This window comes from Fundulus heteroclitus, chromosome 19 (genome assembly GCF_011125445.2).
Source record: "Fundulus heteroclitus isolate FHET01 chromosome 19, MU-UCD_Fhet_4.1, whole genome shotgun sequence".
Lineage (NCBI taxonomy): Eukaryota > Metazoa > Chordata > Actinopteri > Cyprinodontiformes > Fundulidae > Fundulus > Fundulus heteroclitus.
In genome coordinates this window covers 3,854,705-3,975,120 of record NC_046379.1, presented here as the reverse complement: position 1 = coordinate 3,975,120, position 120,416 = coordinate 3,854,705, and the positions used below count along the sequence as shown (strand labels likewise).

Genomic DNA, 120,416 nt, shown 5'->3' with positions numbered 1-120,416 from the left:
CGTTTTATTTCAGGGCTCGTCCGGGTTCTTGCGGCTCAGCTGAAGACCGGGGTCAATGAGTGAACACGCCTCTTTTCAGTGACTGGCTGTGGGGCGAGGAAAAATGAGCAGGTTTTCACCGGGGAAGTCTAGAGTAACTGAAGAGTAATTCTGGAAATCAATATTAAAGACCACTATGGAGGGGACAAGCCAGAGACAGCATGTTGTGCTTTCAAAATAAAAGCATATGAGGTAAAGATTTTAAAATCAATAACCCTTTCCAACTCTTCTCTTTAGATTTTACTTTGCAAAGGATGCAAGGAGGTTGTGAAATGGGTGAAAAAAAAGCTTGGACCAACGAAGACTGTCGAGGTAAATACTGAAAGCAACAAAATCCCATCAGACCCATTGGGAAGATAAAGCTCTCATGTCATTTGTTTTTCTCAGGCCATTAAGAAAAATCTGAAAGCTGTCTGTGATAATCTGCGGTGGATGAAATCAAAGTGCCACAAGGTTGTGGACTCACACCTTAATGCCTTGATCAAGGAGCTGATGACCACTGACGATGTGAGAACAAGCTGCGTCAAAATAAAAATGTGCAAGTGAGTCACCGCACATCAGCTAACAGAATGGATCTACACTTTCTTACTCCAGCTCTTCAATTAGCTAATTTTTGTCTGTGGATTTTCGTTTTAGGCCAAAGGAGCAGCTGGACATGATCTTCTATCCAAACAAAGAAGAATCCCGACGCATCACCATCATTGAAGTCCCCTGACATCCTGTGCAGCCATGAAAACCAGAAACATAAATGTAGCTTTTAAGTGCAAGGCTAACAGCCCCAGTGATTGCATTCATGTGAACATAAACCTTTCTTAACTTCCTTTTGCTCAAGCATGTCTTCATGTTTTATTTTCATGTCCACGTTGTGGACAGCTGAAAACCTTTGTTTCGTCTATAAATGAGCTTGACAGACCAATCGCTTTGGCTTGACATCATTGTGTCCATTTATCACAGAGTCACAAGTGTTACAGGACCTGTTATAAACGTTAAGATCACTGAGCTAATTCATCTTCTGAACGCCGTTCAGAAAGGTAAAGAACATGGAACCAGAGATCAGAATTTCCCAGCTTTACTGAAAGCTCCGATTGTTTCCATTCCAGATTTACATTGCATCGTAAACTTTTGCATGGTGTGGAATATGAAATACAGCAACAACATAAATCAAACATACATATAAAATTACTAATTAAGCCACCTTGCAACACTTTAGCTTATGAAGCTCAGTAACACAGATGTAAAAAGATAACTTGCACAAAAAAGGCATAAATGAGCATTCATGCAAGAATTAAACATGAACCAATAAATAGTAGATATTAAATATGCCATATTACTCAATATTGAACTTGTATGTGCTCAACTATGCATCCAGTTGCTGCCTGACTATTGATTGCTTGTCCAACAATGCCCTCTGATGGTAAAAAATACATTTTAGCATTTTTGATTGATATCTACCATGGTGGAAATTTTGAAAGAAGTACAAGTTTATTTCTTTAAGTTTTAAAATCAAGAATAAAATAAAGAATAATAAAACTAAAAATAAAAGAGGATTGATACATTGTCTTCTAGGGATATTAATATTTTTTTGGGGAAAAAACACATTTCCAAGTTTCCAATATTTTTGATTAGATCTAAAAATTAATATTACTGACACTTTCAGTGGCATTTTAGTTGTAGAAATCCAATGTAATTACGTAAAACTAAAACAAAAAATCTGAAACATGGATTTCTTAATATAGCTGCAGAAACCTGTTAATCAGCCATTAATTCAAGTCAGTTGTGTAGCAGAAGGGGATCACCAACATGGAGGACAGTGGGCCCTGAGAACCGAGTCAGAGAAAAAACTTATGTAGATGATTCTGATATTCATGACTACTTTTCTTTATCAGAAATGCCCAGAACAACCAAGGTGCTGCAGGCCTCACTGCCTCAGTTAAGTCAGCGTTTATTATTTAGCAATATAAAAAAGAGAAGCTGGGCAAAAATGGCCTTTATTGGAGATTTACCAAGGGCAAAACTGACAAAAAAACAAACAGTGCAACTCTGAGACTTGGGGCTCATTCTTCGTACGTCGCTAACTCAGTTAGCTGGATTTGATTGTTGATGATTTGGCATGATCTTGGATTGTTTGGTTCTTCGAAAGTCATCCTGGACTTGCTGTCATAGCAACATGTGCGCAAACTTAAGCCTGCTCGCTGTTTGTTTCATGTAAACAGGATTAGATCGCAGCAAAATGGTGCTACGTGCTAAGCTAACAGTATGACACAGAGGTTTGAGAGGAACATAGAAAGGTTAACAAATCTCTTGAATGTGCATCAGTGAAGTTGTAAACCTCCCGGACAATGTAAGCTAACTCTAGCTGTTTTTAGCTTCATGGACAGTTCAACAACAGGGTTCTCTTGCGATCTGTGACTGCCTTCGAGCTGCACCATGTAATGCTCCGCTGAATCAATGCATACTGAAATAACGTTGTATTCAGTCTCTGTTGTCTATAAGTTAAAGTTTCAATTAATTCTTAAGTGGTCCAGGAGCAGAATATAGTTTTCAAAAGCCTAGAGCGCACCTTTGTTGCTATAGATGCTAATGTTTACTCTATATTCCAAAAGAAGTTAAAAAACAAAACAACTGGACTTTTTTTTCCGAAGTTTGAAGTTTGTTTCGCTTCCTATCCAGAAAGCTTTCTCAATTCAAAATTTCTGGAGTAGTGTGGATTTGCAAGCTTTATAGTACTGCCCAACAAAGGCCTTGTAATGGCTTAGATAACAATCTAAGCCATTACAAGGCTAATAGTTGTGAACGCACAAGTGCAGCGAGAATTCAGCTTGCAGGCAATATGTTATATTTGATATACGTCGTACCTGAGTATAAGTAGCAGCATTGGCCAAACTATAAAAAGGTGTGACTTACATTACACCTTTTTGGGACAATTTTTTGTAAACGTGAGACATGCCTTTGTGGGGAAAAGTACTTGATGTGGCCGATGACTGTTTTCACACGTAATAATTTCCCAGCATGTCGGCAGCTTCACATTCAGTATTATGAGGTAATGAACATTCAGTATTGAGCTTTACAATGTCTGAACCACTTTGACAAGCAGGAAATAAGATATTTAACCTCTACGGTATCTTTTTTTATCCTATAAGACTCCCATGCAAGTGCAGATGGCTCTTATATAAACATAGGAAACAATTTAAATTTCAAGAAAACATGCATGATTCGGATATAGATGTTTTCCAATTAAGAGGTTTTATGTTTGCCTAATTCATAAAATAAAACTGCTTAGCTCAAGAAGGCAGGCGTCTCTCTGAAAAGGAAAAGCAGAACTGAAGGTAAGTTTTATTCTACATTTATGTTTGAAATGATGGGATTTACTGAAACTGATGTTGAAATACTACATCAGTTTATGCTGTTTAAATATTCAAATATATTTGGGACTAAGAGTTAAGCTGTGAAAGATGTGTTTGTAGTAAAACCACATCCATTTACCCTCTTTTCACACATTTAAAGGTGGGAGTTTCAGTTTGAATGGTTTCTGATCAGAGGCGCTGATAGTCTACTGAGAGAAGAAGAGGTGATGCATCACAAATTTTTATCACGGCTGTTTGGCACCATGCTCAATACGTTGACAATAAGAAATACATTGTTGATCTTTCCAACTACAAACCATTGTATACATGCACTGCATCACTTAGCAACTTGTTCTGTTGTTTAAGTTGCACATAATGTTGATTTGGAAAGTTTATTTTTAGTTAACGTAAGCTTTTCTCAGCTCGGAAAGGACATTCATACCTAAATAAAGCAAGTAATTGTTTTTAACGGAAATGAGAAATTGGAAAATTATTACCTTATGACAGCCAGAAAATGAATGATTTACCATTCAAGAGACTTGTTACCTTCCTAGAGCCTAGATTTCTTTCCTAAAAAATCTTAACAGGTGCAATATTCCTAATGCTCTAACAGAAAATCCGCTTTGTTACTGGTGTGAACCAAATAATTATTTCTCATATTCATACAGTAATTGTTTCAGTGTGTGCAAAAGGCCACACATTATTTTAATGAAAGGCTAGATGGGCCAGAAATAGAAATCTGAGTCAACTGCAATAAAAATTACATTTTGTTTTGTTTTTTAAGGTAAAAGTAGCATCTCACAAACATGCAACCATCAGTCAGAATGTATTAATTCTCAACAAGATATTTAAAGACGTCTTTTCAGAACGTCTCACACCAGCTCCCTTTCTTGGTAAGTGATGTTGTGGATATTGCAGATTGTGTGATTACCTCTGCACCACTCTTCTGAGAGGAATTCAGAAGTTTATTTGAGCACATTAGAGAGTTTAAAGCAGGATGCTTGTTTTCAGCGAGTTAGGCGAAGCTGGTCAGAGTTGTTAAGAAGATGGATAGAGCAAAATTCAGGACAATCCTGGAAATAAAACCTGTTAGAAGCAGCAAAAGACCTAAAACTGAGACCTGAAACAGTTTCCCAATCGTAAACATACAGCCAGAGCATCAATGAAATGCTATGGCTAAAAGCATATTTAGGTGTTTGAATGGCCTAGTCAAAGTCCAGGCCTTAATCCAACAAATTTGCATCCAGTCTGATGGAGCTCAATCAATACTGTAAAAAACACAGGCAAACATTTTCTAAATCTGCAAATCTAGGAAAGACATAACCCAGAAGAAAACAGTTTCCATTTTTTTTATTGGTGTAAGAATTCTTTAAAACCATACTTCCTTAGCTGAACTCTATCCACATTGTCTATTAGGATGGTTCAGTCAATAATCAACGAGCATGGACAAAGCAAATAAATATGGTTAGCCATCAGGGCAAATAATCCATCCATCCTCTATCACGTCTATCTCTTGTGGGGTGGCGAGTGGTGCTGGTGTCTGTCTCCAGCGTTCACTGGGCGACAGGCGGGGTTCACCCTGGACAGGTCGCCAGTCTATCGCAGGGCATCACAGAGACAGACAGGACAAACAACCATTCACACACACTCACACCTAAGGACATTAGAGAGGCCAATTAACCTAACACTCATGTTTTTGGACTGTGGGAGGAAGCCGGAGTACCCAGAAAGAAACCACGCATGCACAGGGAGAACATGCAAACTCCATGCAGAAAGACCCATGGTAGGACTCAAACCCAGGACTTCTTGCTGCATGGCAACAGCGCTACCCACTGCGCCACTGCGCATATTTAAAAAATGTGAAAGAGGTGTGGTATTATAAAAACAATAGAAGACGGAGGGAATTCAAGCACTGTGGTTCTTATTCAGCAAGTACTGCACAGATACAAAATACAGAATTAACACATCTCTCCAGAATACAATTTATTAAAATACTTCAACCTCCACTTTATCTACTTTAGTCAACATTGCCATATCATGACGAGTCAATCAGTGAGTCATTTAAGTCTCAGAAGGAATTTCATGAGAACTAAAGTTTTCCATTTTGGTCACAACAATCTGTGATGGAGGGGAGAGTTCACCGTGAGGTGAGAAAGACGGCAGTCAGTTTAAATCGCATTCCGGCAACCTTTTCAGCTGTTTATGATGTTTACTCACTGGCCCTGCATACAGTACATTACAACTGTGGTCAAACAATGCAGTCAGGTTCAGTTTGTTATACTGGTTGGTTAAACGTTTTCTAAAGCAGGGGTGTCCAAAATGCAACCCTGGGGCCATTTGTGGCCCCCGTACTGATTTTGTCCCATCCCCCAACTGCAATTCAATAATATTGAGTGGGGTTTAAAATTAGGAAAAGATTATTACAGACTGGTTAAAATCTATAGAAAATGTTTAGAAAAACACCAAATATTAATTTTCTCATCTGCTTTAATTTCATAGTAAATAGGACAACATCGATCCAATGACTTTTATTCAAATGCAGACATTGGTACACAGAGGTCTGCTTTTGATTCAATTATTAAAACTAAATAAATACAGCAAGCCTTTTCAAAGACTTACCCAAATTTAATTTCTTTTAATTAAGCACCAAAATTATGCAACCTTTTAATACGTCAAACTGTGCAAACCCGTTTTAAAGTTTTGGATCTAAAGTAATTCACGCATACAGTATATTTCCTATGGAAAATCTGACAAATTTAATTAAAATATTTCTATTTTTTGGAGCTGGTTAAGGAAATTCACAATTTAAAATGTTAGTTTTTGTAGCAAAAAGTTTGGACACCCTGATCTGCTGGCATTGAGTCACGACAGTCGCAACTGTACGCATGCGGCGACAGTGGAGAGGAAAACTCACGTTTAACAGGAAGAAACCTCCAGCAGAACCAGAACCAGGTTCAGTGTGACATACTGGGGATTAGAGAAGCGCTGATAAATTCTTTTATTAAGGACTTAGATTCTGAAAAGGCCTACCACCTCTGACCCAGCACCTGAAAACTCTCTCCCAGCTGCCATTAATGTTAATGACTCCTTTTGTGGCTTCATCCAGGAGAGAAACACAACAAAACAGCAGGTCATGTCTAAAGGATGAAAGGTCCTGCAAACAGCATTTTTAATAGGAGTCACCCCTGTGAATTAGGCATATTGTGACACTTTGTGTTTTGCTGTTGCACAGGGAGGATCTAGTTGGGCTTGATAATGTGTAGCGCTCTCCGTTCTGCACATTATTAATCTGGGACTGCTCCTATTGAATCTGTTTAGGGAAAGAGACTTAGACTTAGACTTAGACAACTTTATTTGTCATTCGGTATGCACAAGTGCGTACAGAACGAAATTTCGTTTCGTACAGCTTTTGTAAATCGCAGTAGAAGTTAAATTACAGTTTTAGGTGCGGCAGAGATTTAGAAGTAAACAGTAGATTTTATTCCGATGGGCTCACCACCTGTCGGAGGGGCCAAAGGGGTCGGGTGCAATGTGTAACGGGTAGCAGTGGAGGGCGGGGACCTTGGCGTTCCGATCCTCGGCTGCAGAAGCTGGCTCTTGGGACGTGGAATGTCACCTCTCTGGTGGGGAAGGAGCCTGAGCTTGTGCGCGAGGTTGAGAGGTTCCGACTAGAGATAGTCGGACTCACCTCGACGCACCGCTCTGGCTCCGGAACCAGTCTCCTTGAGAGGGGCTGGACATTCTTCCACTCTGGAGTTGCCCATGGTGAGAGGCGCCGAGCTGGGGTTGGCATACTTGTTGCCCCCCATCTCGGTGCCTGCACGTTGGGGTTTTCCCCGGTGAACGAGAGGGTGGCCTCCCTCCGCATTCGTGTGGGGGGACGGGTTCTGACTGTTGTTTGCGCTTATGCGCCAAACAGCAGTTCAGATTACCCACCCTTTTTGGAGTCCTTGGAAGGGGTACTGGAGAGTGCCCCTCCTGGGGACTCCCTCGTTTTGCTGGGGGACTTCAACGCTCACGTGGGCAATGACAGTGGGACCTGGAGGGGCGTGGTTGGGAGGAATGGCCCACCTGATCTGAACTCGAGTGGTGTTTTGTTGTTGGACTTCTGTGCTCGTCATGGATTGTCCATCACAAACACCATGTTCAAGCATAAGGGTGTCCATATGTGCTCTTGGCACCAGGACACCCTAGGTCGCAGTTCAATGATCGACTTTGTTGTCGTTTCATCTGATCTGCGGCCGCATGTCTTGGACACTCGGGTGAAGAGAGGGGCGGAGCTCTCCACCGACCACTACCTGGTGGTGAGTTGGCTCCGATGGCGGGGGAGGAAGCCGGTCCGACCGGGCAGGCCCAAACGTACTGTGAGGGTTTGCTGGGAACGTCTGGCGGAGTCCCCTGTGAGGCGGAGCTTTAACTCCCACCTCCGGGAGAACTTTAAACACGTCCCGAGGGAGGCGGGGGACATTGAGTCTGAATGGACCATGTTCCACGCCTCTATTGCTGAGGCGGCTAGTCGGAGCTGTGGCCGCAAGGTTGTCGGTGCATGTCGTGGCGGCAACCCTCGAACCCGCTGGTGGACACCAGCGGTGAGGGAAGCCGTCAAGCTGAAGAAGGAGTCCTATCGGGCTTTTTTGGCCTGTGGGACTCCGGAAGCAGCTGATGTGTACCGGCAGTCGAAGCGGCAGGCGGCTCGGCTGGTCGCCGAGGCAAAAACTCGGGCGTGGGAAGAGTTCGGAGAGGCCATGGAGAAAGACTTCCGTACGGCTTCGAAGCGATTCTGGTCCACCATCCGGCGTCTCAGGAGGGGGAAGCAGTGCAGTACCAACACTGTTTACAGTGGGGGTGGTGTGCTGCTGACCTCGACTCAGGACGTCGTGCGTCGGTGGGCGGAATACTTCGAAGACCTCCTTAATCCCACCAACACGTCTTCCATTGAGGAAGCAGAGCCTGAGGACTCTGGGTCGGGTTCTCCCATCTCTGGTGCTGAGGTTGCCGAGGTTGTTAAAAAGCTCCTCGGTGGCAAGGCTCCGGGGGTGGATGAGATTCGCCCTGAGTACCTTAAGGCTCTGGATGTTGTGGGGCTGTGTTGGTTAACGCGGCTCTGCAACATTGCGTGGACATCGGGGGCAGTTCCTCTGGATTGGCAGACTGGGGTGGTGGTCCCCCTATTTAAAAAGGGGGACCGGAGGGTGTGTTCCAACTACAGAGGAATCACACTCTTAAGCCTCCCTGGTAAGGTCTATTCAGGGGTTCTGGAAAGGAGGGTCCGTCGGATAGTCGAATCTCGGATTCAGGAAGAGCAGTGTGGTTTTCGTCCTGGCCGTGGAACACTGGACCAGCTCTATACCCTCAGCAGGGTTCTTGAGGGGGCATGGGAGTTTGCCCAACCAGTCTACATGTGCTTTGTGGATCTGGAGAAGGCATTCGACCGTGTCCCCCGGGGGATCCTGTGGGGGGTACTCCGGGAGTATGGAGTACCGGACCCTTTAATAAGGGCTGTCAGGTCTCTGTACGACCGGTGTCAGAGTCTGGTCCGCATTGCCGGCAGTAAGTCGGACTCGTTTCCGGTGAGAGTTGGACTCCGCCAAGGCTGCCCTTTGTCACCGATTCTGTTCATAACTTTTATGGACAGAATTTCTAGGCGCAGCCAAGGTGTTGAGGGGATCCGCTTTGGTGGCCTTAGGATTGCGTCTCTGCTATTCGCGGATGACGTGGTCCTATTGGCTTCATCAGGGCGTGATCTACAGCTCTCACTGGAGCGGTTCGCAGCCGAGTGCGAAGCGGCCGGGATGAAAATCAGTGCCTCCAAATCCGAGACCATGGTCTTGAACCGGAAAAGGGTAGAGTGCCTTCTCCGGGTTGGGGAGAGTGTCCTGCCCCTAGTGGAGGAGTTCAAGTATCTTGGGGTCTTGTTCACGAATGAGGGGAAGATGGAGCGGGAGATCGACAGGCGGATTGGTGCAGCGTCTGCTGTGAAGCGGGCGCTGTACCGATCCGTTGTGGTGAAGAGAGAGCTGAGCCAAAAGGCGAAGCTCTCGATTTACCGGTCGATCTACGTTCCTACCCTCATCTATGGTCACGAGCTTTGGGTCGTGACCGAAAGAACGAGATCCCGGATACAAGCGGCTGAAATGAGTTTTCTCCGTAGTGTGTCTGGGCTCTCCCTTAGAGATAGGGTGAGGAGCTCAGTCATCCGGGGAGGACTCAGAGTAGAGCCGCTGCTCCTCCACGTCGAGAGGAGCCAGTTGAGGTGGCTCGGGCATCTGGTCAGGATGCCTCCTGGACGCCTCCCTGGTGAGGTGTTCCGGGCACGTCCCACCGGGAGGAGGCCCAGGGGAAGACCCAGGACACGCTGGAGGGACTATGTCTCCCGGCTGGCCTGGGAACGCCTTGGGATTCCTCCTGAGGAGCTGGCCCAAGTGGCTGGGGAGAGGGACGTCTGGGCCTCCCTACTGAAGCTGCTACCCCCGCGACCCGACCCCGGATAAGCGGAAGACAACGGACGGACGGACGGACGGACAGTAGATTTTAAATATACAGTATACAAACAGTTGAAATGTAACAAAAAAGAGACATTATTTATGTACAGATTGGATTGTGCAAGGGCATTTGTGCATGAATGCATTTGTTTGTGCAATTTTAAGACTAGGAGTCCAATAGCATTTTTAATGCTATATGAACTGCAATGATGCAAAAATATGCAAAAAAAAATGCAAATGTGTGAATATATGAGCTACAATGATGCTAAAATGTGCAAAAAATGCAAATTTGCAGAGTTTGTGGTTTGTAGTTTGGTAGTTCAGCAGTTTACAGTAACAGTTTAACAGTCTGATGGCAGCAGGGAAAAAGCTTTTGCAGAACCTGGTGGACCTGCAGCAAAAGGAGAAACATTCAGCAGAACTCGTCGAGCTGATTGGGCAAAGCGACACCTAGAGCCCGCCTACCAAAGTTTAGTGTTAGCCAATCACGGTATCAAAGCGTAAGCAGCATTGCTGTTCTTTTAAAGAAGAAGTCATGGATTGCGACAAAATAGATGTAATGGCAGCAGCTACGCACCGTCCTCCTCCGCTGCTGTGTTTGTCTTGGTCCAGCTGTATGTCCTTAAACCTCAATGCTGCAACGTGATTGGCCCGACCCGTTTTTGGTTCTGTCACAGACGGTTGAAGCCGGAGCGGTTCAAGATGGATTCTTCTTGCTGTGAACGCACAAATAGAGCGAGAATTCAGCTCGCAGGCAAGGTTACAGATTCTCTTGATTGGATCTAATTTCTCTTTGCTGTGATATTTCTGAGATATTCTAAAATACGTCTTTTCTGTTGCAACACATTACAATTGGGAAGGTGGCTGTAATTAAACCTTTGCTTAGGATACCTACTATCAATCAAAATGGCTTGATTACGGAGTTATAACTTATCTTGGTGTATTATCTAAAATGTCATAGTCAAGTTTCAGAGAGAACTTGTCTCAGTATTCATGTTAGATCTCAGTGCTGCATTCGATACAGGAGATGAAGGACGGCACAGGGGGTCGTGGTATGCCATCATAGATCTGGAATCAGTTTATGCTGCATGACTCCAGCAGACGTTTTGTCACAGATACAACCCCCCTTCCATCTCTCTTCCATGAGGAACATTAAATAAAAACAATTCTAAAGCTGTGTTTAATATTTAATATTTTGTGTTTTTCTCCTAAGAGCGTTTTACATTTCAAGGGTGTCCTCTGAGGATGCCTAGTTTTTCTTTCTTTATTAGTGTTTTCTGTTGGTGTTCTATCTGAGCGCTCTGAGCTGGTGGTCTCAACAAAATGCCGTTAGGGTTTCATAATGACAATGACGATTCTTGATATAGGCCATCACAACGCTTTCTTAGAAAGGCTTTAACGTGCTGTGGGGGTCAAGGGAACAGCAGTGGGTGGGTTAAAACTCTACAGATACGGAAATAACCTACATTAATTCTTTGATTTTGCACCAACTAAAATATTTTATCCAGTCCAGATTTTAAAAGAAACAAATTAACAGAACTTCCTCTTACAATAACTTGTCTTTTTAAACTTCTACCACCAAAGTTACTCACCTAAACTAAAACCTACAGGAAACATTCAGAAGCAGATTGACCAATGTCACTTCCTATCGGTAGACACAGACAGACTTTATTTTCATTCAGCTGCACATCCACAAGGTACACTGGAGTGAAATTTTGTTGCAAGGCCCCATGTTAAAAAAAAAAAAAAAAAAAAAAAAGCAAAAGAGCAACATTATAAATATTAGTATTTGCCGTTTGTCAGGAATATTGTGGCAAACCCCCCAAAAAAGAAGACATGTATGTACAGAAAAGTTATGTGTACGACAACATGAATAGTGTAAGTATACGTAGCAGCTGGATGTACTGCAACAATGAACGGGACATATGATGGTGCAGATAGTATAGTTACTCGGTGCATCTGACTAGTTTTGTATGTTTGGGGGGGATAACTGGGAGTAGTTTTATGATTAAAGCTGTTGTGGAATCTGGTTGTTCTCCCAGATGCCCTCTTGGAAGAGGTTGAGCAGCTTTAAATGCAGAAAAGTCCATTGTGTGTGTGGGAAGGCTCTTTTATGGTTGTCTGAGCCCTTGTCCAGCAGTGCCTGTGAGCAACGCCACAAATGGACTCTGCACCACATTCGCATATTGCACGGTTTTAATAATTTGTATATTGCACGGTATATATTGCACGGTTTTAATATTTCGTATATTGCACGGTTTTAAAAATACTCACCTGGACACCGTGAATCGCACACTGTCTATTTCCCCCGTATTGTTTACATTGTTTACATAAATTGCTGCTCCACCTTTATCCTGAAATTTACTGTGATTTTTCAAGCTGTATGCAAAAAATTTCGTTCTGTACGCACTTTGTGTATACAAAATGACAAATAAAGTTGTCTAAGTCTAAGTCTAAGGATGGAGGGAATCGCTGTCCCGATGATCCTCTCCGCTGCCCTCGCCTCTCTCTCTCTACACCAGGGGTTCTCAAACTTTTGTGGCCAGGGACGCTTTAGCAGCGGTAAAAAAAGATTCTAGGGAACCCTTTAGATTCTTCATGCTGATAGTATTTTTTAGACAGCCTTTTGTACTATTAAATACATTAGGAATTATGTATGTTTTAGAAAAATATTAGAGATTTGGTGGAGATTAGATCCTCATTCTCCATAAAGCCAAACTCGATGTAACTTTTGTCACACTCCCTAATTTTGGGTTTTACCTTACTTGATATGGACGGAGTTAAATATTTGTCCGTTTTGTTACTCAACCTCGACGCGCCCTCAGGAGTGCCTCCTCAGGCCCGACAACATGCATTTCTCTCATCCTATGCAAAAAGTGGAGCCGCTGCAGAGCAGAGGCGTGGGAGGACCAGGTCAAAGTATCTGTGACCTGCACCCCCAGAAATCTGACGATCGTTGATGAGGAGGTGGCTGGGACGTGAATGGATGGCTGGTAAATCAGATGTAGATTTATCTACCAGCATAGATATTAAAAATGAAACTAAAATCTGCATAAACACTTTTAGAGTGACTGAAAATGCCATCCTTCAGCTGATTAAACACGAAATCCCTCACAGGACACATTACACAGGACAAAGGATGTTCCAATGGTTTTCTCTCTTACCAACACTGTCCGCCTGTCTATGGCTTCCGCTATAGTATCTGTTAGCATGCCCAGAGTAAACATTTCCTATCCACCCTGCACGTTGTCATCTTGGTGACATCACAAAAATGGATTCAGAAACAAATAAATGTTGCATCCTTCTTTGAGTTTTGGGCATTACAACAATAACAACAAAAAAAAAACAATACTTTAGAAGTGTAAGAATAGAATGCATATAAATATAATGTATTATTATAAAACCGTTTCAGTGTAGACATCATGAATGTGTGAAGTTTTACTTTTTTTGTCACTCTGTGAAACACTGCAAAGAGGAGGTGAGGATGACTCAGAGGCCAGTTTAAATTATGCAGCCACCTTTAAACATCCTGTGAGAAATAATAATAATAGTTTTATGAGAATCAGAATCAAACATACTTTAATGATCCCAGGGGGAATTACTTTTGTTACATTCTCCAGAATACACACATTGTTATATATATATATATTTACAACATTTCACACAAGGTAATACCATATCACAATAGTCACCATCACTTCCCCTTGAGAATCCAAGTGAAGTGATGGTGACTTGTGTGACATTGCTTCTAATGATCTTTGTAACACTTCTGTGTTTGAGTTCTTTTGACTTTCTCCTTTTGGTTATTGATAATGTCAAAAATCAACAAGCTTTTTTTTCTAAAAGGTACCTAAAATCCCAGGTTTGAAGGATAGAAACAAGAACATCATAATAAATATAAAACTACAAAACAGGGTTTTGAAAAATGAAAAGCTTTAATTAAATAAATAACACTTATTTCCAGTGTTTTAGCGTTAGAACATGCAATTTCAATATATTTTCTTTATGACTTTATGTGACAAACCCACAAAGTAGTGCAAAATTATAAAGCGAAAGAAAAAAAAATACAAAAGCGTGATTTTCAAAAATTGTGGCTAAAAATCTGAAACGTTTTTTATTCAGCCCTGATGCCCATAAATAAAATCCAATGGTACCATCTGACTTCAGAAGACACGTTGTAAATAGACCCCAACTGAGAGTGATTTAACATCAGTATGATTGCAGGTCTTCTCTATAGGCCTTGAGGGTTTGTTACAGAGAAATTGTGAAAAGACAGCACCACAGCTCATCGGAAACACAGCAGACATGGAGAAAGGTGCCCTTCCCTTGAAATATGTTGGTGGCTGCATCATGCTGTGGTGCTGCTTCTCTTCAGCAGCCACAGGAAAACGGCTCAAATCGAGTTTGGATGGAGTGAAATACAATAAAACCCTAAGAGAAAACCTGTAGGAGGCTGAAAAAGACTCGACTCTCAGAAACATGTGCAGGGAAAAGATAAACTTTCAACCTAATAAGGGGATTTTTTCCTCTTCTATTTTTATGTTGAAGCAACACGTTAGGTGTTGCAGTACAGGTGTTACCAACACTAGGCCGCTAGTGGTTAGAGCACAGAGCTTTGGTCCCAGAGGTTCTGAGTTTAATTCCCACAAGCTGCCATTCTGGGTCCCTGAGCAAGACCCTTAACCCCTAATTGCTCCCCAGGCGCTGCACAGTAGCAGTCCACTGCTCCCCAAGGGGATGGGTTAAGATGCAGAAGTGAATTTCACCATTGTGAGATCAATAAAGTTCAATTATTATTATTATTATTACATGTTGGAGGTGGTGAACATCCAGTGAGTGGAGACAGAAAAGGGCAGCTTTGAATGGTTAAAGAAAAGTTGGGAACTCCCCCCCCCCCCCCCCCCCGCCCCTACCCAGACTACACTGCATTGTTAGATCCAGAAACATTTATTCTGTACTCTTGATATTAATGTGTAACAGATGTAATCTACAGATTGTGGTTATTTTGCAATAAATTAAAAGATTTAACCCAACATAAATTCATACAGAGTCAGTTTTTTTCTTAATCTCTTCAAACGGGGGAAGGTGCAATCAGACTGTTTTCTAAAAATCAGCCCCCCCCTCCTCTTCCTTTTACAGCAGTGACTAAGTGCTGGGTGGAACATGAGCAGAGGTGAGGTGTTAGGCTGGTGGGCTAAGCTACGACCACTGCCTGTGACGTTGAGGGGAGCTGCGCCCGGCCCCTTTACCTCAGTCAAGCATAAATATCGAGTCGTCTCCACTAAGTGGCCCATGCATGCAGACGGCACCGCTTACAGTCAGCAATGAAGGTCAGCCCATTCCTCCTCCTGTGCATCTTTCTGGCATGTTCAGGTGAGGCTTCACCACACACTTCCTTTTTTTGTTTGTTTTTGGCTTAATATATAAAAATAAATTAAATTGCACGGGTCATTTTAGCATTAAGTTTACATTCATTATTCTGTTGAACCTTTCCACAGTCTGGGTAATCCAGGGAAGAAACCTGCAGGTCAATATTGATGACGAGGAGCTTGCAGAACCCAATGCAAAGCAACAAGGGGTAAGGACTGAAAAAAGCCAAGAAAAATTATAACAAATAGCAAAATGTTATATGATAAAGTCATTATCATTACTATTTGAATCTGTATAATGCTTTTTCCCCCCTTTCTATCTTCAGTCCATTGTATTTATAACCACATTTTTTACTAAAGTGTTCACATCAATGTAGGAAACTGAAACTTTTTTCTTAAATCCACAAAAGAAGCCAGTGACCACCGTATCATGAATGTGGCAGAATGAGTGGCTTAGTGTTTGTGACATGCATGCACCGCATGATACAGAGCAAAGGGTTGCTAAAAACTGCCAAGTTTGTGCACACAGACAACAAAAGGAAATGTTAATTGTCAGCTTGGGTAGAGAAACTGTCTCTGTGGCGGCTGGTTTCAGCAAATAGCGCTCTGCAGCGCCAACCTGAGGGTAAAAGTCTAAAGTTTGTGCTGAGGATGCGGTCTGCAGAGATGTTAGCTGCCCTTTTCCTGCAGGGAGGTCAGCCATGACGGTCCTCCCTGCAGACCTGATTGTTTGTTGTAGTTTGTCCCCTCAAATTTATGACTGAAAGCCAGAAACATGATTATTTTACACTTGTTTAGGATTGCCTTTGACTGTTCTAGTTTAACTGTTTTACTGAAACATCATTAGTTTAACTTTGTAGTCCAACTGTTTTTAAAATTGGCTTTTAGTTTCTATTTTCCCATGTTTTATTTTTCTACATTTTATTCCAACTGATTTTTTTTCTGTTTTATTTTGCTATATTTTAATCATGTAAAGCACTTTGCATTGTCTTTGTACTGAAATGTACTATAGCAAAACATTTGCCTTGCCTTACTACTTTAAAGACAATATGAATATCACATTTTTGAAGGAAATGTGATATATTTATCGACTTGTGATTATGTGACTTGTGATCAAATTCTTATTTTTAGGACCTCTCCAACTCTTGTTTTTAGATTCCAGGGATTTGCTGGGGATGCAAGTGGGCTTTAAACAAGGTGAAAAAAGTCCTTGGAAACAACAGTACTGTCCAGGTAAAACGTTCTGGACGACTGTGTGCAGCAGCATCCCATCAGAGCCATGGGAGGGCAAAGCGCTCATGTCGTTTGTGTTTTGCAGGCCATTACTCAGCAGTTGAAATCGGTCTGCGATAAGATTGGACTCCTGAAATCAAAGTGCAAGAAATTTGTGGACAACAACCTTGGAGTCCTGGTCGAGGAGCTGACGACCACCGACGACGTGAGAACCATTTGCGTCAATGCAGGAGCGTGCAAGTGAGTCACCCCACTTCAGCTAACAGAGGGCATTATGGGATCTGTAGTTTTTCAGTGCAGCTCTTCAATTAGCTCATTTTTTGTCTGTGGATTTTCGTTTTAGGCCAAAGGAGCAGCTGGACATGATCTTCCATCCAAACAAAGAAGAATCCAGACGCATCACGATCATTGAAGTCCCCTGACATCCTGTGCAGTCATGAAAACCAGAAACATAAATGTAGCTTTTAAATGCAAGACTAACAACCCCAGTGATTGCATTCAAGTGAACATAAACCTTTCTTAGCTTCCTTTTGCTCAAGCATGTCTTAATGTTTTGTTTTAATGTTCACATTGCGAACACCTGAAAACCTGTTTCTCCCATAAATTAGCTCAATAGAATAATTGCTTTGCTGCTTTGGTTTGACATCGTTGTCACAAATATTACAGGATTTAAAAAAAAAAAAAGACAACTGGTCGTTCTTGATAGATTTGCACTAGAAGGACATTTTTAAAGAAGCATGACTTTATTTCCATGTTTTAAATGAAAGACAAATAAAACTTTTGCAAAAAGATGATTGATATATTTTCTTCTAAGGGATTTTGATATTTGTGGGGTGAAAAAAGCTAATTTTTAAGTTTACAATAGTATATTATGTATATATAACAGCTAGAACCTGCATTTGTTATATCTGTATTAAAAACAGGTGGCTTTTTATCATTGTTAACCACAATGTGGAAGATCCAAAAGCCCCTGGTCTATAACTTATTCTGTTTATGTGTAGATAAAATGGTTGAAAATGTTTCTGATCCCATCTGGCAGGGCTTGACATTATACAGACAGAACACCTGGGGCCTCATTTATAAAACATATCGCAGAATCCTTTTAAAAAGTGTACAAAAAAATGAAAATGATGTATGGCAAAGAAAAATCAGCTTTATAAAACATGCAGATCACAATTTTCCTTTATAGATCGCAGCTGAAGCTGAACGTTTGTGTACCTGGTTCTGCCTCATCACTCTACACGCCTATATTCAACCATAAATGGTCAAAGCGAAGCACCTCATGAATGATAAGGTGTATTTAAACAAGCCAATTAATCCCTTCATAGTTATTTCCTGGTTAACAAAGGCAAACACTGAAAAAAAGCAAAGAAACTGGAAAAAAGTCACAGAAAGGAGTTTATTAAACATGTAAATCAGAGGTAAAAGCTCAGATTTTGTCCATGTTAAAAGAACTTGTTAAACAGTGAACTCCACCCCAGTCTTAAATGTCGGATGTCTTCCACACGGAGCCGTGATCCATGTTGAAATGCCTCGTCTTGGAGGAGGCTGTGCGTCCTGATCGTCATTCTGAGGAGGAAGGAGAGGTTTCCAGGCTGAGGATGAAGAGTCCCTCTTCTGAATCACTGCAAAAAGCTGATGGGACGCTCCACAGCTGAGCGCTGCATGGGTCTGAGGGGTATTAAAGCGCCTCTTCTGCGCTCTTGGGTTTAGAGAGCGGGTTAGGACCCAGGACCTGGGAGGGGGGGCATCCCACCGTCCCCTGTAGGTTAAAGCAGAATGCAAAACTCTAGGAAGTCTACCGCGGTGTATGAGCCAGTCATCATCGTCGCCCAAGAAATCTTTAAACCCTGAAACCACGATCCATCCTAATTCTCCCATTTGACTCTGCAGAGACTGAACTAAAAATAAGTAAGATTAAAATCAGTGTGTTTATCCTTGATTAGAGCAGGTAAATAAGATTACCTGCCAATGGAATGAGATTTTTGCACTTAAAATAGGAACAACTCATCTCCACCATCTTATTTCAAGTGAAGTATATCTAATTATCTTATTTTAGGGGTCAAAATACTCATTCCATTGGCAGATCATCTTATTTCCCTGCTCAAATCAAGGACAAATACACTTATTAAGAAACTTTGACTAATTTTTACTTCCCTTTTTGCAGTGCAGGTCCTCTAACAGCGGCAGTGCATCCACCGTGCAGCATATCGTACCAATCTACGTGACCGTTTACAGCAATTAGAGTAATTGCTGCACACCTAATAATAATCTGATAATCTAATAATCTGTTAATTTGTTGAACACATCACCCAGGTGATCATCGGGGAGAGATATGTGATAGTAGAAAATCATGATAACATGCCCTAAAAGTTAACTTTTATCTAAGATTTAAGTTGGATTCTGGGCATTTTTTTATTAGAAGGGTACTTAAGTTTCACCAGCGACGGCATGAGTAACTCTGTGGTTTTTAACCCTGATGATAATGTTGAATTGTGGAGTGAAACTGAACGTTATCATGATGCAGTTTGGCTGCAGTTCACCACTTTACCGTCTGCGTTGCCAAAAAGAGCGTACGCCTGGGTTAGAGTTGCTGTGAGGAGCCCGAATTTTCCCGTCAAGTGTTTTTTTTTTTTTTTAAAAAAAATAGATCACAGCCTCTGCATGGAAAGCGATGTACAGCACTTTCAGGCTCATATTGGTGCGTACGCAAGCTTTATAAATTAGACCCCAGAGCAGTTTGCTCCTAACCTGACTCCGCCAGATGGATTTGCTCCGCATATCCATCTGGAAACCTTCCGTTGAAGTAATTTTGGGAAGGGGCAAAAATACTGGTTAGCTGATTGGCCTATGTTGGTGATAGACGGGCCAAATGAACCAATCAGATCAACAAAGCATATGACGTACTCGTCAACAAGCCAAGCTACTCTTGCTGCTGCAGGTAAAGGGTCGTTAGCTCAGCAAAGAAATACTCTGTAATTCCGATAAAACTTGCTCGATAGCCACGCTAACGCTAGTTTCATCGGCTGAAGCCGCCATGTTCTTTAGACTGAACTGTCGCGCTTCTCGTTGCGTCACACCTCAACCCGCCTCAAAGCCAACTCTGATTGGACGTTCGTTTGGTGAACGGCTCCAAATTTTCTTTAACGGAGGGTAGCCAGACTGATCTGCGAGTGAAACCTTGAAAGCTCGCTAGATCAGGATGGTCTCACGAGGCTAGTTTGCTCCTGGAACGAATGTAAAAAAGTCTATTAAACAGTTGCATCCAGAGGAAATCACACATGATGCAACAATTTCATTGCTTCTAAACTAAAAGCTCATTTGAACAAACATTTTCCATTTCTGTTGTTTTCCTCCAGCAATGCTTTCACCTGAATTATGTTAAAACTGAAAAGTTTTGACACAAAACAGGAGCATCATTGGACATAACATGTTGTTCCTTTGAACAGTGATAAACGTAAACACATGGAATATTAGTTTATTCCTGACCCATAAATAGACTCCTGGGAATAAAAATGCAGACAAAAGGATTTCCACAGCCCTTTATTTCCTTTTTAATTTAAATGTGAGCTATTCAGGGACAAATATAACAATACTTATGATCACACACACACAGATAAGGCGTTAACAAATCGATGTATTTACAGACTACCTCAACACCACAGAGCCTTCATAACAGGGGCTGGCTCCAAGGATCGTCCATTATCAGTGGAAAAACGTCTCATCATGATGATGGTGATGCTACAGAGAGCAGAAACCTGGAGTTTCGGTTCACGAAGCGTCCGTCCTGAAGACCCCTGTCCCAACTCTGCTTTAAGGCGTCTCTGTCCATCTTGTTTAGGCCCTGGGAGCAGAGACGAAGATCCTGCACCAGCTCAGACAAACCGTCCACTTCTCCGCTGTTCCAAGGGCCAGACACCTGACAACCTGACGGAGGAACGAGGGCAAATTTAGAGCCATCTGCTGTTTTAGATTAGATTAGATTCAACTTTATTGTCATTACACAGGTACAGGTACAAGGCAACAAAATGCAGTTTAGGTCTAACCAGAAGTGCAATAGCAGCAAGTGCAGGATAAATAATGGTTCCATATGTACAGGACATGGGTTTTACTTAATAAATATAGAGATGTATACTATTATAAACAGAATTTTACTGATAGATTTATGCTATGAGTATAATATATAGATAACTAGTATTGTGAACTAAATTTACAGCTGGAATGTACCGAATATAATATACAGGTGGATATTACTATGAATAGAGTTTTACAGATATGTACAATAGCATAATATATAGATGATTATTATAACAGAGTTTACATGTACTATGAATATATGTACAGATTACTATAGGCAGAATTGTGAGCATGATATACAGGTAGCTATTACTATAAAATGAATAAATAAAGTTGGACAGAAGCTATTTAAATTTAAGTGCAGTGGAAGGTAATTGCATGTTTTAGCACCACTAAACGACGTCTGACATGTTTCCCTGCAGTTTTCTCCATCCTGCAGGCTTCAAATCGCAAAATTAACAGGTATTTAATCCAAAGCCTTTTAAAATGGAAAAAAAGATGTGTTTCTCTCAAGTTAAGAGGAAAGGAGTCCCCCTCCTCCCAAATACAGAGTATACATTTACTACTAAAATACACACATTTACCTAAAAGCTGCCTGGTTCAGAGGAGGTGAAACAGTCCAAATGAACACAACACCCTGTCTGCTGTGAACACTGTTAGGTCTTCTCCACTGGGGGGATATGTTGCATCCGGGGACAGACCAAAGACACTAGACCACTAGAAACCAGGCAGCTAATTAGTTGATCTTATGAAGGGTTTTCATTTTCAGATAGGTGGCCTAAAACCACCCAGAGCAGGAAGTGGTGACAGATCTGCCAGCGGAGCGACAAACAGCGTGTGAACAGGTCTGCTGATGATTTCACTCACTTAAACTACGTTATTATAAACAGCATGACGGCTGCGACGGCCTCAGCCACGCGTCGGCCACATCGGTCCACACCCTCAGGTTGTTGGTGATTTACAGTGTTTTTTATCTCTTTACTCAAATCTAACAATGATCTTATGAAGCGCACACATACAATAATGCCATTGAGTGGGTTTTTACAATGTTCTGTTATATTAATTATGTTTCTGAGGACACCAGCAGGACAAACCATCTGCTCGTTAGCACGGGGCGTGTTCTATTATTTGGTCGTTAGGGTTGATTTTAGTAATGTTTCCCTTATTGGATGTAAATGGTCAGCCCAAATCACTTTGTAAGCTGTCCTTGGGTGTCTGTTCTGAGAGTTAAGGTGTGTATACTTTGTTCAGTTAATATGCTTTTTGATTAGCCCCTTTCGGGATCCATTCATTTTACTTTAAAAACGGCCATTTTTGTTGGGTTAAAGGAGCAATAACTAAGATTTACTGTAAAATCAACCTAAATCATTCTCACTTGTCACAATCGGTCCTCTCCATCAACAATGTCTGAGTTAAAGGCATACTATGCAACATTTTTCAGTTAATTAATGTGTTCCATACCGTTTTGGATGATTAAATTAGTAATTTCAGGTCGAACAAAGGTTTTCTCGGCCGCCCTGGTGGTCTGTGGGGGAAATACCGCACTTGCAATTCCAAGAGCTCACGGCCCGCACCCACAGGCTCAGAAGTCTCGTGCATCACGAGAGTCGGTCTTGCTTTACGGCGAGGACTCCATGTGTTTTTTGCCCTGCTATTCACTATATGCACGCGCGAAAGCAACAACAAAGAACCGCGTGTTAACGTCAAATAAGCATGCAAGCATGTCCAGTTTTTATTATTATTTTTTTTTTTGAATGCTGTCGAGGCGGTAGCGTGAGTTTGGCCGGCGAGGCGGCCGCGGGAAACCCTGATGTTCATACTTTCACTGTGTTAGTCATTGTTTGTACTGCCGTTTTTTCGACTTTTCGTTGCGTTCGCCTGTCTGCTAAGCTCAAAACAACCGCACCTGGCTTGACAGAGAAAACAGAACAGCTGAGCATCTTTATGACAGTGCACTTTTACTTTTGCCCTCTGGGAGGAGCCTCGCTGGAAAATCAACCCCGGTTGCATAGTATACCATTAAGATTTTCTCCTTCCAATCCCAGAGGTACAGTCCAGCATTACTTTGGCTCAGAGCGTAGCCCATGTTTACTTCCTGGCTCCTGGGCCAATAACATGACCGTTGAGTAAATGGCGGGTGTCGATGAAAGGTATTGTGTATGTGTTGTTCTGATTTTAAACACTAGGTGTCATTGTTACTTATTGTTCCTTTAAATAAAAACCCACTTTGAAGACATGTCTCCTAGGTACTCTACACCTTCAACTACCTGAACCCTCACAATGTAAAGCCTGCTTTATGCTTGATGCATCTGCGACGTCCGCATTACGTCATTTTGGCTACCAAAAGTGTCCGCTCAGCGCACCTACAAAGATTCCCAACTACGCGGATAAGATCTCCTTCTGGAGACCGCTTTATGATTCGGCCCAAAAAATTCACTGTGTATAAACAAATTGTTAACAATTCCTGGAAAGATATCACCATCACTCCTGGAAGAAAGTAAGAGGCTTTAAAATTTCGGAACCAGCTGTGTTTTCTACTCCTATGTGTAGTTGGGTGTAGCACGCTGGGCGAAGGAGCACAACGCTGCCCTCTAGAGTCCAGGAGGATATTGCTACTTTGGAGGATAAGCATGGAGCACAAATACTGCAGAAGTTGTGTCCGTATGTCTCATTTCCACGCGGGACATACGTGTTCAAGCATAAACCAGCCTTAAGAGCAGTCAAGGAGAATAAATTAGCTCAGCGTCGGCGCAAAGACACTAACGATTTTTGTCTATCGGCAAAGACTAAATGGTTCGCCAGCTGCTTTATTAAGCTCACGGCTCGGTGTTAACACTTGAGGGATCACGTGACGTGCAGCTGTAGAGCTGCAGATCACAGTTTCCCTGGCGCTTATAGTGGTGATATCTCAAAAATGTTGCTTTACAAGAACCAACTGCTGCGTACCCTGAAGGTTAAGAAGGGTGAGCGGTCGAGAAGCCTCTCTCACGGACGTCAGGATGCTGTAGAGGCCCGCCGACGTCACAGACGGGTTTCCTGACAGGTTCAGGCTCGTCAGGGTGGGACACAAAGGCAGGCACCTGAAGGAAAACAAAGACATGGCTTCAGAAGAATACAAGATGTCCCAAATAGTCGTTTTAGTTACAGTCCTGATCGTCTACTGCAGGGGTGTCAAACATACAGCCCGGTGGCTAAAATAATAAAAAAAAAAAATTCAGTGTCCTGTCTGGCAATGTAACAATAAGAATTGTTGTCTTAATGCCAAAAAGAGCTCGTCAGATTTGACTTTCACAAGTGGAGCAGTACTGCTTTTGCTATAGTGCTCCGCTTGATTTATGAATGTGAATAGTTTTATTGTGTTTAATGCAGGGAATATCTCAAATGATATGGACACTACAATGGGAAAGCAGGAGAGGAAAGGAAGAACAAGAAGAAAAAAGAAAAGGTGGAAGAAAGAGGAGATAAAAGGAAGAGAATGATAAAAAAATTATTGGAAAAAAACACGTACTTCGTTTAATTGAAAATCTGCTGTTCCTATATTGTCCACGAGGGGCGCTGTGTTTTAATCAGCAGATGGTAGCACTGAGCTTCAGATGTAGAAAATTGATTTTAAATCATTTCTTAATTTTTATCTGTTTGATGTATTTTGTCATGCAGGACAGTGTTTTTAAGTTCCAAAAAATGTGAATAAATGTTTTTCAACATTGTACAATCACTGTGATCAGTTCTTATGCATAATGCACAAGTAAATGTTTAACTGAGTAAAAGTATTGTTGAAATTGCACATACTTTTCTCAAAAACGCTGAGGTTATTCATAATATATTGTGTAAAAGTGAAATTCATTTAATATAAAAATCAACAAAAAGTTATTAGTTCTATTTAATCTTGCAATGAGTTTACTCGTGTGGCCCTCTAGAGATCAGAGTAAGCTGAATGCGGCCCCTAAACCAAAATGAGTTTGACACCCCTGGTCTACTGCATCTGTAATCCATGCAGGAGCATCTCTAACTCACAAAGAGGAAATACAGCCACAGACCTGGCTAAGACAGCTACACTGCTGTCCGTCAGTCCGTTTGCTGCCAGACTCAGGTGGCCCAGACAACACTCCTCCTGCAAAACAAACCCCCCGTATACTGGATTTATGGTACCGTAAGACAGAGACGCTTACAGTCTCATGAACTACGCAGCACGCCGTGAGTGTGTGCACACCTGAGACAGGAGCTTGGCGAGGTGTTCCAGTGCTGGGTAGTCAGCAGGACCGCTGCAGACGGCGGACAGGTCCAGATGTGTGAGAGTCTGCAGAGGCAGAGTCTTCAGGACCAGCTCAAAGCCAGTGGAGCCCAGTGCATTGTGGGACAGGGACACGGATTTCAGGTTGCTCAGTCCTGAGAGACCGGGAGATATTAAACAGCAATATTATTCCTTCATAGCTGATGTTTAATCTAATTACATTATTACTCTTCTCCCCTCCGACATCAGCTGGTTACGGGTGGCCTGAAATCTTAACCTTCACCGTCAATTATGCAGGACAAAACTCTCTTTGTCAGGGCACCTGTGAGAGCGCTGGCCAGCAGCAGCCGGTGACGCTGAAGGAAGCGGGCCGTGAGGCGGCAGGCCTGCAGAGACAACTTGCAGAGCGAAGGGCAACAGGACAGCAGGCAGGACAGAGACTCGGACACGGCGTCTCCGAGAGGGTTGAGGCTCAGATCGAGCTCCTCCAGGCACTGCAGAGGCGACACACAGCAACGTTCACCACACAGAATTCAAATTGCTGTTGCTAAATGTCCAAACTTTATGGTAGGAAAATATCCCCAAAGGCAAATGTAGCGCAGTTGTCCGACGACATGACTGGGGTCAAATTGCAGAGGATGCATCAGCAGATAGTCAGACTAATCAGTTAAAATCCACTTGTTCTGCTCTATAATGCTATTCAACAGAGCAGAATGGAGAAAAATAGCCACCATTTGAAGAATAAGCATTAGAAAAACTCCTAAAATTGAGTGTATTTTGGTGTAAGTCCAAGTATCAAACCTCATTAAAGCGATTTATAATCAAGATATCGTTCTATTCTGCAGTTGGAAGAACAACTGTTGCTTTTCTGTTATAAATAAAAGCAATTAGACCATATTATAGATGTAGTTTATTATTCGTAAGTGTAAATACCATAAAACCAAGGTATTTACAATATAAATCCACCGATCGATGATATATAAAAAAAAAAAAAAAGGTCAATAAAAAGTTCAATAGAATAACAAATTTCCTTCCTTTTCCTTGAATACAGTGTTTGTGTGTTCTGTATCTAGATACAGCATAAAATGGTAAGGGCTGCACTTAAAATACATGTTTTGAATTTATTGATAATTATTGATATCGATCAATATGATTTCTATTTTATCGATATGCTTTTTTTTCTATATCATCCAGCCCTGTCTTATGATCTTATAAATACCTCATCAACATACATTCATTGTACAAATCTGAATTGTTGCACAATCCTTCCAGTGCTGCAGTACCCTGCTTTTCAACCAGACTTTTTCCTTTCACTCAACTTTCCATTAACAGGTTTATATACAGTGCTGTAAACAACCAGCTTCTTCGGCAAATTACATTTTGTTGTCAAAACGTCATAGTACCGCCCTAACATTTTCTTATCTGTCTTTTCTAAATTAAAATTTCCTAAGAAACAAAAAATTTAGTTTCATTAGCTGTAAATCATCATTAAAGCCACGAAAATGCTTAAAAACGCTTCGCTCAGTCGGTAATGGCTCTGTTTAACGCGAGTTTCACTTTTTAAACTGAATTAGTGAAATTAATGAAAACATCCTAATTTATTTGAGATGCACCGATGGACCTAACAGTTTAATGCTTTTCAGGAAAGCAAACAATGTGTGCACACGGTGGTGTGCACGGCTGTCTATCCTGTCTGTCCAGGGTGTACTACGCCTCTCGACCAATGGCTGCTGGAGAAAGGCACCATGTGACCCTGCGTGGATAACCCGGTATAGATAATGGATGAAAAACCTTTTAAAAGCATCTATGATTCTCATTGCACTTTACAAATATACTGTGTTGGTGCATCAGGCTGGAAGCTGCGGCTGGAATGTGACTAAATGTGAAAAGGGTGTTAATACTTTTCCCATGCTGTTTTTTTTTTTTTTTTTTTAAATTGAAGTTGTTGTTTTTTTTTTTGCTCAGGAGCTGATTTACCGGAAAAGCAGGGTGACTTTGTCCCTTCAGAGCATCGACAGCCCTCCCCAGGCCTTCGCCCGTGATGCCGTTGGCGGAGACGTCGAGCAGCCGGAGGCGGGGCATGGTGACCGCCGTGGCGACCAGTTCGGGCAGCAGGTCGTCCGCGAGCCGATTGCCAGACAGACGCAGCTCGCTGAGGCTGGCCTGAAGCTTGAGGGCGCGCAGGAGCGGGTTGAGGGAGGAGGGGGCCAAACCGAAGCCACACACGGACACGGAGGAGCTCCCATCCTGGACCTCGCACAGCCGGGTGAGCCGTTTGTCCTCGTCTGGAGACGGAGACACGTTTGAGCATCGCAGAGAAGTTACGTCCCGGTTTGAGCGTGACGGTGTGTGCCGCTCACCCACTGCCAGACTCTGACAGGCCTTCTTGTAGCGCTCGGGGAGAGGAGGCAGATCCCAGGAGCAAACCTCAGCCAGAACCTGCCGCAACCACACAAGATCAACGTTAAAGGCGTAAAGGTGCAATAAAAACAGGCACATGTCGCACACATTCCTTCCTGTTTTCACAACTGCCGACAGCGTAAGCGTGTGCGCTCACCTCCTCGTTGGTGTGCAGCACGGCGAGCAGCAGGTCCTGTGGAGACAGCAGCGCTCCTTCCTTCTGCAGCGAGAGGCGGGGCAGGAGGCCACATTTCTGGTAGAAACGCTGCGCTGCCTGCTCACAAAGCCACGACACGGTGCAGGAGTCCGCCTCGCTGAAACAAACCACCGATTTCAAGCTCAAGAACCACACGGAAATAGAAGCTAATAACTTGTGCAGACTGTGATTATAGAATAGAAACCTCTGAGGAACTGGGATGAGGAACACATCTTCCTGCACTCTGACCCTCATCCTGATTGGTGGAGGCAGAGCCGTCGGTACAGGAGCAGCAGAACAAGGAGCCAGGGGCTAAAATATGCAAATAAACCAGGGTGAGACACAACTCTACCTTCAAATATGACAACAGCGAATTAAGTTTGTTAGCATCTCAGTGGTGTCCACCCACTGAGCCATATAATACACTGGAGTGCTAATCACCGTCTGTTTGAACGAGTCGCTTTGAAGCCACCAGCCGCCATATTGGTACTCCCTATTTCCCCTCAGTAACTAGGGAATATGTGCGCTGCAGCATCGAATGACGAGGATTTTCTCAAGTTCAGGGGGACTTAAAACTTTTAAAATGTCTAATGCCATATACTTTTATGTTATGTTCTAAAAATATTAAGTACTGAGAAAGTCATGTGCTGAAATATTTTGCATTTTATTTATTTAAATATATATATGTAACATTTATAAATATATAAATAACAATATACAAAAACATATATTTACATATATGTATACATATATATACATATATACTTATATTCATATACACATACTTATATATACATATACATTTAATCTGAATAACATGTAAAATATTTCAGCACCTAATTTCCTAGTAGTTGATAGTGTTAGTACATCCACTGTCTGTAGAATTACCTGTGAAACGTTTTCACACAGCCAGAAAACTGCTTGTTGTTGCAACCAAATCCTGTGGTATTCTGTGAGAGTAGGGAGTAGCAAGATGGCGGCCAGTGACTTCAGTTTTTTGGCAAAATCAGCACTCCAGTGTATAATATAGCTCAGTGTGTCCACCCCTCAGCCAGCATTAACACCAGGAACCCAACTTCTATGAGTTGTTTTAGGGCCCAGCTAAAACCATTAAGCAGTCTGCATTCTTATGCATCGGCATCTAAAACTTGAATTTTTTGTCACGTTTCACCTCTAATGTGTTCAAAGGACATTTGTTGCAAATCAGCACAATATACTGCAAATAACGGAACTAATTTGACGCTTTTGTAAATATTTTAGATGAACCTTTGTGAGCCCTGAGAGATCCACTTTCTGCACAGAACATACAGACAGAACCTGATTTATGAGCCAAGGTGGTGTGAGCCCAACAAGAGACCAACTTTCCTTCCACTTTGTTCTCAACATCCACACACAAAAATAAATAAAAACAGAATTTTAAACTACTTTAAGCACGTTTTGTTTGGAGAAAAGCAAATAAAAGTGAACCCAGATGAAGGAAAAGCTCAGAAGCTATTTTTTTTGCAATAAGCGGAGAAAAAGCAAACTTCATGCAGCCATTAAAACTGAGAAATATCAAGTTTTTATAAAGCTTTTGCACACTATTTGTTTGACTTCATGTTTAAAAAAAAAAAAAAGAGACACCTTTACTACTAGTTTATGTACAGAAATGTACAAGGTAACAAAATATTAAATGATTCTGGAGTAACAAGAAAAGCATACATTAAAAATAAAGTTTGAATTTCAATTAAGTCCTTCCCCCCCCCCCCCCCCCCCCCCCCCCTTTTCCAACTAAAATTGGGACTGGGACACTTTTCCTAGTCCTGTTGTGGACAAGGGGTCTGGAAAATGTTCTTATTTAACAAGTTGGGCGAAGCAGGTTCTGCTGGAGGTTTCCTGCAAGCTGAGCATGAGGGATTGCTGCAGAGTTGGAGCCTCGATGCAATTGGCTGGGTTTTAATCGTAATAATTTAATTTGACACAGCAAGTTAGTCCTCTGCATTTCACCCGTCCCTCAGGGAGCAGTGGGCTGCCACCGTGCCGCGCCTGCAGAGCATTCTGGGGCAAGGGTCTTGCTCAGGGACCCAGAGTGGCAGTCTGTGGGAGTCAAACCGAGGAACTTGCAGCCATCCCAGGATGTAAGCCTCCTGCTCTCTAAACACTAAAAATTTTACCAGTTGTCCAAATAAACTGAACTTGACAGCACTGTTGCATAACTACCACTGAACTGGATGTAACTGAGTCACACTAATTAATTCAACTGACAGAATATTTTAATGTATGAATTGGATCAGTTTGTCTTGTAAATTATATTAAAAGGTGCATAGCCACGTTTTTTTATTTATATGTCAGCAGCTCACTCTGGTTGCAAACAAAGTTTTTATGAAAGATTATCACTTTCTGCTGGTGTATTAGTTGTTATTTTTGATGTTTTATGCTTTGTTTTTGCTCAATTTGTTTGCAGTGGGTGTTAAAGCAAGAAAGCGGCTAACGACTATTAGCATCTTTCAACAAAACAATGAAGAATTTTCCAAGATCCAGTCAAAAAAAAAAAAAAAAGCACAGATAAATTATTCCAAGAGGGAAAAGACTGGAATGTCTCTGGGAATACAATATATATGTTGGTGTTCACTGAAGCAGACGCTAAACCTGCCGAGGCTCAGATGTGACGCAGAGTTGACTGACGTTAGTAAATGTTCTGATATGAGGCTCTTAAAGTTGCTGTAATCGTTTTATTTAATTAATAACGGTCTTTGATCACGCCGAGCTGCTGCTTTACAGCGAGGCATTGCACAGGGTCAGACTCAGTCCAGCATTATTTCATTTTGATTTATTTATTAATTAAACCGGTATTATGATAGTTCTGTGATACTGTCACTAGATGGCGCCACATCTGTTTATATCTGCAAATTGTTCCCGGCGCTGGGGCTATTTATCCACAAAAGGACCATCAAAACATTATCAGGATGGAGGCTTGATGTATATAACTTTATTTTATCATGATCAAACGGTTTTTGGTCTTTTTTTTTTTAAGCATATTACGTGCAGTGTCCGAAATTAACTTCCTGATTCAGCATATTTTTTACCAACCAAATTATTAATTCTGACTGACCCCTGCTAAACATCTCCACATAATCCCGCTACGTAATTAGCCTGAGCTAAACGCTAGCCGTTAGCAAATGGAGATGATGTAGTTGCTGTAGTTCTCGCGTCACATGTGTGAGTGTTTGTTGTCATACGAGCTGAAAGCAGAGGAACTAAAGGAAGCATCCACCCAAATGATGAAATTTAATCGCATTTGGCGCCTGGCAAGTGTTAATTTTGTTCCCCGATTACATGGCTATACTCCTTTAAGACGTATTTTTTGTATCGGCCCAATATAAATAAGCAGAATCTAATTAGTTCAAAGCCTGGCTCTGCTAAACCCGCTATGGATGTTATAATGTTGGCGATAACAGTGGCTTCTCACCTGAAAGTGCACCTGTGAAAAGTTTTCAGCTCTCGTGTCTTCAGCGTCTGGAACGGCGGGACTGTTGGACCTGCCGACCTCTCGCGGGCCTAACCGCACCATCCCCGGCATCTGAGTCATCTTCACCTGATGAGGCTTCGTTGAGCCGTTCCTCCTATGAGAGAGACCCCGGCAGGAGGAGGCAGACGAGCTGGACGCCGGCTCTGGAAGAAGGGAGCAGGGGCAACGTGATGGCATGAAGCAAAAAGCAGACCAGACATCCAGACCCGACCATCAGCCGTTACCTCTGCAGTCCGAGCTTAAACGGTGGTTCTGACTTCTGGAAGACGACGCCGTTTCCTCCCTTCTCGGCTTGTCGTGCTCCGCCTGCAGCCTCCTCTTCTTCTTCGGCTGCATTTCCCCCAGATCGTCGTCCAGCCAGTCGTCCGCCACGTACTCGTCCTCCGGAACCAGAGCGGATCTGCTGCTGGACGGAGCAGCCGGTGTGCTGGACAACGGAGGCTGCGACGGGCCCTGGTGGAGACTTTTGGCGCTGCCCAAGCTGCGAATGGCACTGTGGTACTCGTCTCGTTGGAAAACACACGGGGCGGGGGCCTCCCTGGGACTTTCCCCGCATGGGTTGAGGGGCCTGAGGGGCTCCTTGTTTGAGGGATTCTCCTTTTGACCCGGAGCTGCTGGGAACGTGCGTCTGGGCCGGACAGGACGGAGAGGACTGACCGGACTGTCGGAGCCGCTGTCCTCCGAGCTGCTGCCGTCAGTCTGAACCACACAGACAGATTCTAGTCTGGTTATCTAGATTTGACAAAAGGCCCGTTTACACTACACCTAAAAACCGAGCCATGCCGAGACCAGTCCAAGCTTGGATCAGTTAACCGGGATAAAAACGGCCGTTTACACACAAGAGTTATCTCGGTTATCTCGGTTCCTTGGTTGGTCCTCGCCTCCTAGTGGCGATCTGCGGTACTGCCGCTCTCTGGGATTGAAGGCGGAAGCAGCAACTCAAAATGGCGGCGCCCGTAACATTCAGGATGTTATGGTTAGACAGAGTCGGCTTTTGGGAAGTGGATAAGACAAATAAACGACTAATAAGGATTTACAGACACAGGAAACAACGACAGACACTGAGGTTCATCACACTGCTAAGCAGAATCATCTCTGGAAACCGTGTGGCACGGTAAGGAAGCTAGTATTATTATGAATGTCTGAAATTTGTCTGAATGGAGTGTGAATCGGGACGTGCAGCCAGACACGCCGGAAAAACCGCGGACAGTCAGCTGACTGTAAGGGGATGACGCGGTCTGCTCATGCGCTCCTCGTTATCAGATAACCGGGATAAAAAAAAAACAGTCTGAGACCTACTCGGGAACTGGTCTGCAGTTAGCGCGGTCCGGTTATGTTTAGCGCGGTCCGGTTCAGTCTGCTGACCGTTTACACAAGAGTTATCTCGGTTACCGAGCTCGGACTGGTCTCGGCTCAGTTAAAAAAAAGTGTAGTGTAAACGGGCCTAAAGAAAAGCGACTCTGAAGCTTTTTTTATACCCCGTATAAAACAGAGCCCTCTGTCCCTCGGGCTCTGCGGCGCTGCGACGAGGCGCTGCCAGCCGATCGTTTCCCCTCCAAGACGTCTCCGTTCCTGGGTCTGTCCTGGCTGGAGGACGGGTCCCCTCCGGTGGCCGTCAGGGGCTCAGAGTTCTCCGCGTCGAACAGCTGGCTGTCCTGCAGGGCATCAAAAGGCCTGGAGGCAGCCGGAGCGGCAGCAACTGTGCTTGGCAGCAGATGAGGGGAATTAAAGGCTGCGGCGGTGGGTGTTAAAGGCAGCGTGTTTCTAAAGATGCTCAACGCTCACCTCCTCCAGCGGCGGCCTTCTTCAGCAGCCTCTCCGTAGAGAGGCATTCCTGCCTGGTCTCCTCGTCCAGCTCTCTCCTGTAGGTCCTCTGCCAGTGACGCAGGGTGTCCATCGGCGTCTCCCCCTGAGAGAGGAGCAGCAGCAGGAGTTAATCTCAACCAACATTACAGCATAACAGAATTAAAAGGACAAAACAGCCCTAAGCTAAAGTCTTCATACTGGTTTTCACTTTGTGTCCTGTTACAATCACAGAGCTCAAGGTAATTTATGTCACAGAGCAACAGGAAGTGGCATAAAAGTTGTGTTGGAATGAAAACTGGACATTGCTCTGAAAATGGCTGTTGTTTTCTTTTTAATTCACCTTTTTTTCTTCGTTTTATGGTCGCTCGTTTTGCCAAATACGACCGCGTCACACAAGTAAAACGCTGACAGGTGAGCGCGCATTAATATCGAATAGATAAAGTAGTGAAATGATTTGTAAATAAAAAGAAAAGAAAAAAGCAAAATCAAAAATAATGATGAGGATGAGGATTTTGATAATTTAATTTTGTTGAGTTTCATCATCATCATCTAATCCAGGGGTGTCAAACTCATTTCTATATGGGGCCACTTTGGCATCATGAAGTCATTAAAAGGGCCGCTTGCATGTGTAGAGACGATACTTTTCATTTCATAATTTCATTCCAGTTCACACAGTAGTATAAAAAATGCACAGTAACATAAAAGTAGCACCCTTAGGCCCAGTTTATAGAGTTTATCTGCAAAAAAAAAAAATGTTGATATTGGGGTGAGTTACACTTACAGGAGGCACAGTTTTAGCCACTTTATACACTTTAAAAGGATATACGCCCTTTTTTTGGCTCTCGAGGGCCGGATAATTTACCATGACGGGCCGGATTTGCCCGCGGGCCTTGAGTTAGACACCTGTGATCTAATCTGGTAAATTTCTCTCCTCTGATCACCAGGAGAACATTTGTGTTGTTTTCTTCTGTTACTATCAGCCAATCACAGCTCTTAGAAGACAGCGTCGCACCAAGCAACCGGCTCAACCACACCTCCTCACTGAGATAAACGTTTCTGTCGTCTCAGAGTCGTTTCTCAGCAGCGTCTGAATCACTGAAGCTGGAACTCCTGGGCAGGAATATTGAGGCTAAGACGGGAGCTCTCTGAGAGACTCTGAGGGTCTTTGTGGACACCGGCGGTCTGGACCGCATCAGTTTGCCAGCGGTCTGTATGCAGAGTCCACTTAAATTCAATTCAATTTTATTTATATAGCGCCAAATCATGAAACATGTCATCTCAAGGCACTTTACAAAGTCAAGTTCAATCATATTATACAGATTGGGTCAGATTATACAGATTGGTCAAAAATGTCCTATATAAGGAAACCAGTTGATTGCATCAAAGTCCCGACAAGCAGCATTCACTCCTGAAGAAGCGTAGAGCTACAGGGAGAGTCGTCTGCATTGTACATGGCTTTGCAGCAATCCCTCATACTGAGCAAGCATGAAGCGACAGTGGGAAGAAAAACTCCCCATTAACGGGAAGGAAAACCTCCAGCAGAACCGGGCTCAGTATGAACGGTCATCTGCCTCGACCGACTGGGGGTTACGGAAGACAGAGCAGAGACACAACAAGAGAAACAAAAAGCACAGAAGCACACATTGATCTAGTAATCTGTTCTACATTAGATGGTAGTAGCGGGTGATCTGTCTTCTCTGGATGATGTCACAGTTAACAGAACGCCAGACCAGGTGTACCTACTATGAAGATAAAAGAGAGAGAGCAAAAAGTTAAAAGCTGAAATGACGACAGTCATTTCAATGTAATACAATGCAAAACTGGAGAACAGTAGAAATCAGTAGAGTGAGAAAATTAGACCCTGATGTCCTCCAGCAGCCTAAGCCTATCACAGCACAACTATAGAGATAGCTCAGGGTAACATGAGCCACTCTAACTATAAGCTTTGTCAAAAAGAAAAGTTTTAACATTAGTCTTAAAAATAGACAGGGTGTCAGGAAGTCTGCATACAGACTTCCTGTCTGTATGCAGAGTCGGATCAGACCGAGGACGGTGGCGTCATCCGCTAACTTCAGGAGTCTCACAGACGGGTCCGCTGAGGTGCCGCCATTTGTGGGGAGAGAAGCTGGTTATTCCCTGACACTGACAGGTGGAGGACAGAGCTGCCAGCTGGGGGAGCCTCTGGTGGAGAACGTCTGGAGTTGAAGGCCTCAGAGACTTGTTAGAGAACATTAGTGACGCCAAACACACCGTGGTGGCGGTGATGCTCTTCTCCAGCCGGGACAAAGACGCCAGAGGCGAGATGGATGGAGCTAAATTTAGGAAAACCCCTGTAGAAAACCTGCTGGAGGCTTCAGAAGGCTAGTAGAGACATGGTCCAACGTAGCTGCAGCCACAGACGGTTCTACCAAGTATTGTCTCACCAGGACTGTAATAAATTAATGCCACACATTGATGTAAGGAAAGAATGAAGGATGGACATCAATGTGTACGAGGAATAAAATTGTAAACAGTGGAATCTAAAATCCAGACTTTTCCAGCCGCAGCAGGAATCCAGAGTGTTGGATGTGCATTTTATAACGTCTGCAGCTGCAGTTCTAGTCCACAGAGCTTAATCCTGATTAATTAATCACAGATTGAGTTTTTGAACCGTTTTGTGTTGGGCAGACGATGCATTTGGTGAGTTTTCTCCACAGAACCCAAACTTGAATCATTCCTGGGTCACAGGAAGCATGAAGCTGCACCGGCGTCCAACACTGGCTACAGGGAGCAGCGTGTTCTGGACGCAGCCCGGCTGGGATGTTTTCCCAGCACATTTACAGGCTCATCTTTGTCTTTTTTATCCTCCTCCAACAGTGAAAATGTGAATCATTTCACTGCATTAATGTTCTTGAGTTTGTGTCATTAAAGACGTTGAGTTTCCTAAGGTTTGAAACACCAGGGTTTTCTATTCCAATCTGCAGTGTGCAAACATCTGTACATGAGAGCAAACAGAACCACGGATTTCACTGCATATTAAGGCTGGACGATAATTAAATAACAATATATATCCATCAATAGAGGACTGGTTCAATAGGAAAAAAAGGGGTCAGTGAAAAGTTCAATAAATTACATCCTCCCAACCAATCACAAACGCAGACCCAGGAACGCTCCGTCACCAAGTTTTAAAGAGCTTTTTTTAAGACTTAGTTTTGGTAAAAAGTTGAATGAATAAAGCTTGTGGTTGAATCCATTTATTTAAAAATAGGTCATTAGGCAACAGCATAAAAATGGCCAGGGCTGCATTTAAAATATATGTGTTGAATTATTTTTTTTTTAAATTATCGATATCGATCAGTATGATTACTATTTTATTGATATACTTTTTTCCCCTATATTGTCCAGCCCTACTGCATACTGTGTGGAAACGCCAGAAAACGTGTTAAACAACTTACTGATGTGCTCATTCTACTTGGGAGTGACGATGATTGAACGGATGTATGTTAGCAACAGCGATATCCTCACTCATATCCTCAGTGTACAAAAGATTACTGTATTTTTTTGGACCATAAGGCGCACTAAATATTCTTAGTAGTGTGTAATATCACTCCTCCGCGTCCACAGCTCTCTATCCGAGGACAGAGTAGCTGTACTACACTGCCCTGTTTCTAACATAAAGCCAAAGTAAACGTAACTTTTATATTTAATTAACTTACCAGGTTTAATGTTGCTAGCGCATACTCCAGGCTGCCTTACATGAATGCACTTCTAGGTTAGACATTACAGTCAGGCAGTCTTGTAGGCAGCTCAGGGGTCCTATCAGGTAGTGACACAGTGTACCGTAATGCTCCTAATAACTATTTGGCTTTGTTGCTAACCAAAGTCGTACTTACACATTTTAACAGAATTTTGAGATCATTGTACCACATAAAATCAGTCAGTAAGCACAACTGTGATCAGATATAAGGCGAACCATACATTTTTTTTAGAAAATGTAAGGATTTTAAGTAGGGCTGTGCATAAAAATCAATACAAAGATCAATATTGATGTTTTTAAAAACGATTTAATATCGATATTCTGGCTTACGATATCAATATACCTCCCAACCCCTAGGGGGTACTATTACAGCGCACCAGTACTGTTCACAGCGAGGAATTTGCAGAACGGCCGCCAGGATTTTAGAAGCTCCTTCGTCCCTAAAATCAGACGTTTGGACACATTTATGGTTTCTGTGACACGTTAAATGCTTTGAACCAAATGCACTTTTTTCCCCGGTTAATATATCAGTGTTCAATAAATTAAACATAAATATAATATTTGGCTGGTTTTGGTGATTGAATGACTTTGAGCATTAATTTGAAAATAATAAATATCGATAATGGAGTCAAATCAAATCAAGCTGAGCTATATTGAGAATCAATTGTATCGTGAGCAATGTATCAAGAATCGTATCGAATCAGCTCATCCTAGATCAGGGGTGTCAAACATACGGGCCAGTTCCGGCCCGCCGAACAATTTACTCCAGCCCGGTGGCTAAATGCATTATCATTCAAAAAAATTATAATGCATTAATGTCTTAATGGCAAAAAGAGCTCATCAGATTTGACTTTCACAAGTGGAGCAGTACTGCTTTAGCCATAGTGCTCCGCTTGATTTATGAATGTGAATAGTTTTATTATGATTCATGCGGGGAATATCTCAAATGATATGGACACTACAATGGGAAAGTAGGAGAGGAAAGTAAGAACAAGAAGAAAAAACAAAAGGTGAAAGAAAGAGAAGAGATAAAAGGAAGAGAATGATAAAACAATTATTGAAAAAAAAACATGTACTTCGTTTAATTGAAAATCAGCAGTTCCTATATTGTCCACGAGGGGCGCTGTGTTTTAATTAGCAGATGGTAGCACTGAGCTTCAGACGCGGAAAATTGATTTGAAATCATTTCTTAATTTTTATCTGTTTGATGTATTTTGTCATGCAGGACAGTGTTTTTAAGTTCCAAAAAATGTGAATAAATGTTTTTCAACATTGTACAATCACTGTGATCAGTTCTTATGCATAATGCACAAGTAAATGTTTAACTGAGTAAAAGTATTGTTGAAATTGCACATACTTTTTTTAAAAACACTGAGGTTATTCATACTATATTGTGTAAAAGTGAAATTCAACAACAAGTCCACTTTTATTAGTTCTATTTAATCTTGCAATGAGTTAACTCGTGTGGCCCTCTTGAGATTAGCTTAAGCTGAATGCGGCCCCTAAACCAAAACTAGTTTGACACTCCTGTCCTAGATGATACCCAGCCCTAATTTTAAGTGCGCCTTATAGTCCGAAAAATACGGTACCTGCATCTTAAAGGTATACTTTGCAACCGGCGTTGATTTTCCAGCGAGGCTCCCCCCAGAGGTCGAAAGTAAAAGTGCACTGTCATAAAGATGCTCAGCTGTTCTGGTTTCTCCGTCAACACAACGAATACAAAAGTCGAAAAAACGGCAGTACAAACAATGACTAACACGGTGAAAGTATAAACATGCACACAGAGAGGGAAAAACCATTCCAATGCAGTGTTTCCCCTAGGAATTTGCTTACCGGACGACCGGCGGAGCGGGGGAGAGAGAGACGAGCTTTGCGCCGATGACCGGCTGAGCGGAGCGGGGGGAGACAAGCTTTGCGCGCATATCGAGTTAGTTTTATTTTATTATTATTATTTTTTTGGAATGTGGCGAGGCGGTAGCGTGAGGGAAACCCTACAATGTTACTTACAATCGCATCAGCAGAAACACGAGGTCCGCGTCAGCCTTGCAGCCTTCTTTTTCTTTTAGTTCTCGCCATTCGGAAAAAGCTTGCACGATTTTCACCCGTGTACAACTCCTCTCTCTGTCCAGAGCCTTTTCCTCTTTCTTGCCTGCTCCGACATGGGCTTTTGCTGTTTTCTCGCTGGTTCCGCCATGATAACTGCACAAATATCGCAACGAGCATGCCTTTCACTGGGGGCATGTAGCGGTTCTCGCCGTAAAGCAAGACCGACTCTCACGATGCACAGACTTCTGAGCCTGTGTGTGCGGGCCGAGGGCTCCTGCAATTGCAAGTACAGCATTTCCCCCACAGACCACCAGGGCGGCCGAGAAAACCTTAGTTCAACCTGAAATGACTCATTTAATCATCCAAAACGGTATGGAACACATTAATTAACTGAAAAATGTTGCATAGTATGCCTTTAAAAGGGGGCTAACTTTTAACTAGAAGGTTCTGACAAACAGAAACCTCACAGAAAACACACCCTGGAGTTGCGAAGGGTGACAGAAGCGCCCCGCTCCACCAACAGCCGTGCAACTTTGAGGTTCCCACAGGCGAGCGCGTCATGCAGGGGGGTCACTCCCTCGCAGAGGGGCCCGCCGGGATCGTTGATGTTGGCGCCGCGCTCCAGCAGCACGGCCACGACATCTGCAAACACAAAGAGATGTAAAGGAAGCACCGCTGAGACGCTTCCCCCTAAAGCTGGCTGGCTTACCATAGTGGCCGTGGTTGCAGGCCTCGTGCAGCGGAGTCCAGCCGCAGTAGTCCCTGGGGTTCACTGGGTGACCCTGACACGCAGACAGAGCAAACACAACTCCTGATTCTCTGAGGATCATCTTCTAGTAAAAGTTGCAGAAGGTGTGTTTTCACGCTCCTCTCACCTGCTCCACCAGGTACAGGACCTGCTTCAGGTTCCCATCTATGCACGCTCTGTGCAGAGACGTCTCTCCTTTCTCGTTCCTCTTGTTCCACTGCAGCACAGATCGAGGGAAGTTTTACGAAAACGCACAAGACGGCTGAGCTACGGTGGACGAAGAGACAACTCACCCGTCCCGTCTTCCTCCTTCCTGACACCATCTTGTCGTAGCCCTCCATGTCGTCGTCTGCAGGCCAGACAGAAGGTCAAGCGGGACAAACGGAGCATAAACGGCGAGCAGAGAGAGCTCTGCCGCCTACCTGAGTCTGACAGAACGACGTCGCTGTCATCCAGAGGCTCGCTGTTGTCCATCTCCTCCCCCTCCTCTTCCTCCTCCTCACCGTCGCTCCCCTCTGGGTCCCAGCCCTGCGAGGCGCAGAGCTCGTGCAACCTCGCCTCGGTCTCATCAGCATTCGGCGAGCCGCGCCGCCTCTGGGACGCCAGCCAGAGCCGCAGCGCTCGTTTCTGTGGGAGCGAAAAGCCAGCTTTCATCCGAGAGTCGTGCTTTTCAGACCCTGTCGCCCGAGGGCACCGGCTGAATGGTGAACTTATATGAACCTTACAGCATTTGTTGTGCTTTATAGATAAATCTGATGCATCCTGGCCTTGGATAGCTAGAAATTATGTGAGATCAAAAACAGCATTTTTAGATGAAGGAGCCGGTTATAAGCAACCTTTCTTCATCATCTCCCTGGTTGCTCACAGCCAGACTGGACTGAGCTGTTTAAACAGAATAAGATGATTTGGGCCATCAGAATGATTCACAAGGCAGGATTCCATGACTATACTATTTATAAAGTCCTGCCTCCTCAAACTACCCGATCTGGTAGAATTTCAAACAGCTCAGCTGATGTACAAAGCTAGAAATAAACAACTACCAGACAATATTCAAAAGCTGTTCACTGGTAGTAGGGGTGGGCAAAATAATCGTCATGACGATGCATCGCGATTCTAATTTTTCGCGATCTACTGCATCGATTCTTGACGCCAAGTATCGATTATTAATTTAAAAAAATTAATAAATAAAATCGCATGAATGGTTGGCGAACATCAGCCAAAAACAAGTGGAATACAACTTGATTGGTTTAAAAGGACCAGTGAGGCCATGTAAACGGCACTGATTATCCTTATTTTGTTCCACAAAAAAAAGTAAAAAACAAAGCAACTAGACTTGTTTTCTGTAGTTGAAGACGTCCTTATTTTGTTATTTTAAGTTTTATAAATCCTAAGCACTTTGTGTCAGTGTGTCCAGTCCAATAATAATAATATTTGTGTCCAGTAACAGTAATATGTGTTTTCATGGCAATATCTCCAAAAGTCATTTCAATAAATACTGCTATAGATGAATTTAGTTGCTTTCAGTTATGTATCAATTGAAGACACTATCCATACACAGCCACTGGTAATGGCTGTAATTTTTTCTAACAGTGTTCAGTGAAAATATCGCAATGCATTGCAACAATCCAAGTATCGTGATGTAATCGGATCGTGGCATGTGAATCGTGATTCGAATCGAATCGTGACTTCTTTGGCAATACTCACCTCTAACTGATAGAGAGGGGGGTTATGACCTCACGGACAATCTTAACTTTAGAACCTTGAGGGTACGAACCACCATGAAGAGAAAGTGCATTTCAGTCTGTGGTGTAAAGGTCTGGAATAAACTCCAGAAAGAGCTGAAGCAATGTCCAACCATGAGCCTGTTTAAAAAAAAAAGGCCTAAACTGATGTTTTTCAACAGGTATTATAATGAGGAGTGATGAATGATATATCTGAGCACTGTGTATGTGTGTGTATGTAGATGCATATATTCATATGTGTATAAATATAATTGTTTATATTTTTTGTGAATTTTGGATCAATACATTGTTGGTTAATAGGAAGGTACTTTAAGTGCAATTAGAAGGAGAAGGGGTATGAAAAATAAGTTTCTTACTCCTTCATACCCCTTTTCAGACAACTTTCTTTGATCAATAATCAATGTCAGAAATCAGGGTAAATATACCTGATATATTTTATTTTGTTTTGAAAATTTTGTTTATCTCATTTCTATTTATGTTCAAATGATTTAATTGAACTGGAACATAAAATTTAATTTAATGTTTATCAATTACTTTTTTTATGTAGTACTTGGTTGAAGAATTTCTTAAATTGATTATTTTTTTATTATTATTTGGTAATTTCTGAAATTTATTTATTTAATATTTGTTAAATGTCTGAAATAAATTCATTTCATTCATTCATTCATTCATGATGTTCTGACTAGTCAGTGTATGCCGTGTTTAGGTTGTAATATAATATAATTAATTGTTATAACTATAATTATTATAATTATATCAGCCATATTTACAGCAGTCGGGTGTTTGATGACCCTTTAAGGGTGTAGAGGCATACGTTTTCAGATCCCTCAGTCAAAGGTTAATGAACTCAGACAGAAATACAACAATCACAGGAGCGCACTACTCCCATCCAGGAGAGAAAGCATGTTTTAGGTTATTTACTTTATGTTAAGTAAAAAAAAAGAAAAAAGAAATAAGAAAATAAGATAGAATCTAAAGAACTCCACAGCAAACAAATGCAATAACTGCATAAAGGCAGAGAGGAAGCAGAGTAAAATTCAAAGGATTCACCAGTGTCTGCCTCCTAATATGTCACCTCTCATAACGTCTGAAACTCTCCGTCAGCCATTTTCCAGTTTCCTGCTTCCAAGCATTTCTGGTAACTCTGAAGTCATCTTTGAATCCTCTACCTTCATGCAGTCAAATCTTGCCTTAAGACTCTTCTCCCGTCCATAACCGTCATCGTTTACTCATCACTTAACCCTGGAATCGTTCCCGTTCTCTTAAAAAAATCGCTCTTATCACTCCGTTGCTGGAGAAACCTGGCTTAGATCCACACAACTCGTTCCTAATCTAGTATTTTATCTCCAAAAAACTAAAAAAAAAAAACAAAAAAAAACGGTGGCCTCTCAACTTCACTCCCGTTTAACCCATATAACCTCTGTGAGCGACTCCAGTCTGGTTTCTGTCCCCGACCTCCTGATGGCAGCTGATTCTATTCTCTTTCTTCTGGATCTGAATGCAGCCTTTGATACAATTTCTCACTCCATCGTTCTTCACAACCCCCCCCCCCCCCCAAGGCTGCATTCATTCTGACCTTCCTGCAATTCCAGTTCATTCATCTAAAATCCTTCAGTTCCCACTAGGGCTGAACGATTTAGGAAAATAATCTAATTACGATTTTTTTTATCTTAATATTGCGGTTTAATGCCATTCTTTTTTTTTCATTTTCATTTATCATGTCTTTTTAAACAAATAGAAACAACAAATCAATCTGTTTTATCGCTGTGAATTCCCTGTCAGTGGCAAAAAGCTTTAATTTATTATTATTGCTATTTTTTGTTTTACATGTTTAAGTTGAGCTTTACACTAAATATGTGTTACTGATAAGTGCTACAAATGTTACAACACTTTTGTTCATATGGCAGCAGAACATTAAAATAAAAGTGCTCTTTACACTACTTTTGAATTCATTCTTGGAGTTTGTAAATACAATGCGATTAATCGCGATTAATCAGGGCAATTAATCGCGATAAAATATTTTAATCGTTGCCCAGCCCTAAGCAAAATATAATAAAGTATTGGAATAAAAACAATCCAGCCGCATCACATTCAGTACAAGAAGAAGAAACGCTTGTCAAAAAAAAAAAAAAAAGCAATTTTTCCAAGAAAATCAGGAATAAACTGTGCTGCCAGTCTGAGCATACAGCTTCATTAAACTGATGTAACGCTAACACAGATGTCGAGCAAGGCATTTACAATATATGAGTTACTTCATTAGTATTATTGCTGAACTACAATAGTATTTACCCAGATAGCCCTGCGCTGTAGTCCACTTCCTGCCATATGTATTCAAACGGCTCCAGAGTTCAGTTTAACCGAGCTGACACCCAGAGTTCGGTTGAGCATGCACACCTCCCCAAACGAACCAGAGTCCAGTTAAAGCGGACTAAACAAGGCTGGTATGACGTCCATTTTCACCGACAACCAGCTCTATTTATCAAGTTAAAACAAATTACATACGCCCACCCTCCTCCCTCAACTCCTTTCTATCCGAAACGAAATCTAGTTCAGCACACTGCAAAAACAGAGCTAAAAATAAGTAAACATTTCTTTAAATAAGTGTATTTGTCTTTGATTTGAACAGGTAAATAAAGATGATTTGCCAATGAAATAAGATTTTTCCACTTAAAATAGGAACAATTCATCTCCATCATCTTATTTCAAGTCCAGGATGTCTAATTATCTTATTTTAGGGGTAAAGATACTCATTCCATTTGCAGATAATCCTATTTACTGGCTCAAATCAAGGACAAATAGACTAACCTTAAGAACATTTTACTTGTTTTTAGATACATTTTTGCAGTGCACGAACGTCTTAAAACTGGGAAAAACTCAGATCCTCCTTGTAGGAACCAAATCATTCTGTACCGTCCAAAGCTGACAGTTTCTCTGTTGACGGCTCCAGGGTCTCCCGTTCATCTCGATAGCACACCATCCTTCACCTCTCTCATCAATGACATCAAACAGTCTACATATTTATTTACCTTTCCCCACACCCTGCATCAGTTCTTATCCATTGCCTTGTCAACTTCAGCATCGACTACTGTAACTCTCTTCTCTTTGGTCAGCAATCCACACCACCGACACCCTCTACCAGTTCAAGGCTAAACTCAAAACCCATCAGTTCAAGAGTGCCTCCTCACTGTAATTCCCTGTTCATTTAAACTTCTTAATGTGTGCTGATTTTATCATGATTTATTGTTGCTATACTGTTGGATCTGTACAGTGTCCTTGTGCGCGCTGAAAAGCTCTTTCAAATAAAACGTGTCACTATTATTCACCAAGCAGCAATGGAATTACGGAAAATCCGGTGGTGATGTAATATCACATGTATGGCAGTCCATTTGAGTATTTATTGACGATACAAGGTCCAGGAATAATTTCCTCCAACCAGTTTGCCATACAAGTTAAATTCAACACACAAATAAATCCTGATATTAATCTCCTTGGTCATTTCTGCAAAGATGTCAGTTTGCTATGAATGAAAATAAAAGTTTCTTAGAGAGAAATCAGAATTGGATAAAAAATAAAAAAATTCATACACAGCATGTCAGCAACTTAACTTCATGCCAAATTTAAGGTACAATAGAAGTGAAAACCTAAACCAGAGCGTCTGTAAAGTAAAATAATGTTAAAAATGTGTCATTTGGTTCATAAGAACAATGAAACCCGTTTTCTGTACAGCTTTCAGGGAACTGGTGCAGATTGGACATTGTTGATACATTTGCTTTCCCTAACCTTTGTACCACATCCAAACGGGCGATTACATAGCTGTGACTTTGCTAATAAACACGTATGAAGCTAAACTTTTAAATAATTTGTAAAGATGCATTCATTGATTCTCTCAACCTTGCCCAATCAGCTCTCAGTCTCTCTCTTTAATCACCTGCAGCCTGGTCTGCCTAGACGCCCGCGCACAGCGTAAGGCCGAAGCGTAGCTGCTTTCTACGTCCTCGACGGAGCCGCCGCCCTCCTCCTGAGCTGCTGCGATGTTCAGCCACGTGCTGCACTCCTGAAACACAAACACACGTCAGCAGTGAGAGGTTTCCACCAGGTACAGCGAAAGAGGACGGAGCTGGAGGAGGCCGTTGTTGACCATCACCTCGGTGCTGTTGCCCTGCCGCAGAGCCAGCTCCTTCCTGTAGTGCTCCACGGCTCTGCTGTGCTGTCTCAGGTCCGTGTGCGTCGCAGCCAGGGACACGTGGATGACAGCCAGCTCCCGCGCCGGCTTCCCCAAAGCTTCGGCTGCCTTCAGCTAAACCACAACGAGAGAATAAAACCCAGTGAATGCCGGCCGGAGAAGCTGAAAAGTAGAGGCCGACTGTGCGTGTGTTCGTTCCCATGGAGAGTCACATTATAAAAATAATGACCAATCACTGCGCATACAGCGTCTAACTTTACATAAATCGATGTCCATACAGCGGTGGTCTGTTTTTACCCGTCCTTAGGGCTGGACGATAATTCAATAACAATATATATAAATTGAGCACGCGTTCTTTTTTCTTTTTTAAAAAACTTGTAATTTTTAAATAATGTTAAAATCGAAATAATGGAGAACCTAAAGGCATTCATCTTTTGTTCCAGCAATATACATTCCTACACAGTCTGAATGAAAAGGAGCAGAGAGAAAAACAATTCTTATGTTTTCTACCCCTTTTTGCAAAACTATAATAAATAACATTAGTTGTCATAATTTAACTAAAATACAACTTTATTTAACTGAACGGCTTGTGATTTGATTATCAACTTGGTCACAAACCACTGAATTATTTCTTACTTACTCAATACACTTAATACATTTCTTAAATACTTTAGGTGACCTTGTTTCTTTAATTTGTTTGTTGAGGTTATTCCATAATTGCACACCTTTCACTGTAATGCTCCGTTTTACTGTGGTTCTAAATCTAGGTTTTTTCAGTACGCTGCATCGGCGTCTGCTCCCTTCTCGTTTCCTCAGAGTAGGAGGGATTAAATCTCGCCAGAGTTCCCCACAGAAAACGGGGGAATCCTGGCGGTAGTTGTCTGGTGGCTCACGGGAGGAACGGGGAGCTGGAGCTCGTAGGAGAGGAGCAGCTTTTAACTGGGTGTCATGGTGTGCGTTAAGCTAATATCAGCTGGTGCATCAGCTCATTGGACCTGGACGTTTTATTCCAGACAGGAACTTTACTGATCTTTTTTTGTTTTGTTGCTCTCAAACATCGAGGCATTTAAAATAAATGTAAAAAGGAGCGCCACCGCAGGTCATTCATCCCTGCTGCCATCAGACTTTACAATGCTGCACTATAACTGCAATAACTAATGTGCAATTACTATTTAATACCCTGTGCAATAACCTGTACAATCATCCTGTTAAATAAGTGACTTCAGCTGTTATAGTTATCTCACTACCTCACTGTTGTTCTTTACCTGGTACCACTTTAGTGTACAACGTCAAATCAAAATGTATATAAGTCACCTTAAATCTCTGCTTTATTTCTTTTTTCCGATCCACTGTATATATGTGAACATACTGTATATACCTCATGCACCTTGTCCTCCTTTTGGCACCTTCTTTTGATTATTAGAGCCGATGTGACACGTGAATTTCTCCACTGTGAGATCAATAAGGTCTATCTTATCTTATCTTAAACAACGCTTATAATACGCTGGGGGGATTCCAGGGATATACTTGCGTTATTATTCCATTATCATATTAGTTAAAAAAGGTCTCCAAATGACAATGATTTATCTCAATAAATTTTAGAAAAATGTATTGTCCAACAAAATTTGTTATGGTGACAGACCACCACTTACCTATTATTTTGTTGTATCTAAAATAATAAAATTTTGCTTAGTGCTCCTTTAATATTAGCTGGTTTAAACGCACGTTTTAAGACCTTATATTATAACATCTGTTATAATTGTGTTTTGTTATCATGGTATCGCCTTCACACACCACAAAAAAATAAAAATAAAATAAACAGACATTGGCAGCACATTTCAGGTAGACTGATGTAAATTATTTTCACATCAGTCTACCCAAAAAAAAAAAAAAAAAAAAAAAAACGTATCGGTCGATCTCTATTCCAAAGTAAAGCTTCCAGTTGCTGACGTTTCTCACCTGAGCCTGATAGGCGTCCAGCGCTTTTTTGTAGCAGCCCACTTTACAGCAAAGGTCTCCGAGCTGCTCCCACAGCTCCACGGTCTGATGGGAGCCGGCTCCGCTGCCCTGATCCTCTGACAGCTCCTCCTCTAACCTACAGCCCTTATCAGCTGCAGAAGTAAAAGCAAACCATCGCGTTAATGCAACAACCGTACAGAAACAATGAAAGAAACTAAGCCGGAGCGAACATCTCACCATATTTGAACGCTTTCTTCACAGCCATCTTGTCCGCTTGCTGCTGCGACCCGAGAAGCAGGGCCTTCTTCAGGGATCGTCTGGCTGCTACGAAGTCGCCCAGAGAAAGCTGCACCTGTTGACAAAAGTCATCAGAACCCGCAGAAGCTCAGCGGTCCAACGGCGAAAGGCCTCGGGCGGTTCAGACCTTGCCGATGCAGTTGAAGCACTCGCTCTCGCTGAACTTGTCCTTCATCCTCCTGGCGCACTCTTTGGCCTGCTCCAGGCAGCGCACGGCGTTGGAGGGCTCCCCGTTACGGAAGTAGATGTTGCCCAGGTTGAAGTTGGCCCGGTAAAGATCCTCCAGCAGTTGGCTCTTCCTGTACAGAACCACAGACAAGACGCGTAAAAAATAGCTCAGGTTGAGTGTTTTTCTATAAAAAATAAAAATAAAAAAAGTTGAGATCAGCAATCTGTGAAACAAAACACTAATTGACGACGACGCTACCCGACTTATGAGTTGCATGGACCGGGCTTTTCCTGGACAGCGCACATTCCTGGATGTCTTTGAAGTCTGAGCTCCAGATTACTTTTAAGGATTATAATGCAAACAAGATAAAAAAAAATACATGCAACTCTTTCCCTGATGGAGGCGCAGCAAGATTATTCCTGTTTGGGATTAAAATAACTACTTCTAACCCTTTCTGGGACGTTTTTATCGTATTCTTTGGACTACAAGGCGCACTTAAGATCCTTACATTTTCTCATAAAATGCAGGTGCGCCTTATATATGATCACCGTTGTGCTTACTGGCTGTTTTTAAGTTGTACAATGTGCAATGGTTTTGGTTAGCAATGAAGTCGCTCCGCTCAGTTGATATTAGGAGCATTACGGTACACTGTGTCACTACCTGATAGGACCCCTGAGCTGTCTACCAGACTGCCTGACTGTAATGTCTAAACTAGAAGTGCATTCATGTAAGGCAGCCTGGAGTACGCGCTAGCAACAATAAACCTAGTAAGTTAATTTAATATAAAAGTTAGGTTTATTTTGGCTTTATGTTAGAAACAGGGCAGTGTAGTCCAACTACTCTGTCCTCCTGATAGAGATGATAGAGAGCTGTGGACGTGAAGAAGTGATATTACACACTTGGGAAGAATATTTAGTCCGGTGCGCCTTATGGTCGGAAAAACGTACGGCAAACTGGATAAACTGCAACAAAGCACATTCTGTTGGCTGATATTTTAATGCATTTAACGAAGAGGGGCAAAATAACTGAGAACTGTTTGATCTGGTGACCTGTGACCAAAAATTGGCAGATTGTGATTCCCGGAGGATCGATTGGTGCAACTCCACCATGGATATAAATAATTGTCCCGCTTGTTCTTACTCGGCGATAAAAACACTCCGTCGGATGAACTCGCTGCAGCGCTTGGGCTCCCCCAGATGATCGCAGACCAGGCCCAGGTTGAGGAAGAGGCGAGCCTTCATCTCACTGATCTCTCGTTCAGGCAAAGTACCTGAAGATTTACACACAAAAAATAAAAAAAATAAAATAAAAAATCTGTTTGGGAACATTCAGCATCACTCACTAATCCTTGTGAACTCAGGAAACTCTAGACACGATACGCACCACCCAGTCGCTCATCCACAATGGTCAAGCTCTTCCTGAACGCGTCCTCCGCTTGCTTCAAGCTGCTCTTTGATTGGTCGGATTCATAGCGGAAGAGGAAGGTTCGACCAATGGTGGCCAGCGCTCGCTGCTCCTCGGCGTGATCGCTGACCGACCGAGCCAAGTCCAGGTGGCAACGCTGGTGCTGGAGAACACCACACACACACCTCCTTATACCAATCATTACTTAATTAACAGAATTAATTGCTTTTTTTTTGTTTTTGGAGAAGCCACCTTCAAAGCAGCGTCGATGTTTCCCAGCTCCGCGTAGCACTCTCCTATCCTGCGGTTTGCCACCGCCCGTCCGATCACGTCGTTCAGCCCCTCAGAGAGAGCCAGCTCCTCTTGGTGTTCCCTGATGGCCGCCTCATAATCACCTGGGACGCACATGAGCCAAATAAGTCAAGTTACTATGATTAGGAATTTATTCTGGCTGGAAGAACACTTGGCACTTTTTTTTTTTTTTTTTTTTTTGCACTTAAAGCGTTGTTGTGGTTGCATAATTGCAATATAGATTCTTGATAACACCAGTGGCAAACTGGCCATTTTGCCTGCAGTCCACCTGAATTAAACCCGTTCAGAGCCGCAAATGTTGCCTGGCCTTTTGAAAAAAGACAAGTTATAATTTTTGATAAAAGATCTACTGCAGGAAATATGTTGTCATTGTTAAAGAATCGTCCTTTTATGTCTATTTTGAGGTTTAAAAAAAGAGGATGGACAGGATGTTGATATTTGTGGATAACGATGTAAAAAAAAAAAAAAAAAAAAATCATAGTTTCCAACATAATGAAAAAATATTGATTTAAAATTAAATATTACTGGCACTTTTAGCATCATTCTGTTGTGAAAATTAAAAGCAATAAGTCCAAGAAAAAAACTGCTAAAACCTGCATTTATTATCAATATTACATTTGAATGCCTTAATAAAAATATAATTTGTAACCAAAGTTATTAAGAGCCACAGGTTGCAGACCCCTGAGCCGGGAGAGCATCCCAGCCGTGATCATTTTCCAACACTTTTCCTCTCATGCGAAGCGCCTACATATACCTGAACCTACGGCAAGTGTTGTGCACCAAACCTTTGGGTTTCTGGTGAGTGGTTTTAAAAAAATATATTTAAATAAAATAAACAAATAGCATACTAGTTGTAAGCTTACCAGTGCATACCGGCCCATTTAAGACACTGACCCATAATGACATTCTGGTGAGATCATGGTCATTAAACCAGGTATTGGTGTCTCTGCTATAAAATGAAATCAGCATCATAGCTGAAGCTTTTCAGCAGAAGGAACCAGGGAGCACTCTAACGTGTCCTGGTAGAGGACTGTGCCGCTTCTGGAGCAGGACTTGGTAGAACATGAAGGAAAGACACCAGCAGCTGGCATAGTTCCTTACTGACTGTGGAAACTTTACACTGGATCTCTAAAAATAAAAAAAAATCAACATGGATTCTGTGGCTCACACACAGGACAAGGCTGTGGTCATCCCTGTCACCTGTGCATCAAACTTTTTTTAACTTTTTGCTCTCTCTCTTTTTTCTCTTCATAGAAGATGTTCTGGTCTGATGTTCTGTTAGCTGTAACATCATCAGGGGAGTCAGATCATCCACTATTACCATCTAACATAGAAAGTACTCCTGGGTCAATGTGAGCTTCTGAGCTTTCTGTGTCTCTGCTCTGTCTTCTCTAACATAGAAAGTACTCCTGGGTCAATGTGAGCTTCTGAGCTTTCTGTGTCTCTGCTCTGTCTTCTCTAAGCCCCAGTGGGTCGAGGCAGATGAGCGTTCACACTGAGCCTGGTTCTGGTTCTGTTGGAGGTTCTCCTTCCCTGTTAATGGGGAGTTTTCCTCTCCACTGTCGCTTCATGCATGCTCAGTATGAGGGATTGCTGCAAAGCCATCAACAATGCAGACGACTGTCCACTGTGGCTCTACGCTCTTTCAGGAGGAGTGAATGCTGCTTGGAGAGACTTGATGCAACCTGCTGGGTTTCCTTAGAGAGGAAACTTTCTCACCAATCTGTATAATCTCATTGAATTTTACATTGGAAAGTGCCTTGAGATGAAATGTGTTGTGAATTGACGCTATATAAATAAAATTGAATTGAATTGCATCTCTTGTTCTGACACTTTTTTTCCTTCCACTAAACTTTCTGTAAAGACTTCTCATGGAGGCTCCTCCAAGCTTTGGTGTAAACCAAACCCAGCATTTCTGTCATTAAATAATAACTATTTCTGGTAATTATTTATTGGAACGCATGTCAATGATGATTAAAAAGAGTCCTACCAGCCCTGGACAGCAGCTCTCCCAGCTGGTTGCAGATGTTGGCCTCCTCCTTTAGGTTGTTGTTGGCCTGAGCTTTGCTCTTTGCTCTCTGCAGCTCTGCAGAAAGCGACCACAGCAGGCGGGTTAGCATCCTACAGCCAAGCTAACAGAAGAAAACGAGCAAACAACGAGATGCTTACGTTTGATTTCCCGTGAGGAGCTCATCTCGGTTCAGCTAGCAGACCTGCAGCTGGGTGGAGGGATTAAACTTTAGCTTGTCGCCGATTTCTCAAAGATGAAACCCGACAAGCTTTAGCTCATTTTAGCAGGAGCAGATCTGCGTGTTCGCCAACATCCAGGGGCGATCTGGGCGTCCGGTTAAAGGCAGAGACCGAATATTTCTATCATGGTAGCAAACAGCGCCTCCGTTTAGCTTAAAATGCACAATAAACTTCACATTTCCCCGCCAGGAACACGGCAACCAATGACGAGGGAAGGTTGTTAATTTAACCCAGCGTAATGTCTGCCAGGCACCGCCCCCTCTCTGAAACCTCATAACGGAACGCTCCCCAAAACTCGGTTCTCAAGTCCGTCCTCATAATTTAGAAAATTATTTACACATATCTTAGGAAATTCAGCTTAAAAACGAAAATACGTCACAAAACGCGATTTTGCTGGAAGTCAAAGTGAGCCTGATAGTCAAAACTACGGGTAAAAAAACACTACACTTTTCCATAACTTTATTAACAACCAGGTTACACACAACGCCATATGATGACCCTGAAGCGTGAAACAAGCTGCACGCCAGTGCAAAATGTCCAAATCAGGTACAGACCACTGATCTGCCTAAACATGGCCTAAAACACGGAGCAGTCGGACAATTTATGTTTTCTATCATAGTTGTTTTATTTATTTATATTTCATTTTTTCTTTTAAAATTGACATTACCATTATAAAGCAACGTACGATTAACTGAAACATTGCAAGCCGCCGCAGATACTTGTTTAATCTAACCTGATCACAGCGATCCCTTGTGGGAAGTTTGGTATGATTCCCTGCACATTTTATGGGAGTTTAAAACCATTTGACTCCCTGGCGTTTTTCAAAATTATTATAAATTACGAAACAAAAAAAACATTGTTTGTTCTTTGTTGGTTTTAAGAACACTAAAACTATTTAAAGACATCTGAGTCCATTAACGCCTAAGAGTCATAGAAGAGAGGGCAGGGAAGCAAATGTGTTATAACCTGATGGAAAACTGGTCAATACATGACGGGGTCAGCAGTGGATCATTTTTTACTTTATATAGAACACTTTATATATTTTTTATATATAATGAATTTGGTCAAATTTGGTAAAAACTGTACTTTGGTACTAATTCAATTTTATTCAGTTCAGATTATTTTCATTGCCAGAAATCACCCTCAATGCCATCTGAATGTGCTTATAAGGCAAGAAAACCCAATTCACAAATAGGGAAATGCCATCAGTTAAATTTAGCAGTGAAAAGGAACAACTTCCTTCTACTGAACAACATTTTTCTGCTGGACTCAGAGTGAGAAAACATTTTAGTTTCTCATCATTTCAAGAGGCAAACTAGATGTCAGGATCCTTTTTTCAGTCGATGTAAAGCCGGGCCTCATCAACAAACATGTCCAGTAATTTTAGAGACAATAGTGTTTGGTGTGAGATATGTGGCTCACTGCCTAGGGTGCATCCTTTTAGGGGGTGGCACTAGCAGTTTAAAAAAAAAAAAAAGTTACAATCCAAACTATTTTTGACTATTATTGTCTGTCAAGTCAAGGCGTGGACGCCCCGCATTGTGCCCAGGGTCAAACACCGCGACAGGCTGAGGATTATGAGTCATATGGAGGATTGTGAAGCTGTTATATGATTCAAAACTTTCAACTAGCTGCTAAACTAACAATAATAATACATTTCATTTGTGCTGAACTTTGCATCATCAAAATCTCAGATTGTTTACAGGATTTTAAAAGCAATTAAAATATTCTGATGAGTGCGAAGAGTGATTTTGCATTTGATCCTGGTGGCGATGGGAAGCCAGTGAAGGAAGTAAAAAAATGGGTGTAATGCGTTCATATTTTTGCACTTTCATCAAGATATTAGCTGCAGAGCTTTGAACATATTTGGCTTCTCTCTTGTTAGACACGCCTAAGATCGTGGCACTAATATAGTCCAGTCTGGAGGAGTTTTTCTTCATCTGATCCAATGAGAACAGAGCAAAATTTGGCAATTTTACAAATATCATGGAAGGAGATCTTGAAGATAAGACAGAAAATAATATCCATATATTTTTAGACTCAATGACAATATTCGATATGTATCTCAATGTGTTTTGCTTTTTCTAAAGTAATTATAAAAAGGCTTCTGTGAATCAAAGCTTTATCCCAAATATCTCAAAGGCACATTTTTAACAAACATCTGCAGATAAATATAAAAAAAAAACGGCTGTAAAATATTCTACTGGAATACGTAAAAGTATATTCTAACTCAGCAAAGACCATCTCGATATAAACAATATAGTTTCATCTTATATCTTTTACAAAAATCTTGATATTTTAAGAAATCTCTATATATTTCCCAGCTGGTTTACATGAGATTCAAAGGTGAGATGTGAGTCCATCCATTTAAAGCCCATGGTTAGTAAGTGATTGGGAGAGGGGAATGCTAAAGGCCATTAAACGTTTTAAAAAAGGAACCTTACGGCATTTTGTCCTCTCTGGTTCGACATCTAAAATCCTTGCATTGGTGGTTGTGCAACAGAGATTTAACAAATCACAGTTTGAGATTTAGAAAAATGTTTATTCTGTTCTTGAAAGCACAAAAAAATAGAGATTCAGAGTTGTTTCCAAAATATTACCTTTTTTTTTTTGGTATTAGAACCATGGGTTAATAATTTGTTTATCACATGCTTGCATTATTTGGCTGTTCAAATTAAGAATTGGTTCATCTGATCATGGGATGAAGTGGATTTAATTATTGGAATTTAGGTCCACCTTAGATGAAGATGAGAGCAACATCTGAAATTCATTGAGAGGTCAAATTTGGACAGAATTATTTCACATTGAATACAGATGCTTCAAAACACAGCTTTTAAGTACCAAGTGTGTGCAGCCTTAAAATAATACTTTGATGAAGAATGAAGAGTAAAATTACTGACTGATTTGAATTGCTATAGATTTATTAAAAATGTTAAATGATCAACCTCAATGCATATTTCAGTAATTATGCGCTTATTTATTGTATTCTAGCCATTTTGGCTTTTAATAGTCTTTCTTGTGACAAATACACCCTGCACAATTCTACTGAAAAACAAATCAGGTAGATGGTAAATAAAGAAAACACATAAAGTTGCAATAACTCCGTTGCACAAGTCTACACTTCCTTAAGCTAATACTTTGTTGGAGCACCATAACATAAAATATGTCACTGATCCATCCATCCATCCATCCATCCATCCATCCATCCATCCATCCATCCATCCATCCATCCATCCATCCATCCATCAATCTGATTCCAACTAACTCCTTTCAATGCGGAGGACTCATTGATAAATAATTTTTTTAATTTATTGTATTTAAAAACATTTGCACATGTAAATGTTTATTTAGCTCATTTTTAACTTTCTTTTTTTTCACATTATGGTACTTTTGGGCCTTCCAAAGTTCTTTATTTTTTATTTTTTTACTGTCAACAATCAAAAGAAAGGTAAAATTTTGCTAAACTCTGAAATTTCCCATTAAATAATTATAGTAAAAACCAAATTATATAGTTTAACATTTTTAAACAACAGAATACTCCATTATTTTATTATCTATTTTCTATTAACTGTAGCACTTTGATATTTCTTGGAAATGTAAAGTGCATTACAAATAAAAATCAATTATTATTATTATTATTATTATTATTATTATTATTATTATTATTATTATTATTATTATTACTCCCTCTGTGCATTCTGAAGCAGCACAGCAACAAAGACCTAAAGTCCAAATAACTAGTATCATAAGACTTTGGGTAATCTGTGTTGGCACATGTGAACCTTGAATTTGCTCGGTCAGTAACGCTGTTGTAAACAAGGATCCGCAAATCTAAAAAAAAAACAACAAATGATGCTTAAGATTATTTAGACCAATTTTTAGACTGACGTAGATGGAGCTAACCCAAATTCATGATCTTATAATCCAGCTGTGCAGTCTGCTACGGGAGAGAGAGAGAGAGAGAATAAAAAGGGGGACACATGGCCAGGAGGATGATGACATCAGCGCTGGGACTTTTTTTTTTTTAACTGGCCTTTGCAGACAAACAGCACGTTTTCACAGATAAATAGCAGTGCAGCTTGTTACTTAATTAAAGAAAAAATCTCGTTTTGTTTTTTATTAGATTTAGTATGTTGGCGATGATTAGAATCATTTTGAAGATGATGTCTGTGGCTCTTGATCACAGGTTGCATTATCCCTGCAAACATCTTTACTGTTCCAGTCCCGTCTTTACTTACAGTGTCCAAAAACAAATGCGCTCTGAGAGTAAGAGTGAAAAGAAACACAGCAGGTTTGGTGGCACTGAGTCCTGTAAATGCGTTTTTTTCTCTGCACAATGTCAGCAGGGTCCTGCTGCACGGACAAGGCGCTGAGGAGCCTTTCAGATCTCACAGAGCCTCCTCTCAGCTCCTCAGTCTGACCTTCCAAATGAGCCTGCTGCATCACTGTGAGAATTGCTGTTTCTGGGCGGCGCAATGAGTGGAGGAGAGAGCACATCTAGAGTGCAGGGTATGTGAAAGCAGCAGAGCACAGAGAGGCAGGCGCATCCGCCGCTGGAGGGATCAAATCTGTACCATCTGACGCTCAAGGATTTATGGGTTTAGTCAAAATTGCTTTTCCCACTGTGGAGATTAAGCACAGTAGGATGTTTTCCTCTCAGCGCGTAGAATAGCTGGGTGTTGCTGCCGCTGTTTTTCCTCCCTCTTATCGGCTCCGGCGCTGAAGAAGGGAATGTCTCAGGAGGGCAGAGTGCTCCAAGCCCTGGCGGGAAGTGGATTCTGATTGACAGGAGCGGTCCCGTCCTCTGGGGAATGTGAGCCATGCAGGTGGAAACCGTCCTCATGCTTCTCTGTGTTTGGCTGGCGGGGACAGCTGCCAAGATGGTTCAGCCAAGAGGTCACAAGCTGGAAACCTACAAACAGAGCAGGTAAGGACCACCGATAGGTCAATTCTGGATCTGTTTATTGACTTAGCACAAAGAGAGCAAATCATTTAGGCTAAAAATGCACAGAAACCGAAAGTTTTATTCCTTTCTAGGACTTGTAGGTGTGCACAATCACTTTTCCCTGCATTACCTGGACTGCCCCCCCCCCCCCCCCTCAGGAAACAGACTTAGTCAGACAGCAGCAGGTCTGACAGATGAGAGAGGAAGACCTAAATCCCCACATCTATTTATGTACGACAGGACAATGCTGTGTTCTCTTGCCCCACAACTGCTGCAGGGCAGATAATGACTGTTTCCCTGCCGGCTGCAGTTGTAGCCAATGTCATTTCCAGGTGATTATTTAGGCTAATTGCAGCCCGGTTAATGCGTGCATTGGATTAAACGTTTTTACTGAAGCCTGAACTAGATCAGAGAGTCAATAAAACGTCTGCATTTCAGCAGTTTAATGGCTGATCTGGTCTAAACGTTGGAAGCAACGTCGATAGAGCGGTCTCATTACTGACCTCTGACATTTAGGACGTAGGAGAGGATACGGATCACTTCTATTTTAATAGTATTTTAATCTTAAAAATAAAAATTCTGAAAAGCATTTCCAGTTTAATTTTTGTCTAGAAAGTTTCTGATTTGTCGACTTCTGTATTGAGTCAGAATGAGGAATATTTTATCCTTTCTGTTCATTTCAGGAAACATTATGTGCAAGTGTTCGGCAAAAAAAAAATTATATCTAAAAACGACAGATGGCTTCCAAATAAAAACAAAATCTGTTAAATAAAAAACGTAGTTACTCCTGTGAGTGTAAATATTTCTATGTTTTTACAAAACCATTATTCACTATTTTCCTTACTCATTCGACCAGCTTCTGCTATTGCTAAATATTGTTTATAAAGCTCTATGTAAGGAATTTGGTTCAAACAGTCAAAACTTATGTTTTGTCTGAAAGAAGAATAAAACCAGCCTTTTTTCCATTTATTATGGATTTTTTTCATTATCGAGTATTGGGAAATATTATTTAAATCACAAACTCTTGCTAAATATTAGGTACAGGGTGGCACAGTAGAAGTGTTTGCTAGATGTTTATAAAATTTAATAATGCATTTTTTAAAAGTAGGGCACAGCAATAGCTCACCTAGCTTTTTATCACTGCTCTCTCTGTGTGTCGCAAAAATACATTTTAGATACCAGCATTTTGAACAATATTCCAATTTTTCCAATAAGAAATCTGCCACTTTCAAATAGTCTTTCTGGATGTTAATTATATGTAAAGCTTTGCAACATTTTTTTTTTATTTATTTTTTTTATTTTTCTGGTCACCACTGAAAAAGACACATTTAATCTCAATGGGGACTTCCTGGTTAAATAAAGGTTGAGTAAATAAAATAAAAACAATTGATCTTCTGATTTAGCCCATTTAACTCCACTAACTCATTATTATACCTTTCAGAATAGATTAATCCTACTTTTTCTTTTTGGACAAAAGCAAATCCAAAACCAAAAATTTACATTTAAATTTCTTCTTTTCTGTTACATTCACTGTGACAGCCAGTAAATGTAACATAAATAACATGTGGACATTCAAATTTCCACTAATAACTACAATTTTAGTTAACTAAACACACAATTAGGTCACTGGTGTCCGTTTATTCCAGGCCTATATATGCCAAGTTTCTACAGATTAAGCAATTTTTTCCCCCTGTCACTTCAGTACTTATCTCTTATTCACAAATACTTAGTAACACCCGATGACATTATCATGTATCTCCCTTGTGCTTTATTCCTCTACTGAGATAGGAACTTTTGATTGAATAATGCCCCAACATTGCCCTTATACGCATTATTTGATCAGTAACTGAGCCCAGGCTGTCATATATTTTGTGTTGCAAAACTCATGCAAAGCAATGCAACATATACCACACATACATATAGACACTGGTACTATGAAATTTGCACAAATGCTGCAGGAATGAGCAGTGATAACTTTACTTAATATCATGCTAAACTATGCAGGTGCTTAGTCAGCACTGAAGAAGGTTCCCTCACTTTGGCATACTTGAAGTTCCTCTAACAGCGTGACATTCTCACCTCTTTTCTCATCAATTCAGCTGATCTTTATTTAACAGCTTGGGGATGCCTGTAGACCAAAATGGTAACATCAAAGCTAAGAGTAAAAAGCAAAAACGGAGGCCAGATCAGAGCTTGATGTCTTACAAAATTAATTTCTTCACATTTAGGCACCAGGACCCCTTTCGACCCCAGCAGGCGTAAGCGTGTCGGAAAATGAATGGATGGATGGATGGATAGATAGATCCGTGTAAAAGCATTTTGAGATCCACTCACGTGAATTGCAACATGACAATACAAGAAACATCATCAGAGCTTTGATAATCCATGCTCATTTGTGATTAGGGTCAACGTTGCTTACTATCCACGGGTTACTGTTCCCATAAAGTGCTTCTTCTCGCAACACAGCTTCCCTTGGAGATTCTGACATCATAGAGTTTGTAACTATGTTTTAGAAAAGTCTGAGCTGAAGTGTTTGGAACCACAAATTTGAGACTTGGACCTTGGGTACCATTTTGTGGTATAAAAACACCTTAAGATGACAGTCAGAAACCACCATAGAACCTGTTTTTCCCTTTGTCACTGCTGTCAATATCTAACATGGTGATTGTCAATGTAACAACCCTTATCAATATGTCACAGAGTATTTTCCCTTTAAATAAATTATTCTGGGTTTCAGAAAACTGAATTTCCAATTTTTATTTAGATTATTTACCATTCAAGGTATGGATTGGCAGCAAATTAGTGAAAGAGAGAAAGAATTGCCCCAAAAGTAAACAATTTGATGCTTAGATCCCACGACTGCAACACACTCATTAAAATACAGACGTTTTGTGACATGAACACTTCTACCATGATAAGCAAAGTTCTAAAGAATACTTTCTTTTTTTTTCCATAAGGTTCATCAGTCCTGGAAGGATTCTACTGACCTTTCCACATTTGCTCCTTTAGCTAAAGCTAAAAAAAAAATCAGAAAGGTTACAATGATTAAAAATGGAGGTAGTTAAATGGTAAAGTGAAACGCTTTTCTGGTCATACCGATCACTCAGAACATTTTACACCAGAGCCACATTCCTCCAATCATAAAATCGCTAAACAGAACAGTAAGTCATTTAGGATTAAGTGCCTTGCCCAGGGACAAATCGCCACAACCTCCCTAATGCGAGACAACAAACTCCACCCACTGAGCCAGTCACCCTATTTAAGATAGTAGCCACTAAAAGTGTAAGTAAGTACATTTTATCAATATAAGCCTTATTTCAGGCAGCACTAACGAAGTGCTTCACAGTAAAATACAATTAAAACACATTTAAAAGAATATTTAAAAAATATATCATAGCAAGTTAGTCACAACAGCTGAGGCTGCAATGGTTATTTGAAAAAAAAAAGGCCCAAAAAATCCATTCAATATTTCTGTACCATGGCACAATGAAGAAGTTAATTAAGAAAATGTGTGATGACATTATTATTGCAGAAAGTGGATATATCTCTTAAAGTATTGAAGAAACTAACCAGAAATAGCTGCCAAGAGGCCGACAGTGACAGTGAAAGAACTTAGACTTAGACTTAGACAACTTTATTTGTCATCCTGCATGCACAGAGTGCGTACAGAACGAAATTTCGTTTGCATACAGCTTGGAAAATCACGGTAAAATGCAGTAAATTACAGTGTCCATGTTGTGGCTTTAGCAGTTTAGAGTCCAACTTTCTGCAGTTCAACGGTCTGATGGCATAAGAAGTGCAGAAACATACTAAGAAGTGGAATTATTTGTCAATTCTAGAAGATTAGAAGATTCAGATCTTCACAACATCTCCAAAATCCTCGTGAGACAATTTTCTGGGGTCGGTTGACAGGAAACCTAAAGTTTTGGCCAACAGTTTCAGAAGGAATGTCTAGGACCAGATGTACGTTGAGCATCACAAAGGAAGGATGTGCAGAGAGCGAAACATGATGCTCAGATGCAACCTTTCTACAGACGACATGGTGGTTTTCATTAAAGGTGACATTTCATGAAAAATCCACTTTTTTTTAGCCCTTAAATACATTTTGTTGTGTACTTGGTGTCTCTAAGGGTGTAGAAATTTTGAATTTATTCTATCCAGGTGCTGCGTAGATATCTTTATATTCTGTTTGGTTCATATTTTTCTGGCCGTTCAGTTTTCTCTCTTTTCTATTACGTCCCAGTATTTGGTGTGGAGATGTTAAAAAAAGATCAAGGACTCCCAGCTTAGCAATTCAGTGAATCAAACATTTTTGGCATTTTTTGCCACAATTTTGCAGTCCTAGCTGAAGGACGCTGAAGCTACAAGTGGATAAATCAAACTGTTTGGTTTCTTAGCCTAGCATATAACATGGTGGACCTGGAGGGGGGTGAGGTGGGGCAACAATAACGAGGAAATCAGACCAAGTCATTGCAGTTTCACTTTATAAACACCACAACTGGATGACTTTTATGTAAAAAGGAAGGATTTAAAAGCATATGTCCCATTAAAGACAGATGAAAGAAATACGGACAGGTCTTAATAGCAGTCGATTTTGACAGAAACCCTTCAGTCGTCTGTTAGAAAGCTGAAGATGAGGAGGGATCTTATTTTTTCAGCATCTCAGCGAGTCCATGCATGAATTCAAACAAACAAACAAACAAACAAAAAAGCAGACATAATCTGTTGGGTCACCTGAAGAAGGCTGAGGACAAGACGTGCCATCGCAATGACAATCTGAGAAATCTGGAGAAGTTTTGCACTGCAGAGTCGACATATATTACCGCGTCAAGATGTGAGATGCTGATAGACTCCAGCCGCAGGAGACTAAACGCCGACGTTGAATCCCAAGGTGCTCAAATAAAGATTAGTTTAAGGGTGTGCAGACTCAGCAGCAGCTTTAAATTTATCTGCTTCTTCCAACGGATTAATTCCCTCTGAATTTAATTGAACAGGGAGGATAAATCTCAATTTATATGTGGAAAAAGCTTTGAAATTAATTATTATAGTTTGAATTGTTTGACATCATCAAAACCCGGCATTTTAACAAGGGGATGTTCATCAGTTTGTCTAGTAAAGTTCATAAATTGTTGTAAACTGGTGCCATACAAAATATAGAAAACAGATAGAGATAGAGGTAGAAAACAATGCGGTAAAGTTAGGAGGAAATATGTTTTATACTGTGACATCATACTTGTATGGCTCTTGCATCTCTTCCTGAAGTTGTCCAAACATAATTGCATCATTTGTCACCAGGGGAGTGCTGTAACAAGCAAAATGTGCCTCTCCTAGATTTGCTTCAGGTGTTGCTTTCACCAAGGTTGCCACAGAAACTGAAAGCTGCTTCCCACGTCATCAGTGCAAACTGTAAAAAGTACGAGGCCATGCAACAGCAACAAATAAAAGAGCAATTTAGAAATGCAAGACTTGACTTGGAGAAATGCAAACCTAAATGTCAGAAAAAAGTAAGAGACGGTGAACAATAAGTGTTTCCCTGCTTGTCATGTGGAAATATGAGCACATAGTGCAGCTGCAGCCTGTTGCCTCAAGTGAAAAACTGTCTTTGAACTAATATCTGCGGAAGATGATAAGATTTCCCTAAGTGTGCGGGTGCAGCGTTGCACGCCTAAAAATGCTAACAGCGTTGAAGGATTTGCATCCTCTTAATGTATTCAATAAACCTTGTCAAATCAACTGCCTTTAGACACAGCATCACTTTTCCTGCCTCAGCTGTTATTTATAGATCAGAGGCGACATAAAAAATGGGTTTATTGTTAAGATTCTCCTCCATCTGAGGGAAATTAATAGGTCTTAATTAACAAAACAGCTGCTGTGTGCACGGATCCTGATAAAAAGGTCAAGGTTTTTACAGAGAGGACACGTGAAAGGAAACGCTGTTATAGGATCATCTGAGCCTGGCTCTGCGTGATATTATCATTAAAATACGAGCAGAACACAGTTTTTATTTATTATCATTATTATTATTATTCTTTCTATGACAGCACATGTGGCTCCGAGCTGCTATGTAATCTTTAAATGTCACTGTGTTATCCACCCCATTGTTTGCTGCTGTTTCTTCCTGCAGCTTTGTGAAAAGTCACCCAGCATCAGCATCTCCTCGTTGACGTGCCAGCTCCGTGTTTCAGAGTGAATATAAATCTCACTGCTCTTATTGACCCGGGGGAATCTCAGACGTTCATGTGGCACTCAACTCTCTCCCACACTGTCTCTCATCGCCTGTCGCCTCACTCGACTGAAATTCCCAGAGCGTTTGGGTGCGGCGGGTGCTCGGTTTGTGGGAGTTTACGCAGCCTTAGCTTCCTCACTCGGCGCCTCGAGGCGGGGGACTTGAGAGGAGGATTAGTGTTGGGCAGAGGAGAACAACAGAGGAGAAAACCCTCATGATAATGTGAAGCGATCGCTGAAAGGTCTTAGGTCACATTTTGAAGTGAAATGCCTGAAGGCTGAATTTTTTACAGTTTTAAGAGAAAACAAAGTCAGCCTATTTCATGTCTTGTTTAAAGGGAATATATCATAATTCCTACACTTTTTTTCCCTTTTCAGTTGTGTTCAGCCTCATGACTCTTGACATTTAAATACATTTCCACTCAAGTTAAGAAACAGATAAAAAAAAAAAAAGCTTGCATGAACAAAAATAAGCACAAAGTAGTTGAGAGTGACGACTTTATGTCCTCCCAGGACCAAACTGGAATGTGAAGTTCACAAAGTGAAGAGATATACGATTTATGCAGGTGGTCAGTGTCCTTTATTTATTTTTGATGGTATTGTTTTATAGGGATGGCCATATTTGTCATTTATTGGGTAAATTTGTTGAACATTTGTTATAAATTTAGATGTAACGTTTGATCTCAAATGTCCTAATTGGTGGAACCTTGAGTACTCTGTGGGTCTGCTATGTGTTAGCTTTTGCAATGTGTGTGTGTGTGTGTGTGTGTGTGTGTGTGTGTGTGTGTGTGTGTGTGTGTGTACCTTTTCTTACAGATGAGTGAGAACATATTTTCTGTATTTTACCACCAAAGTGAGGACTGGGTTGTGAAGTGACAATCATTTTTTGGCCCTCACTTTTTTGGGGGGCTAAGGTCTTGGGCAGGGGTGTCCAAACGTTTCTGCACAAAGGGACAAAATTGTCAAGTCAAAAGTACTGGAGGGCCAAAAATAATAATAATAAAAGATAAAAAAAAAAACAAGAAACGTTATGTTGTGGATTTATTTTACCTGCTGTACATAATATGATCATTTAATTTAAAAAAGAGTCTGATTCTCTGTAGGAAAGGGATGCATAAATCACTGTAGATCAAAGCTAAAAACAGATATTGCTCATTCGCTTTATTAAAAGATGGTCACCCAGTTTGCAAGTTATTTAGGCTTGGTAGAAAAAAAACTGGATTGTTTTTGATCTCGCAATCAAGACCAGGATTTAGGTCAATGTTTCTTTTGAAAACACTGTATTTAGCTAATTTTATTAAATTAACTCAAAACAGATTTTAATGCAGAAGAATCTGCATTTGAGTTAAAGTCCTCGGAGACATGTTGGTCCTGTTTACTATGAAATTAAAGAGAATGAAATAAAAACAAAAAGTGTGGTTATTAAAAAATTAACACCTCATGTTCTACCTAACATTTCCAATTGTAAGATCTCAATCTATCTGTTAATAATTTTGCCCTAAATAAAAAGAAAAAGTTTCCAATTGCATCAGCCATCTGTGAACCAAGTCTTTCTTGAAATGCAGAGGGGGGCGCATATACTCAGTCCAGGGGCCACAAATGGCTCCCAGGCCGCACTTTGGACATGACTGGTCTAGGAATAAGGTTTCAATTAGGTTTATGTTTAGGGTAAGGCCATAGAAAGGGTTGTAAATGAATGGAAATCAAGGCTTCAGTGACTATTTAAAACACAGGTGTGTGTGTGTGTATGTGTGTGTCTAAAACAGTTTTATATTTTTATCCTATGTCCTTATCTCAGGTTCAGGTTATTTGGGCCTTAATAACAACAGAATATAGTCTGAGTCAAGCCTTTTGGAGACCTAATAAACAAGCACCCTGAAGAAGAATTAAAACCTTTCTGTGGTGCCAGCACATTTCTTTGTGCTTTACAGGCATACACAACTCAGTGTCAATAAACAGTGTCTGAGAAGAAAAATAGAATCAAAATTTAAAAAATCTAACAAAAAAATGACATATAAAAACAACAATCTAAAACAACGACTACAAAAACTAAGCATGATCATAGTAATGCGTCTTTAAAGGGGATTTAAAATGCTCCAGAGTTTGTGCAGATTTGACACTAAGGGTCAGGTTATTCCAGGCTTAGCCGCCTCGAGAAATAAACTTAGACCTGGGAATAGACATCATTAATTGTGCTGTAGACCTTGTAGTTCTTTTCAGAGCAGGAATAAAGAACACCTCAGATAGTCAGGCGGGGGCACAACCATTAACACATTTAAAAGCAAAAAGTAACATTTTAAATTGATCTTATGAGAGACAGGAAGCCAGTGAAGGGAACCAAAATTGAGGTAATTTGCTAACTTCGTTTTGTAGCAGCCAGCAAACGGCCTGCAGCACTTTGCACTAAGTGGAGACTAAGTGAATAGAGGACCGGTCCAAGCAAAAGTACAGAGAGTTGCAGTAGTCCAGTCTGCAGGTGACAAACAACAGCTGGAAGCTCTGGCTTTACCTTAGCAAGCTGTCTGAGATGGAAAAAGCTAGACTGGACCAGCAGGCGAGGCAGCGGTGGGTCCGGTCTGCCTGTAATTCACCACAGTCGGACTTTTCCATTTTCTGGTGGCGTTCTGACCAGCTGCTGTTACTCTGATGTGCAGAGGCATATGCAGCGCGACGCATTCCTCCCGACAGCTGTGTCTCCTGAAGAGCCTAGTTTATATCAGAGGTTTTGCAGGTCGTAATCAGTGTTTGACGGAGGATTTAACACCACTGCAGTAATGTCGCCCTCAAAGCATCGTTCTGAATACACTGTCCGTCTGTCCTGCCACTCAAATACACGTTTTGGATTCAAAGTTGAAATAGTGCAAAGAGATCAGACTGGAGCTGCAGTCAAACTCTCATTTATCTAAAAAAAAAACACACCAAAAATCTGTTTTTTATTAAGTGCCATACAGAGACATCAACCTAAGTTGTTTTACCTAACAGAGGTAAAAAGTAAATAGAATTAAAACCACTTTTAATGCAAAGCATTTTCAATTCCTCTTAAGAAAATCCTCCTGTGTCCATCAGACACTGCAGCCCAGATGGTCTGCCATCATCCATATATGGTATTCACTTCCTGTTCTAAAGAGAGGCGTGGATACAAAGGCTTGGCGTCAAAAAGTACTTTTAAAATGATACATCTGCTTTGAATTTCCCCATTGGGGGAAAATAAATGTGTTATATTATATTATATTATATTATATTATATTATATTATATTATATTATATTATATTATATTATATTATATTATATTATATTATATTATATTATATTATATTATATTATATTATTGTTGCCCTGCGATATACTGGTGACCTGTCCAGGGTGTACCCCACCTCTTGTCCATTGATAGCTGGAGATTATATTATATTATATTATATTATATTATATTATATTATATTATATTATATTATATTATAAAGTCAATTGGAAAGCCAAATAAGATTTATTTATGTTTAGTTCTCTTGATATTTATCAGTTTAATGGATTTAATATATTATTATTTTTGTCTTCTAAGTATTTTAGGTTACAATCATTCGTTTTTTTGTTTTTTTTTCAGTTGCTGTTTTTTGTTATTGCAGGCCTGCTACAGTAAACATGTGCAGAATGACCTCTGCAGAAATTTGGCCCAGTAACCGTGATGCGGCCCCGGCAGTCATGTTTCCCCACAGCCCCACAGCTGCAGAGCACAGCAGGGACAATGTCGGACCACACAGAGCAGAGCGGACAGGCAGTCTGCATGTGCCGTAGGCGAGCAGAGAGGGGATTGCAGAGGCATTTCTGCCAAGAGGATTACGGGCCAGCTGCTGGGTAGACGTGGATGTGTAGCATCCATTGGCCCCGCACAGCGCTGCAGCCTTAACCCAGTGAAACCTTGTTCTATTGCTCTCATTTAGCATTATTCTCCCTTTGTTGGTGCAGTCCTCAGCTCCTCTCCTTCTTTGATATTTCCTTAATGCATGTCTCTGATCGACACAGGGATTTGGCTTTGCCTGTCACAGCACACTCTACTCTATTAATCCATTTTAGTTTTTTTTTTTTTTTTATGGAATTCATTCTGTCCCTCTTTCTGCTCGTGGCCTAAAAATTACACCGAACGTACAAAGAGGCAGCGGTTGCCATGCTGGAAAGTAACACCAAAAAAAAACCCCAAAAAAAACGGTGGCTTACTTAAAACTGGCTCAGAATATAGATGCATATGATGACTTGCTGCATTCGGCTGAGGCGTTTTGCCAACACGACACAACAAACCTACATTAACTTGACTGTTTCGATGTGATCATATGCAGAGCTACAGAAAGGTTTCAGTCTATATCCAGATTTTTACTGCTTTTTTTTTTTATTTCACATCATCAGTTAAATTCTAATACCAGACAAAGACAAGCTAAATAAAAACAAAAGGAAGTTTGCATGCAATACATTTAGAAAGAAAAGTATCCAAACCAACCTGATAACAGATTGTGCACTGCAAAAACGGAACTTAAAATAAGTAAAATGTTCTTAAAATGAGTGTATTTGTCCTTGATTTGAGCAGGTAAATAAGATGTTTTGCCAAAGGAATAAGATTTTTGCACTTAAAATAGGAACAACTCATCTCCATCATCTTATTTCAAGTGCAGTATGTCTAATTATATTATTTTAGGGGTCAAAATACTCATTCCATTGGCAAATAATCTTATTTACCTGCTCAAATCAAGGACAAATACACTAACTTTAAGAACATTTTACTTATTTTTAGCATCTGTAAAAACTGGCCAGTGAGTCTTTTACATCGATGAGGAGGAATTGTGATCCACTCTTCTTTGCAGATTTATTTAAATTCAGCTTCATAAAAGGATGTGAAAGCATGAACAACCAGTTTAAATTCATGCCACTGTATCTCACTTAGAGGGAAGTTCTGACTGGTGGCTTCAAAACTGTAATTGTTTTTGCCATTCAGACGTAGAATTGCTAATATGCTTTCATTATGCTGCTGCATGATGTATTCCTGAGCTGAAGGTCACAAACTGAAGGCTGAAAATATCTCCTAAAGAGGACCTATCATGGAAAATCCACTTTTCTAGCCCTGAAATATATTTTGTTGTCTACTTGGAGTCTCTAGGACTACAAAAGCTTTAAATTTAGTCAGTCCAGGTACTCTGTAGTTATCTTTATATTCTGTTTGGTTCATATTTTTCAGTTTTCTCTGTTTTCTCTTATGTGTTTTGATGAGTTACGTCACAGTATTTGCTGTGGAGCTGTTGGCTGGACAAGATCATGGAGTTCCAGCTTACCAGTCTTGCAAATCCACCATTTTTTTATTTCTCTGAGCAATTCTGTAGTCCAAGCTGAAGGGTGTCAAAGCTACAAGTGAAAATGATCAGTTGTTCAATACGCCGTCCCCTAGCAGACTACAAAAATGGCCGAAAGGATTGGAGCGGAGCGTTAACGAGCTCTTGGATGTCATTGTGTTAGAATGCCCGCTCCTGGGAAGGTTCAGCACTTTTTCACGTTTCTCCATTTCTGTATGATAGTTCTCACTGGAGCTTTTTGAGATCTAATTAGGCCTGGGTGTGACTTCTGATGCTGAATTCAGTGTTTCAAGGAATGTAGTCAATCAATTACATTTTTACACAGGGTCACGTTGGTTTAGATATTTTTTATTGTCCTTTTTAAGTAAAATCCTCAGCTTTAAATTGCTTTTTATATTTATTCTGGTTATTTATTTATTTTTTACGTTTTACATTTGTTTGTCTGAAACATAAGTTTCACAAAAAAGCAAAAACGGAAGAAATACTTAAAATGTATAATATAAAGAAAAGCATCCGTCATAATGTTTTCTTCACTATTGTTGCTGTTTTTAATTAACAGGTTAAGAAGAGACACCAGAATGGAGGGAGGAGATGGACAGAAGTCTGGAAGGTAACATTTAGGAAATCCTAAACTAAAAACCTTTGTTTTTGATTGGCTTTCTTTTAATTATTTTTACTAATAGCCATGTCAATTCTTCACATTTTGCTCTTATTTTCCCAACAGCCCAATTTACAAACGAAGCCCAGACCTGACAAAAAACCCAATGACAAAATCTGAGCAGCTCCTGAGAATAGATGACCACGATTTCACCATGAGACCAGCGTTTGGAGGTTAGAAACGCTAAAATGCACATTACAATAATATGTCATTTATAAACCAAAGGCTTGGAAATACAACGATCCAATCAGTCCTGCAGGCTCTGAGCTCCCGGGGACCTTTGTGACACCACCACTGCAAACAGTGCCTCAGTTGCTGATTGCAGTTCTGTACTTTTGTCGGCGCTGGAAGGATTTGTTGTAAGCTTTTCGGATTGAACGAACATGTCAAGATAAAAGCAAACATGAAGACAGCAATTATGTAATGCATTTATTAACTTTTAGATTCTCCTTTGATATCAGAAATACAAAAAATCTTTATTTGGCAGCAGCATATGAGCCGTGATCGATTTTAATTCACAACGCTTCATTTTTTTCCCCCTCATCAGAGTTTTTTTAGTCAGACAACAATCTGCTGCTGAACACACACCAAGTGACCCTTCGTAGAATCCTTTCACAGTGTCCAATTTGAGCGTTGAGGAGGCAAAGACAGTTGGATTGTATCCAATGTTGCATCAGCTTTTATCCTTTGTTATGACCTGATTGTTGGTTTGTGCTTGTGGGAATATGATGATGCAGAGTACAGGGGCTGAAATAGGTCAAAGATAAATCAAAGCCTGCCTGGCACAGCTGTAGCATGAGCACTTGCTGTGTACTGGTGTGCGTGCGCCGTTTTTCCTTCTTTTAAACGTTGTTTCTATAATAGAGAGGAGGTCAAAATTAAGACACGTTTCGCTAAACTCTTTCCTGTGGGCCATATTATGTGCACATTTGTCATAAATAAGCAGAAAAGTTGAAAATAATAATTCGGCACACTGACTTTTGACATGAATTCCTCTTCTTCCTCTTTTTTCAGGTCCTCCGATACCTGTTGGAGTAGATGTTCAGGTGGAAAGTATTGACACCATCTCTGAGGTGGATATGGTAAGAGTGAAAGAGCTTCATTAAAAGAAGAGAAAGTCATGTATTACAGGTTACGCTTCACAGATGTCTCATGAAAAACTCCATATAACTGCAAAAAAAATGTGTTTTACAGTTAAAGGTTCAATAGTTTTCTGATGATATCACCAAAATAAATGTATCTATATGTGCCTCCATGTTTAAAGTCATTAGGCTCTTTGGTTTAAAGAGAGACCCACATTTGTTCAATTTCCAAGATCAAATATTACTTTTTTTTTTTTTTAAATTGTAAAATCTTAGTATGAGAACTTGCCAAGCTTTTAGGTGTGAAACCTAAAAAAAAAAAAAAGTTTGATCTCCAATCAGTTTATTCAGTATTTGGGTCAAAAACATGTAAACCCCTAAACAAGTAAAACACTCTTTAAAAAAAAGCTATCCTGCAGCGTCTCGCAAAAATAAAAATACTCCTTTCAGCTTATTTACCATTTTATCACATAACATAATATTCATAACACAACAGGTGTGTCGATGTGATTTAACTGTATAAGCAAAAGTCCGTCCGTCCGTCCGTTGTCTTCCGCTTATCCGGGGTCGGGTCGCGGGGGTAGCAGCTTCAGTAGGGAGGCCCAGACGTCCCTCTCCCCAGCCACTTGGGCCAGCTCCTCAGGAGGAATCCCAAGGCGTTCCCAGGCCAGCCGGGAGACATAGTCCCTCCAGCGTGTCCTGGGTCTTCCCCTGGGTCTCCTCCCGGTGGGACGTACCCGGAACCAGGGAGGCGTCCAGGAGGCATCCTGACCAGATGCCCGAGCCACCTCAACTGGCTCCTCTCGACGTGGAGGAGCAGCGGCTCTACTCTGAGTCCTCCCCGGATGACTGAGCTCCTCACCCTATCTCTAAGGGAGAGCCCAGACACACTACGGAGAAAACTCATTTCAGCCGCTTGTATCCGGGATCTCGTTCTTTCGGTCACGACCCAAAGCTCGTGACCATAGATGAGGGTAGGAACGTAGATCGACCGGTAAATCGAGAGCTTCGCCTTTTGGCTCAGCTCTCTCTTCACCACAACGGATCGGTACAGCGCCCGCTTCACAGCAGACGCTGCACCAATCCGCCTGTCGATCTCCCGCTCCATCTTCCCCTCATTCGTGAACAAGACCCCAAGATACTTGAACTCCTCCACTAGGGGCAGGACATCCTCCCCAACCCGGAGAAGGCACTCTACCCTTTTCCGGTTCAAGACCATGGTCTCGGATTTGGAGGCACTGATTTTCATCCCGGCCGCTTCGCACTCGGCTGCGAACCGCTCCAGTGAGAGCTGTAGATCACGCCCTGATGAAGCCAATAGGACCACGTCATCCGCGAATAGCAGAGACGCAATCCTAAGGCCACCAAAGGGGATCCCCTCAACACCTTGGCTGCGCCTAGAAATTCTGTCCATAAAAGTTATGAACAGAATCGGTGACAAAGGGCAGCCTTGGCGGAGTCCAACCCTCACCGGAAACGAGTCCGACTTACTGCCGGCAATGCGGACCAGACTCTGACACCGGTCGTACAGAGACCTGACAGCCCTTATTAAAGGGTCCGGTACTCCATACTCCCGGAGTACACCCCCACAGGATCCCTCGGGGGACACGGTCGAATGCCTTCTCCAGATCCACAAAGCACATGTAGACTGGTTGGGCAAACCCCCATGCCCCCTCAAGAATCCTGCTGAGGGTATAGAGCTGGTCCAGTGTTCCACGGCCAGGACGAAAACCACACTGCTCTTCCTGAATCCGAGATTCGACTATCCGACGGACCCTCCTTTCCAGAACCCCTGAATAGACCTTACCAGGGAGGCTTAAGAGTGTGATTCCTCTGTAGTTGGAACACACCCTCCGGTCCCCCTTTTTAAATAGGGGGACCACCACCCCAGTCTGCCAATCCAGGGGAACTGCCCCCGATGTCCACGCAATGTTGCAGAGCCGCGTTAACCAACACAGCCCCACAACATCCAGAGCCTTAAGGTACTCAGGGCGAATCTCATCCACCCCCGGGGCCTTGCCACCGAGGAGCTTTTTAACAACCTCGGCAACCTCAGCCCCAGAGATGGGAGAACCCGACCCAGAGTCCTCAGGCTCTGCTTCCTCAATGGAAGACGTGTTGGTGGGATTAAGGAGGTCTTCGAAGTATTCCGCCCACCGAAACACGGGCGTCCCAAGTCGAGGTCAGCAGCACACCACCCCCACTGTAAACAGTGTTGGTACCGCACTGCTTCCCCCTCCTGAGACGCCGGATAGTGGACCAGAATCGCTTCGAAGCCGTACGGAAGTCTTTCTCCATGGCCCCTCCGAACTCTTCCCACGCCCGAGTTTTTGCCTCGGCGACCAGCCGAGCCGCCTGCCGCTTCGACTGCCGGTACACATCAGCTGCTTCCGGAGTCCCACAGGCCAAAAAAGCCCGGTAGGACTCCTTCTTCAGCTTGACGGCTTCCCTCACCGCTGGTGTCCACCAGCGGGTTCGAGGGTTGCCGCCGCGACATGCACTGACAACCTTGCGGCCACAGCTCCAACTAGCCGCCTCAACAATAGAGGCGTGGAACATGGTCCATTCAGACTCAATGTCCCCCGCCTCCCTCGGGAAGAATTTTAAATTCTATTCTTGATTTAACAGGAAGCCAATGAAGGGAAGCTAAAATAGGAGAAATATGATCCCTCTTGTTGATTTTCATCAGAACTCTTGCTGCAGCATTTTGGATCAGCTGAAGACTTCGAACTGCATTTTGTGGACTTCCTGATAGTAAAGAATTACAATAGTCCAGCCTTGAAGTAACAAATGCATGGACTAGTTTTTCAGCATCACCCCTGGACAGAATGTTTCTAATTTTGGCGATATTCCGGAGGTGAAAAAAGGAAACTCTGGAATCCTGTTTAATATGGGATTTAAATGACATTTCTTGGTCAAAAATAACACCAAGGTTTTTTACTTTATTACCGGAGGCCAAATTAATGCCATCCAGATTAAGTGATTGATTAAGAACTTTATTTTCTGAGGACTCTGGTCCAAAGATTACAACTCCTGTCTTGTCAGAATTTAAGTGCAGAAAATTTAAATTCATCCAGCTTTTGATGTCATCAAGACATGACTGCAGTCAAAGTAATAAAGATAGGAAATCATTTTTGACCAATCTGTATAATCTGATTGAATTTGACTTTGGAAAGTGCCTTGAGGTGATATTTTTCATGAATTGGCGTTATTTAAATAAAGTTTAATTGAATTTAATTGAATCAAGACATGGCAGTAAGGAAGCAATTTAAAAAAAAAAAAAAAGCTGTTGGAAGTTCAGTTCACAATTTGCCTCAAACCATGTGGAGGACACAGCAAACATATCAATATATGTGCTTTCAGTCACATGAGGCATTAATAAAACATTTTGGCCCACTTGCCAAGGGCTACTTGTAGCTGAAAATGCTGCACAACGCCTCTAATGCTGGTGATGCAGTCATGCTATGAATTTACAGCCGGACTAGAAAAGTAACGTTGGCAAATCCTATCCAAATAGCATAAAAGGCCTATTGGAGCAATTTTGTTCAACCTCAGTGGAAAATGCAAAAAAGAAAAAAAAAGAAAAGAAAAAAGTGCTCATCTTCTGTCTGTCTGTCTGCACATCCAGCCCTGTGTGCTTTGGCTCAGCCACGAAACGTGACAGGGTCTGCTGCAACAAACAATCAGGTCTGCAGAGGAGATCATCTAGGCAAGGAAAGGCAAAGACAATGCAAAGTACTTTACATGATTAAAATATAGGAAAGAAAAACAAAATAAAAGCAAGTTGGAATAAAATAAAACATGGGAAACTAAAAGCAAATATTAATAACAGTTTGACTACAAAGTTGAACTAATAATGTTTCAGTAAAACAGTTTAACTAGAACAGTCAAAGGCAATCCTAAACAAATGTGTTTTTAATCTTGATTTAAAGGAACTCAGGCTTTCAGCACTTTTACAGTTTTCTGGGAGTTTGTTCCAGATCAGTGGAGCATAGGAACTAAATGCTGCTTCTCCATGTCTGGTTCTGGTTCTGGTTCTGGTTCTGCAGAGCAGGCTGGAGCCAGAAGACCTGAGTGGTCTGGAGGGTTGATGCCCTGATAACAAGTCTGTGATGGATTTAGGTGCTAATTCAGGGATTTATAGACTAACAGAAGGATTTTAAAGTCTATTCTCTGAGATCCAGGGAGCCATGGAATGACTTCAGAACCGGGTCCATGTTCTCTACGTTCTTACTCTTAGTGAGGACGCGGGCAGCAGGTTCTGGATCAGCTGCTGTTGTCTGATCCACTTAGTAGTGATCAATTCTACTAAAGATAAATGCATGGATTAGTTTTTCCATCTGGGTTGACCTTCCCTCCTTCCAGGACTGGTACAGGTCTAGGGTCAGGAAGAGGGCAGCTAACCTCCCTGCAGAGGTCCACACATCCTGGACACAAACCGTTCAGACCTTTGCCTTCAGGTCAATGCGACAGAAAACAGCTGAAAACAGACGCCACCGAGACGGTTTCCTCCCCCAGGCTGTCAATATTTAACAATCCAAGGACCCAGATCGATAATTCAACCTCACCCTCTTCTTCTGTTGATCCGCTATATTTATGTGTGTGTCTGTGTGTGTATATATATATATATATATATATATATATATATATATATATATATATATATATATATATATATATATATATATATACACACACACACACATACATACATTTTTTTACATTTTGATTTTCGACCACATGTATATTACGGTGAGAATGTTTTAGCAGTGAGAGCAAAAAGGAGCCGAAGTGAAATTATTTTTTGTGTACAATTCTGGCCACTAAAGGTGTTTTCGATTTTGAAAGGGTTTCCTATTCAGGGTGGCTGAATACAAACACACTTTTCAGATTTTTTCTTGTAAAAAAAGAAAGAAAAAGAAGTTTGAATCGTTATCCATCTACCTCAAAATAATGTTTAATCACTTTATTTTCCTTTTTTCACTTAACATCCATACTCTTTTTTTGGTAGATGAAAGCTAAACTAGTGTTATAAAGGGTTTCATTTTTAAACAAGAAGTTTGTTTTTGGCATCCACCAGTAAAATCTTCTGCATCTCCTCTCCTCACAGAATTTCACTTATGGGATCATGATGGATATGTTTGTCCTGCAAATGTCTTGTGATAAAGATTGTTCATTTTTAGAAGAAACAAACTAAGCATTTGTTTTACATAGACTCATTTTTGTTCCTGTAGGACTTCACGATGACTTTATACTTGCGCCACTACTGGAAAGATGAGCGGCTGTCGTTTCCCAGCAATAACAACCAGAGCATGACCTTCGACAGTCGCCTGGTGAAGAAAATCTGGGTTCCCGACATGTTCTTTGTTCACTCTAAGCGCTCTTTCATCCACGACACCACCACTGACAATGTCATGTTGAGAGTTTACCCTGATGGCAATGTGCTCTACAGTCTCAGGTAAGATCTGTTCTCTGAAATTTCAGAAAGAATTAAAGCTATTGTAGTGAGTGAACTTTTCTCTTGTAATAAAAAGAACAGTGTTTGCTCATCCTTGTTCCCACTACCTGCTGGGTGTCAGCATCTAATTCACAAAGCAAAGAGCATCAATGATTTGGGGGAGCAACCAATCCAACGCAGCAGGTCACTGTTTCTTATGATGCACCCATGCATGTAAAGTGTGTAAAACGCCTTAAAACAAATGTATCTTTTGTTGAAATAACATTATCTGACACTGATCACAAAAAAATCCAGCTTTTAATTTGAAATCAGTTTTTTCTGTAGGGGTAAAAGTTTGATATTTCCGTTCTACCACAACAAAAGTAAACTAATGTTTTTTTTTTCTTCAACTCTACTTGGACTTTCACTGGAACCATGTGTTGTTGTTTTTTTGTCACATAAGTCTGAGATTTACCTTTTTTTGTCCAAAAAAAAAACACCTTTTAGTTTGGTTTGTCCTAAAACAAAAAATACATGGAACAATATGTTATGTGTTAAGTACAGTGGAGGGTCTGCGATGCTGTGAGCCCATCTCACCCGAAAAGCCTTGCAAACCTTGTTAAAATGCATGAACAGCACACAGAGGAGTTTTGAGTGAAAATCTGGTGGACTGAAAACTGAAAATGGGTCATCATTTGGGTCGGGATAATTATCCAGTCAATGTGGAGAAAATTTGCAATGAAGACAGTGAAGCATAAGAGCGGACGAAGGACTGAGGACAATTTAGAGCAGCGGTTTCTAAAAGCTGCCGTTAGGACTCAACGTGGAGTCTTGGGATTTTCTTCAGAAATTAAACTAAGTGCCAAATGTGGTAATAGTAAAGCACACTCCAGTCTTGTGAAACGATATAGGAGAAGACTAAGTGCTGTCCATTTCACAAAATGAGGATGCATAAACTATTAACAGCAGGAGGACCAATAACCGTGGTGCAAAAAAGTCTATAAAAAAAATGAACTTTCTTCTTAATGTTGGATTTTTCTCCCCCAATGAATACGTTTTCTCTAATTAAAGGCCGAGTTCTCAGATGTTCAGTTTGAAATTCTGCTCCTGCAATGAAATATGAATCCGTTTTTGGCTTTTTAAATGTAGACATAAAAAATATAGCTTGGACTTCAAAAGGCATAACATATCGTCAGACAGAAAGAAAGGTAGATATGCTTCATTTGTCTTTTTAGGAAAACAAAGTAGAATGAAATGTCGTTGCTATTGACTCCAATAAGATACAAACATAAAATAAGTAATACAATTATATGATAAGGAAGATAATTTCAACAATTTCTGTTTGTAGACACACACATACACATGTACATGTAGACAAACATTAGTAGACGATCAACTCAGTTTCTCTCCTCGTCGTTTTCTTCTGTGATGCTGATGGTTTTATTTATCTAGGGTTAAGTAGCCTTAGGATCTGGGGGATGAAACTGTTGCAGAAAACTCGATGTCCTGCTCCTCGCGCCTCAGAACCTCCTGCCAGAGTCGAGCAGTGAGAACAGATCGTGATGTGGGTGTGGGGTTACTCTGATTATGTGGCTGGCTCTTGCCAAACAGTGTTTGTGTCCAATGTCCTGAACAGAAGGGAGAGAAGTTCCAATAATTTTCTGTGCCACAGCTGCTGCAGCACAGAGATACATTGGGTCGTGATGAATGCAGTGGTGCTCCCATAGAAGGTGGTGAGAAGGGAGGTGCGATCTTCTCATCCTTTGGAGGAAGTATAAACGCTTATGAGCTTTGTTTTTGTTTTTTGTTTCAACCAGAGATTCTGTATTCTAGGCCCAGGTTAAGTGGTCTGTCATGTTCACTCCCGGGAACCTGGTGCTGTCACTGCTGAGGCACTGATAAGCAATGGAGTGAGCTGGGATGCTTTTTTTCTGAATTCCACAATGCTTTATTTGGTCTAGTCAACAATCAGGAGAATGTCGTTTTTTTCTCCTCCAGTTCCCCGGCTGCTCTACTTCCTCTTAGCATAATGTAAATTAGCATAACAACCCGTAAAGTTCTGATCAGCGCATTTGAACGTGACAGGTCGTCACGCTGAAAGTTGTCAAAATTACGCTGAAATTAGACCGAGAGGAGAGCATAACGGTGCTACGTGCTAAGCTAATAGAGCAAGATAAAACTCAAGTGCAGCATCAACGAATTTATAACTCGCCTGGACAGCAGACCTGTAAGCTAGCGCTAACTGTTGTTAGCTTCACAGACAGCCCAATAACAGGTTCTGTCACGGTCTGGTTCCGTCGAGCTGCACCACTGAACGCTCCATTGCGTGAATGCATACTGAAACAGCAAAACAACATGCAAGTATGTGTTCTGTCTTTGTTGTCTATAAGTTAATGTTTCAATTTGTTTTTAGTTGGTACAGGAGCAGCGTATAATTTTCACAACCCTAGGGCGCCCTCTTGTGGCTATGGACAGTAATGTTTACAACTTGGTTCATGTTGTTCAGAATGATGTACCATTTAAAAGTCGCACCTGACTATGAGTCGCAGGATTGGCCAAACTATGAAAAAAAGTGCAATTTACAGTCCAAAAAAACCAGTATTTATTTATCATTACAAATTGTAATTTGTAATAATAAATTGTAATCTCTCCCTCTCTCTCTCTCTCTCTCTCTCTCTCTCTCTCTCTCTCTCTCTCTCTCTCTCTCTATATATATATATATATATATATATATATATATATATATATATATATATATATATATATATATATATATATATATATATATATATATATATATATATGGCAGACATGTTTCATTTCTTTATTTCTTTCCAGAAATCCCATGTAGTTACTTTGCATATATAACTATATATGTATGCACAGTGCAGTGAAGTTTGTTTTCACGGTTTATAAGCTGGAGTGGATCTGTTTCCTTCTGCAGAGTCACTGTCACTGCCATGTGCAACATGGACCTCAGCCGGTTCCCCCTGGACACCCAAACCTGCTCACTGGAGATTGAGAGCTGTGAGTGAAATGCTTGAATTCAGACAAATAGGAGCATTTTAACCATAATCACCCAGGACATAAATGCATCTTGTGGGGTGGGTGGGTAGGGGGGAGGGGGGGGGGACTTTTGCATTTCAACCGAGTTTTAAAATTTGAGCAAATGCAGGGAGCTGTAATACGAAAGGAACCTTCACAGATAAATTTTTGGTTGCTTAGTTGCTCGTTGTAAAGTGTTTTCTACAAAAACTGGATGCTTTATTTCACTTTTTTGTTTGCAAATATCAAAAATTAAAACATCATTCCTTGTCAAGGTCATTTCACCTTCAAAGCTAAATGTTAAACTACAAAACAGTAACAGCTGTTTACACGGTGCATCTCAAAGTGTTCCAGTGGAGAGATTTGAAACCAGACCTTGGAAATTAGTTGTTGAGAATCTTGGCAAATTGTATTTTACTTAATGCCTACAATGATCGTTAAAATATTTCCTAGAGACGGATGTTTTACATTCAGTTGTTGTAGCAGAACTGGAAAAGGCTTGAGAAGGAAAGGACCCACTCTCTAAATGACTCAAGTTCCCAGAAAGGGGTTCTTACTGTCAAAAAGCCTTCTTACTTCAACCTTTCGTTGCATAGATCCAACAAGGCGATAGAAAGATTTCCCTATAGCTTTTAGTTCAACGTTGATATGAAAACAAATTTACTCCAGATTCATTGGCTGGACATTCAACAACATTCTCTGCTGGAGTGAGAGATCAGGTCACTATGAAGGCCAGTGGAGTACAGTGAATTTATCGCAATGATCGAGAAACCAGTTTGAGATGATTTGACCTTTGTGAGATCCTGCTGGATGTTGCAATCAGAAGATGGGCACACTGAGGTCCTAAAGAGGTGGACATCGTCAGGAAGGCTGTGGTGTGCAAAAGACTCTCAACTGGTAGAAAGGAGCCCCAAGTGTGGTAAGAAAATATCCTTCCCACCATTATAACACCACCGCCAGTCGTAACCTGAACCGCTGATCCTCTGCCGGTTGGATCAATGATTTCATGACATTCAAATTCAAATCCTACAATCTAAATGTTCCCAACTAACCGGATCAGTCTATTACTTTCCAGCTTTCGCGGGTGAACCATGACCTCAGCTTCCTGTTTTTAGGTGGTAGGAGTGTCGCCCGGTGTGGACCTCTTGGACCAACCGCACATTTTCGCCCACATATCTGCCGCTCACTGGATAGTTCCTCTTTTTCAAACCTTTCTCTGTCTAGCTAAGAAATTGTTGTGAGTAAAACTCTGAATAGATCAATATGCAGACCTGCCCCTGCAGGCATCAACAACGATGCCTCATTTAAAGTCACTGAAATCCTTTTTCTGCTCCATTCTGATGCTCGACTTGAACCTCAGCAAGTTGTCTTCACAGCATGCAGATTCATAAGAGCACTGAATTGCTAAAAAATTGGTCTGTTTCCTTTTTCTGTAAATCTCTTAATGCCTGGATTTATTGAAATATAAATAAGAAACACTGAATGGTGAATAAATAATGTTTTTGCTGTCAAGCAGATTCAAAATGTAGAGATAGATCATGTCAATACAGGACAAACAAAACATATATTTAGGTTTGTATGACACAAATGAGCTAAATAAAAAAGGCACAGCTCTGACCAGTAGATTGCTGCAAAATTCTTCCAAGATCCTTGATATGTGTAGAATCTGCATCAACAGGCATTGTTGGTACATATGCACCATCTTGGTGGTTGTGTGGTAGTGAGAAGGGAATTTACAAATGAGGTCCCCAAGAGAATTTAACATGGGTACCAAACAAATTAAGTGTATTATTCAACATCAACCTGAATCTGAACTAAATGGACTGGATTTATATAAGGCTTTTCTATTGACCGCTCCAAGCGCACCACACTAGAGCCACATTCACCCAATCCCACTCACTCGATTTGCAGATGAGGGTTAAGTGCCTTGCCCAAGGGCAGATATACATGTGACAGGAGGAAGCTGGAATTCAACCCGAAACGTCCATATTGGAAAAGGATCAGATTCATACATTAATCTCAAAGAGAACTTAAAAAAGATTGAAAATCAAGTCTTTGAGAAAACTGCCAAGCCTAAAAAACTCGAGGAATAAATTAAAACTGAACGCAAATAGAAATAAAGCACCTTGCAATAGCACAGGTTAAAGGCTCAAATCAGAAAAAACGTCAGATAAACTAACATTTGGACAAGTTTTATAAAGAATAATGAAGAAACATAAACTCTGTTCATGCTGACTTGTTACACGTGTCTGGTTACATATGTGCAATAAAATCTCCCACACAAAAAAACTGAAGCGTCACAAAAATTCACCTCAAGAAAGAAGATTTACATCTTGGTTTTTCAGCGGATGAACTCTGGTGTATATCTGTCGATTTTTGTTTGCAGTCATCGTGTTCTTTGACAGGCATTTTAATATCCATTTCTGATACTCTTCGGGAGCCTTCTTCTTGCACCCTGCTGAGACTGACATGTCCGCTTTGCATACCAGATATTTCCTGAAATCCCAGATCTATCACACCATTAAAGTTTCAGGACTTGCTGCTGCTTCAAAGGGCCAGCACTGCTTTACATTTAAGCCCATCTCCTCCCTCATGTAAAACTCCACGGTGCATAAAGCGGAATATGTAAATATCCCAACCGCTGCATACAGGTAGAGTTAAAGCCTGTTCTCTGGTTTACATTTTCATCCAGCTTCATTTGCACTGTTTGTTCTGATTCGGTCAGAGTATTTTCCTATTTCTCCATGTTTCCCCAAACAGATGCGTACACGGATGACGACCTGATGCTGTACTGGAAGAAAGGAAATGAATCCCTGAATACGGATGACAGAATATCCCTCTCTCAGTTCCTGATCCAGAAATTTCACACCACCACAAAGCTGGCTTTTTACAGCAGCACAGGTACCACAACTCCACATGCTATTGCCTCACAAATGAATTAAAACTTCAAAGGACCTTGTTTCACTTTTCGTGTCGTTTCTAATAAAAGGAGAACGCATGTCATACACGAACTCATCCTCTCCAGAGCAAATGCAAAGGGAGGCTACATAATCCTAGCAGCAAACTGAAACAGACAGGCTGTTGTGAACCCGCTGTGTGCCGCAGGAAATCCACAGAAAGCGTCACAATGTTCGAACCGCCACATGTCACTTCGCAGCAACTCAGAGCATAAAACGGATTTAGTGTGCTATCTTTCTCTGCCAGAGTTGCTGGGACGATGCTTTAAGTGTTGACACGGTTCATCTACAGCCAGCTCCTGACGACAATGTGACTATAACTGCTGCTGTTTCTTTTCTTTGCCTTTTTTTGTAGGCTGGTACAACCGTTTGTACATCCACTTCACCCTGCGGCGCCACATCTTCTTTTTCCTGCTGCAGACTTATTTCCCTGCCACTCTGATGGTCATGCTGTCCTGGGTTTCCTTCTGGATTGATCGCAGGGCCGTGCCTGCCAGGGTGCCACTAGGTAGGAAAACCCTCAGTTTCACTGGAAGAAATCAGAAGAGGGAATAGTTTATGTTAAAAGCTTTTTATAAAAAAAAAATCTAGAATTTTTCTCAACAAATTTGGTAGTTCTAGTTTTTTTCCTGTGTTTAAATTTTAATCGTCTGTCTGCAAAATTAAATAAAATCATATAAAGCTAAAATAACCAAATTTATCCATAAATGACTTAAGTGAGTTCCTTATAACACGAATATCATAATGTTTTACACCCAATCGTTGTTTTCGGCTTATCCAAGATTGGATTGCAGGAGGTTCTGGTCCAAGAGAGAAATCCAACAACAGCGTGTCAGGATCCCCAGGGGTTTAATTACTTTGTATGTCACCCTGGGGACCCTGCAGTTTGCTTATGTTTTGAACTTTCAGCGTTGTTCTCCCTAGATCCTTGTTTCTGCCGTTAGTTTAGTTTCTGTGCATTTAAAGTGCATTTTTGTATCTGTTAGATTCAGTACCTGTTTTAGTTAGCTTCTGTTCTTTATGATTTCAATAGTTCTATTAGAACTTTATCTCCTGCCCCGTTTTTCTTAGTTAGTTTAGGTTTTTTCCTCGTGTCTGGCCATTCTTGTATATATACACAATATATATATATATATATATATATATATATATATATATATATATATATATATATATATATATTCTTCCCTGTTAGATTCTGTTATCCTCCAGCCCCTGCCAGTTCATTATCCTCCCTCTCCTTCAGCTTGATTGACTTTACTCATATCACCTGTGTAATCGGCTCCACCGTCTCCTCCCCTATAGGTTCAGCCAGTTTTGTCGCAGCTATTGTTAGGTCCTCCATCATACTACCCTGTTCTGGTCTCATCTGTGCCATGCTCCCTGTTCCTGTCATCCCTGTTGTCTTGTAAGCTTTCTTGATTCATTTAAACCATTCATTATTCAACATGTTCCCAGCTCTTGTCTGCATTTCGGTCTTTTAACAAACCAATTAAACATGTCAAGCTGCTCAGCTTATTCTAGGGAATGCCAAGCCATTCCCAGGCTAGTAAGTGATATAGTCCCTCTCAGTGGTCAGCGATGCTTAGACACGCTCAAAGGGATCCTAATTACATGCCTTAACCAGCTCAGCTGAGTCTGTTGCAAAGGAGCAACAGCTCTACCACCCGGCATGAAGCAATGCCTGAACCCTGACCGGGACGGATCAGTCCACCTTTTCCCCTGACATAAGACTAAAGCCCCGTTTACACTACCCTTTTTTAACCGTGCCGAGACCGGTCTGAGCTCGGTAACTGAGATAACTATCGAGTGTAAATGGATCGCAACTGAACTGGACCGTGCCAGACACAACCGAACTGCGCTAAATCTGGACCAGTTCGATAGGTGGGCTCGGCCTGGTTTTTTTCCTGGCTCGGTTCTCTGATAACAAAGAGCTCATGAGCAGACCGCGTCACCTCCTTACAATCAGCTGACTAATTTTGCAGTGTCAAACATTCATTCAAATACCAGCTTCTTTACCGTGCCACACGGTTTCCAGTGATGATTCTGCTTAGCAGTGTGATGAACCTCAACGTCTGTTGTTGTTTCCTGCATCTGTAAACCCTGATTAGACGTTCGTTTGTCTTATCCACGTCCCAAAAGCCGACTCCATCAAGTACATTCACCAAAGGTTGCCTTCTTCGCCTGACTCTCCGCAAACAACGAAGTATCACAATTATAACCAAGCATAACTTCCTAAATGTTACGGGCGCCGCCAATTTTATTTGGTTGAGTCCCTCCTTCAATCCTAGAGAGCAGTAGTACCGTATATCGTCACTAGGAGGCGAGGAACCATGCTAGCATGATGTGTAAACGGTCATCAGAACCAAGCTCGGCACGATTAACGGATCCAAGCTCAGTCTGAACTCGGCATGGATCGGTTAAAAAAGGGTTAGTGTAAATGGGGCTTTAGAAAAGCTAACTCTTACCCTGGTCGTTTCACACTTGGCTGTGAATCCCTTGAATAATAGATGAAGGCCATGGCTTAAAGTTGCTAACAGGACAACATAATCTGCTAAAAACAAAGATGAAACCCTGGGCTTCCCAGATTGGACTTCCTCCTCTTTCCAACTATACTTTGTCACTTCAAAAAGGGAACTAAAAGTACATAAAATTTTCTTGAAATCAGTGTATTTTTCCTTGATTTGAGCAGCTAAATAAAACTATTAGCCAAGGAGTATTTTTATCCCTAAAATAAGATTATTAGCTATCCTGCACTTGAAATGAGATGATGGAGATTAATTATTATTTTAAGTGCAAAAAGCTTATTCCATTGGCAAATAGTCTTATTTAGCTGCTCAAATCAAGGAAAAAATACTCTAATTTCAAGAAAATTGTACTCACCTCTAGTTCCCGTTTTGCAGTAGGATCCTGTCCATGTACCCCACAAACAGGTGCTTTTTGTGTGTGTGCTTTTTATCTGGTTTGCAAACCAATGGAAGGGTCGGTGGTCATTTGTTCATATTTCATAGATTCTGTTTTTTTGGCAATAAAACATGATATTTTGCCTACAAACTGTTCAGAAATGATACAGCATTAAGGTGAACTAATCTTTTGGCTCTAAATCCATTTGTGCATAGGATTTTGCAGACTGTATCATGCACCTGTTTTTCTAGAGGAACCTGGTTTAACCTTGGCTAAACACTAGAAACTCTCTAGTGCTTTGATTGGCCTTCATTTTATTTATTGAAGTCTCCTAAATAAATGTTAAACTGGTTCCAGCACAGGCCGCTCATCCAAATAGAGTTGGCCTCTTCTCCCTGTGGCTGATTTTTATGTCTGATATTTCACCTCTAGTTACATTCTGTACTTGTTTTGTGTAACGAGGCTCGAGGCGCAGCACAGTGCAATGATTGAGATTCAGACCACCAGCTGTGTCTCCATTCCTCTTCCTTTCATTTTCTTGTTTATGTTCTTCTGTGTGTAATTAAATCTGTTTTAATTCAATTTGTGGCAAACATGCCAAGATGTCTCTGAAGCCTAAGCATTTCAAATTAATTTGTCATGAATTTACTCATCAAATTTAATTGAGCCAGAAAAGGTATTGTTACTAACTTGGGATGTTTAAGAGCCGCAGGTCCTGTTGGTTGTTACAAGTGTAAGATATGCTGAATGTGGAATCAAATAGAGCCTTGGAAATTTATTTATTCACCCTTTTTTTTCTATTTTGTCATTTTACAACCACAAACTTCAGCACATATGTCATCTAGGGCAAAAAGTTCAGCTTTGGTCTCAAGTAAACAGAGCAGCTTCTTCTTCATTTGCATTATTCCTTACTTGGATAATTGCAAACCGTTTACAGGGCTTCTAATGATTTTCTTTCATAAATGTAGTTGTCCTGTCAAAGGTTCTCTGGATATGTTTGTTTCCACCTTTCATTCATGGCAGTGCTTTGAGCTGATTTGTAATGAACTGTGAGAAAGTGCTCCACATTGCCAGATATTTTATGAAACTACATGTTGCTGGAGCTGTTGAAAGCAGTAACTGGGAAAGTAACAGATGATTCATGGAAACTGTGGATGTCAGAGACGTGACATACTCAGATTTGGACAAAGGGGACTGAAATGAAAACACATGGATAAACTCTGGCTCCAGCATATTCCACAGTCTGGCAAATAATGCCCCAGTAGTGACCAGTTTCTTTTCATGCATGGAGGGTGTAGCACCCTAGCAGGGTGGGCCCTTACTGATCTATAAGAAACTGATGTAACCCTTATCCTGGGCTCTTCCTCATTTTCCTTTTACTGCATTGTACCATTTCTCTGGCTTGTTTAGATTAAATGTGTTAAAAGTATAGTTTCTGTTTCAACAGTTATTTCTTACGATGAAAAATTATTAAATAAACGAAGGCCGCTCTTTCACACTGCAAAAATGAAGCTAAAAGTAAATAAAAGTTTCTTGAAATGAGTGTATTTGTCCTTGATTTGAGCAGGTAAATAAGATTATCTGCCAATGGAATAAGATTTTTGCACTTTAAACAGGATTAACTCATCTCCACCATCTTATTTCAAGTGAAGTATATCTAATTATCTTAATTTAGGGATCAAAATACTCATTCCATTGTCATATAATCTTATTTACCTGCTCAAATCAAAGACAAATACACTATTTTCAAGAAAATGTTACTTACCTTAAGTTCCCTTTTTGCAGTGCTGGGTAAAAGGATCTTGAAAGACAGCCGAGCACATTTTATCCACAAGGTTACTGTTTAGTCTACATAACTGTAGACAGGTTTGTAATTTCTTTTCAACATTGGCTTTGTTTTTACCACTCTTCTATAATGTCCAAATTTGTGTAGTGCATGATTAATAGTTATCTGGTCAGCAGTTTCCCCCACTTAAGCTGTGAATCTCTGCAGCTCCTCCTGAGGTACCATGGTCCTTTTGTCTTTTCTCTGATTAATGCTCTCCTTGCCTGCAGTTGGTCTATCCTCCCTAGTCAGAGTGAAGAAAGCCTGATACAAATGCATGCCACACTTTTCAGATGTTTATCTGTAAAAAGAACCTGAATAAAACACTTTGAAATTTGTGGAAAGTTCAAAAATAACATGGAAAAGTTCAACAGGTCTGAAGGCTTTGGAAAAGCACAATTTTTACTTTTTTTCCTGCTGAACATAGACTTTTCCAGTTTGACCTGATTAGTCATCTTTATTTGTCTGAACAGACTCAATATGAACTATATCTGTAATGGTTTTGATGCAGCGTTTTAATGTATCCAAAATAATTGCACACCATTGATTGGTGAGGAAATTACTACCCACCCTTGCTTTAAACATTGCAGATCCTAAAACAGCATTAACTACACCTTGCTATGGGATTAAAGAGGGAAATAAATCAGATAAAAAGGACCTAATGTTTGAGGTCTTGATTGCTGCAACTTCCGAGAAATTAGGGGGGACTGTAATTCAAATAAAAGAAAACTTTTATTTTCAACAGTTTTTTTTAGTTAGACATTGATTAGTTTTTTTCTATGAGTTTGCGCTGGAGAAAGCAACATCATCAAAACCAGTACCTCAGAGAATCCGAGCAATTCATCGAACAAGGACAGCGTTCTGCAGCGTTATGCAGGAAGTCATTCGTCTCTTCAATCAGTTTCAAACATGTTCTACATTCTTTCTAACGGACAAACGGCAGCTCGCTCTTAAATACATTTTAAAGATTGAACAGAAACTTTTTAGGATAGCATCGGCAACATTATGGACAAGCCCAGTGTGTTTACTGAAACGTTTCTCCTCTCCTGTGCAGGAATCACCACAGTGCTGACCATGTCCACCATTATTACCGGGGTCAACGCCTCCATGCCTCGGGTGTCCTACATCAAGGCCGTGGACATTTACCTCTGGGTCAGCTTCGTCTTTGTCTTCCTGTCGGTGATAGAGTACGCAGCTGTGAACTACCTCTCAACCGTGCAGGAGAGGAAAGAGAGGAAGCTGAGGGAGAGAGTGAGTGCTTTCTTTGGTCTCTGTGTTGGTTTGTTGGCTCTTTCTCTCTATAGATGCTTTTGCCTGCAGTGAAAAATAAATCAAATTATTTTTTATCCAGGAACATTGGGTTTGGGTCTGATCCTGATAGATGAATCCTTCAGGCTAGAGCACTTTTTATTATTTAGTGTTGCTTGTATTGTGTTGCTTGTATTGTAAGGAAATGTGGAAAAAAAACAAAAAAAACAAGTTAGTTATCCTCGTCCATCCGCGTGTTACCAATTACAAGTCTGATGGTTACTTAATAAGTCTCAGAAAAATCCTGTCCGCGCCTTTATGGACATTGTTTTATTACAGAGCTGCTAGATCTTTATACAGAATGCTAAAACTGGAGGAGGGGGCCAGACCAATGGACTTCAGAAAAACAGAAGCTCAAAAAAAGTTGTTGGAAAAATGTTTTTTTTTTTTTGTTTTTTTTTAAACTGCTAAACTAACTAGCATCAATTAATTATTCCTGGGCAGAGACGATGCTTCATGTGAAAATGAGATTGAGATAAGTTTCATAGGAAAAGTTCTTCTATTATACTTTATTAGTAGTTAGTATTATTAGCTTATTTATGTTTATCTTTCAGATTTTAAACATTCCTACTGGGTGTTAAAGTATAATAACAGGCTGTTAGAGGATAAAGGTTCAATAGAACAAAATTAAGCGTTTTGCTGTATTCTTTCTGTTAGCTTTCCAGGATTTTGTCCTCAGTTATTATTAATGTAACAATCTGGGATTATTTCCAAAGCTCTAAATGCTTTAATGAAAACACAAACATATTTAGCATTTTCTTCTCTTCTGCACTAAATTATGCCACAGGAGTGCAGAAGCAGGTGGTCCAGTGACAAGAGCCTCCTGTGCTTAAGCTCTGCATGTATTCTTAAACTTCTAAGAATCTGCGAAGGAAACAAAAACACATCTATTCAAATATTTATTTGCTTATATATCATTTATATTGCCTGCAATTTATTTATTTGCGAAAAATTTTTTTTGGGGGTGGCAGCTTATCCCTTTAGATTAAAATCAGTCAAAATGTGACTAATAGCAATAACATGTTGTCTGGGTCAGCGGTCGCACCCCAATATCAGAACCTGCAGTGATTTCAGTATTGGTTCTTTTACCAATACTGGAGCCACTTCTAGATTTACATACAATAAACTGGTGACACTTTTTTTTTTAACAAACATTTAATGAATTAAAAAGCACATCTTTGTCAGCTTTGGTTGAAAACATACTTAAAAATGTTAGATTTTTTCTGTTGGAATGAAGCGTCGGTCCAGGCTGACCTGATTTATGGGGGAAATACTTGTAAACTGGCAGAGACATGCATTAATAATTCATGAACGTTGCCAATAAACAGATAAATATTTTCTGAATCTGCTCACATTAAGCTGCTTTGAGGGCTATGGTGAATTATTTCTGGGACTGCAGCGCTGCTATTCTTCATGTGCCAACTGTTGTGGCATATGGAGCCAAATTGCCCACATACCTCGAGGAACATTTCCAGCGAAAACATCTTGTTCGATGAATCTTATCAACGCAAACTCATTCGATGCTTCTAATATGCTAAAAAAATAAACATATTTAGGAGTAGAGAAGTTTATTACTTTTAAAAAAATGTGATTCATTTACCTTCTCTCTTTTTTTTTCTGCTTTCAGCTGCCGTGTACATGTGGCATTGGCAACCCCGACGAGATGATGATCGACCCACAGATCACTGGCTACGGGTCCATGGATGTTAACACCACAGGGAATTATGGGATGCCAGAGAACGGCGGTCGGCAGGAGCGAATTCTGGCGCAGGTGGCGCTGAATGACCCTCAGATCACGGGTCAGGTTAAGGCCTCCAGAGGCTATGTCAACATCTGGATAGACACCCACGCCATAGACAAGTACTCGAGGGTCGTCTTTCCCGGAGCGTACATCCTCTTTAACATCATTTACTGGTCCATATACTCGTAAACTGGGATGCTTTAAATAGGAGAGGAGGCGCATAATGGGACAGCTGGCTCTCTGCTCATTAGTGCACAATATAACGATGCTCTGTCAGAAAAAAAAACAAAAAACTGGGGATCATAAACAGACGGGAAACCTTTGCCTTCTTGCCCCAGCCACTTAAAGCCGCTGAGGACAACCGTTTTATCGCTCTGTCAAAGCTGCGCGCTTCAGAGTGTCTGAACTGTTGATGACAGAGGAGAGCAGATATGGACTTCATGACGCAGTGATGGAGATCAGACTTTTAGTGAAAATGACAAAATGACGTTAATTGGAAATATTCAGTGCACTGACAGATCGGCTCCACGTGTGAACTGGACATGCCGATCAATCCGAGATGTTGAAGGCTTCACAGGAGCAATGGGACTCTTTGTGGTCACGTTTATTTGTTTTTTTGGAGGATGGGGTTCCATAAAGACCCAGAACATGGGAAAAAAAACTGTCTCTAAGGTTTAAGGGAGCCAATGTCTCTCTTTCTGACTTCATAAAAGCTTCAATCTTTGCTTAATTTCACATCCAGGTTCATTTTGCCATGAGGTTACATATTTAACTATTTGTACTACAGATGCACTAGTGTGGAAAATGTGATGGTGTGGCCGTTTTCTGATATTTAACTATATATATATATATATATATATATATATATATATATATATATATATATATATATATATATATATATATATATATATATATATATCACAATCCTTTTAACACCATGAAAAGGCCATCCACACCGCTAACATTGGTTCTCTGCTTCAGTTCCTTACCGTTACCTGTGCAGCATCACTGTAACATGACCAAACAAATACCACATGGCCAAAGTTTATTATTTATTCCATTAACCTAATTTAAAATGATTTCAAACACACAGGATGATATATTTCAAACGTATTTATGCTAATTTAGGTATAAATGGGTCACAGTTAATGGTAACCTAAATCCCAGTTCCTCAAAATATATAATTTCTTCTCAGGCATATGAAAAAGGATTTTTTGTGTTTTTAATGAAAAAAAAACATGTTGTGTTATGGTCTATACAACCATGGGGAAGACAGATGACTACAGCCACCCTCTACAATGACGCGTAATAATAAAAAGTTGAGTGGAAGGAAAAAGCGTGGCAGAAAAAGTTGCACAAGCAACTGGGGCAACCACAGTCTTGAAGATTGTGAAGCAAATCCCATTCAAGAGTCTGGAGATCATTTATAAGGCGTTTCCAGAGTGAGGGATGGTTTTCAGCACTGCTGTCTACCAGAAAAATGTTTTGACCCGCCACCAAACTAGTCTGACCCAAACTACGGGTTGTTGCTGAGTGCAGAAACGATACACTGTCACTACGTCAATGTCTCTGAAATCATCAAAGTTATGAAGCTAAACAAGTTTCTCTTTTTTAATTGGATTACTAAAGTAAATATATTTTTCAATAATATTGTAATTAAGATGCTCCTTACTTATTCTACTTGATTGCAGGGATTAAAAACTTTCTGGACTAAAGGCGGATGTTGTATCAACCGATCAGAAGTGATCAGATTACATTAATGGATTTGATCTAATAGACAGTTCTTTGGTTAAAGCTTCATATTTTCTGGACAGACCATGAACTCTGACTTAGCCACCAAGTCAGCATAAACTGGTTTGTTCATTTGAAACACTTGAGCTTTATATGACAATAAAACTCAGGTAGGAAAGTTAACATACCAGTTTTTGCAAATATTCTATAAGATGAATTATGCAGTGATCAGCTTTGGTGTTCAAAAAGATAACCAATCTACCCTCTGATGTCTTGACGTTTAGTAAAATCTTTATCTCCAGTTTTATCTCAAACATAGAGTTTAACAACCCTTTGCGTGTACTGATTAAAAATGACTTTAAATTTGATTATTACACACACGTCTGGGCTGGCTTAGCTTGTACGGCTCCCTCCACATTTGTTGGCACCTCTGGCAATGATGTGTAAAGAAAAACACCTAAAATAAACTCATGTTTATTGCAGTAGCAAAACCTCACACTGAACATTTCAGGAACATCCAACCCTTAACTCATGGATATTTATTTTGTGTGTGTGTGTGTGGGGGGGGGGATCCAAATGCTGATAAATAATTGTTTTAAACAGAATCCCTGATGATTTTTTTTACATCTGAGTCCATCCATCCACTGTCCTCTGTTAAGTCCATTTACTAAACTTCCCCCTTGCGTTACAGAATCAATGTTATTTCTACAGGTGCATCTCAATCAGTTAAAACATCATCAAAACATGTATTTATTTCAGCAACTCAATTTAAAACGAGAAACTATGAGATTTCAAACACACAGGATGATATATTTCAGTTATTTCTGTTAATTTAGGTAAAAATGGCTCACAGTTGATGGAAATCCAAATCCTAGTTGCTCAAAAAATACATAATTTCACATCGGACATATAAAAAAGGATTTTTTGAGACAGAAACGCTGAGTAATGACCTATACTATCATGGGGAAGACAGTCATGGCCCATAGGGGGCTGGACTTGGTCCTCTTCCACCAGAGAGGAGGATCTCTGGGCATTTATCTTTGGAAAATCTTTTTAGATCATCAGGAATCCTGAGATCTTCTCCTCATCTCACCTCAGAGGAAACCAGACGGTCATGAAGGAACGTTTGATGCCGACCATGTTTGTGTTGAGCGGGCCATAAGTATTAATACCCACAGTAAACTCAGATTTTAACTTAAATATCCTTGTATTGTCATGCATCCATAATGGCATGCACTCTAATGATATCTCCACTGTCTTTGGAAGGGAAACAAGCCCACAGCATTATAGATCTTCCACCATACCTGACAGTGGGCATCAGGGACGTTTCCGTTTATTCATCCGTTTTACATGAAGCCCAAAGATCTAGTTAAACTCCGCATCTTCATGTTTATTATTTTTATTTAGAAATTTTCCTTTCAGCCGCCTCGTCTTGTTTGGTGGTCATATTAAAGTGGATCTTCTCCCAGTGGTCGAGTTGAAGAGTAGCTTAAGAAACTGACCGCTGTGTCACATCACATTTATACTTGACGTAACAACAACCAAAAACCTTCAAGAACCTCTTAACTTAAAAAAATTTAAGTATTAATTGAGCAACGCTTTAGTTGGATTTAACACTATAAGAAGCGATAAGAGTGTCAACAAGTGTGGTTTCGCAATTTAAAGAAAAATAAAGAAAACAATTGTAATATTTTTTTTCCTGTAGGCTGTGTGGTGGACTGTTGCTTTGCAGCAAGAACGTTCCGGGTTCAAAGCCCACCCTGGGACCTTTGGGCCCACAGTCCCACATGGCTAAGCTGATATAGACATTGGATGCATGAATACATTTTGGATATTTTTAAACAATTTTCAGCAGAGGTTTGAAGGATTGACGACAAAACATGTAAAGCTTTTCTTAAATCTTTGTTTTGGTGTCAGTTGTTTGTCAGACTGTTGATTCTGCATTAATTTGATCTAGGAGTTAAGAAGTTCAATAAAAATGCACTAAACATTCATTATGTCTTACTGAAGAAAGAAGTTATTTAAAAAACAAATCTCGAAATATCCGCTGGTCCAATGAGTCAAATATTTAGAACTTTGTTTTCCTCAGAAACTTCAGGTTTACGTCACTTTGGCGTTGAATTCTCCCTTCAGATTTATGAGGATTTAGCAATGTTGACTTAAGTGGTTCCAGCCCAATTCTGCAAACAAACCGATTTTCAGATTGGTTTTGATTTGAAAGTAGCAGGATTCCTGCATTATGTTTAACAGATACACTTTATGCTACATGTTCTTGTGAAATTTTAAACAGCACAATTGCTTTGTGGCCAATCTGCTGCACTACATCTGCCTGATCGGGCAAGTTTTAGGAAAAGGCTGACAAATATTTAAATATCTATGTAGAAAATCCCAAACACCTGTTTTAGTATAATTCTTTTGAAATATCTGTATTTCATGTCCTTTAATTCTTTTTCTACTGAAGCTGATCTCCTCTGTTGTTGCTGTTGTGAGGCTTTGAGGTTCACTGTGACCTGTTAGTTGATAGTTTTGTCTTTTTTCATGATGCATTTTTTGCTGAAGTGGAAGCGAGATATTTAAAACGTCGTCATGGTGAAATGACCAAAAAATACTTGGAAGGAAATTGAAGATTAAAGAGAACTGTTTTTATTTTATTTTACTAAAATTGTGAAAATTGTTTGTGTGAATTTATCACAGCTAATGTAGATTTCCTCTTGCATGCAATACAAGAAGTGGTGAAAAGCTTTGAGATGCATGGCTGTGATTATTATTATTTTTTACCGCAATAAAAAAAAGAAATTAGAAAAAAAAAATTAGAGCTGAACTAAATGCAAACATTAACAGAAGTGTACATACATTTATCACAGATAAGTGTCATGAATTTTGGGGCTTTATATTATTTATTTATTTACTTGTTTGTGGGTTTCAAAGATTACGCAACAAATATCAACAAATTCTTTTTAAATAAAGATTTTGCGCATAAATCAGAAGTTGATGTGGACTCGCTCTAATCTACAAAAGGCCAAAATTATACATCCAGGCTTAAATGTGCACTTCTAGAAATGCGGACATAGATGTTTTAAGCTGTTGTTAAAGTTTCTACCGTCCATTAGAGGTAAAGCTGACCAATCCTTGTTGCACCTCCTTTGAGAGAACCACCAGTACCGCTGGCCGTAAAGCATACCCTCAGCATGATGCTGCCACCACCGTGCTAAACAGTTAAAACTATGAAGGTTTTTTATGCTCAATCTGTGCCTCTCATGAGCATAAAATGTCGATATTGGAGGAGGGGCTTCTTTCTTTGAGTTGACCTTTAAGGTACAGTGATACTGGGTCTTCCAGCCGCTTCAAGCTTGAGCCCCAGCGGTTTCTGGGTCATTCTGCCACATCCTGACCGGTTTGGTTTCACCAGAGGTGGCCGCTTGGGTCAGATGGTCGACGTTTTGGTACATCTGGGTGTTTCAACAGGATACTGATCCCAATCATATATCTAAAGTAGTTTAATTATCAATAAAGCAGGGCAGCATTAAGCTCCTGATATGGACCCCACCTCAACCTCAGTAGGATTTGTGCCAAGAAACCAACTGACTTGAATGAAATCTACAAGTGGTCCAATATCAAGCCAGATCTGACAGGAGCCTGTTATTGGCTATAAAGTCTGAGCTTTCTCTGCAACCTGCTAAGGAACAACAAACCAAATCCTACAGGCAGCAAAGTCCATATTTGAGCCTCTAATTAACCTTTTTTCCCCCTGTAGAACATATAAAATTTCTCACTGATGTGACTTGATGAGGACATGGAAACTTGATATATATATATAAAATATATATATATATATATATATATATATATATATATATATATAGAGAGAGAGAGAGAGAGAGAGAGAGAGAGAGAGAGAGAGAGAGAGAGAGAAAGAGAGAGAGAGAGAGAGAGAGAGAGAGAGAGAGAGAGAGAGATTCAATATTCCCACAATGCATCATCACTGCTGCACCAGCTCACCTCTCTTTGATGCTGGTTTGACTGATGGGAATAAATCATAAACTCTGTTGTCGGACATAAAATTCGCTTTGCTATGGATCATACTAAGAAAGAAATGCTACGTTACATAGTAATTGTCTTGATGGCAGCGATCAGCCCCCCAAAAACATAAACCGAAGCATCATTTCATCGAAAGATAAAGCAATTAAATATTCCTGTGACTTGGCGCCACTTTAGATGCGAAAGTCCTTGAAAACATCTGAAAAAAATCTGAATGAGTGGATGTGAGCAGGTAAAACAATGCAAGCAAAAGGTAAAAAGTACTTTTTGCACATACACTAGCTTAGTTTATTCTAGTTGACATAAGGGGAACAGTAGATCATTCAAAAAGTTCAAAGTAAAGCATCCCCTGCGGTTAGGCAGGGTCAGTTTACACCATTAACATTCATTTAAGGCCACATCGCCTGTTCCTGCTCACCTGCTGAAAGAGATTCTGCTTTTTGTACTCTCCCCCACCTCCGTTATCCATCTCAAAAAAGGAGCCCGAGGGAAAATAATCAGACTCTTTATCAGGTAAACGCTCAACTGAGTTTACGTGCAAGCTGCTCACTGCTGAAGAAGACAGTTTAAAAACGGTTTAGGAGGAAAACGATGTTATTAAAGAGGCAACAGAACAGTGGTTATAAGCTGAAATTGGAGTTGGGAAAATGAGAACATCAGGAGGTTCCAGATTTTAACATCATTGTTTGGCAGGATTTATTATACGAGTGCAGGATCATCCTTTGTGAAAAAAACTATTTTAAATGGATTAAAAAAAGCAAAAATATGATCCATACAAGTGGAAGACCCAAATTCTACTCAATCTTAAATAATATTTACTGTTGCACAGCAATAGGTTTGCTTTGACTGTGAACAACTTTTAATAATTGGCAAAGGCATATTTAACAAAGTTAGTCATTTTGATCAAAATCGGATTCTTCCCGCAGGACCTCGGGCAGCTAGCTTCAACCAGCTAGTCTCATTTTTGTCCGGGGTTCGGTCACCAGGTACAGAACCAGCAGACCGACCTGACGGTTCTTTGACAACGAAGTCTTTTACTCGTCCAGCGAGACGTCCTCCCCAATGCAGCCTGGAAGAACTGCGAGCCAAGAGGAACACTGCAAAAACGGAACTAAAAATAAGTAAAATTTTCTTAAAATTACTGTATCTGTCCTTGATTTGAGCAGGTAGATAAGATGATCTGCCAATGGAAAAATATTTTTGCACTTAAAATAGGAACAACTCATCTCAATTGTCTTATTTCAAGTGCAGGATGTCTAATTATCTTATTATTTTAGGGGTCAAAATACTAATTCCATTGGCAGATAATATCATTTATCTGCTCAAATCAAGGACAAACCCCCAAATTTTAAGAACATTTTACTTATTTTAAGGTCTGTTTTTGCAGTGAAGAGACGCTGCTGCGCCTGCAGATTCGTTGCCCTATGGAACCACGGGGATCCCAGCGGTGAAACTTCTCCTTCCATGAAAATGGGTTGACGCTTTGCATTCTGGGATTCAGAGTTTTTATCCGGCCCCTTTTGTTCTCAGTGTGGAGTTCAGTCTCCTCTTGGGCCCAACATTGTGTTTGATCAAGTTACAATAACAAGCTTCTCTCTGCATTTTAGTGTTTTGTTTAATAAAAACATTCTATGAAATGTTTCTTTGTAGAACCAGCTTTTTCCCACCTGAGCTGTGGGTCTCTGCAGCTCCTCCAGAGCCACCGTGGTCCTCCTGCTTCTCTGATCAATGCTCTCCTGGTCCAGCCTGTCAGTCCAGGTGGACGTCCATGTCCTGGTAGGTCTGCAGGTGGTCCATCCTCTCTCCAGATCCAGATGATGATCAGAGCTCTGGATGTTGCTGTAGAACCTGATCCTGCTGTAAACTGGACCAGAACTTCCTCCCGGACCCGTCTGCTGGGTTCCTGGTCTCTATTCTCTAATGCTCTCCAACGAACCTCTGAGGCCAGATCCCAGAAAAGCTGCATTCATACCGAGGTTCAAATATAAATTTGTTATGCTGAATTTTATTCACTGTAAACGGGGTGAAAGATGAAGAACTCGTCACACTTTTAGCTTTTTTATCTGTAAACCTTCACCCATTTACGCCACTTGTGCTGGACGTGCTGATCATATAGAATGCATTAAAAAGTCTTACATGTACCTTTCACAACACACCATTAGTGCAATTTTCCACATTAAACGCTTGTTTTTACATTGAATGCAAACCAACAAAAAATCCGTCTTCGGTCCAGCTCTGCGAGTTTGTGCGTCTCTCAGAGCTGTTTGTCTGGCCTCTGGTCACTTCTCCTCTCTCAGTTTGGCCATCCTGAAGTCCTCCCTCACTCGCTGCAACAGATCCGGGCAGCACACCACATCCACAGCTGTCATTGCCAGAGCCTTGGCTGCCCTCAGGGCGTGCAACTGGGCCTCCTCGGCTCCTGGCGCAGGAAGGAGAAGCGGTGAAGGAAAATAAGACGCTATAAATAGACGGACCGCGTGACTTGGAAGGAGACGACGGCAGAAATGGCCTGATCTTTGTTGGATTTCATTTTTTATTTTATTTCAGGCATCCTCGCCATACCTGCTGCTTCGGCGTATTCCTCTGTGTGGTTTAATGCATCAGTGCCGATGTAGAAGAACGGGTGGATCCCGGGCACTATGAAGGAAACGTTGCCAAAGTCCGTGGAACCTGCCAGATAGTTAGAAATTCACCCTGATAACGAATCTGTGTTGATTAGGAGGACAGACAATCCTGTAAACGAAACCAGGTCACAGCACCGATGCTTAACGGTGCCGTTTCAAACGTTTCTGATGCACGAAGCAGAAAGAGGCGAGAGTGTTTCTGTAAAGATGTAATTTATACCGACCAGAGAAGCTGGCTGGCTGCTCAGGAAACGACATCCCCAAAGCTTTTCCATTGCTTTCATACAGGTGTGCCAGCGTGTTATTAGGCAGAATGTTAGAGTAGGTATGGGCCGGGTAGATTATCTCCACCTATAGGGAACACAGACACTCACAGTCACTGCGCCGTCATCAAAGGAAAGGCTTCCTAACTTCTCTTTGTTGTTGTTGTTTTCCTGATTCCTTATTCCCTTTGGGCTGCTTTGATTTTCTGACCGTCTCCCTTGGACATAAAGATGCTGTTTGAATGACTGCAATAGAAATATTGTGCATTTATATGTATAATAATTGCCATTATTAAGGTCAATCCTCGCCATACATTAAAAACACTTTAAAGATTTGTTTTCCACAGCTTGCTTTAGTCTCTCACTGCAAAAACGGAACTAAAAATAAGTCAGATTTTCTTGAATTTAGTGTATTTGTCCTTGATTTGAGCAGGTAAATAAGATTATCTGCCAATGGAATGAGTATTTTGACCCCTAATATAAGATAATAAGATATATTGCACTTGAAGTAAGATGATGGAGATGGATTGTTCCTATTTTAAGTGCAAAAATCTTATTCCATTGGCAAATCATTTTATTTGCATGCTCAAATCAAGGACAAATACACTAATTTTAAGAAAATTCAACTTATTTTTAGTTTCATTTTTGCAGTGTTCTTTTTTCTTTTTGAACACAAGGAATAGATTTTTAAACACAAGGAATAGATTTTTCCCCCATTTCTTATATCAGAATCAGGTTTATTCGGCAATGATTTTGCACAGTCAAGGAATTTGACGCGACACTAGGTATAAATATATAAGCAGCAGTATGTATGTAGGGGTATTGTTTTTTAATATGTAAAGAAAAAGAGAAAAGATGTAATTTTGTCTCCCATCAGTGTAGCCGACCTCTCACACTGCAAAAACTGACCTAAAAATAAGTAAAATGTTCTTAAAATGTAATTTTTTTGTCCTTGATTTGAGCAGGTAAATAAGATTATCTGCCAATGGAATTAGTATTTTGTCCCCTAAAATAAGATAATTAGACATCCTGCACTTGAAATGAGACGATGGAGATAAATTGTCCCTGTTTTAAGTGCAAAAATCTTATTCCATTGGCAGATCGTGTTATTTACCTGCAGAAATCAAGGACAGGTACACTCATTTTAAGAAAAGTTTACTTATTTTTAGTTCCGTTTTTGCAGTGCAGGCTGCCAGGTGACCATCAGAGAGGCAGCCTGGGGGAGAAAACTGTCTCTGCAGCGCCGCCCTGGAGGTAAAAGTCTGAACAGTTTGTGTCCAGGATGTGTGGGGTCTGCAGAGATGTTGGCCGATCTTTTCCAAGTCCTGGACGGAGGGATGGTCAGCTCTGATGATCCTTTCTGCAGACCTGATTGTTCTTTGCAGTCTAGACCGCTCATGTTTTGTGGCTGAACCAAACCACACAGCGACGGTTGAACACAGGACAGACTGATGGAGCTCCTGTGGACAGCCGGACTTCATGAGACGGTTCCACATCCTCCAGGACCGCTCTGTTCCCTTCACGTCCGTCCGACGGAGCAACTACATTATTTTAATTAACGAGAACCAATCCACATCCTCAGTCTCTTCTCCAAACTTCACCGTCAGCGGACAAACTCTCCGTCGTTCACCGTCAAAACACGGAACGAGTCTATTTTCTGCTCCGTTCCGGTCCGTCGGACTCCTGCCAGAGAGGAATGGCTCACTATTTTCTAATGAAATTTCTATAAAATGGTGAATTGTGGGTTGAAATGTCTATTAACGTGAGCTAAAACACAATTACAATATTTTAAATACAAAAACATCTAAGGTTTTGGTGGCCAATGGAATCACCCACACTTGACGGAAGTGGAATCTGGGAGTCAAACGTCGGCACCAACTTTAATTCTGGTCATTCATAAATAATTTGTTTCTTAAAGTAAGAAAATATTTTTGAATATTTCTTTAGAAATATTACACTGCAAAAACGGAACTAGAAATAAGTAAAATGTTCTTAAAATTAGTGTATTTGTCCTTGATTTGAGCAGGTAAATAAGATGATTTGCCAATGGAATAAGAATTTTGCACTTAGAATAGGAACAATTCATCTCAATCATCTTATTTCAAGTGCAGGATGTCTAATTATCTTATTTTAAGGGGTCAAAATACTCATTCCATTGGCAGATAATCTTAATTACCTGCTCAAATCAAGGATAAATACACTAACTTTAAGAACATTTTACTTATTTTTAGATCAGTTTTTGCAGTGTATATGTTCAAATATTCTGCGATTTCCTTTTCTACAATAGCTTCAACCCTAGGTTTTTGATCACCAGCATTCAATTACCCTATATATTTTCTGCTCAGGACCCGCCTGCTCCGTTAATAAAGGCTGGTCTTATCAGAGCCGGCCGCCTGGTGGAGACCTGCAGCTCAGGAAGGCTGCAGGTCAGATAGTTTCTGATGTACAAAGAGACATTTTTCCACTTGGTGCATTGTGTCTTCAGATGAAGGGTCCTTAACTTGCCAGCTGGCTCCTTGAGATCATTCTGGAAGATCATTTGACACCCGGCCAGCTGCCCGTGGCTGAGCCAAAACAAAGGAGAAAAGAAAGATGGGGGCTCTAAGATGATGTTGGCCACACTGAGAGAGAAGGATCCCAGGCGTCGGGTGGAAAGCAACTGAATTACAGAGCAAGTAGGAAGAGGAGAAGCTTTTCCTTTAAGGTCTTGAAGGATCCAACGAGCTCCAAGAACCTTTAAGGTGCACTGACACCAAACGTGAACAAGGCGAGCGGAGCGAATGATTAACATGTTATCCCTCCGTTAAGGTGTGCTCAGGAGGAAATTAACGACCCACGATGCCAACGACGCATTTCAAGCAGCGAATAGAGCGAAGCAAAACTGCGAACAGCGCGGTGGAACGAGGATCTGGTGGGCAACGTGATTTTCTTTGGCTTTCAACATTAAATGCAGCATTTGGATGACATGTTCACTGAAATCTCATTTATTATCTCCGGCTTTTTCTATTCAGTCCTTGTCAGTGGAACGAGGCTGCTTTTGTCATTTGCCTGTTAGTTAGTTGTTGCATAAGTTCATAACAGAGCCGGCCCAAGGCACAAGCAAACTAAATGGTCAACATTTTTTGATTTGTTAACAGAAAATGAGAATGAAATTAGATTTGACGATTTCTTCTTAGATAAGGTAAAAAATTTTAAATGAGTTAAAAGTTAGGATTAAGAGGAATTTCACTTTGTAAAAGAGCAAAAGAATAATCCACAAGGTTTGATTGTTGGGCTGACGTCTGATGCTACATGTTTAAAAACTCAATTTAATGCTGACAGCAAGGTAATTTAATAATTTAATAGGTCTGTCTATCTATCTATCTATCTATCTATCTATCTATCTATCTATCTATCTATCTATCTATCTATCTATCTATCTATCTATCTATCTATCTATCTCTGCTTGGCAAAACAGTAGCCAATACAACCAGGACAGCAACTACTATTTTCCTAATTGTTTAATCTGTGTACTACTTTTTTGGATCAATAATCAAACAGAAAAAGGTGATTTTTCTGTTTTTTACAGAACCTGAACCAGGTGAAGCTTAAACGTTTCCACCTGAGGAGTTCTGGATAGAGGATATTTACAGACAAAGAAGCGTTTTCAATCTTAAATGTAAACTGTATGTATATTTTTGTGGGTTTTTATTTCAGCAATTGACATATTTTAGAGTCTTTAGATTCCAGTTAACGATTTGATTTGATGTCTAAATTAGTTGCCGATTATTACAATAATCGATTGATGAGATTAATTGTTTCATTCCTAGTTTGGCTTAGTTGATAAATACAGCAAACTGATTATTTATGCATTAGTATAACTTTGCAAACATCCGTTACACCCTTTTTTTGTCAATGAAGACTTTTTTAGGAAAAAAAGAAAAATTAAAAGCTCTGTTGCTGTCCTATACATGCAAACGGGATTCTGTGGGAGGTATTATCTGAACCTTTGAGTTTACGTAAAAATGTTTCAACTAATGGACAACAATAAGATGTTAGACTCTGAAAAGTGAATGAAATAAATTGTGCATTCAAAGAGTGCATTTTGAATGGTGGTCAATGGCGCAGAAAGGTTCACCAAGGGTTCTGTTTAGTTTAAAATAGACTTATGAAAGACTTAAATGGAGAAAAAATGAGCTATGAAAGAATAAAATATGCCCCAAATTACACAATCTGGGGAAAAAGTACACCATTTACATGCACACATGCCAAAGGTATCCAGAAATGAAAGGTAAAGGTGTCCAGGCACCCATGTGGGTTCAGACAGTATTAAAGCTGCGCTGCTCAGTGAGAAAGAGGAAGATCATTAAAAAGCGGCTGAGCATTCGTCTGGATCAGCTGCGCACCGAGGAGACACGCGGCTCAAAGGTAACAGTTACGCAACAGCAACAAACCTCCCACGGCATAATTACAGCGAGAAGTTCACCAGGATAACGCCACGCGACACGTGAGTCACGTTCCCGGGGTGGACGGCGGCTCACCTGGCAGCCCGTGGCCAGAGCTGCAGCTCTGAAGCAGGCCTCCGCTTTGGCCTGCAGCTCCCCGAGGTCACGGAGCCGAGGCGTTCGCAGATAAAACTCCAGCTCAGAGTAGGCGGGGATGATGTTGGGCTTCACCCCTCCGTGTTTGATGATGCCTGAGAGGAAGAGGAAGAAAAGAGACTTTGTTTCTCTGCTTCTTTATTAGACTCAGTGTCCAACTGCCGCACGAGATTAAATGTTTATTTACTGTCTTAAGGAATAGATATTGCACAGTAAAGCTAAGTAGTCTAATCCCTCAACATGTTCCTTTAGGCATAAACAGTAATTGTCCAAAGAAATGCAATTAAATCCTTTATTTGTCCTCAGTTACTTGCAGAAGATCCAATGTCTAACTTGATCTGTTGCTAAATATAACTCACGATTAGGGCTGAACAATTAATCGCATTTTCAATATAATCGCGATTTAAAAAAAAACAATTTCCAAATCGCAGAATCTGCAATTTTTGGCTATGTAACAATTAGGGAATTATACACGTCCTTTAGGTGTTGGTAAAATGTTTAAAGTGGGTTTGCCTCCACATGGAAGGGAAGACAGTTGCAGCAGTGAGATAATCTAATTTTATTACTTGTTTTAGAGTTTATATAATTATACATAGCATTAAGTACAGGTCAATCAGTTTAATACATAGACTTGCTTGTTGGTTGCACTTTATGTTCAACAAGGATTGATGTCCAAATCAACTAAAAGCTGTTGTCTTGAATAATATTCTGATTAATAAAAACATTAAAAGTTCTTGTCTTAAATAGTTCTTGTTTACAAACATCTTTATTTAGAGGCCATTTTTGTTGCTTGTGGTTAATGCAGAGAAAAGTCAAAATTGCAATTTTGGTTGAAATATATTGTAGGCAGAACGCAATAATTTCTGCACCGAGTTTAGATGCTGTTGGTCTTTTAGCAACTAATCCACACAGCGAGGAAACAAAATGATTTATTGTTTGTATATGTTTAAAAAAACATGATAAATTAAACTGGAAAAAAAAAAAATCGCATTAAATCGCAATATTAAGAAAAAAAAAATCGCAATTAGATTATTTTCCAAATTCGTTCAGCCCTACTCACGATTATTATTATTTTTTTTTTGCCGTTCCTCACCATGAAGTCTCCAGTCAGGCTTAAGCTGCTGTCTGAGGACGGAGAGGTTGCTGTACGCCAGCACAGCGGCATCCAGAGCGTTCACCCCCTCCCACGGATACGCAGCAGCGTGGGACGCCTTCCCGTGGTACTTCACCGCCACCCTGAGTGACATGCGACCAACAGCGCAGTGCTCATTTTAGGATTTCAGAAGAGGAGGCAGAAATGAAGAGGGAACTCACTCGGCTATTGTGACGGTGGGAAGGAAGGAGGCGTCCTGCTGAGCCGGGTGAGCCATGAAGACGAGGTCTAGATCGGTGAAAGCCCCTGCTTGGATCAGGTCGATCTTTCCTCCGATCGCCTCCTCAGCGGGAGTTCCCAGAACGGTTATCTGGGATTAAAAGGGTTCAGGAACCTGACATTAATATCAGCTTAAACATGCCGGTCATGCACGCCGATCCATATAAGTCAGCTGCTTCTGTTCACATGGCCTTAGCTTAACTCATCCTAAAACAAAGTGAACTTTTAGGACTATGTGCATCTTCAGTCACGATAAAAGCAGCTTCAGGCTGTTTTCATGCGTCTCTCTGGTAAAATTTCTCCAACTAAACTTCATCTCACATCATCCCTCAAACTATCAGCTTGTTTAGCAAACCAAAAGATGATTACTTTTGGTATTTTTTATTTTTTTAATCAAAAGAAAGTTTGCAGATATTTCTCTTTAACCAAAAGAGAAAATAGATGTAATGACGGAGAAGTAAAAGCACTGGCATGAAAAAATGTCTAAGTAGTCAAAGAGCCACTCGATGGCTGAGGAAGCTGAGGCCTTTTATCTGGTACGGAGGAGAAAAAGTATCACAATTCAATAAAGAAATAAATCAACTCCATCAGCTCAACTCTGAAGCGTCTTTAAAAAGATTTTCTTTTTAAAAATGTGAAATCTGTGAGATTCTTTCATTTGCACTTAAATGAACGCTGTTGTTGAGGTCAACTGTGGCTCAGTGGGTAAAGAAGTCGTCTTGCAGTCACTAAAGTTGTGCGTTTGATTCCAGTTTCCTCCTACAACAGGTGGATGTGCCCCTGGGCAAGGCACTTAACCTGTAGTTGCCCACAGATCTGCGGTGGATGTGTGTGAGTTTCATGGCACTTTAATGAATCTGGCTCTATGACTGGAACAGCAGCGAATAAATTTAGTCCATTAATCATTTTCTGAAACAAAAACATTTTTTAAATACCCTGGAAAATCCCTGCGCTTGTTATATTTGTAAAAGTTGACTAACATGTAAAATTCTTGGGCCATTGATTTGTTGAATTAGTTTAATTAAAGAGGGGAATTTATGCATTTTATCTCCCAGTATTATCTAAGCGAGTCAGTGGTCAGGCCCAACAGCGCTCCTTAGGACAGTTGATAAGAAGTGGACTAATTGTAAAGGATAACCACTCAGATGTTCGTCTATATTGGACAAAACACCCCAGCACTGCAGCAAAGGAACCATTTATTAATTGAAGAGGTACATATGAACCGTACGTACTTCCAATACTTGTTTGGGGTTCTTTGTGTGTGAAGTTCTGCATTAATGCAGCGTGACATGGAGGGGTTCAGGAAGCCATGGTTGCTTTAATGGCAGCCTTCAGCTTGTCTGCATAGTTGGCTCCTGTTTCTTTCTTATTCTCCTTGACATTAACCCATAGATGCTTTTTGGGGTTTAGGTCAGACCGGTTTATTGGCCAATCAGGCAGTCAGGTCATTTTTCAGAACCAGCTTTACTAAGTTGCCAGGTATGTGTTCACATGACTCTAGATCTTTACAACTCTCCTGATGTGCTTGCTAATAATAATACAATAATTTAAAAAAGAAAATCAAACACAGTCTGCAGTATAGAAAACACATCTGAGCACACTATAAACAAGCAGACAAAACGAGTCAACAATGCAATAAAATTTTACTGAAATTAATTCCCTTTTTTGTGTGTGCCCTTCCTGGCAGTGTAGCATTAAGAATTGTTGTCTTAATGCCAAAAAGAGCCCAACAGATTTTACTTTCACAAGTGGAGCCTTGCTGCTTTCACCGTAGTGCCCCGCTTGATTTATATATGCAAGAAGCTTTATTAGATTTTATGCTGAGACTATTTCACGACATGTTTAATGGACACTGAAACGGGAAGGTAGAGGCAAAAGAGGAGAAACAGATGAGACAAAATGCTAAAAAAGGAGAAAAGGTGAAAGAGAAAGAGGAGAGGAAAGGGAGAGAGCAAGATAACGTCCTTAATTAACTTTTGAATGATATTCTGATTTATTGAGATGCAACTGTATGGATCTAAGAGGACCTCATATTTTAATCCATATTTTTCACACATGTTTGAAGCATAATTTTCCAATGGTAACTATGAATAACGGTCTGGTTATGATTGTACTGGGACTACTAGCGTTTTAACCCGGGCCTGGTCCTCCTTCCAGTCAGACGGGTCCAGTTGGGGGTCAGTTACCTCCACTGGGACCGGCAGCTCTGGCTGGCCCTCCACTGCGGCTCTCAGCCCCACCGCGGCTGCAGCGCCCACCTCCGCCATCAGGTTGTGTCCGCACGCGTGGCCGATCTCCGGCAGCGCGTCATACTCGCACAGGAAGCCCACGTTGAGCGCGGGGCCCCTGGGTTCCCCGGCACCGGCTGGACCCCAGCTGGCCCGGAAGGCCGTCGGCAGCTTGTAGCGGCTTTGGACCGTCCATGCGCGCTCCTGCTGGGAGAAGAAGCGCACCAGCGTGTCGTGCGCGTTCACTTCCTCGCCGGCGAGTTCGGGTCGGGTCCAAATGTCCCGGCTCAGGCTGTGGAGCTGCTCCTTCATCGAGTCTATGCAGCGCTGGACGACTTCTTTCATCTGCTGTCGGTTCTCCATTTACCCAGCAAAGTCCAAACAGAACCACCGAGTTTTATTTTATTCCACCATTATTCGGCGAAACGCTGAAGAAGCGCCTCCTTCTGAGAGGCATGGGAGACTGCAGGTTCTGGTCCAGTAAAGGAGATGTGCGCCATCCATGAACGATGGGTGGAGCCTGTGACCGGAAGTAGTTCATGTTGACCTATTTTTAATTAGTTTACCTGAGCAGGGAGCTTTGATAAAAGTAATAAATGAAAGTAATAGGCATGAAAGTAATAGAAATTACGATGCATGCTTTGCTGCATTTCAGAGCAATCTACAATAATAATAATAATAATAATAATAATAATAATAATAATAACTTGTGCTTTCAAATAAAGTGGCGATAAAAATAGTAAAACAAGAAATAATATAACTTAGCAGGCAAAAACATAGAAACAAAAGGAAACACAAACTATATAGGTTTTAGGCATGGATTAAGAATTACTTGTTGTTAATTAAACTCTAATTAACATTATTATTCATTTCTTTTTATCCATCCAGCCATCCATTTACTTTATTTCTTATTAATGCTATTTTTTTTTGTAAATATTGGAAAAGTTATTGAGGTTTGATTGTTAGTTTATTTGGGAAATGTGGATTTCAAATATTAGCTTGTTGATTGCCAGACACCAGAGGAAGAGGAGTGTGGGCTTCACAGTGGCTCAGCTGGCATGCGTGGGTTTTCCCCGGGTCCTCCGGCTTTCTCCCACGGCCCAAAAACATGACTGCTGTTCGTTCATCACCACCCAGGAGAGAATAGGATGAATGAATGAATGGATGGATGGTTGAAAATAAAAAATATCGGCTTCTATGATATTTCCTACTGTGCTGCCTTGGTGCTTGGCGCTTTTTCTGAGATGTTCTCTGTAAATCGTTTTCTTTTGCTTATCGATTTGCCCCTTTCCGTCTTACACATTTCTTTCCTTGCTAGTTTTCCTTTTTTCTATTTTAATTTATAAATTTTAAAACATTTTCCCAAGTATTTATTCATGTCTTATATTGTCACTATCCAAGTTTCCCACCAATTGCCTTGATGTACAGCACACTAAAATTTCACCTTGACATTTTACATTTCTTTGTGTACTTTCAGCTCTTTCATAGTTAAGCTGCAGATGACGAATAACGTTTAAAAGGTTAAATAAATGCTCTGGAATAAACACGTCACAAAAATGATTAGATGGTGTATGTACAAGAATTTTAACTGTAATTGAAATGTACAACAATCGCAGGTACACAGGGTTCAAGGTTACTTTATAAGTACCCAGTGGTAGGTTTGTTTTGCAGTTGTTCAAACCTGTTCATGCAAACATCTTAACACAACAGAATTAAACATAACAGTGCTCAAAATGCTCCAGGCTTCTCAAGTCAAATCAGGACAAGGAGGAGAGCAACACCTAAAAAAATAATAAGATTCTGCTTATATAGGCTTAGGCTGCTGCTATTATTTCACTCTGCTGAGTTTTCCTACTGTTCTCCAATTTCCATTGTTTTGTTTTTTGTTATTTAAACTTTTACCTTTTTGTTTTGTCATTTTTTCTCTTCATAGAAGGTACACCCGGTCTGTTGTTCTGTTAGTTGTGACATCATCAGGGGAGGCAGATCATCCTCTATTACCATCTAACATAGAAAGTACTCCTGAGTCAATGTGAGCTTCTGAGCTTTCTGTGTCTCTGCTCTGTCTTCTCTAAGCCCCAGTGGGTGGAGGCAGATGAGCGTTCAGACTGAGCCTGGTTCTGGTTCTGCTGGAGGTTCTCCTCCCTGTTAAAGGGGAGTTTTCCTCTCCACTGTCGCTTCATGCATGCTCAGTATGAGGGATTGCTGCAAAGCCATCAACAATGCAGACGACTGTCCACTGTGGCTCTACGCTCTTTCAGGAGGAGTGAATGCTGCTTGGAGAGACTTGATGCAACCTGCTGGGTTTCCTTAGAGAGGAAACTTTCTGACCAACCTGGAGGATTTGATGGAGTCTGACTTTGGAAAGTGCCTTGAGATGACATGTGTTGAGAATTGGCGTATCATATATATGTATCATGAATTGACACATTGAATTGATTTAGTCCAAGTTCACACCACGTCATCTCAAGGCAAATTCCATCAAATCCTCCAGGTTGGTCAGAAAGTTGATGGCTTGTTATTTTCCACGTAGATCTGTTGGATCTTATAAAACAAGATGTGTAAAGATCGCCACCTGCTGGCCGAAAACCGCACTCTGCTCAAACGAAACACATGCAGATTGTATCAGTTGATAATCAAATATATACATAAATACGGGGATGATAACTATTATTCAGCAATGAGACTGTAAGTTAACATGATGTTTAAAAATTCTTGTTAAATGTTTCCAGTATTTCTCTAGTTTTCACCTGATTAAATAGTATTATTATTATTATTATTATTATTATTATTATTATTATTATTAATAATAATAATAATAATAATAATAATAATAATAATAATAATAATAATAATAATAATAATAATAATAATAATAATAATAATAATAATAATAAGGAAGTTCCCTCTCCATAGCATGATACTGGCATGATTTGTCATGGCGAGGTTGCGTTCAGGGAGATATTGATTATCAGTGTTCTGCCAATGTAAGACAGAAAGCTTGAGTTTTGCTCTCATTGGCAACACCTTTGTTATTATAGGACTTGAAAAGATGAAAGTAAAAATAATTTTGCATCACTCCACATAACCACTAGAGGGACCCAGAGTCACATTTTTTCATGCCCATAAAATAACCACAACACCCCAGAGGTGCATTGGTTTTTATTTACTTATTCAGTTTAATTGCCTAATCTGTGATTTGGCCTTTAGCAAAGAAAACGTGTTATTTAACGCTGTATGAACTTTAAAAAAAAAAAAAAAACAGCTGCCACACGTGTGTGACACAGAGAGCAGGTGTAAGTGTGTGTGGCTTCTGTCTGTCTGAGCCGGAGGTTAATTGGGGGTGGTTGTCAGTCACAGGAGGAGACACGTTGCAGGGACACCACGACTGCCTCCTGTCAGGGCCTGCATGTCAGCTCCATCCACGCTGACGCTCTCCATTGTGTTTCAATTAGGCCCCGGGACGGACAGACCCATGTGTCACCCCCCCCCCCACTGTCTCAATCGGCGATGAGTTCTGTGAGCACATGTTTAGTTTCACATGGTTACCTGTGTTTTTCAGGGCGTGACTCGCTTCTAAATTAAGTGTTTTAATCCCCTCTGAGGATGCGTGTTGTTATTCTGCTCTGAAGGTCCAGTTTATCCCGCAGGTTGAGCCAAAGGTCTGTGATGCAGGAGTTCGTTATCTGTGGTCAGACAGAAAGCCTGAAGGAAGGCTGCTTTGACAGCGACAATGAGTTGATGTGTTCATGATGACAAGGTTTCTAAAATGGGGCATCAGCAAACAAAGGTGGATATTAGGAGTTTTGTCTTCTCTGAACTAATTAGGGTTATAGTTTAAGTCAGGGGTCACCAACCTCTGTGAAAGGTTGAGTTACTTCATTGGTGCTGTGTCACACGAAGGGCTACCGGTACTGACCTTTGAATTATAAGAGTTAATCTTAACTTTATGTAAAATAAAGACTTTTTCTTGCTTTGTTATAGATATTGTCGTTTTTAAATCTATATAAATGCAAGTGTGAATAAACAGGAAGAGTAACGGAATAAAAATAAAGTTTTAGATGCAGCTCACTGGTGCATTGTGCTGTTTTAGAACAGGCTTGTGGGACCACATGTGATCTTTGGGGGCTACTTGGCATGTGTTGTTTTTTTTGGTACACAGACCTCAAATGAAGTGGATATATATTTTTTAGTGCTTATGAGCTGTAGAGATTTTGATATTTTTCGTTTTCTTACCTGTCTTTCTTCTCAGACAGGTGAGGACCACATGAGTAACTGTGATTGTTGTTCATGGATGGATCATTGGCTGAGCTCTGTTAATTGTACAAAATATGAGTGAGGATGAGCTTTAAATACAATTTTATCATCCGCTAGGAAAAGCTGTCATTGCAACAAAGAACTAAAATAAAACGGAACTTCATGTTGTCTTTGTATAAATTCTTTTAAAAAATAAATAGAAATGATGGGTAAAGTGTGCATGTTTTTGTTTACCCTTCATCCATCCAACCCTCTTCTTCTGCTTACCTGAAATCGGGTCACAGGGAAAACAGGTTGTGGAGGGAAACCCAGACGTCTCTGCCCCTGGTGACACTTTCCAGCCCTGGTCTTATCCAACAAACACAGGAAACAAGCTCTACTTTGAGGCGAGGATGCAGACACGGCTTTGATTTTGGATGTACAAGGACCAGCGAGCCCCTAAGAGCGTCCCCAGGGCCCCATCCTCCTGCACCACCAACACAATATACCTCAAGGGACAAGACTTCTCCAGATCCACCAGACAGATGTAGACTGAACATCCAAACGTTCGACCCTCAATCACTCACAAGGGGACGACTGCTTGACATCTTTGTGGTCTCTGATTTATTTTTATTTTTTTTAGGGTTATCAAAGTAAAATACACTGAAAACAAAATGCATGCCACAGTTTTAGGACTTTTCTGTTTACATAAAAATAAAGAAAATGTTTCATCATTCTTCAGCTTTGCATTGGTCCATGAAATAAGTCTGTGGTTGAAATGTGCAAACTGGGAAAAGGCTCAATGGGTGCGAATACTTTTGCAAGACTGTAAGAAAAAGAACGTCCAACTTTTCAGTGCTTTCAGTTGGAAAGATGTGGAGACTTGTTCCTCAACGCTGGAAAATATGAAACATCTACTCAGTATGGAAATCTATTTCTGCCTGACAAGCGCTGTGTTCACCTCCTCTTTCATTTGCTTTCTTCATGAAGTAACTCATTTACTTGCCCCTTCAGCCACATGGTGTAAAGCATCTAACTTATTGGTGAGTCTTTTTATTAAATCACTTTTTATTATCAGTTTCCACCCCAAGGTGTTACTTTTTGCGCCGCGTTTTCCAGCTGCAAATCCCCACGGTGGTCTTTAAAGAGCTTGATTCTAAACATGAAACTCCAGCCCACTGCAGGGAGCTGACAGCGCGCCGGTGGAGCTCGCCCCATCCTGTCTGCACCGCTACCAAATGAGATGCACAGCGTAAAGAGTCCCAACAGAAATCCTGCCTGTTGTGCTTGATATTGCAAGCCGAGCCAGTCAGCGGTGAGAGCGCATCCCCCCCCCCCTGAGGGCCCTCTGAAAGGCGTGTGTGTGATTGCCAGGGTGGTGAGTTTGACAGTCCCTCTCCTGTCATTATCGTCACATCAGTGCACGCACGCTGCCCCTGCCTTCACCAGGCTGTAACACATTTACACCCCGGTTCATCCCGTTAGTCTTGCACCTTCAGCGGATGCAGAGGAGGTAGAATTACATGCTACAATATCTGTTGGTGTTTTTTTTTTTTTTATGCTCGCACGATTGGCTCTGGCTTTCCTTCTTTCTCTCAGGCATAATAAACTGCAAACACAAATTAGTACTGCTAATTTTGACACGGTAACAGCTTATACATTTCCATTTCATTTCAGCAAAATGATGCACCCTCCATATGAATTGACTGTATTGATGCAGTTAACGGCTTAACAAGATGATTCTTTTTTTATCATCACCTCAATACATTTGAAGTTACTGAAATCGTTTAAATTCCCTTGCCACACACATTTATTTTCTTCCTATTATTTGATTAATTTGCAATAAATAGAAAAGCAATTTTCTTTAGCCCTGCATCTTTATGTGGGATGAGGGTTTATTTTTGTTTTTTTTTTTGCTGTGTAACAAGCACAAGAAATTATTTCATACAACTTAAAAAAGAGGAAAATCCGCCTCAATAATTGATGAAATGAAAGTAAAATCAGAATTAGTTTTTTGTTTCAGGTCCCGGGTCTTAAATTTACAGCCATGATGCTTTAACAGCAACCCTCTCTGCCCGTATTTGTTTGACAATCAGCCTTTGTTGGCAGACTGGTGAACAGTGGTGGAGCAAGTGGTCCTTTAACCTGAAGACAAAGCAGGAGCAGCAGGGTGCACGTGAAGTGGAGCTGTGTAAAGATTAAACTTCACTTAGTAATAAACGCTGCTTTGAAATCTAACAAAATAAGGGTAATTTTAGCTTTTTTGTGAGAAAGGGTAAAAACTAAATCTGCCTTTGACTGTTCAGACCCTTCCTCTAAACATAAGCTTGTGTTTTTTTTTTTGAATTACAGATTTTGTGGGTTTGTTCCTTGGGGGCAGGATTAAATTCAGCTTTCTGTTGAAGATGAGGTAAGAAACCCCAGAACAAACCACCTCCTCCTCCTCCTCCTCTTCCGCCTCCTCCTCTGGGGATCCTCCACCTCTGATTATTGCCCTGAGCTATCAGCTGTAAACGTCTGCAGGTTCAACAAAGAGATTAAGTGGGAATGCATGTTTTCTGTTTAATGAGGAAATAGCCTTTGATGATGACACAAAAGAAAGGTCAGTCTCAACAACGTAGAAATTGACAGATCATAAATGGAAGAAATGGGAAAAAAGAAATAAATAGAAAATAGAAAACTGGTTTTGCACTCTTTGCCTATCTAGTCGTGCATGTTTGTGTCCTGGAAAACACGAGTCAAGCTGGTCTAACTGTGAGGAAATGAAATGGAACATCAAATCCTGTCATTTATTTGAAGTATGCAACTTTTTATGCCCTCCCACTTTGAATAGTGCCTGCAGGTTGGGTTCCTTCATACATCAGAGTCAACTGACCTCCTGGGAAGAACAGTTCCTATCCAGATCAATCAGAAAACTAGCCAAGCTCTCAGTTTCCCTTTGAGTTCAAAGCATCCGGCATGCCGAGGTGAGTGAATCTTCATTAGCGCAGACAGAGAGTTTGCATATAGTTTCTTGATATTAAATAATACATTAAATAAAACATTGGGTCATTGCTGAAATCTTTGAGAGGTGGTTGTGTCAATACTATAGCAGTGGCAAATGTGCATTAAAGATACTATATAGGAGCTACAGCGCTCGTGCTGCAAATACGTCCAAAAACTCCATGGCCTGGATCAGCTGCTGGTCAGATTATATATGCAACAGTATTAAATACAAAGGAAGCCAAAATTGGAGCTTAATTCATATAAGGCAGCTCTCTTCCTATGGTACAGAAACACAATAGCGCAATAGAGGCATTAAAGGGTGAATGAGAGTATTCTCATTGAGTTTATATGCTACGTGAAACTATTTTAATTCATGCAAATAATTAATGTTCAGTTCTTAATTTGGACCAAGTCAGCAATGTCCACATAAAAATGTAATTAAATTAAATTAAACCAATCAAATAATGATAATAATGACACAAAAAAGCTGAAAATTACGTAAAGTCGGGGATATTGTGTGAATCTGAGTACTCTCTCTTTTAAAGTAGCCAACAAGCCAGGGAGAAAGCTTAAGTGTTAATTGGATGCTGTCCCATGAGAGCTTGCAGGCATCTTCCTTGTCCTCTGTTTACTGCCTGAATGGATTGCCACGGCTCGCTCAGACTCACACCTTCTTCTGAATAATGAACATGCTTAATATTCCTTGCAGACACTTGTGACCTGGTGTGCTCAAAGAAATGTTTAAGCTTTTAAAGATTTAACCCGAGCGACACAATTTGCCCGTACGACAAAGGAGAGGATGACTCGTTTGTGATGATCCGTCTGCTGCGGAGGAATATGAAACCTGCTTTGATGCACGTCTACACTGACACTTGTAAGGTGTTAATGATCTTGGAAAGTCCTCCTGGGGGATCTTGGTTATTAAATAGGCTCTTAAAGGAATAGTCAGATATTTTCTCAAAGGAAGATATGAGAACTGAATATCTTGGTCATAATTTTTTCTCGAATGTTGGACAGTTTCTCTGTCTTTCTGGTATGCATGGTTAACTAAGAACTTCTGGAATTGTGAGATTTTTTTCACCATACAGATGTGAGCATAGCATCAGTTTCCACATTAACTCTTGAGTAGCATTCAGAGTCTTTGACCTGGTCTCGGTTCCTCAGCATATTTACTTTTTCCATCTCTTCTATAATTCACAGCTTGTTTTTTTTTCTGTTACCCCAGAAAATCTTAGCCAATTTTTTCTTACCTCCACTCACCTGGAAATATGGAGTCCCACAAGGAGCAATCTTTGGGCCTCACCCATTCAATATTATGGCGCCATCTAGCGACAGTATCGCAGAACTATCATAATGCCAGTTTACTTAATTAATAAATCAAAATTGAATAATGCCAGACCGAGCCTGACCCTCTCTAATGCCTCGCAGTAAAGCGGCAGCTTGGCATGACCGAACACCAACCGGTTATTAATTAAATAAACCAATCTACAGCAACACAAAAGGATTTATTTACTAACAAACTGAGCAAAAACAAAGGATAACAAATAACAACTAATGCGGCTGCAGGACGTGATAATCTTTCATAAAAACGTTGTATGCAACCAGAGTGAGCTCCTGACGTACACATTTTAAAAATGAGTCAAGTAACGTAGCTATGCACCTTTAAGTTGCTTATTTAGTCTAGAATTAATACTTATAGTACAGTATTACAGAGTGGCTTTTTTCTAGAGAAATTGAGATGCCAAACATCCCAAAATCTTCAAAACAAATGACTAAAATAATGGAGGAATGGATGAAGCTCATTGCTGACTTCTAATATTGTTAAAAAAAAAATCTCTAACACTCCAAGTAAGTGTTCCTGCTGTATTTAGTTTTAAATGCAAGCTTATAAAGAATGCTGTCATGATTTAAATAGACTTGGAGTTCCTCTATGGATTTAACTTTTTATTTTTGTTCAAACTTAGGATGTAGGCAAACAAATACCGTCTAGTAGCATAATGACACCTCAAAGGGTTTCACCTGTTTAATTTTAATCTCACATTGGGATTTTGATAGACAGACACATTGTTGTAGATAATTGGAAAGTGGAAGGAAAATGACACACAGTTCAAAAACATTGCAATAAGGCTGCACACCGTCAGACCAAATGAAAACCAGCAACTCCCAAAAACTCCTCCACAAATGTCATAACAATAAAATAATAGCTGGGGAAAGGCAGCTACATTGTTTGTAATAACCTCATAAGAGTATCTGAAATCACAATATGCTCTTCAATATATTAAAAAGTGGTATGTATTTTTTATTCATTTTTATTGAGTTTATTTCATAGGAACTGAGGCACAATGGCATAAACCGAGAAAGCAGCAGTCCTCTGCGAGCATCATGGTGCTTATAGCTGAGTTAAATTGCATCACTTTTCCGTAGATGAGCTTTTATAAATAGTATAGTTATAAAATGCTACAGTAAAAAGAGTTGACAGTGAAGTTCAATCAGGAATAAAACAAGAGAATATGAGCAGAGCTTAGAAAGGTGGAGGGTTTAGAAATGTTTGAGGTTTATAGATGATGACTGTGCAATCATGTCAAGTTGTGCTGGATATATGGCTTAATTATTGTGCCTTAATTTTAATTCATTATGACAGCCATCCTCCTGTGGTGCAGACAAACATGTGATGACTTAAACAAAGCTAAACGTTTTGTACTTAAAGATGGCAGCAAACTTTAGATTTCAAGAGTTTTCATTTTATATCACGTTTTAATGTTGGACTTCTTTTTTGTTTGGGACCTGCAGCATTAATTTATTTAAAATCTCAGCAGGTATGACAAGAACTGTCATTGACATAGAATCAGTCATCCATCAGGATGTGAAGACATCATTCCTCTGCACAGGACACATTTTTACACAGCTGGATTAAAATGAATATGCAAATGTGGAACCTGTTTTTATAACTGTCTGTTTTACTGTTGCTTATTTCTGTAACAATGGACATATTTACAAGTAAATTAAAACACAGCCTAATGTATTTATGATCATTTATTTTATGAGTGATCTAATCACTCTAATTATAAAATTTTCTATGGGTTTTATTTATATTTTAATGTACTTGAGTCCATTTTGTTTGTTACCACATGCTTTCCTAGTGATAAACATGAAGGGAAAAATTAAAATGCATATTTTTCATCTTTACATTTAATGAAGGCTCTTAGTCATCAAACTGTCTTAAAGGTACATAGTCCCATTATTTGACTTTCTTAAATGTATACGTCAGCAGCTCACAATGGTTGCATACAAAGTTTTTATGAAAGATTATCACATCCTGGAGTATCAGTTGTTACTTTGGTGTTTTATGCTTTGTTTTCGCTGATTTTTTTAGTAAATAAAGCCCTTCATGTTTATTTGTAATAACAGCAGAAGTACGATTCTCTGTATGCGCAGCAGGGGATAAACCAGGAAGCAGCTAACGGCTATTAGCATCTCAGAGCAATCTAATGGAAACAATGAAGAAAGGTCCAAGATCCAGTTAAAAATTTGCAATAAAATAGATGATTCCAAGAGGGAAAAGACTGGAATGTCGCTGGGAATACAGTATGAGCATTGGTGTTTACTGAAGCGGACGCTAAACCTGCCGTTCGCTCAAATGTGACGCAGAGTTGACTGACGTGAGTAAATGTCCTTATTAATACTGTGATAATAGTGATAGCAATGATCTTCTTAGCTGTTTTTGCTTTTACTTCTCTTGTCGAATCTGTCAATCAAACAGCACGTTCTAAAAAAACTGAAAAAAACACATTATAAATAGATAAATCAATTGGTTATTACCTTGATGCTGTGTCCCTGTTTGCGTTTATGATTGGTAAATGAATTTCTCCGTGATGTTCTGATATGAGGCTCTGAGAGTTCCTGTAGATCAGTTTATTAACGGTTGGTCTTCGATCACGTCGAGGCATTTCAGAGGGTCAGGCTCGGCCTGACATATATTTTATTTTGATTTATTTGTCGCCACATGATAGTTCTGATAGTTCTGTGGTACTGCCAGTAGATGGCGCCACAGCTGTTTATATCTGTTGACCGCGCCCGATGAGGCGGATATTTTTAGGCTCAAAAAGGACCATCAAAACATTATCAGGATGGACGCTTGGTGTATATAAGCTTATTTTATCATGATCAAACGATTTTTGTTCTATTTTTATAGGCATTTAATGTAGCTATGTACCTTTAATTATTATTATATTCATCAACTGCGAGCTGCATCTGCTAAACCATTCATCCATCTGCTTCCCTCTACTGCGGATGGTTGATTGTATCTGAACTTCTAAAGGTGCTACTAACTGTGACAATTGTCTGTTAACGTTGGATTTTCTACTCATTGGTCAAATGTACGTAAGATTGAGAGCTTGTGCTTCCGCATTAAAAGATACATTTGTTTTAGTGCTCAGGATCCAGATCTAAATATTAACACCGGCGTCTCCACCAGGTTGGAGGAAAATTACTCCTCCGGTTCCTGTGAAAACGGAACAGACCTCTGTTTTCATAAACCTCCAGCTTGAATATTTTCAATAACATGATTTAGACCAAGAGAACATGCTGGATGGTCCAAAAGGGTGACCTTATTCTCCCAGAAGTCCTTTGTCAGACAGGCATTTGTGAAGGGCAGCTTTGTCCTCGTTAAACACTGAGCATCATGCATGAAGTTCCCTACAGGATCACCATTTGTAGTTTGATGTCCAACCAGAATCTGCTTTAGTCGCGTGAAGGAAAAGAGCTCCGAGATCCTCTTCCTCTGTGGAGCATGAAGAACGTCTCCAGTCAGATTCTCTTCGACGCCATCAGGACTCTCCAGAATTTTTTTCCCAGAGAAAAAATCTGACTTCTGCCTTTCAATGTACCATTTAAGCTCAAATGGTGTTTGTGATGTGGAAGGAGACCAGGCCTTTGAAGATGTCTTTGGTTCTTTACAGATGGCATTTTATGATTGTTGGGCTCCACTCGCCATTAATAAAGATCCTAAATTGGGTCGAGGTTCTGTCCATCGAATCCTTTAGCTCCATGCAGGCTAACTATTATTATTATTATTATTATTATTATTATTTATCTTACCACCTGACTTTTTGTCCCAACCACCTCAGGACCTTTTGAATCGACATTCTTTCTGCGTCCAGCCTTCTCTTTTCTGTCAGGTGTTCATTACAGGGTTAATGGCTGAGAGAAAATAACAAAAAAGCCAGATTTGTTCATAGATATGGACTTTTTAAAGCTGTTATCTCAACCCTCTGATCGGCCGAAGAAGAGCTTGATTTACTTTAAATGCAGTTCTCAGTCATTTGCTTTGCTACTCTTTTCCTGTCTTTTGCTTTTTTTATTGTTGGATATTGATAATTTCTTCCCTGTATTCATGATTTTGATCAGCAGAGTGTCTTAACTGAGGGTGCCCCGAGATTTGCAGCATGCTGTAACAAGCAGTGAAGCATCTTTCCCAAAAATACATCAGTTTTTAGTCATCCCGTGAAAAACTACACCCAATTACTTTAATGCTGTGCAGCACACAAATTTAGCTGTTTTCAACCTCCTCGTCCAACTTATTTTTTTTATACTCCATCCACGTTTTTTTGCATTTATTTTTTCAAGGATATTACAGAATTTCTTCACTGCTTGCAGCTTCACTTAAAGAAAAACACACATTACAATGAGAATGAGAGACAAAGGTAAAATCTAAACCGTCATTATGTCAGAGTATCTTTTCTCCAACAACACAAAAAGCCGTGGCTTTGAGCTCTGTGTGCTGCTTGTGCACCAGTCCCTACAATCACTTGCAAAGAGGATCATTGTGGCTACACCCTTGTGGGTTTTCCAGCAGGAGAAAATCTATGTAAAACAGAAGTGATTTTCTTTTTCTGCCGCTTACCAAAGAATTACATCCATTATAGGAAACACATGTCTGTTATCTCAGCTGGATTTAAGACATGAAGTCACTGTGTGCAATGTGAAAGTTCATTACATTATAATATAGAGAAAATCATTGCAAATATTTTTGTAGCCCAAATTAATTACATTTTCTGATGACACAAGGTGGCTGTAATAATTAATCAAACTCTGAGCGAGAAGGCAGACACCTGTATTTTGCTCTGCGGCTCACGGACACACACTGACAGGCGCTCACACACTCAGACGGAGATCATCGTGTTGCTGTAGGTTCTGTCACACAAAGCCCAGGGAGGCGACGTGAGATAAAATGCTAATTTCATTGAGGGAACAGGTGTCGCAGCATGACACGTCATTAATCAATCAAAACGTAACAATAAACTCCCCAACCTGGTGGTCGGGATCTTTGACCTCATCAGGAACGTCTATTTGAAGCTGATTGATGAGGTTTGAACCTGTGTTACCAAACAGGGTTAAACCAGTGAAACGGAACGCTGTTGTTCACAATTAAGACCAAAGATTGACTGCTTTACTCATAAAAACATTTATTTCACAGTACTGTTCCAGTCAGAAGTATAAAAAATCAATATTGAGATGGATGAGATATTGAGGCATTTTAACTGATACTTTTTTTTCTTTTTTAATGGCTTAAAAGAAAGAACTGGGTGCAACATTTTTAATTTACTTTCAATTTTCTCTTATGTCAGCGTTTCAGCAAGTTGCAGGGAAACCAAACCCTGTTTCAGGCCATCAGTGAGGTCATCATATTGTTGCTGAACATTAAACCACTCTTTTCAGAAATATGACAGCTTCGTTTGACCTGTTTAGCCATTGATGTGAAAGCCGGGTCTGTGGCAGGATATTGTCTAATTTAAAGAGGACATTCCTGCTCCAAAATCCTCCAGTAGAGCAAAAATAGTTTGATTCTGCAGAGAAGAGTGGGTCAAAGATCCTCCACAGAGATATAAAGGCCTGGTAGAACTACAATGTGTCCCAAACTTAAAGCTGATTGTTCTCCAATTTGCATTGTTTGTTGTTATTTCAGCTTTTAACTTTTTGTTCTCTGTCATTTTTCTCTTCATAGAAGGTACACCTGGTCTGGCGTTCTGTTAGCTGTGACATCATCAGGGGAGGCAGATCATCCTCTATTACCATCTAGCATAGAAAGTACTCCTGGGTCAATGTGAGCTTCTGTGCTTTCTGTGTCTCTGCTCTGTCTTCTCTAAGCCCCAGTGGGTGGAGGCAGATGAGCGTTCACACTGAGCCTGGTTCTGGTTCTGCTGGAGGTTCTCCTCCCTGTTAAAGGGGAGTTTTCCTCTCCACTGTCGCTTCATGCATGCTCAGTATGAGGGATTGCTGCAAAGCCATCAACAATGCAGACGACTGTCCACTGTGGCTCTACGCTCTTTCAGGAGGAGTGAATGCTGCTTGGAGAGACTTGATGCAAC

At 40.6% G+C, this 120,416-nt stretch overlaps 5 protein-coding genes across 7 annotated transcripts; 3 read left to right on the top strand and 2 right to left on the bottom strand.

The window, feature by feature from the left end:
• Positions 1-276: 276 nt before the first annotated feature.
• Positions 277-860, top strand: LOC105921896 (antimicrobial peptide NK-lysin; the record flags this gene model as incomplete). Its single annotated transcript, XM_036151180.1, is given in 3 exon segments — positions 277-351; positions 427-581; positions 676-860. Coding segments are annotated over 3 exon segments (309 nt in total), but the record flags the coding sequence as incomplete, so codon positions are not given.
• A 14,153-nt stretch (positions 861-15,013) lies between these two features.
• Positions 15,014-17,139, top strand: nkl.4 (NK-lysin tandem duplicate 4). Its single transcript, XM_012857754.3, has 5 exons — positions 15,014-15,238; positions 15,364-15,443; positions 16,390-16,467; positions 16,553-16,707; positions 16,811-17,139. Exons 1-5 carry the CDS (start codon positions 15,190-15,192, stop codon positions 16,887-16,889), a joined length of 441 nt encoding a protein of 146 aa, XP_012713208.2. The 5' UTR covers positions 15,014-15,189; the 3' UTR covers positions 16,890-17,139.
• A 2,855-nt stretch (positions 17,140-19,994) lies between these two features.
• Positions 19,995-52,027, bottom strand: tonsl (tonsoku-like, DNA repair protein). Of its 3 annotated transcripts, XM_021319149.2 has the most exons (28): positions 51,451-52,027; positions 51,272-51,367; positions 49,222-49,364; positions 48,949-49,132; positions 48,706-48,835; positions 47,524-47,695; positions 47,337-47,451; positions 47,100-47,251; positions 45,102-45,254; positions 44,886-45,011; positions 39,638-39,842; positions 39,509-39,564; positions 39,343-39,432; positions 39,177-39,249; positions 38,946-39,109; positions 32,665-32,788; positions 32,358-32,578; positions 31,104-31,578; positions 30,820-31,022; positions 27,577-27,683; positions 27,333-27,489; positions 27,136-27,214; positions 26,753-27,060; positions 25,098-25,269; positions 24,755-24,930; positions 24,582-24,655; positions 23,491-23,624; positions 19,995-20,394 (listed from the first exon to the last, which is right to left on the bottom strand). In XM_021319149.2, the coding sequence occupies exons 1-28, from the start codon at positions 51,473-51,475 to the stop codon at positions 20,192-20,194; spliced, it is 4,317 nt and encodes a 1,438-aa protein (XP_021174824.2). In that variant the 5' UTR covers positions 51,476-52,027; the 3' UTR covers positions 19,995-20,191. The 3 variants fall into 3 exon arrangements, with proteins under 3 accessions (XP_021174824.2, XP_036006711.1, XP_036006712.1); XM_036150818.1 differs by lacking the exons at positions 48,949-49,132; positions 49,222-49,364; positions 51,272-51,367; positions 51,451-52,027 and having other exon boundaries at positions 32,358-32,584; positions 48,706-48,830; XM_036150819.1 differs by lacking the exons at positions 48,949-49,132; positions 49,222-49,364; positions 51,272-51,367; positions 51,451-52,027 and having other exon boundaries at positions 30,832-31,022; positions 32,358-32,584; positions 48,706-48,830.
• Positions 52,028-56,013: 3,986 nt separating this feature from the next.
• LOC105929875 (gamma-aminobutyric acid receptor subunit rho-1) lies at positions 56,014-89,282 on the top strand. The gene is made up of 10 exons (XM_012867799.3): positions 56,014-56,458; positions 68,592-68,642; positions 68,757-68,863; positions 69,705-69,772; positions 75,007-75,230; positions 78,154-78,236; positions 81,015-81,155; positions 81,567-81,719; positions 86,995-87,191; positions 88,876-89,282. The coding sequence occupies exons 1-10, from the start codon at positions 56,352-56,354 to the stop codon at positions 89,176-89,178; spliced, it is 1,434 nt and encodes a 477-aa protein (XP_012723253.2). The 5' UTR covers positions 56,014-56,351; the 3' UTR covers positions 89,179-89,282.
• Positions 89,283-96,730: 7,448 nt separating this feature from the next.
• Positions 96,731-106,385, bottom strand: LOC105929876 (peptidase M20 domain-containing protein 2). The gene is made up of 7 exons (XM_012867801.3): positions 105,787-106,385; positions 103,543-103,691; positions 103,322-103,464; positions 102,169-102,323; positions 97,610-97,736; positions 97,324-97,431; positions 96,731-97,180 (listed from the first exon to the last, which is right to left on the bottom strand). The coding sequence occupies exons 1-7, from the start codon at positions 106,189-106,191 to the stop codon at positions 97,041-97,043; spliced, it is 1,227 nt and encodes a 408-aa protein (XP_012723255.2). The 5' UTR covers positions 106,192-106,385; the 3' UTR covers positions 96,731-97,040.
• Between the last annotated feature and the right edge of the window lie 14,031 nt (positions 106,386-120,416).

Coding starts and splice junctions, on each gene's coding strand:
- tonsl (XM_021319149.2), bottom strand. CDS start 51,475: ATGAGCTCCTCACGGGAAATCAAAC. Junction 47,696..48,705: donor CGGAGTGTTTTTATCGCCGA/GTAAGAACAAGC, acceptor GGTTCTGTACAG/GAAGAGCCAACTGCTGGAGG. Junction 47,252..47,336: donor GAAGAAAGCGTTCAAATATG/GTGAGATGTTCG, acceptor TTACTTCTGCAG/CTGATAAGGGCTGTAGGTTA.
- nkl.4 (XM_012857754.3), top strand. CDS start 15,190: ATGAAGGTCAGCCCATTCCTCCTCCTGTGCATCTTTCTGGCATGTTCA. Junction 15,444..16,389: donor CCAATGCAAAGCAACAAGGG/GTAAGGACTGAA, acceptor TCTTGTTTTTAG/ATTCCAGGGATTTGCTGGGG. Junction 16,708..16,810: donor GTCAATGCAGGAGCGTGCAA/GTGAGTCACCCC, acceptor TTTTCGTTTTAG/GCCAAAGGAGCAGCTGGACA.
- LOC105929875 (XM_012867799.3), top strand. CDS start 56,352: ATGCAGGTGGAAACCGTCCTCATGCTTCTCTGTGTTTGGCTGGCGGGG. Junction 75,231..78,153: donor AATGTGCTCTACAGTCTCAG/GTAAGATCTGTT, acceptor TTCCTTCTGCAG/AGTCACTGTCACTGCCATGT. Junction 81,156..81,566: donor GGCTTTTTACAGCAGCACAG/GTACCACAACTC, acceptor CTTTTTTTGTAG/GCTGGTACAACCGTTTGTAC.
- LOC105929876 (XM_012867801.3), bottom strand. CDS start 106,191: ATGGAGAACCGACAGCAGATGAAAGAAGTCGTCCAGCGCTGCATAGAC. Junction 103,692..105,786: donor AGCTGCCGGTCCCAGTGGAG/GTAACTGACCCC, acceptor TTTTAATCCCAG/ATAACCGTTCTGGGAACTCC. Junction 97,432..97,609: donor GCAGCCAGCCAGCTTCTCTG/GTCGGTATAAAT, acceptor ACTATCTGGCAG/GTTCCACGGACTTTGGCAAC.